Source organism: Haliotis rubra, unplaced genomic scaffold, assembly GCF_003918875.1.
Source record: "Haliotis rubra isolate DU_JTF1 unplaced genomic scaffold, ASM391887v1 Scf71, whole genome shotgun sequence".
Classification (NCBI taxonomy): Eukaryota; Metazoa; Mollusca; class Gastropoda; order Lepetellida; family Haliotidae; genus Haliotis; species Haliotis rubra.
This window is the reverse complement of record NW_025767424.1, coordinates 844,888-989,066: the sequence shown is the minus strand read 5'-3', so window position 1 is coordinate 989,066 and position 144,179 is coordinate 844,888. Positions and strand designations below refer to the sequence as shown.

General features: G+C 40.1%; 4 protein-coding genes across 5 annotated transcripts; 1 reads left to right on the top strand and 3 right to left on the bottom strand.

Moving 5' to 3' along the window:
* The first annotated feature begins 2,501 nt into the window (after window positions 1–2,501).
* On the top strand, window positions 2,502–5,452 carry LOC124259143. Its single transcript, XM_046693238.1, has 3 exons — window positions 2,502–2,654; window positions 3,782–4,118; window positions 4,867–5,452. The coding sequence occupies exons 2-3, from the start codon at window positions 3,788–3,790 to the stop codon at window positions 4,956–4,958; spliced, it is 423 nt and encodes a 140-aa protein (XP_046549194.1). The 5' UTR covers window positions 2,502–2,654; window positions 3,782–3,787; the 3' UTR covers window positions 4,959–5,452.
* A 3,120-nt stretch (window positions 5,453–8,572) lies between these two features.
* On the bottom strand, window positions 8,573–12,501 carry LOC124259121. Its single transcript, XM_046693214.1, has 3 exons — window positions 12,402–12,501; window positions 10,281–10,636; window positions 8,573–9,297 (listed from the first exon to the last, which is right to left on the bottom strand). Exons 2-3 carry the CDS (start codon window positions 10,624–10,626, stop codon window positions 9,224–9,226), a joined length of 420 nt encoding a protein of 139 aa, XP_046549170.1. The 5' UTR covers window positions 10,627–10,636; window positions 12,402–12,501; the 3' UTR covers window positions 8,573–9,223.
* A 33,097-nt stretch (window positions 12,502–45,598) lies between these two features.
* On the bottom strand, window positions 45,599–61,485 carry LOC124259094. Of its 2 annotated transcripts, none has more exons than XM_046693186.1 (3): window positions 61,268–61,485; window positions 50,873–51,262; window positions 45,599–46,290 (listed from the first exon to the last, which is right to left on the bottom strand). In XM_046693186.1, exons 2-3 carry the CDS (start codon window positions 51,252–51,254, stop codon window positions 46,214–46,216), a joined length of 459 nt encoding a protein of 152 aa, XP_046549142.1. In that variant the 5' UTR covers window positions 51,255–51,262; window positions 61,268–61,485; the 3' UTR covers window positions 45,599–46,213. The 2 variants fall into 2 exon arrangements, with proteins under 2 accessions (XP_046549142.1, XP_046549143.1); XM_046693187.1 differs by lacking the exon at window positions 61,268–61,485 and adding an exon at window positions 52,821–52,944.
* A 10,127-nt stretch (window positions 61,486–71,612) lies between these two features.
* Window positions 71,613–139,269, bottom strand: LOC124259093 (tyrosine 3-monooxygenase-like). Its single transcript, XM_046693184.1, has 11 exons — window positions 138,600–139,269; window positions 108,652–108,894; window positions 90,482–90,665; window positions 87,661–87,749; window positions 87,232–87,299; window positions 84,855–84,905; window positions 83,339–83,484; window positions 81,389–81,524; window positions 80,796–80,922; window positions 80,102–80,331; window positions 71,613–72,402 (listed from the first exon to the last, which is right to left on the bottom strand). The coding sequence occupies exons 1-11, from the start codon at window positions 138,660–138,662 to the stop codon at window positions 72,225–72,227; spliced, it is 1,515 nt and encodes a 504-aa protein (XP_046549140.1). The 5' UTR covers window positions 138,663–139,269; the 3' UTR covers window positions 71,613–72,224.
* Between the last annotated feature and the right edge of the window lie 4,910 nt (window positions 139,270–144,179).

Below are 144,179 nucleotides of genomic sequence, written 5' to 3'. Positions count from 1 at the left end.
TATACAGAAAAATAAAACATAAAAACAGCTGCATTTGTATCATTTTCTAGGTGAGTCTGGCTTATTTTTTAACGCCCCTCGTTAAGCCAATTTCTTGCCAAAAGCTTGCAGTTTGGTGTCCCGCCGAGGTCTTTAAAGTGCTGTGTTCATGAATATATGTTGTATGACTAACAGTGTTTCTTTCAAACAACTAAACACCTGGTATCGTAATTATTTGATAGTGATTAGAAACACATGCTCTGCCATCATATATCAAACTGGCAATCACTGGATTGTCTGGTCTTTAATACATTGCCCCCATACATCTATATCCCAAACGTTTATATGCTATAGCACCCGTTTCTGTTTCAAATTATCAACAATGGATCGGTAAATAAATTCATCTGTTAAACGCAATTTTAGACATATCAACCGACGAAGAATAAGCTTAGATTAGTGTAAACTGTCCGAAAACATTTCTAATTAAGTCCAAACGCTTTTCTGTTTAAACCCTAAACAGGAATGGCGCGTCCCATGTTAACACATTTAGGGTCTAACCACTTAGCAGGGGCAAAGATTTTACAGATTTTAAACATCACTATATATCACAAGCATATTTAGATTTTAACAGAATTTAGAGTACATACTATACTTACGTTGAAATTGTTTTCCTTTTAGGATCGAACCATTTTTCGTTCAGTCCATCCAGTCACTTCATTGAATGCAAGTGCAATACACAATGTCCATATAAGCCAGGTCTTTTGAATAACAGAAAAGCTGTTGGTAACAAAACATTTACCTTACTTTTATACATACAACCGATATCCTGGAAAGTGTCTAAGGCGCGGTTACATCTTACGGTCATGAACGTTGTTCTACTGGATCGTAGCTTTCGCTCGTTAGATACCAAACCATTCACTCGTTTCATAAATATGGTATTACTCGGGACATCGTTTAGTATTCTCTATATGTCATCTGGCTGTTAAAAAAATCAGCAATGTCACTCCCTAACGCACCATTTGATATGACAGCAAAGTAAAGAACAACGTTATACAGTGTTAATATTTTTTAATCTGTCACGTTCTCTTTTCGAGAATACAGTTAACTCGTTGGAGAAGAAGGTTAACGTATCTGAATCTGTCCGATGACTGCGAGACAGAAGGCTGCCACCAACATCAAACTTGAAACCGACGTTGCTGATGACCCTGAAATCAAACAAAATTATGTTAATTTAAACAAAGGAAGACACATCAACCACCCCAAACGTAGAAATTTAGTAAACCGTTTTGAAGACCACCAGCAAAACCTGTATGCTTATTTATATGTGTATTTGTATGGGGACAGGGGTGCCCTAGTTGCATTGACGCCACAAACCGCTTTGTAGAGTAGCACAGAAACCCATTTATCATATATTGTACCCATGTAGATCTGGGTTAGAATTGATCTTCAGCAACCCATGCTTGGATTCGAACCAGATATGATAGGGAGCGAGTGAGTTTAGTGTTTACGCCACACTCCATTAACTAGTTTCATAAAGAAAGCAATATTCACGCTTGAACTTTTTGTTTTTTAAAGTTTTATCAACGTCTCTTGGCTGCTTTCTCCCATGTCGTCCTTGTCCATTCCCTGAAGCTCCTCGAGTGCATCTGTGGCTTCAGATGACGTCAGACTGGAGATGGTAGACAAAACGTTTGCGAACAGATCACTCGGCAGATCGAACACATCCGACAACTTCGACAACCTCCTGTTCCTTGACGGAAATAGATCACTGATTTTTATTGAGAAATGACGTTTTCTTTTTAGACTTAGCCTCGACAGAAATCTTGAGAAGGATAATCGCAGTCGCACATACAGCGATGATCAGCTTGTGCCCTCTCATGTTTGTCTGGAACTAAATAAAACAACAGTTTTAGGAATTAAGAGTATCTTTAGGATGGCTGTGCGTGAGACATTAATATTACCGAACACCAACTATTGCACTATTTCCTACTGGCAAAACAATTTGATCACCCCAAAGAATCTAGTTCAATTCAACACACACACACACACACACACACACACACACACACACACACACACACACACACACACACACACACACACACACACACACACACACACACACACACACACACACACACACACACACACACACACACACACACACACACACACACACACCTGTCCTCCAGTCCTGTCTACTGTCTAAGTACCTCGCGACCTATTTCTTCAATGCATTCCTATTTCTAATCCCGTCTATTCTTGTCTGCAGCTGGTGGCAACACAAACAGCGACTAACGGACACCAACCCTACTCCAGTTATTTCAATACAACAAACAAGGAAATAATTAATTATAACTGGAAATGTACTGATATTTAGTGTCGTGTATGCTGAAACGATTGTATACATCATTGTGCAAATCCCGTTTTCGTGTGAAAATATGACCATATTTGTCCATGAACTTTGTTTAGTAATCTTACTTTACCTGAGGAAAAATTGATATAAGTATCATGAAAATTAGGAGGAAAATGAATAATCCATAATTTTCCTCCTTTGCATGCATATAATTGGAAGGTGACCTGCGTATTGGCGTGTTTATCAGGCTGTGGTTCATTTGACTCTTGGGCACTTTCCTTCACAACTGTCATTCCGTGGAGAGCTGTCACTTATTCAGGTAATGCTAATGTAATGACAGTTTGTCTCTATATATGACTGGGGGCACCCACGAAGATCCAGGTTAGAATTGGTCTTCAGCAGCCCATGCTTGTAGTGACTAATGGGATCAGGTTCTCAGTCTCACTGACTTGGTTGACACATGTCATCTTATCCCAATTGTGTAGATCGATGCTCATGATGTCAGTCAGTGGATTGTCTGGTCCAGACTCGATTATCTACAGACTGTGGTCCTATAGTTGGAATATTGCTGAGTTTGGCGTTAAACAACAACTAGGAGCAGAAATTTAGGCCAATGGCTGTTTAGTTCGCCTGTGATGCCCGTGACAGGGTTTAAATTCCAAATTAGCACTGTTTTGAGTCCGTAGTTATCGTTTTAAATCAAAGGACCATTTCACACTGAGTAACAGTTTTCGTATTATAACTTGCATTAAATAGTTGCTATAGCGTTAGTGCCATTCGTAACTACTCGCCTCTTTCCGTGACCTACAAGACCATTCGTCACCACTCGCCTCTTTCCGTAACCGCTATTCGGCTTGTCCGGGAATAAGACGATTTGGTCACGAATGCTACAAGACGGCTTGCCGGAATGACACGAGTAGTTACGAATGCATTGGTGCAGGTAAAAGTGGATACTTCTCACACATCTCATACAACTATCACAGTCTCACTGTATTAATTGAAAGTATCCCACAAAACATCACCGATGTTCTGAAATCTATGTACGCCTCACTGTGAATGCGGTAATATTGTAGCAGCAGAGTGAGTGAGTGAGTGAGTGAGTGAGTGGGTGGGTGGGTTGCTGGGTGTATGGGTGGATGGGTGGGTGAGTGAGTGAGGTTTTACACTGTTTGTAGCAATAATCCAAGCAATTTCATTCGGGGATACTAGAAATGGACTTCACAAATTGTAGCCGCATTGCGGGTCGTCGGCGTGACTAGCAAACGCACTAACCACTAGGCTACTCCACCGTCCCTACGAGGTTTGATACAAACGGTATGGTCTGTGTATGCGTACACGTTCCCTCGTCTTAACGATAAAGTCAGTGACGTCAGTTCACTGTCATCTTAGACATGTCCGCGTTTGCTTACTGAACACTGACAAATGTGTGTTTTGTTTTATTTGCAGGTGATCATGGGAGTAAGGTCTGATGTCCTCATTGTCTGTGTGGTGATGTCCATCATTTTACAGATGGCGTCTACCGATAGGGACGGGATCGGAAAGCCCATGGATTCAAAACTTAGTCGAAAGAAGAGGGCTGTTGGATCTATTATCGCTGGAATCGCCGGTGCGATACCTACTGTACTACCATTTGTGAGAGATCTTTTAAGTTCTCGTAGAGCAGATACTGAAAAGGCTGTGGAAGAGATGAAGAAGGCGATGGAAACAGAGAAGATGACAGAGAAGCTGAACGGTAGAGCCGAGATGCTGCTGGCTGTCCTCCAAGCTAAGATGGCGATGGATGGTAAGTTGTCTATTTAGGCACAAGGTTCCCGTACCACAAAAACGATTTTAGCGCAAACGTGATCGTACCATATATCACCATTTTTACCTTTCGTGAGGTTAGTGGGTAATGAGGTCGGGTGGTTATGTTCTTTAACATGGTTGATGCATGGAATCGATAGCCAGTTGCATAGATCGATAGGATATATCGATAACAAAATCACGGGTGTGTCTGAATGATAGCGTTGCTATGTCCATATTACCATCTTTACCATGGGTGTGATCAGTGGGTAACGAGATAGAATATATCGATAACATAAATCACGGGTATCTGAATGATAGCGTTGCTAGGTCCATATTGCCATCTTTACCATGGGTGTAGTCAGTGGGTAATGAGATAGAATATATCGATAACATAAATCACGGGTATCTGAATGATAGCGTTGCTAGGTCCATATTACCATCTTTACCATGGGTGTGGTCAGTGGGTAATGAGATCGGGTGGTCAGGTTCTTTAACATGGTTGATGCATGGAATCGATACCCAGTTACATAGATCGATAGAATAAATCGATAATATAAATCACGTGTGTGTCTGGTACAGAGTCGTTGGGTTTATAAAAGTCATGCTACTTGAACATTGCATAGTGTGCCTTTCTACAACAAACTAATAACGTCAGATTCGACGTTTTTAATTTCTACAACACACTTATTTGGGCAGAAATGAGGTCTCTTGATATTTGACATTGAACCTTTTTCTGTTTTCTACAGCTTCATCTGCCACTGCCTGCAGCTGCAGCTGGTTGATGGTGTCTTGTGCCACCTTTCTGGTGGCCTTCAACCTGCCCCGACACGTGCTCTGAAATACCCGTGTGCCCATAGTCCCGCTGGGCTTCAGAAATTGCTTCTTTGCCTCAGGCTTTGACAACACCCATTTCTACACCAATCACTGAACTGCCTCTCGTATCATTCTTGCTTGGACAACATCATCCTCAACGCCACTCCCTGAACTCGCTCATCAGGACATTTGTTAACCTGGAAATTTGTTATTCCGGACAAGTGTAAAGAAGGATATTTGCTAATTAGGAATTTGTTAAACTGGAAACTTGTTAATCCGGACAAGTGTGAAGAAGGATATTTACTAATAGGAATTTGTTAAACTGGAAACTTGTTAATCCGGAGATGAGTGAAAAAGGATATTTACTAATAGGGAATTTGTTAAACTGGAAACTTGTTAATCCGGACAAGTGTGAAGAAGGATATTTACTAATAGGGAATTTGTTAAACTGGAAACTTGTTAATCCGGACAAGTGTGAAGAAGGATATTTACTAATAGGGAATTTGTTAAACTGGAAACTATGTTCCCTTCCGGACAAGTGTGAAGAAGGATATTGACTAATTGGTTAAACTGGAGCGTTGGCTCCGGAGATGAGTAAAAGGATATTGACTTAAGAATTTGTTAAACTGGAAACTTGCTAATCCAGAGATGAGTAAAAAAGGATATTAAATAAGAATTTGTTAAACTTGAAATGTGTTTGTTGTTATGAACAATATTCATATGAGTTATCACAAAGAGTAAACCAATCAATATGGCCTGCCTCACAGTCGTTAAACAATACTATTTTCCCTTCTTCCAGCAGAAAAACTTCTTAGCTTCTATGAAATCTATATGTCTTCAGAGAATAAGCTTCAGTCTAACTGCATTAAAGCTTTGATCATACAGTGTTGTTTGTCGTTTATTTCGTCACCCGTATGTATACGTTAATATAAGTACATTCGAAACATTTGCCAGCATCTAGACCTATACATTTTAGGCCAGAGACTAAACGGGTGGACAGACAAGGGACTTAACGATTGGACAGAGCAGGGACTAAACGGGTGGACAGTCAAACGACTAAACGGGTGGACAGACCAGGACTAAACGGATGGACAGACCAGGGACTAAAAGCGGATGGACAGACGACTAAACGGGTGGACAGACAAGGGACTAAACGGGTGGACAGACCAGGGACTAAACGGATGGACATACCGGGGACTAAACGGGTGGACAGACCAGGGACTAAACGGGTGGACAGACCGGGTATCTAAACCAGTGCATGTACATGCTGGCTATTACCAAAGTTAGACAGACCGGGGACCAAACGGGTGGACAGACATGGGACTAAACGGGTGGACAGACCTGCTATTTAAATCAGTGCATGTACATGCAGAAAGACCGGGTATTACCATAATTAGGCAGACCGGGTACTATAAAGGATGGACGGATTTGATATTTTAAACAAGGATACAGAAATGGGAGGACACTATATAGTCCATTCTGATGTCATTCAACTATAGTATCAATATGGTTTTATCAGTAATTTCTTATGATGAGAAAGAATGCTAATTTGAGACACATTGCACAAATACCGTGGAATCTGTCTATTACGGACTGACCTGGGACCGAGTCATTTCGTCCGGATTGTAAAGCAGTCCGGATTAGAAAACTTTGACCCGTTAACGCGTTCACCCTCTCTATGAGTTACCACCCTTTGTTAAGGACAACCAACAACTTGAATCGTTCTTTTTTGGTTTTTATTTATGCTCAATATATTATTTCTACTTTCATTGGAAAAAGTCTGTTAACATGAATTGCTTCTGCCTCTGTAAATTTCTAATGTTTTCAGTCATTAACCATTGTGAGCAGGAGTAACAGAGATGCGGCATGGACTGAATAAGTCAGAGAATTTGAACTTGTGGAATTCTGGCCCAAATAGTCGTGTTTGATGGGAGCTAAGATTTAAACAGACATGAAATGGTTAATCGACGGTGATGTATTCAGTGGTTAGCGTATGTAACTGACGTACAAAAGAAAGTATACACCCATGCTTTGGTAAATTTTAAAATATTGTCTTAAACACAGCGTTAAAATTAGAAAAAGTGTTTTAATTATGACTTACAAGTCACAAACATTGTGTACGTGTTGCAATAACACCAGATATCGTACCCAGTTACAACGTTGCTAGAAAAATATTTGTTTATTTGGGAATAGTCCCAAAACACCAGGTGTGTAGTTTCTTTGTACGTCAGTATATGTAGCTAGCCTAAAGTTTATAGTGCTTAATTCCGTGACACACAAACAATATAAACATCGCAAACAAATTACTGAAGTATATTGTAAGCAACGATCTACGTCATCGAGGTATACAAATCGTTTATTTCGGACACAATATAGTCCATTCTGATTTATTCAAATAATGTATAATGCTTTTATCAGTAATTTCTTATCATACAGAGAAACATTGAGACACATATATACTCTTCAAAAAGAAGAAACGCATAAGCCATATTTACACTGACTGACTGACTGAGTTTGGTTTTACGCCGCTTTTAGCAATATTCCAGCAACATCACGGCGGGGGACTCCAGAAATGGGCTTAACACATTGTGCCCATGTGGGGAATCGAACCCGGGTCTTCGGCGTGACGAGCCAACGCTTTTACTACTACGCTACCCCACCTCCCCCATATTTAGAAGAATGTATTGCCATTGTTTACGCCATCGAGGTTCAAATAATTTATTTCCAAAAATTTATTCATTCTTTCTGTTGCCTCTCGACCCATGAAAGTCCGGTTAGAATTGATCTTCAGTAACCCATGCTTGTCGTAAGAGGCGACTAACGTGATCGGGTGGTCAGACTCGCTGGCTTGGTTGACACATGTCATCGGTTCCCAATTGCGCAGATCGATGCTCATGATGTTGATCACTGGATTGTCTGGTCCAGTGCGGTGTAAAAATAAAAGGTTGCCTCTGTCAGGACAGTTTATGACGAAAGTGCTGCGCGATGCCACCGTGTCTGATACATATAACCGTTCCTGGTGAAACTGTTTCCTGGAGAAAAGGACCCCAGTCATTGTAAATGTTGGTTCATTATGAAAATTATCAATGATATAGTTTTATCACTCTCAAAATATTTAACCGTGTAAACATATCTCAGCAATTTTTAGTCAGTTTTTCCCCAATTAAGTAGGTATAGCTGTTGCTCTGTGTTGGGTGTGGCAGTACGAACACTTAGCATAAATTACCTAACTAATTGGACTGGCGGTGGGGTAGCCTAGTTGTTTGCTCGTCACCCAGGTTCGATTCCCCATAGGGGTACAATGCTGGAAGCTAATTTCTGGTGTCCCCCTGCCGTGATATTGCTGGAATATTCCTAAAAGCGCCGTAAAACTAAACTCACTCACTCACTCACTCACTTTGGTGAAACCCTTGAGCATGAGTATGGTACTGACACACCAAATTGCAGACATCTGGAAAAATACAGTGCACGTGTTACATCGTGTACATCGTCGTTGACGGACAACGTGCTCAACTCAACAGTTCATTTGTGAGATGCATGAATTCGTTCATCAAATTCATACAAACTTGAAACCAGCTTCTAAAGTAATTAGAAACACAACAGACAAAAGAAAAAAAAGGAAAAAAAAAATAACCAATATAAATGGAATCTATCTTTAGTACATTCAGTATAACTGTGCGCTCTTTTAACACTTTAAAAACATTACGGCACATATAAGGACATATATAAAAATATTCTTATTTCTCATTATGGCCCGACCCAAAAATTCGAATCGACCCTATGATTTCAAACAAATTTTACATAGAGAAAATGCACATTTGACTTGAAAATGTGCATTAATTTTTCACACTGTTAGGTTTTGATTTTCTATCGGAGAAAAGGTTTGGATTTCTAAATCAAGGGCTTCTGGACATAAAATAAAATGCAAAATATTAATCCGCCCGCCCCATATTTGTTTGAAAATTGATAGAAACAAGAATATTTTTTTGCATGTGGCATAAGCATATACTTCATAAAGAGCAAAGAGAGTTACTTCTCTAAATCGTGTTATCCAGTTATGCAAATAGAAATACCTATGTTTAACTCAGGGGCAAAAAGTACAAACAAATAACCGAAACAAAAAAAGAAATTACAAATGACAATTGTTTTTCGGTGTTTCGGCTTCCATTTTCTGCCTCGTAACCAATTATTACCTTTGTAATTTTATTGGTGAAATGTAGTTTTCAAGCGTATACTTTCGTTTCACGTCAGTATATATACCTTACACTGACGAAAACGAGGGATGAGTTTCTAGTTGTTTAGGTAGGCTGTTAACACCATAAGGGCGACGGTGCCAGCGAGAGAGCCCCTCCAGGAAGTGGACCCTGTTGAATAAAAACAATGAGGGTGAGCACATGGGTCTGATTATTTGCAGAATAATAATGGTTTATCTGATTATTTGACACTGGAATAAAAACCGACGATTAGTTCCAAGGACTCTTGAACGAGTGAGTGAGTGAGTGAGTTAAGTTTTAGCAATATTCAAAATATATCACTGCGAGGGACACCAGAAATTGGCCTCACCCATTGTACCCATGTTGGGAATCGAACCCGAGTCTTCAGCGTGACAAACGAACACTTTAACCACTAGGCTGCTCCACCGCTGCAGGCCTAGGGTGAGCCCAGCAGCTATTTCCAAGCATGGTGTGTTCCTTGTCTGACAAAGACAATGAAAGCCTATAGGGCTAACTGTCTGAAAGGGAGACTCGCCTCTGGCTTCTACCCGGTTGTCTGACATTTTCACTGGGGCAATTTATTTAGATATAATTGCATTGTAAAACATTGCCTATTTTAGGGTCAAATGTTTAACGTTAACTTTTCCAAATTTCTGAGCTGTGGCGAATACCGTAAACTGGTTCTTTGACTTGCAATCAATGTTTGGATTCTTATAAACGTGTTCAACTTATTAAATTATCTCAACGTGAAGGTCCGGGTTAGAATTGATCTTCAGTAACCCATGCTTGTCGTAAGAGGCGACTGACGAGGTCGGGTGGTCAGTCTTGCTGACTTGGTTGACACATGTCACCGTATCCGAATTGCATAGATCGATGCTCATGCTGTTGATCACTGAATTGTCTGGTCCAGACTCGATTATTTACACACCACCCCCATATAGCTTGAATATTGCTGAGTGCGACGTTAATCTAGAACCAACCAACTATTAAATTAATCCATGTCAATACTGTGAAAACTGGATTGTCTGGTCCAACGTCGATTATACATTTGCCATCATATGTCTGGAATATTGCTAGTGAGACGTTCAAACACAAACAACAGTGTAAATAATCGTGATGACGGGTATACCCACCATTAGCAGCGATATCTTTATCGACCTCGCTTATCAGCTTCTGCACTCGCCTTGCTTCATCGGAAGACTTATCACCTATCTTCTGATAGATGGACTTCAGATCGTTAAGCGTTTTCTTCAAGTCATCCAGTCCCATGCTTGGCAGGTTTTCGGCGATTTTGTTGTACGTTTCTTGCGTAAAGGTCTTAATGCTGGATCCAGCTGACGCGAAAAGATTACGAAGGTCATCGAAGATATCCCGTTTGACAACCTTGTTACCGGACAGTACCTCATGCTTTGCCCCGGCCACCTCGGCAGCCAGACACAACGACGTGGTCAAAAGGAGAAGATAACTCTGGATACGCATGCTTCTGTTTCTGAAAGAGTTATGTTTCGTTAGTAAGTGACCAACCACTTCATATTCCTGTACAGTGCTGAACTGTTGTATGAAAATTAGATATTAGAGCTGCAAAATGTGATAGTTGTTAAATAAAAAATATGAGACTAGATACTATTTTTAAAAACATAAACCCGCAACAATCTTCCTTCTCCTTAACCAAATTTCCTCACAAATATACTGGGACAATTCAGTTTTTCGATAAATTAACAGCATGTCGCTTGTGTCAAGAGCGGCGACGCCATGTTTTCGGATGAATCTGGGTTAACGTTAGCCTGGAGAGAGCCTTCCATTACAGGCACAACAGAGCGTAGCATGGAGAGAGCCTTCCATTACAGGCACAAGAGAGTGTATCATGGAGAGAGTCTTCCATTACAGGCACAACAGAGTGTATCATGGAGAGAGCCTTCCATTACAGGCACAACAGAGCGTAGCATGGAGAGAGCCTTCCATTACAGGCACAACAGAGTGTAGCATGGAGAGCGCCTTCCATTACAGGCACAAGAGAGTGTAGCATGGAGAGAGCCTTCCATTACAGGCACAACAGAGTGTAGCATGGAGAGAGCCTTCCATTACAGGCACAACAGAGAGTATTACATGATGAGAGCGTAGCATTCCATTACAGGCACAACAGAGCGTAGCATGGAGAGAGCCTTCCATTACAGGCACAACAGAGTGTATCATGGAGAGAGCCTTCCATTACAGGCACAACAGAGCGTAGCATGGAGAGCGCCTTCCATTACAGGCACAACAGAGTGTAGCATGGAGAGAGCCTTCCATTACAGGCACAACAGAGCGTAGCATGGAGAGAGCCTTCCATTACAGGCACAACAGAGTGTAGCATGGAGAGAGCCTTCCATTACAGGCACAAGAGAGTGTAGCATGGAGAGCGCCTTCCATTACAGGCACAACAGAGCGTAGCATGGAGAGAGCCTTCCATTACAGGCACAACAGAGTGTAGCATGGAGAGAGCCTTCCATTAGAGGCACAACAGAATGTAGCATGGAGAGAGCCTTCCATTAGAGGCACAACAGAGTGTAGCATGGAGAGAACGGACGTTTTCATTTTGTTACCTATAGACAGAGGAGTACACCAATAGCCCACAGAGGAACGGAACGCGTAGTACAATATATGGCATAATGAACTGTTCCATTGTTGGTCAGTAGTAACAGGAGCTTATCCTAATCACCAAATCAGTTGTGGATGTGTGGTCGGTGGACGTACATTTCAATCTGCCCCACTGTTTCACAATGGCGAAAGGAATGTGAGTCAGTGAGCGAGTGTTCGTGCCTGCCATTATGTCCTTACACAATCCGGGACACAACAGCCCGAGTCGAGCGGTAGTCTCACTATAATCTCTTTCACAATCTCGAACCATGCTATTTTCCACTTCGCCCAACCCTTATGATACTGCTAGGGCCTCAAGTGAGGCAATTCTAGATTGTTTTCAGGCGCTGGATCGCCCGTCTCACCTGGAATCCTTTTCAATTTAAAATGAGTAGATGGTTCAGTCAAAATGGTATGTACTCTGAGACTAAGCCTTATAAGTAAGTCTAAGTGACACAGTTATATCATTGTAATGGTTGCTGTTTGTATGATAGTGTTGGGAAATTACACAATTAAACACAACCATTTCACAGGAAGGCACCATACACACAGAAAATCAGAATGATGATAGATGAACATCGTGATTATGAGATGTGTATTGATTTATCAAAATAAATACATATATGATATAAACCTACCGAGAGTACTTGTTGAATCGCTATGCTGTGAAGGCCTCCGTGGAATGTCGGACAGGAATAGAATGTGAATAGGCGAATAGAAAAGACCGACAATGGAGAAGTCGGCAACCGGGCGATTAGCTGCTTGGCAGGTGTCTTGTCTCTTGTGTAACACGATGTGTCTGGTTGAGATCTCTGGTTGCTCTGGGAAAACGACTGGCGTGGATTCGGGGTTGAGTTTGTTTGTCACAAGTGGCGACTAACTGGACCGGGTGGTCAACAACTCTCCTAGACCCGGCCTTGAGCTTGTTTGTCCTGAGTGACCTGGCCCCGATATCTCGAAACAAACTTAAGTTTTTACTCAAATTACAAACTGAGTTTGAGATTTTGACTCAATTGAGTTTTCTTCCATTTTCAGGCAGATCACCAACTTGTTGAGTTGCATCTGTTACAGATTCAGTAGTGTGATCCACTCCATGGCAGTGGAGGGGGGTCTGCCTGAATGTGAAGCTCACCTACCTATCAGTCAGGAATGTATTCCCAGTGAGTATAAACATCTTAATATATCTGTGCACAAAAAGCCGTCTATTTAATATCATTAAAAAAAGAGATTTTCCAATAATGCCGATAGACATCCAAATTGTTTACATTTTGTGAGTAGAGTTCTTTGATATCTTTTAAGTTTGGAAGTCTAAATAGATCAACAGGCTCTGCAGATGGATAAAATGTCAAAACGTGTACTCTCTCTTAGATAAATAGGCAATGTCTGGTCTACTGTACTTGTAGATAGTATACCTGTCAATCATCAAAAAAAATTCAAAATTCGTCATATTTGTTCCAGATTGTATCTTGCCTGTTGATGTCCTCATTGACGATCAGGGTATCCTGCACGTCCCCTCCACAAAAAATAATTTGAGCAAGAAAAGAAAGTTACTAGATGATGAAGTGTCTGTTCTCCAAGCGGAAAGAGACAAATACATTGCAGAATGTGAAAAGTTAAAGCAAGAAGCCATTTTTTTTCAAAATTAAGGCTGAGGTGGGAGAGCTGAGAAAAGAAAAATTACAATTATAAAATAATGAAGCTGAAATGTCAAAATGAGCAGTGATCTACATAGAATCCAACTAGCATATTTGTACATGAAATATTTAACAGAATGAAAATTTGTTTGTTCATTATGTTATATAAGGAGTCATCGTTTGAAGATAATTTGTACAATATTCAGGTGAAGTATGACTGACAAAGATAATTTCTAACATTTGTTCCATTCGGATCATCAGCAACTTGGAGAGTGAATGTATCATCATTACAATCATTGTAATTACATCTTGGCGGTCAATACCGATACTATGTAATATTATACTTGTAACAATTACATTACATGCACTCTTGGGTGACATGCACAAACCACTGTGCAGACAAGAAAATCTTCGCTTTAAGGTCACATGCAACCAAAAAATCAAACATAATTAAAACACAATTATCACCTTTTCATGACATATAATATACATTGCTGATTGTGAAAAAACATATAAACAAACTTATAAGTGTACAATCGCAAATCAAAAGTGCAATATGTTGTACTTGGGTTTACTTCCCAAGAAACGAATCGAAGCAGCCGGGATACCGAACCCAGTCAGAGCGGGTGGGTGTGCACTCAAGTGTAACGGCTGGTTCATTTGCAGATGCCCTCAGGGCTCATTGTGTGTGTATATACAGTACAACCAGAAATTATTGGAATTTAAGATTGTATTTTTTTTTTCACTCATTACTCATGTATTAACTGGTAATATTTGCAGAACATAACTCCAGATTCAAAGACAGGTGAACAGTTAGTATTTTGTCAAGTCACCATGGGCAGCAATGCAGGCTTCAATGCGGCGGAGCATACTACTGATCAAAGAAGTTGGAAAGTGGTCCATGCTGTCCCAATATCGGACCACCTCTTCTTTCATTTCAGCAATATTTGTCAGATCTTTCTTAGACACTTTCCTTCATAAGTCCCCAAACATTTTCTATTGGATTTAGGTCAGGGCTATAGCTTGGCCAATCTAATAATGTCACATTTTGGGTCCGAAACTAGGCCTGTGAATGCTTTGAACGATGTCTTGGGTCGTTGTCCTGCTGGAAAACCCAAAAATTTCCATAGTACATGTGAGCAGATGGAAGTAAATGTCCCTCGAGAATATATGTGTATTACTCACTGTTCATATTCCCTTCAAATACACAGAGGGGCAGATATGCCACCCCAAACGTTAAATTTCGGACTGTACTTTGGGCGCTGATACAAAGCTTTTTCAGTTTGTTTGGTCCAGAATTTCAGTGTATTAGGAAACAGCAACACAGAACTTTCATCTGAGAAAATCACATCGTCCCAGTTAAAATGTCTATGCTGTAAGCACCAGTTCAACCTTCGTTCCTTTTGTTCAGGTTTCCTGATCGATGATGGAATTCCTCGACTTTTCTGCCAACCCATTGCATGCAGCTCAGTTCTAATTGTCTCCTTACAGACAGCCACAGTTCCTCTATTAATCATATCCAGCCTTAAGTTTTCTAAACTCCTTCGTTTGTTTTTAGAAACAATAATACCAAGCCGCCTCCTGTCACCGACAGTCAATATTCTGGGCCTACCTGCGCCTCCCTGGTTCTCAATGCCATATCCATTTGTTATATTTTTCAAAACACGATAAACAGTGGACAAATGGATGCCTATTCTACTTGAAATCACTTTAGCTGATCTGATGTCCTTGTTATAATACTCAAAAATCAACTTCTTCTTCTCTAAATCATCCATACTGAGGATCACTGAAAATGTCATCTGCTAGCAAGTAAACAAAGGGGGATAACTCTTCACAAACTAATGAAAAAGGATTAACGGAGTTGTCTCTCTTGAATAAAACCAAGCATTTGATAGCTGGTCAAAGTTGTTTATACTAGAAGTCCAATTAAACATATTCCTAATATTCTCAATAATTTCTGGTCATACTATACTAGTATATACTTAGAATGGTGGCTTTCAACCCGCCACGACACGTCCTCTGAAATACCCGTGTGTCCATTCTGCGGCTGAACTACAGAAATTGCCTCTTTGCCTCAGGCTTTGACAACACCTACTTCCACACCACTTGCTGAACGGCCTCCACCGTATATATCTTGGTTGGACAACATCATCCTCAACACCAGTCGCTGAACGGCCTCTATCGTATACAAGCTACGACAGCATCCGCTTCAACGCCTCTCACTGTAGTGTCTCAACCTTCTACGAGCTTCAAGAACATCCACTTCAACACCTCTCACTGTAGTGTCTCAACCTTCTACAAGCTTCAACAACATCCACTTCAACACCACTCACTGTAGTGTCTCAACCTTCTACGAGCTTCAACAACATCCGCTTCAACACCTCTCACTGTAGTGTCTCAACCTTCTACAAGCTTCAACAACATCCACTTCAACACCCCTCACTGTATTGTCTCAACCTTCTACAAGCTTCAACAACATCCACTTCAACACCTCTCACTGTAGTGTCTCAACCTTCTACAAGCTTCAACAACATCCGCTTCAACACCTCTCACTGTATTGTCTCAACCTTCTACAAGCTTCAACAACATCCACTTCAACACCCCTCACTGTATTGTCTCAAGCTTCTACAAGCTTCAACAACATCCACTTCAACACCACTCACTGTAGTGTCTCAACCTTCTACAAGCTTCAACAACATCCACTTCAACACCTCTCACTGTAGTGTCTCAACCTTCTACAAGCTTCTTCAACACCACTCACAGTGTCTCAACCTTCTACAAGCTTCAACAACATCCCTTCAACACCTCTCACTGTAGTGTCTCAACCTTCTACGAGCTTCAACAACATCCACTTCAACACCTCTCACTGTAGTGTCTCAACCTTCTACAAGCTTCAACAACATCCGCTTCAACACCACTCACTGTAGTGTCTCAACCTTCTACAAGCTTCAACAACATCCACTTCAACACCACTCACTGTAGTGTCTCAACCTTCTACAAGCTTCAACAACATCCGCTTCAACACCACTCACTGTAGTGTCTCAACCTTCTACGAGCTTCAACAACATCTGCTTCAACACCACTCACTGTAGTGTCTCAACCTTCTACAAGCTTCAACAACATCCGCTTCAACACCACTCACTGTAGTGTCTCAACCTTCTACGAGCTTCAACAACATCCGCTTCAACACCACTCACTGTAGTGTCTCAACCTTCTACAAGCTTCAACAACATCCACTTCAACACCACTCACTGTAGTGTCTCAACCTTCTACAAGCTTCAACAACATCCGCTTCAACACCTCTCACTGTAGTGTCTCAACCTTCTACAAGCTTCAACAACATCCACTTCAACTTCTCTCACTGTAGTGTCTCAACCTTCTGCAAGCTTCAACAACATCCGCTTCAAACCACTCTACTGTAGTGTCTCAACCTTCTACGAGCTTCAACAACATCCACTTCAACACCTCTCACTGTAGTGTCTCAACCTTCTACAAGCTTCAACAACATCCGCTTCAACACCACTCACTGTAGTGTCTCAACCTTCTACAAGCTTCAACAACATCCACTTCAACACCTCTCACTGTAGTGTCTCAACCTTCTACAAGCTTCAACAACATCCGCTTCAACACCACTCACTGTAGTGTCTCAACCTTCTACAAGCTTCAACAACATCCACTTCAACACCACTCACTGTAGTGTCTCAACCTTCTACAAGCTTCAACAACATCCGCTTCAACACCTCTCACTGTAGTGTCTCAACCTTCTACGAGCTTCAACAACATCCACTTCAACACCTCTCACTGTAGTGTCTCAACCTTCTACAAGCTTCAACAACATCCACTTCAACACCTCTCACTGTAGTGTCTCAACCTTCTACAAGCTTCAACAACATCCACTTCAACACCACTCACTGTAGTGTCTCAACCTTCTACAAGCTTCAACAACATCCGCTTCAACACCTCTCACTGTAGTGTCTCAACCTTCTACGAGCTTCAACAACATCCGCTTCAACACCACTCACTGTAGTGTCTCAACCTTCTACAAGCTTCAACAACATCCACTTCAACACCTCTCACTGTAGTGTCTCAACCTTCTACAAGCTTCAACAACATCCACTTCAACACCACTCACTGTAGTGTCTCAACCTTCTACAAGCTTCAACAACATCCACTTCAACACCTCTCACTGTAGTGTCTCAACCTTCTACAAGCTTCAACAACATCCACTTTCACACACTCTCACTGTAGTGTCTCAACCTTCTACGAGCTTCAACAACATCCACTTCAACACCACTCACTGTAGTGTCTCAACCTTCTACAAGCTTCAACAACATCCGCTTCAACACCTCTCACTGTAGTGTCTCAACCTTCTACGAGCTTCAACAACATCCGCTTCAACACCCACTCACTGTAGTGTCTCAACCTTCTACAAGCTTCAACAACATCCGCTTCAACACCACTCTCACTGTAGTGTCTCAACCTTCTACGAGCTTCAACAACATCCACTTCAACACCTCTCACTGTAGTGTCTCAACCCTTCTACAAGCTTCAACAACATCCACTTCAACACCTCTCACTGTAGTGTCTCAACCTTCTACGAGCTTCAACAACATCCGCTTCAACACCTCTCACTGTAGTGTCTCAACCTTCTACAAGCTTCAACAACATCCACTTTCAACACCTCTCACTGTAGTGTCTCAACCTTCTACGAGCTTCAACAACATCCACTTCAACACCTCTCACTGTAGTGTCTCAACCTTCTACAAGCTTCAACAACATCCACTTCAACACCACTCACTGTAGTGTCTCAACCTTCTACAAGCTTCAACAACATCCACTTCAACACCTCTCACTGTAGTGTCTCAACCTTCTACGAGCTTCAACAACATCCACTTCAACACCTCTCACTGTAGTGTCTCAACCTTCTACAAGCTTCAACAACATCCGCTTCAACACCTCTCACTGTAGTGTCTCAACCTTCTACGAGCTTCAACAACATCCGCTTCAACACCTCTCACTGTAGTGTCTCAACCTTCTACGAGCTTCAACAACATCCGCTTCAACACCTCTCACTGTAGTGTCTCAACCTTCTACGAGCTTCAACAACATCCGCTTCAACACCTCTCACTGTAGTGTCTCAACCTTCTACAAGCTTCAACAACATCCACTTCAACACCTCTCACTGTAGTGTCTCAACCTTCTACAAGCTTCAACAACATCCACTTCAACACCTCTCACTGTAGTGTCTCAACCTTCTACAAGCTTCAACAACATCCACTTCAACACCACTCACTGTAGTGTCTCAACCTTCTACAAGCTTCAACAACATCCACTTCAACACCTCTCACTGTAGTGTCTCAACCTTCTACAAGCTTCAACAACATCCGCTTCAACACCACTCACTGTAGTGTCTCAACCTTCTACAAGAGCTTCAACAACATCCACTTCAACACCTCTCACTGTAGTGTCTCAACCTTCTACAAGCTTCAACAACATCCACTTCAACACTCCTCTCACTGTAGTGTCTCAACCTTCTACAAGCTTCAACAACATCCACTTCAACACCACTCACTGTAGTGTCTCAACCTTCTACGAGCTTCAACAACATCCACTTCAACACCTCTCACTGTAGTGTCTCAACCTTCTACAAGCTTCAACAACATCCGCTTCAACACCTCTCACTGTAGTGTCTCAACCTTCTACAAGCTTCAACAACATCCACTTCAACACCTCTCACTGTAGTGTCTCAACCTTCTACAAGCTTCAACAACATCCACTTCAACACCTCTCACTGTAGTGTCTCAACCTTCTACAAGCTTCAACAACATCCACTTCAACACCTCTCACTGTAGTGTCTCAACCTTCTACGAGCTTCAACAACATCCGCTTCAACACCACTCACTGTAGTGTCTCAACCTTCTACAAGCTTCAACAACATCCACTTCAACACCTCTCACTGTAGTGTCTCAACCTTCTACAAGCTTCAACAACATCCACTTCAACACCTCTCACTGTAGTGTCTCAACCTTCTACAAGCTTCAACAACATCCACTTCAACACCTCTCACTGTAGTGTCTCAACCTTCTACAAGCTTCAACAACATCCACTTCAACACCACTCACTGTAGTGTCTCAACCTTCTACAAGCTTCAACAACATCCACTTCAACACCTCTCACTGTAGTGTCTCAACCTTCTACAAGCTTCAACAACATCCGCTTCAACACCTCTCACTGTAGTGTCTCAACCTTCTACAAGCTTCAACAACATCCACTTCAACACCTCTCACTGTAGTGTCTCAACCTTCTACAAGCTTCAACAACATCCGCTTCAACACCTCTCACTGTAGTGTCTCAACCTTCTACGAGCTTCAACAACATCCGCTTCAACACCTCTCACTGTAGTGTCTCAACCTTCTACAAGCTTCAACAACATCCGCTTCAACACCTCTCACTGTAGTGTCTCAACCTTCTACGAGCTTCAACAACATCCACTTCAACACCTCTCACTGTAGTGTCTCAACCTTCTACAAGCTTCAACAACATCCACTTCAACACCTCTCACTGTAGTGTCTCAACCTTCTACAAGCTTCAACAACATCCACTTCAACACCTCTCACTGTAGTGTCTCAACCTTCTACAAGCTTCAACAACATCCACTTCAACACCCTCTCACTGTAGTGTCTCAACCTTCTACAAGCTTCAACAACATCCACTTCAACACCACACTCACTGTAGTGTCTCAACCTTCTACAAGCTTCAACAACATCCGCTTCAACACCTCTCACTGTAGTGTCTCAACCTTCTACGAGCTTCAACAACATCCACTTCAACACCTCTCACTGTAGTGTCTCAACCTTCTACAAGCTTCAACAACATCCGCTTCAACACCTCTCACTGTAGTGTCTCAACCTTCTACAAGCTTCAACAACATCCACTTCAACACCTCTCACTGTAGTGTCTCAACCTTCTACAAGCTTCAACAACATCCGCTTCAACACCACTCACTGTAGTGTCTCAACCTTCTACAAGCTTCAACAACATCCACTTCAACACCTCTCACTGTAGTGTCTCAACCTTCTACAAGCTTCAACAACATCCACTTCAACACCTCTCACTGTAGTGTCTCAACCTTCTACAAGCTTCAACAACATCCACTTCAACACCTCTCACTGTAGTGTCTCAACCTTCTACAAGCTTCAACAACATCCACTTCAACACACACCTCTCACTGTAGTGTCTCAACCTTCTACGAGCTTCAACAACATCCACTTCAACACCTCTCACTGTAGTGTCTCAACCTTCTACAAGCTTCAACAACATCCACTTCAAACACCTCTCACTGTAGTGTCTCAACCTTCTACGAGCTTCAACAACATCCACTTCAACACCTCTCACTGTAGTGTCTCAACCTTCTACGAGCTTCAACAACATCCGCTTCAACACCTCTCACTGTAGTGTCTCAACCTTCTACAAGCTTCAACAACATCCGCTTCAACACCTCTCACTGTAGTGTCTCAACCTTCTACAAGCTTCAACAACATCCGCTTCAACACCTCTCACTGTAGTGTCTCAACCTTCTACAAGCTTCAACAACATCCACTTCAACACCTCTCACTGTAGTGTCTCAACCTTCTACAAGCTTCAACAACATCCGCTTCAACACCTCTCACTGTAGTGTCTCAACCTTCTACAAGCTTCAACAACATCCGCTTCAACACCTCTCACTGTAGTGTCTCAACCTTCTACAAGCTTCAACAACATCCACTTCAACACCACTCACTGTAGTGTCTCAACCTTCTACAAGCTTCAACAACATCCACTTCAACACCTCTCACTGTAGTGTCTCAACCTTCTACAAGCTTCAACAACATCCACTTCAACACCTCTCACTGTAGTGTCTCAACCTTCTACAAGCTTCAACAACATCCACTTCAACACCTCTCACTGTAGTGTCTCAACCTTCTACAAGCTTCAACAACATCCGCTTCAACACCTCTCACTGTAGTGTCTCAACCTTCTACAAGCTTCAACAACATCCGCTTCAACACTCTCTCACTGTAGTGTCTCAACCTTCTACAAGCTTCAACAACATCCACTTTCAACACCTCTCACTGTAGTGTCTCAACCTTCTACAAGCTTCAACAACATCCACTTCAACACCTCTCACTGTAGTGTCTCAACCTTCTACAAGCTTCAACAACATCCACTTCAACACCACTCACTGTAGTGTCTCAACCTTCTACAAGCTTCAACAACATCCGCTTCAACACCTCTCACTGTAGTGTCTCAACCTTCTACAAGCTTCAACAACATCCACTTCAACACCTCTCACTGTAGTGTCTCAACCTTCTACAAGCTTCAACAACATCCGCTTCAACACCTCTCACTGTAGTGTCTCAACCTTCTACAAGCTTCAACAACATCCACTTCAACACCTCTCACTGTAGTGTCTCAACCTTCTACAAGCTTCAACAACATCCACTTCAACACCTCTCACTGTAGTGTCTCAACCTTCTACAAGCTTCAACAACATCCGCTTCAACACCTCTCACTGTAGTGTCTCAACCTTCTACAAGCTTCAACAACATCCACTTCAACACCTCTCACTGTAGTGTCTCAACCTTCTACAAGCTTCAACAACATCCACTTCAACACCTCTCTCACTGTAGTGTCTCAACCTTCTACAAGCTTCAACAACATCCGCTTCAACACCTCTCACTGTAGTGTCTCAACCTTCTACAAGCTTCAACAACATCCACTTCAACACCACTCACTGTAGTGTCTCAACCTTCTACAAGCTTCAACAACATCCACTTCAACACCACTCACTGTAGTGTCTCAACCTTCTACAAGCTTCAACAACATCCACTTCAACACCACTCACTGTAGTGTCTCAACCTTCTACAAGCTTCAACAACATCCACTTCAACACCTCTCACTGTAGTGTCTCAACCTTCTACAAGCTTCAACAACATCCGCTTCAACACCTCTCACTGTAGTGTCTCAACCTTCTACGAGCTTCAACAACATCCACTTCAACACCTCTCACTGTAGTGTCTCAACCTTCTACGAGCTTCAACGAGCTTCAACACCTCTCACATCCAACCTTCTACAACTTCAACCATCCACTTCAACAGCACCCTCACTGTAGTGTCTCAACCTTCTACGAGCTTCAACAACATCCACTTCAACACCTCTCACTGTAGTGTCTCAACCTTCTACAAGCTTCAACAACATCCACTTCAACACCTCTCACTGTAGTGTCTCAACCTTCTACGAGCTTCAACAACATCCACTTCAACACCTCTCACTGTAGTGTCTCAACCTTCTACAAGCTTCAACAACATCCACTTCAACACCTCTCACTGTAGTGTCTCAACCTTCTACGAGCTTCAACAACATCCACTTCAACACCTCTCACTGTAGTGTCTCAACCTTCTACGAGCTTCAACAACATCCACTTCAACACCTCTCACTGTAGTGTCTCAACCTTCTACGAGCTTCAACAACATCCGCTTCAACACCTCTCACTGTAGTGTCTCAACCTTCTACAAGCTTCAACAACATCCACTTCAACACCTCTCACTGTAGTGTCTCAACCTTCTACAAGCTTCAACAACATCCACTTCAACACCACTCACTGTAGTGTCTCAACCTTCTACAAGCTTCAACAACATCCACTTCAACACCTCTCACTGTAGTGTCTCAACCTTCTACAAGCTTCAACAACATCCACTTCAACACCCTCTCACTGTAGTGTCTCAACCTTCTACAAGCTTCAACAACATCCGCTTCAACACCTCTCACTGTAGTGTCTCAACCTTCTACAAGCTTCAACAACATCCACTTCAACACCTCTCACTGTAGTGTCTCAACCTTCTACAAGCTTCAACAACATCCACTTCAACACCTCTCACTGTAGTGTCTCAACCTTCTACAAGCTTCAACAACATCCGCTTCAACACCTCTCACTGTAGTGTCTCAACCTTCTACAAGCTTCAACAACATCCGCTTCAACACCTCTCACTGTAGTGTCTCAACCTTCTACAAGCTTCAACAACATCCACTTCAACACCACTCACTGTAGTGTCTCAACCTTCTACAAGCTTCAACAACATCCACTTCAACACCTCTCACTGTAGTGTCTCAACCTTCTACAAGCTTCAACAACATCCACTTCAACACCTCTCACTGTAGTGTCTCAACCTTCTACAAGCTTCAACAACATCCACTTCAACACCACTCACTGTAGTGTCTCAACCTTCTACAAGCTTCAACAACATCCACTTCAACACCACTCACTGTAGTGTCTCAACCTTCTACAAGCTTCAACAACATCCGCTTCAACTTCTCACTGTAGTGTCTCAACCTTCTCAAGCTTCAACAACATCCACTTCAACACCACTCACTGTAGTGTCTCAACCTTCTACAAGCTTCAACAACATCCACTTCAACACCACTCACTGTAGTGTCTCAACCTTCTACAAGCTTCAACAACATCCACTTCAACACCACTCACTGTAGTGTCTCAACCTTCTACAAGCTTCAACAACATCCACTTCAACACCCTCTCACTGTAGTGTCTCAACCTTCTACAAGCTTCAACAACATCCGCTTCAACACCTCTCACTGTAGTGTCTCTCAACCTTCTACGAGCTTCAACAACATCCACTTCAACACCTCTCACTGTAGTGTCTCAACCTTCTACGAGCTTCAACAACATCCGCTTCAACACCTCTCACTGTAGTGTCTCAACCTTCTACAAGCTTCAACAACATCCACTTCAACACCTCTCACTGTAGTGTCTCAACCTTCTACAAGCTTCAACAACATCCACTTCAACACCTCTCACTGTAGTGTCTCAACCTTCTACGAGCTTCAACAACATCCACTTCAACACCTCTCACTGTAGTGTCTCAACCTTCTCAAGCTTCAACAACATCCACTTCAACACCTCTCACTGTAGTGTCTCAAAGCTTCAACAACATCCGCTTCAACACCTCTCACTGTAGTGTCTCAACCAACATCCACTTCAACAAGCTCTCAAGTGTCTCAACCTTCATCCAACATCCGCTTCAACACCTCTCACTGTAGTGTCTCAACCTTCTACAAGCTTCAACAACATCCACTTCAACACCTCTCACTGTAGTGTCTCAACCTTCTACAAGCTTCAACAACATCCACTTCAACACCTCTCACTGTAGTGTCTCAACCTTCTACAAGCTTCAACAACATCCACTTCAACACCACTCACTGTAGTGTCTCAACCTTCTACAAGCTTCAACAACATCCGCTTCAACACCACTCACTGTAGTGTCTCAACCTTCTACAAGCTTCAACAACATCCACTTCAACACCACTCACTGTAGTGTCTCAACCTTCTACAAGCTTCAACAACATCCACTTCAACACCTCTCACTGTAGTGTCTCAACCTTCTACAAGCTTCAACAACATCCACTTCAACACCACTCACTGTAGTGTCTCTCAACCTTCTACAAGCTTCAACAACACATCCGCTTCAACACCTCCTCACTGTAGTGTCTCAACCTTCTACAAGCTTCAACAACATCCACTTCAACACCTCTCACTGTAGTGTCTCAACCTTCTACAAGCTTCAACAACATCCGCTTCAACACCTCTCACTGTAGTGTCTCAACCTTCTACGAGCTTCAACAACATCCACTTCAACACCTCTCACTGTAGTGTCTCAACCTTCTACAAGCTTCAACAACATCCACTTCAACACCTCTCACTGTAGTGTCTCAACCTTCTACGAGCTTCAACAACATCCACTTCAACACCTCTCACTGTAGTGTCTCAACCTTCTACAAGCTTCAACAACATCCACTTCAACACCTCTCACTGTAGTGTCTCAACCTTCTTCGAGCTTCAACAACATCCGCTTCAACACCTCTCACTGTAGTGTCTCAACCTTCTACGAGCTTCAACAACATCCACTTCAACACCTCTCACTGTAGTGTCTCAACCTTCTACAAGCTTCAACAACATCCACTTCAACACCTCTCACTGTAGTGTCTCAACCTTCTACAAGCTTCAACAACATCCGCTTCAACACCTCTCACTGTAGTGTCTCAACCTTCTACAAGCTTCAACAACATCCACTTCAACACCTCTCACTGTAGTGTCTCAACCTTCTACAAGCTTCAACAACATCCGCTTCAACACCACTCACTGTAGTGTCTCAACCTTCTACAAGCTTCAACAACATCCACTTCAACACCACTCACTGTAGTGTCTCAACCTTCTACGAGCTTCAACAACATCCACTTCAACACCCACCTCACTGTAGTGTCTCAACCTTCTACAAGCTTCAACAACATCCACTTCAACACCTCTCACTGTAGTGTCTCAACCTTTCTACAAGCTTCAACAACATCCACTTCAACACCACTCACTGTAGTGTCTCAACCTTCTACGAGCTTCAACAACATCCACTTCAACACCTCTCACTGTAGTGTCTCAACCTTCTACAAGCTTCAACAACATCCGCTTCAACACCACTCACTGTAGTGTCTCAACCTTCTACAAGCTTCAACAACATCCACTTCAACACCACTCACTGTAGTGTCTCAACCTTCTACAAGCTTCAACAACATCCACTTCAACACCTCTCACTGTAGTGTCTCAACCTTCTACAAGCTTCAACAACATCCACTTCAACACCTCTCACTGTAGTGTCTCAACCTTCTACAAGCTTCAACAACATCCACTTCAACACCTCTCACTGTAGTGTCTCAACCTTCTACAAGCTTCAACAACATCCACTTCAACACCTCTCACTGTAGTGTCTCAACCTTCTACAAGCTTCAACAACATCCGCTTCAACACCTCTCACTGTAGTGTCTCAACCTTCTACAAGCTTCAACAACATCCACTTCAACACCTCTCACTGTAGTGTCTCAACCTTCTACAAGCTTCAACAACATCCACTTCAACACCTCTCACTGTAGTGTCTCAACCTTCTACAAGCTTCAACAACATCCACTTCAACACCTCTCACTGTAGTGTCTCAACCTTCTACAAGCTTCAACAACATCCACTTCAACACCTCTCACTGTAGTGTCTCAACCTTCTACAAGCTTCAACAACATCCACTTCAACACCTCTCACTGTAGTGTCTCAACCTTCTACAAGCTTCAACAACATCCACTTCAACACCACTCACTGTAGTGTCTCAACCTTCTACAAGCTTCAACAACATCCACTTCAACACCTCTCACTGTAGTGTCTCAACCTTCTACAAGCTTCAACAACATCCGCTTCAACACCTCTCACTGTAGTGTCTCAACCTTCTACAAGCTTCAACAACATCCACTTCAACACCTCTCACTGTAGTGTCTCAACCTTCTACAAGCTTCAACAACATCCACTTCAACACCTCTCACTGTAGTGTCTCAACCTTCTACAAGCTTCAACAACATCCACTTCAACACACCTCTCACTGTAGTGTCTCAACCTTCTACAAGCTTCAACAACATCCACTTCAACACCACTCTCACTGTAGTGTCTCAACCTTCTACAAGCTTCAACAACATCCACTTCAACACCACTCTCACTGTAGTGTCTCAACCTTCTACAAGCTTCAACAACATCCACTTCAACACCCTCTCACTGTAGTGTCTCAACCTTCTACAAGCTTCAACAACATCCACTTCAACACCTCTCACTGTAGTGTCTCAACCTTCTACAAGCTTCAACAACATCCACTTCAACACCTCTCACTGTAGTGTCTCAACCTTCTACAAGCTTCAACAACATCCACTTCAACACCTCTCACTGTAGTGTCTCAACCTTCTACAAGCTTCAACAACATCCGCTTCAACACCTCTCACTGTAGTGTCTCAACCTTCTACAAGCTTCAACAACATCCACTTCAACACCTCTCACTGTAGTGTCTCAACCTTCTACAAGCTTCAACAACATCCACGCTTCAACACCTCTCACTGTAGTGTCTCAACCTTCTACAAGCTTCAACAACATCCGCTTCAACACCACTCACTGTAGTGTCTCAACCTTCTACAAGCTTCAACAACATCCACTTCAACACCTCTCACTGTAGTGTCTCAACCTTCTACAAGCTTCAACAACATCCGCTTCAACACCTCTCACTGTAGTGTCTCAACCTTCTACAAGCTTCAACAACATCCACTTCAACACCTCTCACTGTAGTGTCTCAACCTTCTACAAGCTTCAACAACATCCACTTCAACACCTCTCACTGTAGTGTCTCAACCTTCTACAAGCTTCAACAACATCCACTTCAACACCTCTCACTGTAGTGTCTCAACCTTCTACAAGCTTCAACAACATCCACTTCAACACCTCTCACTGTAGTGTCTCAACCTTCTACAAGCTTCAACAACATCCACTTTCAACACCACTCTCACTGTAGTGTCTCAACCTTCTACAAGCTTCAACAACATCCACTTCAACACCACTCACTGTAGTGTCTCAACCTTCTACAAGCTTCAACAACATCCACTTCAACACCTCTCACTGTAGTGTCTCAACCTTCTACAAGCTTCAACAACATCCACTTCAACACCACTCACTGTAGTGTCTCAACCTTCTACAAGCTTCAACAACATCCACTTCAACACCTCTCACTGTAGTGTCTCAACCTTCTACAAGCTTCAACAACATCCACTTCAACACCTCTCACTGTAGTGTCTCAACCTTCTACAAGCTTCAACAACATCCACTTCAACACCTCTCACTGTAGTGTCTCAACCTTCTACAAGCTTCAACAACATCCACTTCAACACCTCTCACTGTAGTGTCTCAACCTTCTACAAGCTTCAACAACATCCACTTCAACACCTCTCACTGTAGTGTCTCAACCTTCTACAAGCTTCAACAACATCCACTTCAACACCACTCACTGTAGTGTCTCAACCTTCTACGAGCTTCAACAACATCCGCTTCAACACCTCTCACTGTAGTGTCTCAACCTTCTACAAGCTTCAACAACATCCACTTCAACAACACCACTGTAGTGTCTCACTGTAGTGTCTCAACATCCGCTTCTCTCACTGTAGTGTTCAACCTTCTACGAGCTTCAACAACATCCACTTCAACACCTCTCACTGTAGTGTCTCAACCTTCTACAAGCTTCAACAACATCCACTTCAACACCTCTCACTGTAGTGTCTCAACCTTCTACGAGCTTCAACAACATCCGCTTCAACACCTCTCACTGTAGTGTCTCAACCTTCTACAAGCTTCAACAACATCCACTTCAACACCTCTCACTGTAGTGTCTCTCAACCTTCTACAAGCTTTCAACAACATCCGCTTCAACACCTCTCACTGTAGTGTCTCAACCTTCTACAAGCTTCAACAACATCCACTTCAACACCTCTCACTGTAGTGTCTCAACCTTCTACAAGCTTCAACAACATCCACTTCAACACCACTCACTGTAGTGTCTCAACCTTCTACAAGCTTCAACAACATCCACTTCAACACCTCTCACTGTAGTGTCTCAACCTTCTACAAGCTTCAACAACATCCGCTTCAACACTCACTCACTGTAGTGTCTCAACCTTCTACAAGCTTCAACAACATCCACTTCAACACCTCTCACTGTAGTGTCTCAACCTTCTACAAGCTTCAACAACATCCACTTCAACACCACTCACTGTAGTGTCTCAACCTTCTACAAGCTTCAACAACATCCACTTCAACACCTCTCACTGTAGTGTCTCAACCTTCTACAAGCTTCAACAACATCCACTTCAACACTCACTCACTGTAGTGTCTCAACCTTCTACAAGCTTCAACAACATCCACTTCAACACCTCTCACTGTAGTGTCTCAACCTTCTACAAGCTTCAACAACATCCACTTCAACACCACTCACTGTAGTGTCTCAACCTTCTACAAGCTTCAACAACATCCACTTCAACACCACTCACTGTAGTGTCTCAACCTTCTACAAGCTTCAACAACATCCGCTTCAACACCTCTCACTGTAGTGTCTCAACCTTCTACGAGCTTCAACAACATCCACTTCAACACCTCTCACTGTAGTGTCTCAACCTTCTACAAGCTTCAACAACATCCACTTCAACACCTCTCACTGTAGTGTCTCAACCTTCTACAAGCTTCAACAACATCCGCTTCAACACCTCTCACTGTAGTGTCTCAACCTTCTACAAGCTTCAACAACATCCACTTCAACACCTCTCACTGTAGTGTCTCAACCTTCTACAAGCTTCAACAACATCCACTTCAACACCTCTCACTGTAGTGTCTCAACCTTCTACAAGCTTCAACAACATCCGCTTCAACACCACTCACTGTAGTGTCTCAACCTTCTACAAGCTTCAACAACATCCACTTCAACACCTCTCACTGTAGTGTCTCAACCTTCTACAAGCTTCAACAACATCCACTTCAACACCTCTCACTGTAGTGTCTCAACCTTCTACAAGCTTCAACAACATCCGCTTCAACACCACTCACTGTAGTGTCTCAACCTTCTACAAGCTTCAACAACATCCACTTCAACACCTCTCACTGTAGTGTCTCAACCTTCTACAAGCTTCAACAACATCCACTTCAACACCTCTCACTGTAGTGTCTCAACCTTCTACGAGCTTCAACAACATCCACTTCAACACCTCTCACTGTAGTGTCTCAACCTTCTACGAGCTTCAACAACATCCACTTCAACACCTCTCACTGTAGTGTCTCAACCTTCTACAAGCTTCAACAACATCCGCTTCAACACCACTCACTGTAGTGTCTCAACCTTCTACAAGCTTCAACAACATCCACTTCAACACCTCTCACTGTAGTGTCTCAACCTTCTACAAGCTTCAACAACATCCGCTTCAACACCACTCACTGTAGTGTCTCAACCTTCTACAAGCTTCAACAACATCCGCTTCAACACCACTCACTGTAGTGTCTCAACCTTCTACAAGCTTCAACAACATCCACTTCAACACCCCTCACTGTAGTGTCTCAACCTTCTACAAGCTTCAACAACATCCACTTGAACACCTCTCACTGTAGTGTCTCAACCTTCTACGAGCTTCAACAACATCCGCTTCAACACCTCTCACTGTAGTGTCTCAACCTTTCTACAAGCTTCAACAACATCCACTTCAACACCTCTCACTGTAGTGTCTCAACCTTCTACAAGCTTCAACAACATCCACTTCAACACCTCTCACTGTAGTGTCTCAACCTTCTACAAGCTTCAACAACATCCACTTCAACACCACTCACTGTAGTGTCTCAACCTTCTACAAGCTTCAACAACATCCGCTTCAACACCACTCACTGTAGTGTCTCAACCTTCTACGAGCTTCAACAACATCCGCTTCAACACCACTCACTGTAGTGTCTCAACCTTCTACAAGCTTCAACAACATCCACTTCAACACCACTCACTGTAGTGTCTCAACCTTCTACAAGCTTCAACAACATCCGCTTCAACACCTCTCACTGTAGTGTCTCAACCTTCTACAAGCTTCAACAACATCCGCTTCAACACCTCTCACTGTAGTGTCTCAACCTTCTACAAGCTTCAACAACATCCACTTCAACACCTCTCACTGTAGTGTCTCAACCTTCTACAAGCTTCAACAACATCCACTTCAACACCACTCACTGTAGTGTCTCAACCCTTCTACAAGCTTCAACAACATCCGCTTCAACACCTCTCACTGTAGTGTCTCAACCTTCTACAAGCTTCAACAACATCCACTTCAACACCACTCACTGTAGTGTCTCAACCTTCTACAAGCTTCAACAACATCCACTTCAACACCACTCACTGTAGTGTCTCAACCTTCTACGAGCTTCAACAACATCCACTTCAACACCACTCACTGTAGTGTCTCAACCTTCTACAAGCTTCAACAACATCCACTTCAACACCACTCACTGTAGTGTCTCTCAACCTTCTACAAGCTTCAACAACATCCGCTTCAACACCTCTCACTGTAGTGTCTCAACCTTCTACAAGCTTCAACAACATCCGCTTCAACACCTCTCACTGTAGTGTCTCAACCTTCTACAAGCTTCAACAACATCCACTTCAACACCTCTCACTGTAGTGTCTCAACCTTCTACAAGCTTCAACAACATCCACTTCAACACCTCTCACTGTAGTGTCTCAACCTTCTACAAGCTTCAACAACATCCACTTCAACACCTCTCACTGTAGTGTCTCAACCTTCTACGAGCTTCAACAACATCCACTTCAACACCTCTCACTGTAGTGTCTCAACCTTCTACAAGCTTCAACAACATCCACTTCAACACCTCTCACTGTAGTGTCTCAACCTTCTACAAGCTTCAACAACATCCACTTCAACACCACTCACTGTAGTGTCTCAACCTTCTACAAGCTTCAACAACATCCACTTCAACACCTCTCACTGTAGTGTCTCAACCTTCTACAAGCTTCAACAACATCCACTTCAACACCACTCACTGTAGTGTCTCAACCTTCTACAAGCTTCAACAACATCCACTTCAACACCTCTCACTGTAGTGTCTCAACCTTCTACAAGCTTCAACAACATCCACTTCAACACCACTCACTGTAGTGTCTCAACCTTCTACAAGCTTCAACAACATCCGCTTCAACACCACTCACTGTAGTGTCTCAACCTTCTACGAGCTTCAACAACATCCACTTCAACACCTCTCACTGTAGTGTCTCAACCTTCTACAAGCTTCAACAACATCCACTTCAACACCTCTCACTGTAGTGTCTCAACCTTCTACGAGCTTCAACAACATCCACTTCAACACCTCTCACTGTAGTGTCTCAACCTTCTACGAGCTTCAACAACATCCACTTCAACACCTCTCACTGTAGTGTCTCAACCTTCTACAAGCTTCAACAACATCCACTTCAACACCTCTCACTGTAGTGTCTCAACCTTCTACAAGCTTCAACAACATCCGCTTCAACACCTCTCACTGTAGTGTCTCAACCTTCTACGAGCTTCAACAACATCCACTTCAACACCTCTCACTGTGTAGTGTCTCAACCTTCTACAAGCTTCAACAACATCCACTTCAACACCTCTCACTGTAGTGTCTCAACCTTCTACAAGCTTCAACAACATCCACTTCAACACCACTCACTGTAGTGTCTCAACCTTCTACGAGCTTCAACAACATCCACTTCAACACCTCTCACTGTAGTGTCTCAACCTTCTACGAGCTTCAACAACATCCACTTCAACACCTCTCACTGTAGTGTCTCAACCTTCTACAAGCTTCAACAACATCCACTTCAACACCACTCACTGTAGTGTCTCAACCTTCTACGAGCTTCAACAACATCCGCTTCAACACCACTCACTGTAGTGTCTCAACCTTCTACAAGCTTCAACAACATCCGCTTCAACACCTCTCACTGTAGTGTCTCAACCTTCTACGAGCTTCAACAACATCCGCTTCAACACCTCTCACTGTAGTGTCTCAACCTTCTACGAGCTTCAACAACATCCACTTCAACACCTCTCACTGTAGTGTGTCTCAACCTTCTACAAGCTTCAACAACATCCGCTTCAACACCTCTCACTGTAGTGTCTCAACCTTCTACAAGCTTCAACAACATCCGCTTCAACACCACTCACTGTAGTGTCTCAACCTTCTACAAGCTTCAACAACATCCACTTCAACACCTCTCACTGTAGTGTCTCAACCTTCTACAAGCTTCAACAACATCCGCTTCAACACCACTCACTGTAGTGTCTCAACCTTCTACAAGCTTCAACAACATCCACTTCAACACCTCTCACTGTAGTGTCTCAACCTTCTACAAGCTTCAACAACATCCACTTCAACACCTCTCACTGTAGTGTCTCAACCTTCTACAAGCTTCAACAACATCCGCTTCAACACCACTCACTGTAGTGTCTCAACCTTCTACAAGCTTCAACAACATCCGCTTCAACACCTCTCACTGTAGTGTCTCAACCTTCTACAAGCTTCAACAACATCCACTTCAACACCTCTCACTGTAGTGTCTCAACCTTCTACGAGCTTCAACAACATCCGCTTCAACACCTCTCACTGTAGTGTCTCAACCTTCTACAAGCTTCAACAACATCCGCTTCAACACCACTCACTGTAGTGTCTCAACCTTCTACGAGCTTCAACAACATCCACTTCAACACCTCTCACTGTAGTGTCTCAACCTTCTACAAGCTTCAACAACATCCACTTCAACACCTCTCACTGTAGTGTCTCAACCTTCTACAAGCTTCAACAACATCCACTTCAACACCACTCACTGTAGTGTCTCAACCTTCTACAAGCTTCAACAACATCCGCTTCAACACCTCTCACTGTAGTGTCTCAACCTTCTACGAGCTTCAACAACATCCGCTTCAACACCTCTCACTGTAGTGTCTCAACCTTCTACAAGCTTCAACAACATCCACTTCAACACACCAGTGTCTCCAACCTCACTGTAGTGTCTCAACCTTCTACAAGCTTCAACAACATCCACTTCAACACCACTCACTCACTGTAGTGTCTCAACCTTCTACAAGCTTCAACAACATCAGGAGTTTGTTAAACTTCATCCACATTTGTCAGTCCTCACTGTACTTGGGAACGAGTAGTTTTGTCTAGATTGTAAAGCAGTCCGGATTAGAGAGCTTTTGTCCGTTACCGTGTTCGCTGCCACGATGAGTTACCTCCATTTGTTAAGAACAAGTTACAACTTGAATCGTTGTTTTTTCATTTATACTCAATATATTATTTATACTTTCATTGGAAAAAGTCTGTTAACATGAATTGCTTCTCCCTCTGTAAATGTCTAATGTTTTCAGTCATTAACCATTGTGAGCAACGGATTGTTATTTTAGTCAGCTGCGACCGGATTACAAAGCATTGTTCTGATAGTAAGTTGATTGTCGAGACTGTTATTTTAGTCAGCTGCGACCGGATTACAAAGCATTGTTCTGATAGCAAGTTGATTGTCGGGACTGTTATTTTAGTCAGCTACGTCCGGATTACAAAGCATTGTTCTCATAGCAAGTTGATTGTAGGAACTGGTATTATAGTCTGCAATCCGTAATTGGGAGAGTCTGAATTATAAAGCACGCTTTGATAATAACTTAAGAACAATTTTGCCGGGACTCATAGATCTGTTTGATTGGCGTTTTAGAAGTTGATGATTAATAGCAAAGTATAATATTTTATGGATAACAACTTATAAGAATTAGATGCTTGATTGGCATTTTAGAAGATGATATTTGATGAACATAGAGATTTTTTCTGGGTTACATCTTCTTTAGAATATTATATACATTTTATATATAATATATATTTTGATATAATATATAATATATATAATATAATATAGATGTATTATAGTTACCCGGTCCCGTTAATCGCCTATTACATCAATCATGGGTCACTGAAGACCAGGTTTACCCCGGATTGTCTTGCAAATTGGGTACATGATGGAGGACAAAGCAACCTTTATAAATATATATTATATATAATATGTATATAATATTCTAAACAAGATGTAACCCAGAAAAAATCTCTATGTTCAACTTATAAGAAGCTATACCGAAACGTCGCATCATAACAAATAAAGAAGTTGTTATCCACAAAATATTATACTTGTCTGGGATTCATAGAGTAGTCCGGATTGTGGAAAAATCCGGATTACACATAGTCCGGATTTGACAGATTCTACTTATTAGGATGTATAATATTAACAATTTGTCGGGTGGATTTTAACCTACACATATTTCACACGTCAGGCATGTATACACATAATCTAAACAGTTTAAGAAAATGCTCAAAATTATCATTTGTCATTAAATGAAATATTGATCACATGAATCATATGCGAAATTAGTTTTCATAACACTCATACGACCAGCGTTCTCTCCTCGCGGCGAAGGTTCGGGTTCGATTCCCAACATGGGTTCAATGTGTGAAGCCCATTTCTTGTTTTCACCCGTCGTGATATTGCTAAAGAAGCGTAAGGCCAGACTCACTCACTCACTAAACCACCAGGACTTACAGCGAACATTTTACAACCCGCGGAGTAATGTGAAAATATGCAAATAGACCGAGGTATATTAATGGCGACTGGGAAGACTGATATTTGTCGCCTCGTCATAGGAAAGAGAGTATTTGTTTGTCGTGTGTTTGCCAGACAATCAAGTGATCAACAGCATGAGCATCAATCTACGCAATTGGGATACGATGACATGTGCCAACCAAGTCAGCGAGATAACCCGGTCCCGTTAGTCGCCTATTACGACAATCATGGGTCACTGAAGACCAGGTTTACCCCGGATATTCTTGGGTATATGATGGAGGACAAAGCAAACGCTTGCAGTTTGGAGTCTCGCCTAGATTTTTAAAGTGTTGTTTTCATGAACAGAGTCTCTCCAAATACAACGATGTATTTTCACGAATTTAATTTGCTAACTTTAAAGTGAGATTACACATGTAATTCTGGATAATCTGAGCCAAATTTCACAGTATAAAAGATCAAATGCCTGTTAACATGTATAGCTTGTAGCAAGTTTAATAAGTGAAGGCAAGGTTCCCAGTTAGGCTTTGTCTTCAGTATCTGTAGTGGACACTATGAGCCCCGAAACTGCTCTGCACCGTCTCGGCATGGAGTGAATAAGTCTTAGAATTTGACCTTGTGGAATTCTGACCCAATTACTCTTGTCTTGTTTGATGGGGGATAAAATTTAAACAACTGACTAACTGAGTTTGGTTTTACGCCGCTTTTAGCAATATTCCAGCAATATCACGGCGGGGGACACCAGAAACGGGCTTCACACATTGTGCCCATGTGGGGATTCGAACCCGGGTCTTCGGCGTGACGAGTCAACGCTTTAACCACTAGGCTACCCCACCGCTCCCAAATTTACACAAACACGAAATGGTTAGTCGATGGTGATGTATTCAATGGTTATCGTGTGTCGGTATGTAGTGTCTCCGTGACTGACAATTGTCTCGATTGTGTGTGACAAGTGTAATGGAAGATGGCGAGAACCAGGAGATCCAGGGGTTACTCTAAGTTCAGCGAAAAGCAAGCCTTGGTTTTATGAATGATAATCCTTGTCACATCCTTGATGATACGAGCGAATGAGTTCAGTTTTTCGCTGTTTTTAGCAATATTCCAGCAATATCACGAAACGTGACACAGCTTCACATATTGTACCCATGTTGGGAATCGAACCCGGGTCTTCGGCGTGACGAGCAAACACTTTAACCACTAGGCTACCCCCCTGCCCCGCCGACATTGAGTTGGAATAGTGAATGATTAAACAACACACAAGCAATATAAACATCACAAAATTACTGACATACACTCTTAGCAACGATCTATGCCATCGAGGAATATATCATGTATATCGGATTCGGTATTTTCAACAAGGATACAGAAATGGGAGGACACGATATAGTGCATTCTGATATATAATTTTTAAATACTGTATAATGCCTTAATCAGTAATTTCTTATCATAAGGAAAAAAGCTAATTTGAGACACATCACACAAAAACACTCTTCAAAAGAAGAAACGCATATTTAGAAGAATTTATTGCCCTTAGTTTACGCCATCGAGGTACAAATAATTTATTTCGAAAAACTCATTCATTCTTTCTGTTGAGTCTCGACCCGTGAATGTCCGGGTTAGAATTGATCTTCAGTAACCCATGCTTGTCGTAAGAGGCGACTAACGGGATCGGGTGGCCAGGCTCGCGGGCTTGGTTGACACATGTCATCACTGGATTGTCTGGTCCAGACTCGATCATGTACAGACCGCCGCCATATAGCTGGAATATTGTTGAGTACGGCGTAAAACTAAACTCACTCACTCACGGTTGCCTCTCTGTCAGGACAATCAATGTCGAAAACCGCCAAGTCCTGCGCGATGCCACCCTGTCAGATACATATAACTGTTCCTGGTGAAACTGTTTCCTGGAGAAAAGGAGCCCAGTCAGCCTCTATTTGTCTTGCTTATCTATCCTAACAAAGCGTTTTACCAGAAAGTAAAACCTGGCCTATTGATAGTTCAATGTTCTCAATGCGTCCTTTGTGCAGGCATAACCAATCGATAAAAGGAGTAATTGGAAATGTTTGTTCATTATGAAAATTATCAATGATATAGTTTTATCACTCTTAAAATATTACACGTGTAAGCATATCTCAGCAATCGCGAGACAATTTATGTACAATCAATAGAATCACGAATTAAATAGGTATCGCTCTTGCTCTGCGTTGGGTGTGGCGGTATGAATATTTAGCATAAATTACCTAAAAAATTTGACTGGCGGTGGGGTAGCCTAGTTGTGCTCTGTGTTGGGTGTGGCGGTATGAATATTTAGCATAAATTACCTAAATAATTTGACTGGTGGGGTAGCCTAGTTGTGCTCTGTGTTGGGTGTGGCGGTATGAATATTTAGCATAAATTACCTAAATAATTTGACTGGCGGTGGGGTAGCCTAGTTGTGCTCTGTGTTGGGTGTGGCGGTATGAATATTTAGCATAAATTACCTAAATAATTTGACTGGCGGTGGCGGGGGTAGCCTAGTTGTGCTCTGTGTTGGGTGTGGCGGTATGAATATTTAGCATAAATTACCTAGTTGTGCTCTGTGTTGGGTGTGGCGGTATGAATATTTAGCATAAATTACCTAAATAATTTGACTGGTGGTGGGGTAGCCTAGTTGTGCTCTGTGTTGGGTGTGGCGGTATGAATATTTAGCATAAATTACCTAAAACATTTGACTGGCGGTGGGGTAGCTTAGTTGTGCTCTGTGTTGGGTGTGGCGGTATGAATATTTAGCATAAATTACCTAAATAATTTGACTGGTGGTGGGGTAGCCTAGTTGTGAGGTTCGATTCCCCACATGGCTACAATGTGTGAAGCCCATTTCTGGTGTTCCCCGCCGTGATATTGCTGGAATATTGCTGAAAGCGGCGTAAAACTAAACTCACTCACTCACTGATGCATGAATTTGTAAGATGCATGAATTCGTCTCATCGTGAAGCATGATAACTATTGTATGTAATTAATACATACTTAAAACCAGCTTCTAAAGTAATTAGAAACACAACAGACAAACAAAAACAAAACAAACAAATCTGAATCTATTTTTATTACGTTCAGTAGTTCTTAACACTTTATCGAACATTACGGCACATATAAGGCCATATATTAAAATAGTCTTGTTTCTCATTACCGTCGGACCCTAAGATGTTGAAAATATTTTACACAGAGAAAATGCAACTTTGACTTAAAAATGTGCATGAGTATTTCACACTTCTAGCATTTTGATTTTCTGTCGGAGAAAAGTGTAAACTACCACAGAAATCAAGGAGTTCTGGACATAAAATAAAATGTAAAAATTTAATCCGCCTGCCCGACCCATATTTTTTTAAATAGTGATGAGAAACAAGAATATTTTTTTGTATGTGACATAAGCATATACTTCATGTGGAACAAGTGAAAGTTACTTCTCTAAATCGTGTTATCCAGTTATGCAAATAAAAATACCCATGTTAACGCCAGGGCTAAAAAGTACAAACAAATAACCGCAACAAAAATAAAATTACAAATGTCAGTTTTCGGTGTTTCGGTTTTCATTTTCTGTCTCGTAACCAATTATTACCTTTGTAATTTTATTGGTGAAATGTAGTTTTCAAGCGTATACTTTCTTTTCAGGTCAGTATATATACCTTACACTGACGAAAACGAGGGATGGGTATCTAGTTGTTTAGGTAGGCTGTTAACACCATAAGGGCGACGGTACCAGCGAGAGAGCCTCTCCAGGAAGTGGACCCTGTTGAATACAAATTAAACAATGACGGTGAGCACAAAGACTGTGATTCGCGTAAAATATGGCTACAATGACCCTGTAATAACACCTGAGGATGAGCACAATAATGTTGGAATAATAACCTATCACGGTCTTGTACGGATGGGGAAGGGTTTCAGTGATTAGGTGAACGAGCGAGTGAGTTTAGTTTTACGCCGCTTTTAGCAATATTCCAGCAATATCACGGCAGGGGACACCAGAAATGGGCTTAGCACATTGTACCCATGTGGGGAATCGAACCCGGGTCGTCGGCGTGACGAGCGAACGCTTTTACTACTACGCTACACCACCGCCGCTGGACCAAGCATGGTGTGCTTGTCTGACAAAGACAATGAAAGCAGCACTTTCTAAGCATGAGAAATTTATTGGGAAATTAATTTAGAAATAATTGCATATTTCATTTTTTAACGTTAACTTTTTCAAATTGCTTAACTATGGCGCATACCGTAAACTGGTTCTGTGCGTTGCAATCAATGTTTGGATTCTTATGAAACATGTCCAACTTATTAAATTATCTACCCGTGAAGATCCGGGTTAGAATTAGTCTTCAGCAACCGATGCTTGTCGTAAGAGGCGACTAACGGAAGCGGAACGTCAGGTTTGCTGACTTGGTTGACACATGTCACCGTATCCCAATTGTGTAGTTCGATGCTCATGATGTTGATCATTGGATTGTCTGGTCCAGACTCGATTATTTACACACCGCCGCCATATAGCTGGAATAATTCCGAGTGGGGCGTTTAACAACTAACCAACCAACCAAATATTAAATTATGCATATAAATACTGTGACAACTGGATTGTCTGGTCCAAACTCGATTATACATTTACCACGGGTACAATGCGTGAAACCCATTTCTGATGTCCCCCGCCGTGATATTGCTGGAATAGTGCTAAAAGCGGCGCAAAACAATATTCACTCACTCACTCACGATTATACATTTGCCATCATATGGCTGGAATATTGCTGGTGTGTCGTGGACAAACAACAGTGTAAATAATCGTGATGACGGGTATACCCACCATTAGCAGCGATATCTTTATAGACCTCGCGCATCAGCTTCTGCACTCGCCTTGCTTTATAGGAAGACTTATCACCTATCTTCTGATAGACGGACTTCAGCTCTCTAAGCGTTTTATTCAAGTCATCCAGTCCCATGCTTGGCAGGTTTTCGGCGATGCTGTTGTACGTTTCCTTCGTGAAGGTCATGATGCTGGATCCAGCTGACGCAAAGAGACCACCAAGGTCATCAAAGAGATCCCGCTTGACAACCTTTGTACTGGACAGTACCCCATGCTTTGCCCCGGCGACCTTGGCAGCCAGACACAACGACGTGGTCAAAATGACAAGACAGCCCTGGACACGCATTCTTCCGTGTCTGAAAGAGATGCCTGTCGTTAGTACCACTTCGTGTTCTTGCACAGGGCTAAAATGCTGTATAAAAATTAGATATTAGAGCTGCAAAATGTGATAGTTGTTAATTAAAACTATTAGACTGTATACTGTTTTAAAGAAAAATAAACTTGCAACAATGTACATTTCCCTTCTGCCCGAAGCTTAATCATATTTCCATAAGAATATAACGGGACTGTCCGACAATTCATGGTTTCGATAAAGGAACACCATGTCGCTTGTGCCAAGAGCGGCAGCGTTATGTTTTCGGATGAATCAAGGTTTACTTTGGCATTCCATGACTGGCACAACAGAGTGTACCATGGACGGAATGAAGGTTTTCATTTTGTTACCTTTAGACAGAGGAGATACGCAATGCTTAGTACATTATATGGTGCAATGCACCAGCAGTAACAGAAGCTTATGCCAATCACTAAATCAACCAAGATCGCAAGGATTATATACATTTTATACAGTTTGGTGACAGGGCTGGTAGACTGAATATACTGTATATATGACATGTAACATATACATGATAAATAGTAGCATATAGTACTTTTTTTTACACAGAGGACTTACATCTAAATTTTCAAGGCAATTTTACAGAAAAAAGTGACTTTATAATTCACTTTCCCAGTGATTTGTACTTGGACAAGACAGTGCTACAAAAAATACAAAGTTTTCGTAGTTGACCAAATTTTTCATTTTGAAACAATTGACAAAATTTAACAGAATTTGGTCTTTGCAAAATTAAGGTTTAATAAATTGGTTTCTAGAATCAACAAAATTGGGATATTCTAAAATAGCATGATATTCATCACCGATAGAGGTATTACAGAGAGTACATACACGCTCGTGTAAGGGTACACCATTCCAACGGCCGACCTCAACTGGTAGACGGTGATTAGACGTACGGAAAAAGAAGCAATTTAATCCAGCTGTTTTGTGGTAAAATGCGTAAATAATTTTCAAATCAAATTGTGTCTTAAAGATCCAGTAATTTGTGGCCTTTGATGAATCAAACACATTTGAGAACCAAGTCTGTGCTTATTGATCCTCTAGCCTTACTCTGATAACGTATCTAAGAAATGACGATGAAACATGGTCCTGGTTATACCATATGTACAAGAAACCTGTCTCTGTGAAAATACACTCCAGACAGTTGATCCATTTATGTGGGTGATTTTGCAAGTAATGATCAGCATACATGATTTGAAAAAACGCAGCAGATAATTTGTTTTCTTTGCCAGTCATAAGTCGGGCCAAAACTTAACCATTCGTGTATATACAGATATGTACAGCGGTTTTCGTCCTAACTGACCATATATTATAATATGATGGGGTGGTTTTCTTTAAAGGTAGAAGTTTTCAAAGAAAGAGTAAATGTACATTTTCTATATTACGGTTTTCATGACCCCATATTTCACAACCATACAATAGAACTGGTACTACCATAACATCGAAAAGATGTAATTGGCATTTTAAGGATAAGTTATTTTCTCAACCCTTTCTTATTACGAAGTACATGGCTTTGGTAGCTTGTTCAACAAGAGATGTGCGTGCTGTTGTAAACCAATTTGTTTTATGAACTATTACTCCCAAATATTTATGCTCATCTACAAATTCTAGATTTGACCAACTCAATATAAATAATTGTTGAGTGTCGTGCTTAGTTTACCAATAACCATCACATTAGTTTTATCAATATTAACTATAAGTTTCCATGTGGTACAATAATTACTAAAGCTATCTAACATAAGCTGCATATCTTTATGCGTTTTGCAAACTGAGATTGTTTCATCAACGTTTAACATAAACAATATAACAATGACAACGTCTGTATATAAGTCAAGTGATGATGAATCTAATGGAATACCAGTACAACTATTTTCTGCTAAGTGGTCTTCAAGGTCATTCATGTATAAACTAAAAAGCATTGGTGACAAATTTTCCCCTTGTCTGACACCTGAGTTAGAAAGAAGTCTGACAGTTGACCACTAACTTTCACACATGGCTTAATATCTTTGTATATATTAAGAATTAAACGAAAAAGATTTCCACCTACACCATATTTTTTATCTTTTGCCATAACCCAATTCTCCATGTACAATCAAAGGCTTTTTCAAAAGTCAATAAATGTACAAAATCATTTCTGCTTTCTACATTTGAGCTTACTCATCCTACAATGTAAAGAATAAATATGATCAGTTGTAGAGTATCCTCATCTAAAAACACGCGTGAAGGTCCGGTTAGAATTGGTCTTCAGCAACCAATGCTTTTGGTGAGAGGCAACTAACGGGACCGGGTGGTCAGGTTCGCTGACTTGGATGACACATGTCATCAGTTTCTAATTGCGCAGATCGACGATCATGCTGTTGATAATTCTATCATTCTAATGGCTGATGTTTTTTCATGATGATGTTGTGAACTTTAAATATACTACCTCCAAAAAGAAACGCATAGGCGAGCACAGCAGCCAGGGTGCCTGGACTTTGCAAGATATCCGGTCAAACTGTACGGAGCAGGTTGAGAGAGATTGGACTGAGAGCCACTAGATCCGACGCCGGGCCCGTGCTACGTCGTCACCATGGCGCTCAGCGTCTCCGTCATCTAAAATTATCCGCTTGGTTTTATAGACATTTCCTTCTTCTAAACTGATCCTAAACTCTATTTGTGGACGAGTTATACATGGTTGTAAATACAACATTTTCGCAACAGATTTCTGAGTTATGCGTTTCTTTTTTAGAATAGTATACAACCAGTTCACAGGGAGGCAACATACAAACAGAAAATCAGAATAACGACAGATGAACATCGTGAGTATGAGATATGCATTGAACTATCAAACTAATGAAGGGTTTACACCTACCGAGAGCACCTGTAGAATCGCTATGTTGTGAGGGGTTCCGTACAATGTCGGACAGGAGAAGAATGTGAATAGGCGAATAGAAAATGACCAACAATAGAAAAGTCGGCAACTGGGCGTTTAGCTCCACGGAATGAGTTGTGTTGTGTAACACAATGTGGCTGGTTGAGCTCTCTGGTTACTCTTGGAAAACGACTGGCGTGGGTCTGGTTTTGTGCTTGGTTGTCGGAAGATGCGACTGAAATAGAATAATATAACGGGAGATCAACAACCCGAGCGGATCCGGCTTTGACCTTGTTTTTCCTGAGTGTCCATTAGCGGGATCGAGTTGTCATGCTCGGTGAGGTGGTCAATGCATATTGTCAACTGGGTGCATCGATGCTCATGATGTCAATCCTCGACTGTCTTAGTCTTATTTACAGACCCAGGCTCAATATATTCCATACCGCCGACATATAGCTGGACATCAATACTTTATGGCCATAGTTCAGTCAGCAGTTTCAAAAACATTGAAATCTGTCAATCACTTCACGACTTTATCGTTAAAAGCAAAAGATTTGAGCAATTTTAAATTCATGTAGAAAGGATAACTGCTCTATCGTACTTTTCCTCAAGACACAACTGTGTCAAAAATACTGACTTTATATATTCCGTTTGTGCAGTTGTACATTATGTTTGGCAATATCTTCTAAAACGTATTACCAGCTGTGTCAACTTATTACCTGGAGATGTATTTACATATATAAGCAAGTTTTGCTTTTTAACCGATGCAGATTTCTTTGAAAATAAAAATATGCTTTAACCATATAGCTGGTGTGGCGTTAAACAGCACTCAGATACACTAGCAGATGCCGGGAGACGTCAGCTGGAAAGCTTCAGTCTCAGTCGAAATGCTGGTGCTTTGAGTTTGTTTCTTAGTACGAAAGTTAGTGACAATCAGATGAGAGCTGATGCGCCCCTAGACCCCAGGCTTGGGGTTCCTAGGTGCACACTCCTTCTCGGCCTCAGGTCTCGCACCTCTCTCTCGTCTCTGAGCTCTGCTCCAGCTTAAAGCTGGGTTCCTACGTCACAGCCAACTCCCTTTTCCATTTTTCTATTGGTCAATAACCCATAACCTGACTATCTATTACTCTCCCTAACCTCTATTTCGTACCCCAAATACCATATTTGTAAGACTGTGTGGTGGATTCCAGGAATCTGTGAGTTTCTCTCCCCTAACCATATATATGACTTGTAGAATACCAAGAACCGGTAACAAGGTCCCCGGCCACGATGCTTCATCTTGAAAGTGTAGTAGTTTTCCCCTTACCTAAGCTATGCGTCACCTCACCTTGCCCCCCATCAGCTCAGTATACTTATTGACGAAATGCTTGGAATGCAACAGATGTTATTATACCAGACAGGGGAGTGCATTATTGGACATTTTGATAAATAAATAATATACAGTTTGGGTGAAAAGCCCTACGATATTCATCATGAGCATGACACTAGAAACATGGGCACATTATTAAATATTAATAACTACGTGTCAAGCAGGTATAACACGACAAAGTTGTGATTCGTAATGAACCTATCTTCAACGTCTCGCTGAAGCGCAACACAGTTAGATTCGATAAACATGCGAACCATATTATTAATATATGTGTTATGTATAAGATCTCGTGAGATAAACGAGCTTACGCGCTAATTAACGCAGATATCGCTGATGTAACTTGCGTGTGTGCGTGTGTGATAGTTTAGATTCCGCCCATGTGACCGAGACTTCCGTGTTTTCCTTCGTTAAAAGTAACGATGGCCGCCTTTCTCGTGATGTGTTAATTGCTGTAACTTTGCTTAAACTGTTAAAAAAAACGTTTTAATCATCCGTTATTGGGTTTTCTATCGTAAATATATGTTGCGTCCGCCATGTGTGTTTGCCATGCCTGGTGGAAACGACCTATGTGCAGTCTTTGCCTGGGTCAGTGTTGCGCCTGCGCAGCACACTCAGGGAACCAGGCTGACATTCACGTGGAAGGTAAGATAAACCTACATGCACAACTTTCTTCGAAGTGTCTTAAGATATAACATACCAAGTGATTTAAGTTTTAAATGACAGTTTATTACCAGAAGTTACAAAATACAAAACTATTTAAATCGGAAATGTTCATTTACCAGGGACTCGTTCCACAAAACCAAAGCAGCTCTCCTCTGTTCCAGGTCTTCGGAAAGGATGTGGACATACGAAGATGCAGCGAAGCCATCACTTTGAGTAACGGTGGCTTGGAGAGACTCTCTATTGCTAGTATATCTATTTACCTATATTTACAAAATGTACATACCATAACTCCATGTTGGAGTCGAACTTTCTTGATAGTCGTAGCTTTTGAATCATGTATTTCTTACAAAACAGTCTTGATTATCATATGGGTTGTATGACATTTTAGGGAATGTGTGAATCACGGGTATTGACAACAATGAGAGACAGTTGTTGATAATAGGGAGGCGCTCAGATGAATGATTTTACGGACGTTTCTACAATACTTCATGCATATTTGTAACGGTGTATAAAAAGCCCAAAGTGACGTAGGTCTGAGACGTTTATCGCTTTGGACGTTTGTACACCTGGGTTCACAACTGTTGGTAACGCCCGGATCCTTTCAGCAGGGGGCGCAACTCTGCTCAACTTCCGGCACCTCAGATAACTCGCCCCCCTTAGAGTGACATGAACACAGCAAGGATTACACTCAAGATGGATGCTACCAGAGAACACTGGTAAACTCGAGTTGACCCTGAAATGAGAAAATATTTTACTGAACAATGATGAGTGAGTGAGTGAGTTGGATTTTTAGTCGCTTTTAGCAATATTCCATCAATACCACGCCGGGTGACACCAGAAATGGGTTTCCCCCATATTGTACCCATACATGTGGGGAATCGAACTCCGGTCTTCGGCGTTACGAGCCAACGCTTTAACCACTAGACTGAGATAAGAGATGTATTGATGTAATGAGGTATATTTTAACTTTATCTTGCTAGGACCAGATAAACCGTTGAATCTGACTTGAACAACGATCAGTGCTATCTCTGTAAACATGCTTAACAAACCACAGAGCCTAAGGACCTGTTTTCTTAAAGTTTGTTGGGAGGAACTCAATGCTATCGGCTAACGATGGGTTCACGTCTTTAAGATAATTAGTTTGTAAACAAACTGTAGTAAGAGTGGAAGACAGGTGACAATGTGAGGAAACAGCATCTCTAACAAGAACAGGTTACTAGAAGCGTCTTAAAATATATTCTGAAAGCAGTTCGAGACATCAAGGTGCAGGGTGTTATATTGGAACAGAGAGAGAGAGAGAGAGATAAGAGAGAGAGAGAGAGAGAGAGAGAGAGAGAGAGAGAGAGAGAGAGAGAGAGAGAGAGAGAGAGAGAGAGAGAGAGAGAGAGAGAGAGAGAGAGAGAGAGAATGGTTTTCCAGCAACATCGAGCGAACGCTTTAACCATTATACTACCTCACCTCTTCAAGTCACTTTCACATTACACAAAAAAGGCAGTGCAAGTGTTTCACAGATGATGTACAGCTGATATTTATTGAATGAGCTTTGTATTTTTATGTGGCGGGTTCCGTCGTTCTTAGCGTCAATGACGTGCTGCAGTATTATTGCTTCTCTCCTGGCACATATTTCACAAAGCTCTCGTAAGCCTAAGATCTCGTAACTTCCCTCGTAACATTCCAACCTCCTATACTGTAACATTGACTTACGATAGTCGTAGCGCTACGAGAGCTTTGTGAAACGAGGCCGGGGGTCTAGATTTTCGAAGCTCTCTTAGCGCTAGATAGTCTCTTAGATAGTCGTAAGTTTATGTTAATGTATGGCACTTACGACTATTTTAGTGCTAGCAGAGCTTCGAAAATCTAGGCCCAGGTCGTCAATGACGCCTCCGTTCACTATGCAGAGTTGCGTCCCTTGGGAAAGTCATCTCCCGGTTATTGTAGGGTCGAAATCCGATTACTTTGGTTTGCTGGGTTTGAAGGTATCATAATGTACTCATGAAACCTGCATCACGTTGGAGTTTTACGCCGCACTCAGCAGTATTCCAGATATATGTCTATAAATAAAACAGTCTGGACCAGACAATCCAGTGATCAACAGTATGAGCATCGATCTACGCAATTGACATACGATGACATGTGTCAACCAAGTCAGCGAGCCTGACCACCCGATCCCGTTAGTCGCCTCTTACGACAAGCATGGGTTACTGAAGATCAATATTCTAACCCGGACAACCACATGGGCTGAACAGAAGACAAGTAACATACACATGATAAATAGTAGCATGTAGTACTTTCTTTTACACGAGGACTTACATCTAAATTTTCAAAGAAATTTTACAGAAAAAAAGTGACTTTATAATTCACTTTCCCAGTGACTTGTACTTGGACATGACAGTGTTACAAGAAATACAAAGTTGGCGAGCCTGGCCACCCGATACCGTAAGTTGCCTCTTACGTCAAGCTTGGTGTTACTGAAGATCAGTCCCAACCCGGATCTTCACGGATTGGTCTTTCCCACCTTTATGTTAGTTGTTTGGTGTTTACAACACACCTAAACATTTTTATTTATTATAGAGTATAGACCAGACAATCCAGTGACTGACATCTTGAGCATCGTTCTACGATTCTGGGATACGGTGACATGCGTCAACCAGGTATGATCACCCAATTCCATGGTCACCCCAGACCTTTCATCTTCGAAAATCTCCAGGGTATACTTTCCGATAAATCTCTACTATACCCTGGATGCATCTATGGCTCGTTGGTTTTATAGTTTTAGGCCTATTTGCGCCCGAATCTATGGCTCGAGCCGATGATTTTATTACCTCCCTTTGCTGGCTCCGCATTCTCACAGTAGGCAATCAGATAAGCCGCCGTTACAACCGAGCTTGCCAGTGTCAACAAAGATAGCGGTCGCAGTGCGATTCAGATTTGGGAGGGAAACATACAGACAAATTGACAGGTTTGAAATCTTTAAAAAATATATGCAAGTACTCCTTCTACTTCTTTCAGAGTACCTCGGCAACAATATATTATTGTGTTACCAAGTTTAATCGGTTAGATAATTTAAAAAGCGAAAGTGAGTTTTGATTGGTACGCTCAACTTCCCAGCGTAGACACATGATTGGATAAAAAGCCAACCAAGGGAGGTAATAAAATCATCGGCTCGAGCCGTAGATGCATCCAGGGTATAGTGGAGATTTATCGGAACGTATACCCTGGAGATTATCGAGGATGCGGACCTTTATGTGGTCCCACAATCATAGGATATCGGGGCACCTAAGTGAAGCAGCTAATTGTGGCGCCTTCGATTAATGGGATCTTTGCCTAAGGTCAAAGGACATATGCACCATATTCATATGTAGCTCTCAATACACTTCCAAGGAAACATCAAACCAAGTATTGATCATGTGTAATTACAATGTCATGGAACATAGGGCGTGGCGTGCTGTCTCTGAAATCAATATACTCTGTGTTGTGTACTCCGTAGTCAATGTTCCATTCTGAATCACGACAGCCTGTGAATAATCGAACATTGGTGAGGGAAAACGGCTGTATGTGGTATTTCCAACGATCAGTGCTATCCTGGTATTGGGACACAGTAGGCCTGGATACACTGCACAACCACTCGACCTTCAACCGACGAGTGGTTCAAGCGTTCGCGCAACAAGTCGAAAACCAGGGTTCCATCTCCACAAAGGTACATTATGAGAAGCCCATTACTGGTGTCCCCCGTCGTGATATTGCTGGAATATTGCTAACAATACTCACTATCACATTTTATCGGATCTCGTTCAGCAAAGCGGCCGTTCGCGCAAAGACGGCCATACTTATAATAAAATAAATAATAAAGTCTTTATTCAGTATTGGGGGCATCGTGTACACTCCCATAGTCAAAATGGAAGAGGGCCGGAGAGTATGCTTTGTTTGTTTTTTATTTATTTGTTAGTTGTTCAGAGCTGCGCTCAGCAATATTCCAGCTTTTTGGCGGCGGTCCGTAAAACAATCGAGTGTAGATCAGACAGCCCAGTGATCAACAGCATGAGCATCGATCTACGCAATTAACATACGATGACATGTGTTAACCGATTCATCGAGCCTGACCACCCGATCCCGTTAGTCGCCTCTTACCACAAGCATGGCTTGCTGAAGACCAATTCCACGGGTGCGTCAGAAGCCTGCGAGTGCCTGGGAATATGCAAAGATGATGCACCAGTATCCCTACGACATCAGCATCTCAGACCAGTGTGCGAAATAGCCACTGGCCCGCTAGCCCGTGGCTAGTAAAAATGCAGTCGGGCCAGTAAATCACCACAGTCGCTGGCCCGACTGGCTAGTGAATTTTCATGGGGTCACTTTGTAAATATATCACTCTCTCCGACTTGTTAAGTTATAACACACTTTTAAATCATGCAAGATTATGGCCTGATAAAAATGATCATCATATTAGCAGCTTAATGATGAAACCCGTGTCTACATTCAAATTTCGGACAAGTGAATTATTCTGTGGGCTGGGACTTTCAGGCATAGCTAGCCCGACTGGCTTGAAATATTTGGAAACTAAACCAATAATGGTTGTCATCCCCTTCAAATTTTTTTATTGGAGAGGGGATGTGGGGTGTGGGATGTGGGTGTGTGGGGGGTGTGGGGGTTGGGGTGTGGAGGGGGTGACAACCATTATTGGCATGAGTATATTTCGCACACTGTCTCGACGTTCTCAACGATTTCCAGATCGGCTGTTATTGTTGATAAACCTAATACTGTAACTATGGAATGGACGCCGGACTCCGTGGAAGATGTCTAGGACTAAGGATCACCTGCCACATCGACATACCCACGACAGTGAAAGGGTGGGTAGCGAAATCACAGTTTCTTTATCAACACACATACTGACCGACACCTCTGAAAGCAAATTATAGGTAACCCGTTTGACGGCAACAACCAATAAGGGCCAAGACTACCGCCCGCCGGGGATGATTCCTCCGTATATTCACCTTGGTGACATATTGGACTTTGTATTTTGATCAAAGTCGATCGCTGGCTTGTCTGACCAGCACTAATTATGTACAAATGAGTGAGTTGGGTTTGACACCACATTTAGCAATATTTCCGCAATATCACAGCGGGGACACCAGAAATGGGCTTCACACATTCTACCCATGTGGGGAATCGAACCCGGGTCTTCGCCGTGACGAGCTGACGCTTTAACCACTGGGCTAGTCCACCACCCCTAATTACGTACAAACCGGGTGCATCTTAAAACTCAACAAACAATATAAAATTATACACAACAGCTACGACTGCGCTGTCAAACTTACCGTTTGCAGCAATGTCTTTCGTCAGTTCATCCATGGTCATCTTCATCCTCTGGGCAGTGGCCGAGGTCTTGTCCTGCAACGAGTCATAGTAACCTCTGATCTTGTCCAGGGCCTTCTTCATGTCCTCCTTGTCCAGAGACGGCAGCGACTTGACGAACTGTTCATAGGCATCCTGGCTAAAGCCCTTGATCTTGTCGATGACGTTGGTGAAGGTGTCTCCAGCTGACTTGAAGGCGTTGCGGATATCTTCCAGGATGTCTCTCTTCACCAGGCGTCGTTCTGATTGGTCGACCAGCTCCTCAAATGTCGGTGTGTCTTTGCTAGACCCAATCACAACCAGGCATGAAAGAGCTAGGAGTACGAAGGCACCTTTAAGTTCCATTGTTTATTCTGAAAGGACACAGAAGGCAGAGGGACGTTATTTTGCCGGCTGAAGACAGTTTCGAACACAATGGAAAACGTACGCATGCACATTTGCTTAACTTGTGAATAAAGCACTAACTCGATCTCGTTGTAATACGCCGCTATATGTATTAAGTGTAATTAATACAATGCGGATCAAGATATACTTCCCCTCGGTTTGCAACAAACAAACCTCCCCTGGAATTTTGCAGATTTTCACTTTCAGACAAAACAGTCATCGCTCGAAATTAAGGGTACATGTTTTTTAACAGTACTTTACAGAGGTGGTTTGAATGCATGTATCTTAGATGCAGGAACAAAAGGCATTTTCAAAAGGCAAATCTCAACTCCCCCTACAGCTTGGGAGTCATGTCGCAGCGGTAAGACAACACGCGTTGATTACGAGGTTGAGGGTTATGTGTACACAAAAACCTGTGACGTCACTGATAACTGCGGTCATAATTACGATAAGTGTTTAACTAGATCATGCTTCACGGTTGACCAAAATTGTATTTAAAGTTTGAGTGCAGGGTTGTGAGATGTTCCTTGAGACTTCTTGAGAAAATAATATTTCCCAGTAAAAATCTACTATTTCGCCTTCTCTGTTGTCGTCCATTATTACGCCAAGTAGATCTGGTTTAGGATTGGTCTTCACCATCGCATCCTGGCATGATTGCCATAAGAGTGAGTGAGTCAGTTTAGTTTTACGCCGCACTCAGCAATATTCCAGCTATATGGCGGTGGTCTGTAAATAATCGAGTCTAGACCAGCCAATCCAGTGATCAACAGCATGAGCATCGATCTGCGCAATGGGGCACCGATGACATGTGTCAAACCAAGTCAGCGAGCCTGACCACCCGACCCCTTTGGTCGCCTCTTACGACAAGCATGGGTTACTGAAGGCACATTCTAACCCGGACCTTCACGGGTGATTGTCATAAGAGTCGACTAACGGGATCAGGTTGTAATGATCGCTCACTTGATTGATGCATGTCATCATAACCAAATTCCGTAGATCGATGGACATGACGTCAGTCACTGGATTGTCTGGTCCAGGCACGATTATATACAGACCGCAGTCGAATACTTGGATTATTGCGGAGCGTAAGCACACGTTACAGTATTAACCTAAATAGTTTATTGCTGGCGACCGAGTTACAACTAAAATTGCCGTCGTTCGATTATATAAATAATTTCTCACTCCGTGATTTTGCACATAGAATTGCCATGGTGACGGTGTAAAAAAAATGCCTGTTTCCCATCAATTTTTACACAGACAATGAAACAGGCCTTATCGCGGAAAGAGTTGCTTTGTAAATATACTGTTCTGATTTCTCGATGTATTTTCCATATGAATGATATCTGCACCGTTGCAGCCCTGCCTGGCATGAAAGCACAATAACCTTATTCAGTCTACAGATGACATCACTATCGATTGAAAACAGAGTCTTTGTTCCCGTCCTGTCGGCTGAACATTACACCAGAAAAATCGAGTAACCTTGACAACGGTCTTTAAACAAACAACAGAGACAATTTCTTCACTCACCTTTACGCACACTGTGTTAGATCTTGATAACAGCTGTACTACATACAAGCAAGGCCACTACTAATATCTAGTCATCACCGCCACCACACCTTACCCCTCACAACATCGTCCTCGCTAATACTGGTGTGTTTAGGCGACACCGCCTAAGAACACAGTCGAAAACGGGTTCTGTGTAAATAGGTGAGTGAATGGGCGAGAAAGTATTATTTTACGCCGCTTTTAGCAACATAAGAATATATTACGTATGGGTATTCTCACACGCTCCTTACACATTGTACCATTGTTAATAATCTTACCAGGGTTTTATTGTGACACAGTGACGCTTTAACCACTTTGCCGATGTGACGTTAAATAATAACTCACTCACTCACTTTAACCACCAGGCCACCCTGTCGCCCCTTAAAGAAGCTGAAGGATGTGCCGTATATTTGTGACACAGTCAGATCGGTTAAGACTGATTGCATCGTACCGCGTTCACAAGAATATAGTGATACCTGGAACCAATGTATCAGCGTGTAAGAGTGATGATACCGATTCCTGTCGGGCGGTGGGGTAGCCTATAGTCTGTTTGCAGTGAAAACGTACCGATGAATTTCACTTTAAACAAGAAAGTAAATCGAATAAAGTGAAATTAAGATTGCGAATCCTCATAATTTTACCTTGCCAACTGAACATTTAAACATCAGAATTTTATTAAATTTAGGATAAAAGTCGTTTAACAAACCATCATAAATTTAAATCGTTATTATTGGTTTATAATCAATACTTTTAAGTGGTTTAGCGGTCGAGTAGTTAGGCTATGTGATTTATAAGGTGTCCTGTATCCGAAACCAAACCGCCGGACAAAAGGATGGATATCCTTTAAACCTGGATTTGACCACACTATTACGAGGAACGGGGGTGTATAATAACGTTTCACATGTGCCGCCATACATGGACCGTACGTAATCTACTCTTACGTTGAGCTTTACAAACCACGTGATAATATTTCGAGGAGGTAAGTTGTACGCCGCTTTTAGCAATATTCCAGCAATATCACGGCGGGGAAATGGACTTCACACATTGTACCCATGTGGGGAATCGAACACGGATCTTCGGCGTAACGGGCGAACGCTTTAACCACTAGGCTACTTCACCGCCCCGCGGGTAGGATGTCACACAATCTTAATTACTCGATATTCACAGGTAGCGCTGGGTGGTACACCTGTAATAACAGGATCTCCTTCGGGACACAAACATGATACCTTTTCAAATACCCAGTCATTCACATTTATTTGCAGCGAGCGCGAGGATGAACCTGTATACATCACGAGTCGGTCGCCAAAACGCAACCAGATAATCACGTCGCGATTACCCCACCTGCCACAAATCAATCACAAGGTAATCTGATCAATCACTGCAGCTTGCCGTGAGCTGACATCAGGGCATCCAAGGTATGGACAGGGCGTAACACATCCCTAAGTAGATAAACAGGGCAAGGTGCTGCATGTCAACATTCAGTTGAAAACTTACGAGAGGCCATAACATGTGAGGTGAGGTGAAATTGGGTTTTACGTCGTACTTGAGAATATTTCGCTCATATGACGACGTGCATGCGCGTGTATGTGTATGTGCGGCTGCTTGTACTAGCCCAGACTTAAGCTGGTTTTATAGTGCTAGCCCACTGAGATACCATGCCGCAGTGAAGCATGAATACCCCACTCAGACACATTATACTGACTCCGAGCCGACCAGTCCTTGTTGTACCCATTAATGCCGAGCGCCAGGCAGGGACCAACAAGTACCATATTTTAACGTCTTTTGGTATGACGCGGTCGGGGATCGAACCCACGACCTTCCACTCTCCGGACGGACGCTCTAACCACTACACCACGGAGGCGGTCCCATAACATGTAATTCAGTAGGAATGACAAGTCTTTGCGGATGATCAACTTCTTTATTGCACAATAGCGATGTTTCTGTAGAGATACTTTTACCGTTTTCCAGCATGAAGTGGTGAATGGGTACAGCAGGGTATATATATAGGGTACGTGAAGGCTAACAAAGACAATGGATGATAAACCAAGATGATAAACAATGAAAACAAGCATAAATATACACGTAACACATAAAAATACACCGCTATTTAATCCCATAAGCTTTCATCCCATCAGCTTAATCCAAAACTAATTAACTCAATCTCCCTCTCTCTGGCTTCTCTAACTTATCCCCTCGCCTAATACATGTAGTTAGATAGCATAGTCGTTATCTATAGACCGCCGCCATTTTGCTGCTATACACGAGTTTCCGGCTTTAAACAGCAAACAATATATCGCTAAATAATGGGCTTACGTATAAAAACAACGAACGTGATACCATCTGTTTTGGCATGAAAGGAAGGCTGTTTGCATTGTTCATGGAAACAATGCGATAATCTGATAAAGGTGCGTTCTCACAGTACGACTTGCAACGTGAGAACACCCAAATCGTAACGATTTCAAATCGCATACAACCAGTTGTAAGTCATAGGATTTGTCCAACTTCCTACAAAAAGTCGCAGGCTCTCGACCAATGAAATCGCTTAGATCTTTGTCCACCTCAGAGTAACGTCCCTTAGTTTACGTTGACATCATGTCGGCGACACGACTGAGAGTTAGTGAGTGAATTTAGTTTTACGCCGCACTCAGCAATATTCCAGCTATATTCCGGCGGTCTGTAAATAATCGAGTCTGGACCAGACAATCCAGTGGTCAACCACATGAGCATCCATCTGCGCAATTGGGAACTGATGACATGTGTCAACCAAGTCAGCGAGCCTGACCACCCGATCCCGTTAGTCGCCTCTTACGACAAGCATGGGTTACTGAAGATCAATATTCTAACCCGGACAATCACAGGTGCACGACTGAGAGAGAAGAAACAATTAATATGTAGACTGACATTAAAGCTAGCGCTTCTTCTTCACTCGACGAATCGTACGTGAGAATCGAGCGAGATTCGAGTTGTATGCGACTTAAAAAGTACACAAATTTAAATAACAAAGTTGTTACGATCTTTGTAGTTACTACAAGACGTATGCTTCAAGTTGTTACTACGCACCTTTAAGCAAGCATATTTTTTAACACCCCAACTTCCAGTGCTTAAACAGGGTGTAATCATGATAGCTAGCATGCAGGTGAACGGATGATGAGTCAGGGAGCTTTGAACACTACTACCTCTGTTATTATGGCGGAGTGTCACCTTTCAGTAACCCAGCCATTTGTCTGGGTCAGTATGGTATGGTCGTATTGCTGTCATGTATGCATGCTTGTATAGAATTACGTAAGACGTACATAAACAGTCCCACGAACAGTAAAATTGCTAACTTAAGCTGTGAAAGCGTTTTATGGCAGACATGTGGCGGATATTTCGATATCTGACGCATCATAGACAAGGAGGATGTTCCGTGGTGTTTTAGGTGACAAATTGACTTGCCTTTGCGTGTGTATGTGACGGGCGCAAATAGTGGGGCAGCACACGCTCACCTTTTCGCAAACATTTGGTGTCATGCCTGACTGATGGTGAATCATAGACTCATGCCTGTGATACAGTCAAAATAGTTCTATGGGCGGTGCTCTTATTACATTTTTCGTTTGAATGTAGAAAAGGCTTTGTCACTTCCGTTGAACAGACCTAGCCCACAATAACCCCTTTAGACTGGTAATGAAATTAAAGGTTTTACGCATGCATTAATATTACAAATACGCCACAACGACCTCAACATATTCCAGTTAGGAACAGGCAAAATAACTGTTGAAAGAAAACCACACAAAAAATGTGACCTTGTCGTCCACACTGTTCGAGCAGCAGATTGTCATTTTAGTCATCACGGAAGTCATACCGAGATCAGGTCATGTCTTGTAGTGTACCGTGAGATATGATTGTTAGTTTGCTGATTTGTTTGTTTGTTAGTGGGTTTGTTTGTTTGTTGGTGGGGTTGTTTGTTTGTTGGTGGGTTTGTTTGTTTGTTGGTGGGTTTGTTTGTTTGTTGGTGGGTTTGTTTGTTTGTTGGTGGGTTTGTAGTGTAACGCTGCAGTTCGGTATAATAAAGCTATAAGGCGGCAGTCTACAGAGTTTTGACCAGACAATCCAGTTCTGAAAACGTTTGTCCAGTGACTCACATCATGAGTATCGAACTACTTAATTGGGATACGATCAACCAAATCAGGAACTCCTACAATCAGATCCCCTAAGTGTTCTTTTACGACAACCCGTGAAGATCCGGGTTAGAATAGGTCTTCAGTAACCCATGCTTGTCGTAAGAGGCGACTAACGGGATCGGATGGTCAGGCTTGCTAACTTGGTTGACACATGTCATCGTATGTCAGTAGCGTATATCGATGCTCATGATGTTGATCATTGGATTGTCTGGTCCAGACTCGATTATTTACAGACCGCCGCCATATAGCTGGAATATTGCTGAGTGCGGCGTAAAATTAAACTCACTCACTGGTTTTAGACAAACACGGGTAGATGATGATCAACTCCAAATAAGATCGACACAGGAATGAATGAGTATTGGGCATTTGTTCACTCGCTTTTTGCCACTGCGTAACGGAGCAATGTTAAAGGCAACCGTACTGTCCAAGTGAATCCAGCATTACCATTAGATTCATTATGACGACTTACATGATTAGTATAGATTGAAATATTCTAACCCCTAATAACCAATTGTGTGTTGAACTGGTGCATCAATATCGTGACAGTGGACACCATGAATAGATGCTCACTTGCACATTTGTAATTTGTACATACATTTTTATCTTGCCTCACACATAAATGTCGTTTTCTGATTGGCTGAGCGCTCTTCTATTATTTTCAATGTACCCCGCTTACAAGCGAGTAACATTTCCTATGTACCCCGCTGGGAATGCCGAACTCATTTGGTACTGCGTTGTAGTAATTCTTTATCTCGAATAACATTGGGATTATGTATAATGTACGGAAATTACCGATATTTTGCGAATGCAAATCAATGAAAGGGAGATAACTCTAAATTTGTTTTTCTTGTCGTCTTGTCGTCTGGTACTCCATACTATGATCCGATACCCGTGCTTCAAACAGTTCAAAATTACCATTGAGGTGTTCGGTAAGATAAATACGTTGTTCACTGGTCCCTCGGGGCCCATCGGTTGATGTACCCTCGATGTTTCCTATGTTCCCCTCGCCCTTCGGGCTCAGGGAACATACACAAACATCGAGGGTACATCAGCCCATGTGACGCCCCCCTCGAGACCAGTGAACAACTTATAATGTTAGTTGCGAAATCACATAGGACCAGAGACCAATTAGTAAGATCATATAGTCTCTGAAAAAACTAATCATGCGACTATTTTGGGCGAGGGCTACCACTATTCTGAAAACGTGTGTCCAGTCTTTTTTTAGTGTTACAAGCGAGTCCGGTAATTCTGCGCCCACATTTACGCTTGAAATCGGCACATTTCTACAAGGGACTGGCTTTGAATCACTAAAGGTAAGTAAATAACAGTAATTGACAGATAAATTGACAGTTTTATATAAATTCGTTTTCTTCAGACTTTTAAACCTTTTTTCTTCATTATTCATAATTGGATTTAATATGAAACACTCTTCCTTACATTGATGAAGTGATTTTTGAAAATAATCTGGCCCTAATACGCTTCCATACTTCGGATCTCCAGCTGGATGTATGCGTATCAGTTGCTGCGCAGAATTACCGGACAGACAGCGATGTCGTGAGAACGCCGGTTAGGTCAACCGTAGGGTACAATGCAACGTTAGAATCTTATAGTCGTCTTATATTTCTAGGTAAATATGATGCATACCAGCATGTTTGGTCACGTAAACTACAAAAAATAAGAGACGTTAGTTGCCGTGTTGCGATCGATGTGCTTAGGTGCGCGGAATTACCAGTCGGCATTGTATGTATAAAATATTGACAGACTCTGTGCAAGTGCCAGTGTAAGAGACCAAATCCGGGCCTGAGGCTTAACGGTCCAACGATTTAATCATTAATCGCTATGTAAAAGTGAGAATATTTCACCTTCAGTTTTCATTTAAGTATCAGGCACTGTGTAGATATTCAAGACACGCTAGTGTTGACACTGTGGATTGAATAACTTATTCCGGCACAAATACCCATGTCAACAAATAAACATGTTTGACTGTTTGAGCTGGCACCAATACTTGCATGCACACGTTCTTAGAACTAAAATACGGGTCATGTGTGTATTAGGCTTAATGAAAGTCTTTTGGTATAAATTTCAAACACTTCAACATAAGAAGAGTATGTTTGAGTGATTAGATTATCACTGTGCGGCTGAACTTATTATCATTATTAGCCCTGCATATTATTATCATATATAACAATAATCAACAACTAATAGTTATAGTGATAATTTTTCACGATACACTCACCTGAGAACAACATTGTTGCATTTCATTGGATGCTAACACGTTCTCTTTAAAATGTCAATATTTCAAGATTACATATTTTAAAGTTTACCAAATCACGCCCTTAGGGAGAGGGAGAGGTCTAAGTGTCTTAGTATAGTTTAATAAGTAAAAAGAAAGAAAATATGTTAACTTCTTTTTTTTTCCCTTTAAAGACATCAAACACGCTCATGATTAACACAACAGTGAAACATAGACACACACGTAAACACACACAAACACATGCATCCACTCACAAACACACATCCACATGCACACACATGGATGCACATACACACAATCATAGACACACACACTAACGGCCGCCTCCGTGGTGTAGTGGTTAGAGCGTCCGCCCGGAGAGCGGAAGGTCGCGGGTTCGATCCCCGACCGCGTCATACCAAAAGACGTTAAAATATAGTACTTGTTGGTCCCTGTCTGGCGCTCGGTATTAATGGGTACAACAAGGACTGGTCGGCTCGGAGTCAGTATACTGTGTCTGAGTGGGGTATTCATGTTTCACTGCGGCATGATATCTCAGTGAGCTAGCACTATAAAACCAGCTTAAGTCTGGGCTAGTACAAGCAGCCGCGCATACATATACACACGCGTGCACGTCGTCACATGAGCGAAATATTCTCAAGCACGACGCTAAACCCAATTTCACATCACCTCACACACACTAACATCACCACCCTGTGGATCAGTTATGTCACCGCCAAACAGCTTATGTAAGACAACAATCAGGTGTGTTTAAGAGATGTCAGAATGTGACTTACTTTCAGATAACGACATTGCTTCAAGCCAAGTTTAGACGTGATCAATAGTCAAGGTTGTGGCTTTGCAATTAGGGCACATTACCTACTAAATTGTCACGAACCGTACAATCAAGTCTGGACCAGAAAATGTGATTTAGTGGATAAACAAAGCGAGTTTGTCAATGAAACTTTGGCGATATTTCTCTATTTCCACAATTGCGAAGATCGATGCGCATGCTGTTGATCACTGGATTGTCTGGTCCAGACTCGATTATTTACAGACGGCCGCCATATAGCTGGAATATTGCTGAGTGCGGCGTTAAACAACAAACGACTCAACCTATCTCCTTTCTGAAAAAGGCTTAAGGAAGTTAGCCTGTTCTGTTTCACCTAGCAATGCTCCAAGGTTTTACTGAATGATAAGTTCGTTACGCTCAGCAAATATGGATAAGCTATATGTGGTTTTCTAGGGACAACTTGTTCTTATTATTTATATAATCCAGGTATTGATGACTTCTTTGATTGGAATTTATTATGATGTTTACTAAATAAGATATTGATTTTCCTAAGGGACTAAATCTTAATTTCCTTTCAGCACAATTACATCACTATCACTAAAGGATGTAAATATCATTCATTAACTGAACGACAACGACACACACAACACACACACACACCCCCAACACACACACCCCTACACACACACACACACCACCTCGATCCCCTCTCCACACACACAAGTAACTAATAAAACATGACTAAAACAGTTTAGTTAGTTTAGTATTGAGTGAATTCATTGAAATCGTGATGTACTGTAAAATACATAGACGTGAACGTGTTTATGTGACAACTCATGACAGTGATTCAAGCAACTGACACATTTTCTCTCCGGAAACTCTCCTTTTGTTAATTGAAAGGTCAAGGTTGACTTAAATGAGCGTACGCGTTCGCTTGAGTTAACTGATGCATGAGTCATAAAAAACGCAATTATTTTAAAAAGTAAAACGATGATGATATTAAATCAGATCCGTTCTAATAAGCACGAGTGAGCAGTACTTAGAAACCCGATGTTATATTCCATCGTAAATGTCGCGATGCGTACAAAGTGAAATGACTTCCACTTTGATTGACAGTTTGACGTCCGTATCACAACATGAATGATATTGACAAGATCTAACGACGAGACACATGTACATATACAAACACACATATTTCACGTAACACTGACCAAAAATAGGCGACACATTCATACGAACTGACCTTTCCTGTCCGAGAGCTGCTGTGACAATATTGTGATCCTCTCGCTCAGTCCTCCAGTGTGTGTATAAATAGATTTTCAGGTGACAGCAGAGTTACGCGAACAGGCCGTGAGAATATGCCTACGAGAGCGCGAACAGTGTGCTTTTGTATAAGGCTGTGGTATTATGCGCCTGTTTCTTGGGGCTTGCTTTTCGTTGAACCGACAGACCATGCACACATCCTGTGATGACACAGCGTCGCGTGGCTTGTAATGACGGCTACTTATAATCATATCCTGGCTCCTGTAAACTGAATTCTGATCATTCGTTCGTGTGTTAGTCAGCACAAACACTGCCTTACTGACATAACTAAATAACATGTTTATAGTTTAATGACAAACGAGTTGTCAACGCCTCGTTGAGCTACATACAATAGCTATTGAATGCATGTTATTTTACGTGATAGTAAATATATTGGACGACAAGCTACCGACCAACGACGTTGACTGCGATGACACACAGTGATACAGCTGCCAAGCTTTCTACCCAATTATAGCTTGTGTGAGTGAGTTTAGTTTTATGCCGCACGCAGCAATATTCAAGCTATATGGCGGCGGTCTGTAAATAATTGAGTCTGGACCAGGCAATCCAGTGATTAACAACAGGAGCATCGATCTTCGCAATTGTGGAATGGAGAGAAATATCGCAAATGTTTCATGGAAACTCGCTTGTTTATCCACTAAATCACATTTTCTGGTCCAGACTTGATTGTACGGTTCGTGACAATTTAGTAGGTAATGTGCCCTAATTGCAAAGACACAACCTTGACTATTGATCACGTCTAAACTTGGCTTGAAGCAATGTCGTTATCTGAAAGTAAGTCACAATCTGACATCTCTTTAACACACCTGATTGTTGTCTTACATTAGCTGTTAGGCGATGACATAACTGATCCCCAGGGTGGTTATGCGTGTGTGTGTGTGTGTGTGTGTGTGAGAGAGAGAGAGAGAGAGAGAGAGAGAGAGATAGACAGTGAGAGAGAGAGAAAGAGAGAGAGAGGAAGAGAGAGATTGTGTGCATGTCAGCGAGCCTGACCACCCGATCCCGTTAGTCGCCTGTCACGACAAGCATGGGTTACTGAAGACCAATTCTAAACCGGATCGTAAGAGGCGACTCACGGCATCGGGTGTCCTGTCTCGCTGACTTGATTGACACATGTCATGATATCTCTTCAGTGTAGATCGATGCTCATGCTGCTGATCACTGGATTGTCTGGACTATTACCGAGTGTGGCGTTAAACAACAGACAAACAATCAAATAACATCACTTATAATAGGTTTCCTGGTGGCAAACATCCATTACATACATCGTAACATCCAAGACTCGGATTAAAAATTATCATTTTCATCACGATATATCTTAAGCAGAAAAATGGGTCATGTGTGCGTTTGTGATATAACGTAGGTATGATCTGACGGGGGAATACATTAAGACATGTTATACATATTGAACCTGATGGAGGGCCAAGCAAGCTGTTTACTTGTTTGTCGAATTGTTTTGTGAATTTAACTCTTTTGTTAATGTACTGTCATGATAAATGTCTAACTATTGAAAGAGTGAAACCTTATGTATAAATATTGTGACTCCGACAATATCGTGGCGTTTCCAGCTTGAATGTTGTTTAATGCCGCACACAGCATATGTTCAGCTAAATGATGGCCGTCTGTAAATAGTCGAGGCTGGGTCACATGAACGTGTGACTGACATGAAGAGCAATGATTATCTACGCAATGGGGACTGTATGTCATGTTTCAGCCAAGTCAGCCCACACGATCAACCAATCCCGTTGGTCGCCTCTCACCACAAAACGTGTCGATGAAGATCAAATCTAACCCGGATCTTCACGGGGGACACACAATTCATTCTTACCAGTGTGCACGTGCCCAGTGTCTGAAGCAACGACATTTCCTTTTATTCTTTTTTTTTTCACAGACGATTTTAAAGGAGAATACGAGTGAATTGCAATAATTTGCTGGGTGAAATATAAAATCATCAGAAACATATTCCCAAATTTTCAATTAAAAATTATGTTATGTTTTAATACGGTCTAACATCCATTTCACAAATGACATCAGGAACACCTTTTACTGCTTCAGAATCCATGGACACTGTTAAGTTGTGAGGTAAAATCAAAGAGGCAGCCATCAGCAACAGGCACATACGACGTCATGTCACGTGATACCCCTCTGCTCATTAACTGTCGGGTGTTTCCGTAAAAGGCGGAAAGTACGTTTTTTTTGTTTTTATTGCTATTTTACAAACTTTTTGTTCAATTTTAATCACGGAAGATGACTTTAAGAAAATCCTTTACAATATATCAAAAGTTTTGTTTTCGTTCGGATTCTCCTTTAAAGAAAAACAGGCAACACTCTTCCGGTATGTATATGACCATGTTGAGTTGAAAGTTATGTTTGGTTGCATTTCATGTAGTAAGACAACACCAGAAATGGGTTTCACACATTGTACCCATGTGGGGAATCGAACCCGGGTCTTCAGCGTGACGAGCGGACGCTTTAACCACAAGGCTACCTCAGCGCCCCTACACATAAGAACGTATATGCTAAAGAACTGGGAGAATTGTTCCGATAAACAATCTTTGAAATTAAGTTAAAAGCATATGACACAACATCGCTTGGTTTTGAATAACGGATACCTATAGAGTTCAATCCGATGATTTGTTCTTTAAAGTCGTACTCAGCTGTACGACGACGGTGTGTAAATAATTGAGTGATTCACAACATGAACATCCGTCTTCGCAAATTGGGATACGACGATGCAAACCGAAACATGAGTCTCATTAGCCTATTCAGACAATGACCTACTTTTCAGCCGATCCGAATTTTCTCGTGTGAAAGTGAAAATAGACATCACAAACAACTATGGTTACACTGAATTCCAATTCCTTGTTTTATAAGAAAATGGTATTTACAAATGAATTTTAATTTAAAACTTTAATAACATCGTATTTCTATATTTTATGGCGAGGTGTAGGCAGCATGACCTTAACTAAGACGTCACAGACTGCCCCTGTTTGATGAGGTCGTAAAATGATTCACAATGCATCTGGCTCACTGGTTACACCTGTTATGTATTGTTTACGCTTATTCAGTGTAGTTCTGTAACGCACAATGTGATTGATATAATATCAATTCCCTACAAGACCGCCAAAATTTTCTAGCGGAAGAGACTCGTTTTGAGATTTCCACGATTTCCGTTTGTCAGAGCACGGTGTACGACAGAGCACGCTGCACGACGTGTTTGTAAGGATTAGAAGGAGCGTAGTGTTGCAATATACAAGTGCTTAGATGTATCAAATAATACTGATTAACATTTATGAATCCATATTAATGAATTGGTCTCAAAATTCTGGAGTGGTTACTGTACTAAGTTGCGCAATATGACGGAACCCAGTCAACAGGAAACGAGACCGTTGTATAATCAGTGGTTTGACTTGGTTAACGAAGTCAGTGAATGCGACGATCACCTGATTCTGTTACGACAAGGATGGGTTGCTAAAGACTAGTTCTAACCCGGATCTTGTAATGTATCCCAAACTGATACATTATTGAGTTGGTATAGCGTTATGGCTCATTCATTGTATAACTGTGATCAGTGTGTGAAATAAGCCCCAAACCCAGCCAGACATCTGGGCTGGTACCTTCAAAAACTTACCAGCCCAGAAGAGATTTAACCAGTCCTTCTTAAATACTAAATAGACAGTGCCAGTGGTCACGTTATCTGATTTTTTTTTTCACCCGTCCATCGGGCTGTGTTACGACGTAAATTGTATGAAAAAAAGGCAAATTAGGCTGGCTAGTTGTAAAATTAGACCGTCCGGCAGAAATCTAGGCCGTCTCGGGCGGTCGGACGGGCCTTATTTCATGCACTGCTGTGATTTAAGTGTATTTTATTGTTTCTGCTGACAGAAAAATCTGACCGAGTCGAACTGGTCCTATATTACAAACATCAAGGACCATTAAGGAAATGTTGATCACTTGTCTGGTTGAGGAAGAAATTTTGGGAGTTCGATTTCCTGATAAGTTATAGTCTCAACTTTAGAATCAACATCTAACAGTACAAACTGCGCAATGCAAGTAAAGAGATAGGTGAATCTCGCGCACTGCGTATATTATATATCCCACGTGACACATGAGTAGAGAGTAATTTCCGGGTGTAAATAGAATGGACTGTCACGAACGTTTCATAACGATAAAGTAGGTCACTTGATCAGACTAACTGAACAGCCAGAATTAAAACAGATTTAACGGTTGAAATTTGAAGTTCAGACAATCGGAGATTCCATTAGTATCCATTCGTTAAATTAAAACGCAAGCACAAAGCTCAATCATGTTTGGAATTATAAAACCACGGCATCTTGAACTTTGGCCTTTCCGTTTACAAAGGACAATTTGTTTACTGTTCACAATTCTATTTATCATCAAGGAAAATCCGCCTGACATGCACTGCACTGCACTTGACTCGGTACTTGAAGGACAATGGGCCAGTTCTTTCTGCCAGTGCGTCTCCTTATTCCGGGTTAAATTTAAAGGAGGCCATTGAGCGGTCTCTGAAGACAGGAAGGAACACGTGACAAATACGTCACATTGAGTTGAATTTGCTTCTACAATTCTGTCAGTTGCATTAATATTTCAGAATATCGGCGACTATAGCATAGCCACAATGCAGTTCTCGTGATGTGAGTGAGTGAATCTAGTTTTTCGCCGCGTTTAGCAATATTCCAGCAATATCACGGCGGGGGACACCAGATATGGGCTTCACACATTGTACCCGTGTGGGAATCGAACCTGGGTCTTCGGCGTGACGAGGGAACGCTTTAAGCACTATGCTACCTCACCGCCCCTAAAAATATATATAAAAGAAATAGATACGAGCGTATTCTATAATAAAAATCGCCACAATTTTCACTTCCTCTGAGCTTAATTTGTATGTAGAGAATTTGAAAACATATATTACTTTAACAAAAAACAACACCCAAAAAACGAACAAACTTGAGTTATAATTGTATTGTATAATGTATAATTGTATAATATGAAAAAATAACTTCAATTTTTATCGATAGTGGCAGATATTCTAAGATTGTGACAGATTTGAACTTTGGAGATTTTTTGTGTTGTGTTTCTGTTGTACCACATTCCATCGATATTGGTAGGATATCATTAAAATATATCATTCATGTGAACCAATGTGAGGTATATTATCTCACTGGTATTTGGGGAATTCCCGACTATGAGTGGTTATGGCGTGTCGCAATCTCAATGAACAGTTTCCTCTTTCAACCAGGAAGCCAGTCACTTAACATATCCTTGATACTTCAGCTGACAATATTACTGATAAAAGCAAACCGTTTTCAGGAAATTACTGAATGAATTGTCTACGCTTTCTATAATCTTTATTTAATGCACCCACTTTCATCTATGAAATATGCTTGGAAAGGCACCACGAACACATGATGTGAAATGTTCAAATGTCGTGCAATCCTCTCAAGAATGGTATTCAGTATCCTACGACTGTCAGAGTTTGTAGGAGTATGATTTTACGCCGCATTGGGCAATATGTTTGCAATACCACGGCGGATGACACAAGTATAACGGGAACACATATTGTACCAAAAGGGAGAATCGAACCAGGGTATTCGATGTATGTTACTAACGAGCGATTCAACCACAAGGCTAACCCACTGTACCGATGGTTGTCGGAAACGAACATTAATGGTGGAGTCTGTGTGTATAGTGGAGGTGTGTGTGAGTGTGTGTGTGTCAGAGAGAGAGGGGGGTGGGGGTTGGGGTGGTGTCATGGTGTCCCAAAGATTGAAGTCGTTATCTATCAAGAATTACTTAGTGATGTAGCCAAGACGTAGCATCTTAATTCGATCTGGTTTCGTACTTAAATCTGGATCCTGCCACGCCTAAGGGACACAACTCCTCACAAGAAAATGCGACTTCTCCAAAGACTGAAACACCGTCCGTAAAATCATAAGTTGTGTGGTTAGTTAAATGAATGCGTCACTACTGATGCTGTTTCAACAATCGTGCTTTAAAAAATAAAACATAGTCGAGCTTAATATTTTTTAATATTTTAGCTATTATTATAACTACATGAGTATCACATATCATCAGCAAAGGGTCAGATCGCTCCTCGACGTAACCCCTACAAGTGTCAACGTGCAATCAATATGATACAGTGGACTTGTGGGATCAGCTATATCAAATATTCTACACACATAGTAGCAGTTTGGTACATAGATATTGCTTATAACACGCATAAATGTATCACATATGCTGGTGGTATGATGATATATACAATTTAGCAACACGCTGTATCTCTCAGAGTACATAACATTGACATTTATCACATGTTTATGGCACAGATAGCTGTCAAATCCTAGCTATGTACTGCTCTACCGATACACCCTGACATTCATTTATCGGTCCGTGAGCCCTGTAGAACACTGCGCAGTAAATGATAGAAACAGAGTGAGTGAGTTTAGTTTTAAGCCACACGTGAACGAGAACAGGCTAACTTCCTTAAGCCTTTTTTCAGAGAGGAAATAGTGGGTTGGTTGATTGGTTTGTTGTTTAACGCCGCACTCACCAATATTCCAGCTGTATGGCGACGGTCTGTAAAATAATCGAGTCTGGACCAGACAATCCAGTGATCAACCGCATGAGCACCAATCTACGCAGTTGGGATACAATGACATGTGTCAACCAAGTCAGCGAGCCTGACCACCCGATCCCGTTTGTCGCCTCTTACGACAAGCCTGGGTTACAGAAGACACATCGCTACTCGAGTCTTCACGATCCCGTAAGCCGCCTCTTACGACAAGCATGGGTTACTGAAGACCAATTCTGACCCGGATCTTCACGGGTGAACCAGAATAACTTCACCCTTATCCCGTGCTGTGTTATATAGGAAAAGTCACCTCATTTCCTGGGTCCCGATCCACAAAACGTTCGTCGCGCTACGACATTCGTAAGCCTGTGATAAACTATAGAGTTCCGACAGGTCGTAACGTTACGAACGCTTTGAGGATCGGGACCCGGGTTCATTCATGTACACTATGGGAAGGAAGGGGGAGGGTTGCAGACAATGATCGTACAGAATATGATCTCCTCAAAGTTGTTTTAAGCTGTATAACGGCATTCCGTAAGTACTCGAGTCTGGACAAGAAAATCCAGTGGCTGACATCATGACCATCGCTCTACTTACCGTATTTCCTCTAATAAGCGCCTGATGTAAATCAGCGGTTCAAGAAATATGCTCCGGGCCTCAAATAAGCGCGGGGTAGATTTTTAGGAATACTAGTAAATGTTTCCGCCCTTGATCCAAAAATAGGTTTATTAAAGAATGATCCATAACTTTGACGTAACGCTCACTAACAATAAATTACGGTACACCCAGTAAGCGCAATAAGCGCCGGGTCTGGAAGTCCGTTGAAAACATAACAGCCCGAGCGCATATTAGGGGAAATATGATAATTTACATTCGATGGCATGTGTCAGCCAAGCCAGTGATTCGCTGCCTGTACCCAGTGTTATTTAGAACGGACTGCCAAATTGATAAGCATCACTTGATTTTCAGTCACAAAGTTTTTGAATAACCTTTGAAATGTTCTACTATCGCCTAACACAAACTTTGTCACCAATCACAAAATGGTTTGGGAATTTATAACAATAATAATAAAGTATACCAGTTTCAACTTGGCTTGTGGAATCCAAAGATAATTCAGCGTCACACGCTGTAAGATCGGTGCTGTACGAATGACCCTGATCGTAGATGTAAAAGGGTCATTAATATACGAAGGGGAGTAATAAGCAGAGTAATGCATTGCTATGATTTCACAACAAATAACATCATGTACTAGATATGATCGCATACGTAAGGAAACAATATTCCTATATATTTACGGGAAGGTGTCAATACCAATAAGACTGCATTATAACAGCCACAAAATAACAAGTTCATTTCATACAGGGATAAAAAGACAACACTCTTCACCATGGTAATGAACAATAGTAGAACACTATAGTCTGTTTGCATTGAAAACGTACCGATGAATTGCACTTTAAACAAAAAAGTAAATCGAATAAGATGAAATTAAGATTGCGAATCCTCATAATTTTACCTTGCCAACTGATCATTTAAATATCAGAATTTTATTCAACTTAGGATAAAAGTTGTTTAACAAACGATCATAGGTTCAAATCGCTATTATTGGTTTGTATTACAAGGGTGTATGCACATTAAATGAAACACCGAGAACAAGTAGGGTTGGTCTAAGTTAACGCTCATCACGAACCGCACGTGCATTTGTTTCACTGTTCCATCTACTGCGCTCACCCCCTTGTTAACCATTAAATTACATTTGTGACGTCAACCATTACTTTTGAATTGTGTTTCAGTTTCAAAATAAAACCTTCATTTTGTTTGACATTTAATTTTGATGCAGAAATATTCCCAATACTTCGAATGTAATGCAAACCAATAATAGCTCCGATTTAAATCGGACTATGATCGTTTGTTGAAACAACGTTTGTTAATCCTTTTGTCCTACAATGAATACAATTCTGAGATTTAAATGTTCAGTTGGCAAGGCAAATTTATGAGGATTCGCAGTCTTAATTTCACTTTAGTTGATTTACTTTTTTGTTTAAAGTGAAATTCATTGGTACGTTTTCACTGCAAACAGACTATAGTCGTATCAATTTCTGGCGAGGAGCATTCGTGAACATTCGTGTCATATACCGGAGCAAACCAAGCGGCGACTCGTGGTTCTCGTAGACTGGTTCCTGTCCCTGTTGTTCACGTTCGCTCCTGTATAACAGATGTGGCATCGGCTGCGCATCGGCTGCGCATCGGCTGGGTGGGACTTGTTTGGAATCACAAAAGAGGTTCTCGTTGTCTTTTGACTGGTTTCATTACTGCGCAGAAGTTTTGGGATAAGTATTTGGACTATTTCCAAACAGGACAGAAAGTGACTGGGATTCGAACCAACACTTTCAGAGCTTGGCACCTCATCGCCAACACAAAAAGTCAGCGATCTAAGTCAATCTAACCCACTCAGCCATCGCAACCTCCTCAAAAATGGAAGTCTGACCACTGGTAGTCTTCACCACGGACTTTGTATACCCCTCTGACAAGTGTAAATTGACATGGCTCCTACAACCGAAACTTTAACATAACAATATTAAAATCACTTCCTACATTACGTTTATACATCGGACCAGAGATGGGGTCATAATTAATCAGCTGACTCATTAAACAAGCAGTTTTTACCATTCGTCGCCACTTGCTCCTTTCCGTAACCTTCAAGAACACCCGTCCCTCAATCTATGAATGTATGCTTTGGGGATTTTACGTGCGTTTTCTAACATATTTAGGTAATGCAATTATATACAGTTACGAGTTCCAAGACAATGAATTACACATAACATATCAACTTTCATCTTAAGCACTGCTCTCACATTTCCCTTCACTGGGGATGTTTATTTAAAACAACAACATTTTCTTTCATTCTAGCAGGATGGACTTAACGAAAATCAACATCCTATAAACTATCCACTTCTCCCTGGCTGTAACTATGAACACGAAGCCACGCCGCAATATATTCAGAGTTACCCACCCTTGTCTCGCACGAAAATTCCTGACAAATGGACCTGTCACCAAAAATACAGTTAACTCGGGAGAAACCGTAAAACAAATATTTATCCCAATATAATCAATTATCCAAGAATCCATATGCTTAATTTAACTTTCTACTCAGCAATGTAATAGTATACACTTACATACATTACATACGAATACAGACACAACAACTGACGAAACGAATGTCACATAGACAATGCAAAGGCTCATGAAAGACTAATAATTTCGGCCCAGCATCACTCATTATAATAACCCGAACAGCACTCCTCCTCACTGTCGAAGAAAACAATCTGACTGATGCGGCAAGATACACATGACTGTAGACCCCGACCCTTCAAAACAACACAACACAATATATACCCATAACACTTAAACCACAGGCAAACTGTAGCGTTGAACCGGAAGCTGGCAGGGGTAATGGAGGCGAAGAACGATTTGATATGCCACGAGTGGCGCTTAACAATTCAATATGTTCTACGTGAGTGATTATCAAATATGAGGTTGGAAATCTGCGAGCACAACCCTGTGAGGAAATGGGTGTCTACCTTTTATGGTGGCGATATTTTATTTTGACATTAAAAATATTTTTCGAATCGAAGCGAGGGGAGCACGTTGCCAACCTTTGCTCGCTTTGCTCGCATACAGTAAGACTGGTAATTTTTCTCTCTGTTGCGCAACCCTATTTGCGCTACAGTTTGCCTGTGCTTAAATCCTTCTAATCCGGACAGTATCACTCCAGACGAATGACCACATTTAATGATTAACGCTCTAGGTATGATACAATACCAGTGTATGAAACAAGACCTGTCCGACAGCCCGTAACCTGGTAACTTTTGGTCTGGGCCGGCAACTTTTGAAAGTTTTTTGTTTAATTATGCCATTTAAATTGACAAATTATCACATTCGGGCTGGCGATTTTTCAAACTACTTTCATACACTGATAATATACCACTGTTTATTTAAATATTCTAATGAAGATCGTTCGGATACCACGATGTCCACACTATGAGGGTTATACTATATATATTAACACGCAGACAAAATGGCGGAGCGATACTTGAGTGAAGTCAGATATATCTGCGGAAAGGTATCTTGTCGCTACTTCTGTCTACTATATGGACTACAATCAACTCAACATATTCCTGTTATATATAACCTTTTCATGGTATAAATGTTATAACTCCCACACAAGCTACATGAACATGACTGGTATGACGTTGTTTTAACAACACACCCCTACAGGGCCTCAGATCTAAGAGTCGAGACTGAATGCCTGTATTTTGTCAATGGCGTGTTGCAAGTTCTCCAGCTGCCCCTTCAGGTTCCTGGCCACGGAGTGCAACACTCCCTTAGTGTTGAGCAGCTGGACTGACTGGGTGTAGGGGTCATACTGCACTTCGTATGGACGTTTGATCTGAGATGCAAAGTTCCTGCAAAACACAAAGAAGAAAATGTTGGCTCTGTCTTTGTCAATCTTTAATAGTTGTGAAATATAATTGTTGGACTGACTGAGAGTTGGGTCATATTGCAGGTCGTATGGACGTTTGATCTGAGATGCAAAATTCCTGCAAAACAAAAAGAAGAAAATGTTGGCTCTGTCTATGTCAATCTTTAATAGCTGTGAAATATAATTGTTGGACTGACTGAGAGTTGGGTCATATTGCACGTCGTATGGACGTTTCATCCGAGATGCAAAATCCCTGCAAAAAAATAAAATAAAAGAATGTTGACTGTGCCAATATGTAGGGGTGGGTATTGCAGAGAATTTTCATATTGCGATATATTGCGATGCGGAAGCATATATTGCGATATGTATTGCAATATATTGCAAGAATTATTTTTTAACAAAAACTATTTATAATCGAGTTAATGCTTGATTACAAAGCAAAAACACAACAAAATCACTATGATTGATTAACCTTTAATAAATTTTTATTCATGACAAAATAAAAATGTAAGTAACATATGGCACTAATGAAACAGGGAAAAGAACAATTCAAAAAACGGAAATATCCAAAGATTTCCGAGTGTTACGAAGTTTTCCGAATGCATGTCCAAATACCGGTTTTCGATCAGCGTATCGCAATACGTATCGTTTTCATGTCTGAACCGGTAAATACCGGTAAACCGGTTATATTGCGCAGCCCTACCAATATGTCAATCTTTTAATAGCTGTGAAACAGAATTGTTGGGCTGACTGAGTGGAAAGCCATACTGCACATCGTATGGAAGTTTGATGCAGATGCAAGGAATAAAATATAAAGGTTGACTGTGCCAATATGTCCAGAGCTCCAGATAAGATTTAGCTCATGTGGGTACTGTACCCACTGTAATTTTTTGGAGTGGGTATTATGAATGTTAAGTGGGTATTTCATTTTCCGTTACCCACTGCTTTCAAATATGTGCGTATTTCAGTCATTTTACTCACCTAAGTATATATGTCATTGAGTAAGTTTACTAAGCAGGTATGTTCTGCCTCATGTCATACCTAATCAAAACCAACTTAAATATAATGGAAATGATTTCATAAAAACATCACTCATCCAATACTGACAGTACAACACTAGTCCTATACTAACAGTACAACTTGATAGCAATCGATGTCTTTTTCATTACGCAAGCGATTTTTATAAATATATTCCGTACGCATTTGTTTTAAACTTTTTGTGTATCTAACATTTTAAATGCGTAATTGGTACGCAACAATTATTTTTCAATGCGTAATTGGAAATTTTCTATGCGTATTTTACCCGGATACGCAGCTTATCTGGGCCTCTGCTGTCAATATTCATTCATGAAGAACGTGGATGCACCGGCTACAATTTTTTAGTTCTCAAGAACCTGAAAATGTGGTCGCATTTGGAATAAAGGGACGTGTGAGACCGCACGACGAAAGAGAGGTCTGAATTGTATCTAAGTAAGAGAAGCGCCGTAAAATCTCTACCTGTGGATTATGTAATAGTCGAGTTTATTTGCGACATATGAAACAGTATTTGTGCGACTGATGAGTCCGAGAATACACAGTAAAGGTATGTGATGTTGTAGACAAATGGGTGAAGTCGTTTATAATATCAATCTTTTATAGAACCTCCTAAGTGAAGTAATAAACGCGAGATATTCATAACAGTAAAATCAGCACCGGTCTCCTCTTAAATACCGCTATTTCTTTTTATGAGAAGCACGTGTATTCCATGCTGCGGAGGCAAAGTGTTGGTAAGGACGCCACGTGCCGCTGGGCGTAATTTCCCCTTTATCAATCAGTATCAAATACATCCCATCGAATGACCATTTCTTCATACAGTAATGCCAGAACAAGAGTCAAAATAAGAACCTAAACACGCGATCAGTAGACCCGGTCCCGTTCCACAAAGCGATCGAAGCGCTAAGATGATCGCCATTCCAATACCTTTAACATGGACTTACGACTGTCGTAGCGCTACGATCGCTTTGAGGAACGGGGCCCAGTCTACTGATCGCGTGTTTAGGTCCTTATTTTGAACCCTTGTTCTGGCATTACTGTATGAAGAAATGGTCATTCGATGGGGATGTATTTGATACGGGTAGCAAGAAGCTTTGTGTACGTGCATCCACATACCTCAGAGGTATTTTTACCCAAAATGGGTGGATGTGCTCCGCCGGTGTAAATTTGGACACATAAAACCATTTATCCCATTAATGCCCAGGGCCTAGATTTCCGAAGCTCTCTTAGCGCTAAGATCGTCGTAAGTTAATGTTAATGTATGGCTGTCACGACTATCTTAGCGCTAAGAGAGCTTCGAAAATCTAGGCCCAGGGCCGCGTTTCACAAACCAATCGAAGCGCTACGACTCTAGTATCTCCTAGATACTTTAACACAGAGTTACGACAGTCGTAGCGCTAAGATCGCTTGTGAATGAGGACCCTGGGTGGTAAATTTGTACAAACTTCCCCATTGGTAACTATGACCCACGGGGTATTGTGTTAAAAACGCGTTTCGAAATCAGGTCTACCAGACTCTTTAGACCAATTATATACAGCAATTAAAGCTGAATACGAGTACTTCGCTGCAAGGAATCAGTTACATAGGTTACATATAGCAAATGTGGTTTCTGATAACATTTGAGTCTAATTGTCCTCGTTCTTGTTGCTTTCCTTTCACAAATTGGGGCGGTGGGGTAGCCTAGTGGTTAAAGCGTCTTGGTTGACACATGTCATCGGTTCCCAATTGCGCAGATCAATGCTCATGCTGTTGATCACTGGATTGTCTCGTCCAGACTCGATTATTTACAGACCGCCGCCATATAGCTAGAATATTGTTGAGTGCGGCGTAAAACTAAACTCACTCACTCACTATTAGGCAGTACAGATCTATGGTTTCACAAAGGTTGTGTAGCGCGACGGCTGCTGCCACAAGGGTTGGTACCAACTACGTCTGCCGTCATGACGACACGGCTCTAGCCGAACTATCTGGATGTGTTGTGTGTAATGCTTAGACATGGCGTGACGCACGATTGTTCTGCTGTGAACTGTTCCTCACCGGAATGGTTTCAGGAACCAGGGAGAAAATGCGGGGTGTTCCTCTTTTGCCAGCCTGGCAAGTTAGGGATTATCTAGGGATTAAGAGGATCACCAGACCATGTTAATTAGCAAGACAATGGTGGGTGTGGGTGTGGGTGTGGGTGTGGGTGGGGAGGGTGGGGGTGACGGAGGAGATGACCAAGCCAAGAAAGACACAAGTGGACTATGATTTGTATTTGTAGGCCAGGGAGAACAAACGGCATGTTCACTATTAAAGCAATGTCCAGCCCAACAGGTGCAACAACTCGGAGGACGTTGGGAGTGAGTCTTCCATTTTCGGCAATAGTTTTCCCAAGAGTGAGTGAATGAGTGGGTGAGTTTAGTTTTATGCCGCTTTAAGCAATATTCCCGCAATATCACAGCAGGGGACACCAGAAATGGGCTTCACAAATTGTACCCATGTGGGGAATCGAACCCGGGTCTTCGGCGCGACGAGCGAACGCTTTAACCACCAGGCTACCCCACGGCCCCAGTTTTCCAAGAAGAATTACAACAACGTTTACATCATGCAGCCGCCCAAGCCAACCAATATAGACACCTGTTAACCAGGACTCACAGCCTAATGATTGAGTAACAACAACAAAGTGACCATGTGATTGTTGGGAGCAATAATGGTTCCATCAATAACATCATTCAAACCTTCACGACGTTATGACCAATGAACACTCTCTGATACATAGCTTGGCACATGTCATGGTAGACTGTCTCCCAGTCCCTGAACCGCATTACTTCCCCTACTGCCCAGCCCTTCCTGCAATGCTGAAGCTCTAAATGAAGCAAGTCTAGTTTTCCTCAGTTTATCTCCCTTCTCACTGGGGCTCCTTTTCAATTTAAAAGGAATTGTTTGTTTCTATAAAAATAAGTGTTAGTCTAATGCCGTGGCTACTGATTCACACTCTTGGACTAGCTGTTCCAAATAAGTGACCGTTAGGACTCTGCTGTAATGGCCAAGACATAGAGAGCTACTGAATCGTGATATTCACTGGTCAAGTCTTCTGAAACATGAAAAGTCTTCTGGAAAGCGGAAATCTGGCTGTAACTGTAGGCATATGACTTGAAACATGACTTGCAACATCCTAAGATTTTCATACCATTGATCTTCCTGTTCTCCGAAACATATCTTTCAACCAATTTCTGGTTCGTTTTGTCCAAATTATATTTTCTCTAAGAAAAGACGAACTTATCGCCAAATTTGTAACAAACGTTGCTTTCTCCTTTTCCAAGCATGCTGATCACTGGATTGCCTGGTTCAGACTCGATAATTTACAGACAGCCGCCATATAAGGGCAAAATAGCCGAGTGCGGTGTTAAACAAAACCACCCAACATTCTCCAAGCACTACGTCCAAACCTCACAATTGTTTTGACTCAAAAGCGTAATTGATTGACTGTGTGTAATGAACTACCCCAAATATACCCGTACATAAATATACAGCTACTTTTAACCCTTTGCACCAGTGGTTAAACCCATTGATTGACTGTGTAATGAACTACCCCAAGTATACCCGTACATAAAAATACAGCTACTTTTAAACCTTTACACCAGTGGTTAAACCCATCCGAGGGAAGTATTTTTCCCTGGGAGCAAAAATGGTGCATTATATATGGAACTATACCAGTAAAATTTTTATAACATTTATATATTTTTCTCCAAATCCAATCGTCAATAAAATACGTTCCATTTCCTGTCAGTTTAGGATTCTTTGTATAATATTGAAAACAAAATTGGTTGATAAAATTTTAAAACGACAAATGAAACGTCCTTGTATTAATTTTCATAGGCTTTACTTGTTCTTCAACTGTACATTCAGTTGAACTGTTGAACTCCACTAGAGAAGATGCTTCACTGGTACATACGATTTATATGTAAATATTCAAATCGATATTCATCCGCGGAGATTTTGTGACAAAAAAGTAGCCAACAGCCATTAACTTTTCATCGCTGACAATCAATTAATTCAGGAAGTGTTCTTTTTAAAAAAATGAATCTTCCTTTTTATGAGATTTTCGATTCATAGTGATGTTTGGAATACTTTAGAATATATTGATTTCCATCACCACAAAACGAGGTGAGGCTTCTCCAAACAAAACGACCGAATGAAAGTCAGACGTAAATTTGAACAAAACTTGAGGAATATTTGCGGCAAAAGTGTTCTATTTAACTGCAGTTAAAATGATTTGATCACACTGACCCCTGTAGTTTAGACTTTGTGTTCAATTGATCATAAGAATAAACATACGTTTTGTTTGGAATTTGCGAATAACGATTCCATTTCAGTCAGAACCGCGGTTGAGCTGAGAACTCCAGGGAGGTGCTTGCACTCGCTCAATAAAGCATTGTGACATATGGAAAGAGGTGTCGCTCGGTGGCATCCGATCGATTAGGAGTTGTCATAAGGGAGCCTTTATTATTTTTCAAACCAGCCCCCTTGTATCGAATCAACACAACTCGAATACAGTCAAACCTTACGTTCCATGTTAGATGCGTGCATCAGAAGTCGACGGAGGAGTATTTGTACTAGGAAATATTGAATATTGAACAGCGCTTTTATCGCTGTCTAATTTGGGATTTATGGCTTTCCGGAAACATGTATTTTCAATCAAGGTTGTTTTTATGAACTGAGGATGACTGATTGTTACATTACTTGGGACGCAATATATAAAGCGTCTCTTCGTTGCTAGTGTATACATCAGAGACAATGTGTATGTTTTTTCTGAACGTTTCCTAGTTCGTAAGGACAGATAAGAAGTCATTATTAAGTGCAAATGTCACAATGCAATTCAGCGCTCAGGGCATTGCAATTAACGTAAAATAAATGCAAATAATTATAAACGCATCTCAGTATGAAATACAGGGTAAAACACTAGGCATTCACGTTCTTGATTGCCTAAAATGAGCCATTCAATCGATCGTAATTGGTCCATGATTCGAAGTTGGTTGAGTGACTGAGTCGCGGTAACGGCCTTTTATAAATGCGTCCTTCTTCTCGATTCACCTCTGATATCGATTTTTCATCTAAATGGCATTGTTTTTGCATTGCGCAGGTAGGATATTGTTAAGTGAACTATTTTAGAATTGAAACTGCATAAAATAGAAGTCATTCAAACAGCAGTTGATTTGGAAGAACGAGAAAGATATAGATTATTTGAAGCAGTGTATACATCATTGGTTCTGCTAGTTGCTCCAAAGATAATGTAAGGTCCAGTTCGCTGCTCAAGCCTGAAGTATATGGAGCAGGCGTAGCAACTGGAATCATTTGAGAACAGTGAGTGCCTAACCAAGCAAGACTCACGATGTCAATATCATCTCAGAGAAACGAGCAACGAGAAGGGTATATTGAAAACGAATGCTAAAAATTCATTTGCCCATGAGCTAACCTGTGGTTGATAACAAGAGCAACGAGCAGGCCCTTGGAACCATCCGATCCTCATCAAATAGATCCTTAGGTTTGTTTGTTTGTTGTTTAACGTTCTAGCTATATTTCGGCGGTCTGTATATAACAGTCTGGACCAGAGAAGACAGTGATCAACAGCATGAGCATCGATCTACACAACTGGGATACGATGACATGACTTAACCAAGTCAGCGAGCCTGACCACCCGATCCCGTTAGTCGCCTCTTACGACAGGTATGGGTAACTGAAGACCAATATTCTAACCCGGATCTTCACGGGTCGGGATCCTTAGGACATGTTACGTTGAACGTATGACTCGTACAATACATGTACTCGCTGTACAAGAGACGTTAATAGCACCATCGCCACTTGATTAAAACTGAAATTAAACTGACTGAGAAAAGTAAGTAAACAATAGGAAATCGGATTTGACCAAAAACAATTCAAACGTTATCAAAATGTTCCTGTGTAAAAACAGTCAGCAAGACTATAAATTTCATATCCAAAATACAAATATATCAAATACATTACTATCGAATAATCATGTCTTGTTTCAACTTTGTTTCAGTATAACAACCCGTATGGTCGTATGTTTAGAACCTTGGCCAGCCGGAGCTGTCGGAGCGTTAGCGCAGGCTGAACAGACCCAGGGAACCAGGCTGAACTTTGGCCAGCAACGGAGGGCAGACATACCGGAAGTGGGTTCGTGCACGTGTGTATCACGTGACATCAAACAACCTGTCAGCAGGCGTGAACGTTCTGTAACAATTTCAATTGTGTTATCGTTTGCTTTTGTTTTCAAATCAGAATATAGAACAACCTTCTGGAGTCTCATACAATACTTCTGCTCCACGGCTGCTCGAGGTAGTCTGTAGTCTAGCGGAACAACCCGTGAGGAGCCGATTGGCCAATTTGTTAAAAAAAACCTTTTTGAAAACCTGGCAAACGCAAAGCCGGTTGTGAAAAACGCAAATAAAAAACTGCCTGTAAACCTTTTCGGGAATTCACGCCCACGTATATATTTATCATACGTTGCCACCCATATAACTGAAGCCACAAATCTTCATCGTACACTCTTCACCTTTGAAATTAAGTGAGCTGAAATACTTTCCATTAATTTTTATCACAAGGAAACCCTAATTCAGCTCGGATTTTGGAAAAACTAAAATCCCCCTTACCTCATTTTGTCCATCATGTCTTCGAACGACTCCACCACGACGTACAGAGGCTGCAGGTCCTCGTCGTCATACTTCAGCATGGACGTCTTGAAGGGGTCGAAGGGACGATGTTCCGGCACGTCACTGAGGGCGTGCTTCAGTTCCCCATACGCCGACAACACCGCAGCACCACATGCCCGGATCTGACCCTGCTGCTTGCACAGCCCGAACTCCACAGTGAACCAGTATACCTGGAATAGTTAGAACAGTGAACAAGTGTACCTGCAATAGATGCAATAGTTAGAACAGTGTGAACCAATATAGAACCTGGAACCTGGAATAGTTAGAACAGTGAACAATAGTTAGAACAATGAACCAGTACCTGGAATAGTTAGAACAGTGAACCAGTGTACCTGGAATAGTTTGAACAGTGAACCAGTATACCTGGAATCGTTAAGTCCTGACCTAATTTCCTGGAATAGTGAACCAACATCCCTTGAAAAGAAAGAACAGTGAACATATATAGCTGGAAACAGTGAAATATTATACCTGAATAGTGGAAACTGTGATACCCTACAAAAGGTAGAATTGGCAAAGTTCACTCTTTATGCCTAACCCGTCCGCCGATGGGTCGTGGTAGACTATCAGAGAAAGAGATTGAATCCGTTTCGCTCACCCTCAACACTGACAAACAAGCATCGCTCCAGACACTTACTGTTGCAAACTTTTCAATGTCCTCATCAGCCGCACCAAGAGACAATAGTCCAAGTTCCTGAGAGAACTGGGCGAACACAGGATCCGCTAACAGTGGGGCGTGACCCAGGAGCTCGTGAATACAGTCGCTGTAAGGAGAGTGAGTGAGTGAGTATGGTTTCACGCCGCTTTTAGCAATATTCCCACAATATCACGGCGGGGGACACCAGAAATGGGCGCTGTAAGGAGAGGTATCAGTTGTACGATATTTCAGTTGTAGCACGGCGCGTGGAAGATATAGCTTAGCCTATCACTTAAGTGAAGCGCTTTTGAACAAGCCAGGCGTACAATCAGACATGTATATCACCTGTTGCTGTGTATATTTCTTGTGGTATCTGTATATACCTAAATGTGACATATATATCATATCATATCATATACATAAACAGGATCGTTGGTTTATTTGTTTGGTTAATATTTATTTGATATCTCAGTCATGAAAAGGAGGTGAAATACACTAGAATTAGTGGTTGGTGGATATACTGTATAACTTGCTGTTCTATGACGCAGGAATTGTTCTTGGTCGGAGGACGTGTTTCATACTATATAACTCACGGTTCTGGGGACTGTTCTGGTTTGGAGGGATGTCGGATGTACTGCGTGCACTGGAACACTCTGAAGGCCAAGGACGCAAGGAAGTCACGTGCAGATAACAGACCGGCGACAGGGCGCAGCTGGAAACCAGTTTTACCTGGCGGCGACAAATACAACTGGGTTACAAGAAATTTAGAGAATAGGGCATGCAAGTCTCGCGAGGCGTTACTTCCGGTGCTAAGATGGTTCCCGGCTCCCTTTGCACGCGCCTACTTGCGAGACGTGGCCCAGCTTACTTCCGGTACCAGATTTCCGGTGACAAGCGTATATTCAAGAGCCAGTTCTGGTTCCAAATTGCGCGACCGCCAAATATGACTTTATCAGACCGGCCCAAGTGTACAAAAATGCATGGTTGTCACATCTGTTGACAGTCGTTATAGTTGGGAATAGTAATTGGGATAGTTAGATCGGATATTTGTTATTCCTGCAGGTGATTGGTTCCTTACTGTCAACTTACAATCATGAGAAAAGGTATGAGACGTTGTTTGTCACCGGAAGTACTAAACAACGTAAGGTCTCGCGAGGTGCCGTGACCTACTTCCGAGCCCATTTAAAACAACAATAATTGATTCACTGTACGGTAGATATAAATTATATACTTATGCCAATAATGGTTGTCACCCCCCTCCCCACCCCAACACACCCTCTCCAATAAAAATAATTTATTATGCTTTAAAGGAGTCACTGACCAGGGCTCCAGATAAGGGCCGTATCGGCGTATGTACGGATAAAAAATATGCACGATACGGTAGGAAATAATTTAGAAAACGTAGCAAATACGCAAATAGCAATGGTGTACGGTCTTAGAATCTTGTTTTATTTTTCATTGACCTGTTTACACAAGAATCAATGTTGTGGTGCATACATGAAACGAAACACAAGATTACTGATACTCCATTAAATTCCATTCAGTACTCTACATGTACACTTAAGGTTTTCCAGTACTCCTATATTGAACAAATAAGGAGTACGTACTCCTGATGTTGAAAAATTATCTGGAGCCCTGCAGTCACTGTACTTAAACCGTGACATCTGTTTGCACTTCAACGTAGCTTTGATCACTATTTCAGTCAGGGTATGATTGTATATTGTTTAACGCCGCAATCAACAATATTCCAGCTATATGGCGGCGGTCTGTAAATAATCGAGTCTGGACCAGACAATCCAGTGATCAACAGCATGAGCATTGATCTGCGCAATTGGGAACCGATGACATGTGTCAACCAAGGCAGCGAGCCTGACCACCCGATCCCGTTTGTCGCCTCTTACGACAAGCATGGGTTTCTGCCTAATAGACTGGAAGTCCACGGCGCACCCAGTGACAGTCATCAACCAGTGACAACGTAGGGATCCTCCCTTCAAGCGGTACCAACAGGGATACACTTTGTGCAAGGATGACGGAGTATGGTTTTACGCCGCTTTCAGCAATGTTCCAGCAATATCACCACGGGGGGACACCAAAAATGGGCTTCACACATTGTACCCATGTGGGGGAATCGGACCAGACAAGCCAGTGATCAACAGCATGAGCACCAATCTACACAATTGGGAACCAATGACATGTGTCAACCAAGTCAGCGAGCCTGACCACCCAATCCCGTTAAGCGCCTCTTATGACAAGCATGGGTTACTGAAGATCAATTCTAACCCGGATCTTCACGGGTGACATGAATAAATATGTGAGGAAAGCCCACGATACACACACTACTCGTTTATGTTTATTTCTTTATTTTAAACAACAGGAGTGAAGTATGTTGTCGACGGTGCACGGATCATATAAACTGATATTCGAACCGCAATCAGCAGATATCTTCGCTCTGCTAAGGGAGGCAGTTCTGCATTCTGCTCGTTCATACACCTTTTCCTTTGAAGTCATCATCATACAAATTAATACCCGACATAAATGCTTACGTTTCAGGAAGTTGGAAACATCCTCAAGTTGGGGTATTATCTCAGGTCCGTAACCACATTCCTCTTCCAGCACTTTAAAGATGGCGTTGTGCTGCTTGCACGCATGCGTGGGATACAGCTCCTTCAGCGTCCGGTACACGTGAGCCCTGATTTAATAGAGGAGTCCGTGAGTGAGAACCTTTGATCAATTTATCGTTATTTCATGTCGTATTTCAGGTAAATACGAGAGGAGGGTTTGTGACACCAACTATGTGTGGTAATGATAGCAGGTTCATAAAACAACGAATGTTTGATACAGCGCTCGAATGCTGCGGGGAAATTTGGCACGGGACACCTATATAATTTGTGGTTTAATGTGGTTTTCTGAAATTAGATTTGATTAACTAATTAATAACCTTATAAACTCAATCAAACACGTTGTTTCCTATTCTGTAGAACGCAATTGTCAATATTTGATTTAATATTTAAAATTAAATTAAAATGACATATACATTTCATTTTAACTGAAAAAAACCTCATTAATGTTCCATCTTTAAACTTCAAACCGTAAATGAATATGTGTTATCGATGAAGAGAAACCGAGATGATATTCTCAAGACATTATACCTTTAAATACACGTGAAAAGATATGATTGGTATTGATTTCAAATATATTTCTTCTTTTAAACGATTTCATTTGTACGAAAAATACTGTACACATGAAAACCAGAGTTGAGCGAAAATTACTAACGTTATTAAAACGAAACACTACAAAGTTGATGTCTAAAACACAGCCATGATATCCCTATCGAAGACATTACCATCCAATAAATATTTCTTGTTTGTTTCAGCGACCATTAAACATAGGTGTACACTGTCTTTTGTCCGGCAGTGTAGTACCTTTTATCAACGAATATTTTATCGAAACGACACGTTTAAAAGATAAAGAATTTTGTTGAAATTCATATAATCCTGTTTGAGAGAAGTAAATCGAAACGTTTCACTGGAAGCATAAATTGAAAATTTGACTTAACAGCCTTCCTTCATTGTTGACACATGAAAATGTCACTATAAATGGCAATAATGTTTTTAATGTTTCGTACACAACATTCTAGGATATATTGTATGTTTATTATTGTGTATCAATTTTCCCAGTAATAGATTTACAGACACATCGCCCAACAGAAGTTAACACAAACATATCACCACCGCTATGGGCCATGCCATCTTCATTACAAAATCATCGCCGTCTATCCAATGACTCAACACATTAATACTGAGACCAATGGCGCGATGATGACTGCGCCAAAGGGTCAACATCTCCGGAAACCGACTGTTGACCAGCTGTTAAAGCCTGTCTGTGGATAATGTGTGTCCAGCTTAGAGACCTACTCTGGCTCCGGGACCAGAGTTGCGCCAGGACATGCCCCGTCACGTCTCCACCGGACTGAGTAATCGCCCAAGAGGAAGTACTTCTCCCATCATCGTGTTGTGATGGAGAGCAAGGGCGATGTAAACAGATGAAGGGATGTCTTACCATGTAGCAACTTCGTCTTCCGAGTATGTGACCCTGGGTATCGCTTGTGAGCTGGGGGAAGAGAGGAGACGTCTGTCAACATGGTCATATATTAGGGATGATTGTGAATTCACGTTTTGATGCATTGGGAATATTAGCTGTGGAATGCATTTCTCTGATCTTAATAACTGAATTGATGGTTAATAGACATATCTACTAAAAGCCAGACATTGCGGTCATACCATGGTTTCGGAAAAACTCGTCGTAATACCTACTTCTACCAAGAGAAAAATGTCCTGTTCGAAAATGTCCCACTGGTTGTCCGGTTAGACCAAAAACAAAAATCAATTTGTAGTTGCCACATGAAAAGGGCTCATGTACACGGAGAACCGTACACCTCAACCAATAATACTCTTATCCATGACTTTGCACGGCTAATTAACGAAAATGCCTTCGTTTTGGTGTAAATGAAGAGAAGGAATGGTCATGACTGGACTGTCGGTTGTGACAAGCCTAGCTCAGTATCGGATTTTGTGTGTTTGTTTGTTTAATGCCACAATCAGCAATATTCCAGCTATATGGTGGTGGTCTGTAAATGATCGAGTCTGGGCCAGACAATCCAGTGATCAACAGCATGAGCATCGATCTGCGCAGTTGGGAACCGATGACATTGTGTCAACCAAGTCAGCGAGTCTGACCACCCGATCCCGTTAGTCGCCTCCTACGACAAGCATGGGTTACTGAAGGCCAATATGCTAACCCGGACCATCACGGGTTAGTGTTTCAAGAAGTGTTTCAAGAAGTAGGTAGAAGGACTGGGAAAGGTATATCTTACACCAATGTACGAAAATATCTACCGCACGTCCACCCGCTCCCCAGAGGCGTCCTCCTATAAGTTAGACGTCCCAAACCCAAACACACAACTTATACATTTGTAGTTGTCTAACCCAAAACATGGGTTTAAGTCCTATACACACTGACACACGTTACACCAACCCGTTCAAAGTTTGGTGGATTAAAACTCAAAAGAGAAAAACCAAAACGGACATACACATTTAAAGTACTTTGTTCTGTCAGCTGAGCGGTACCGAGTCACCATTATTTATTGGCTTGTGGTTAGATAAATGGTTCAAGAACCATTTAGAATTTAATTCATTTGTAATACATTAGTTTATGGTGAGTGAGTGAGTGTATGGTCTTACGCCGCTTTTAGCAATATTCCAGCAATATCACGACGGGGAACACTAGGAATGGGCTTCAAACATTGTACCCATATGGGGAATCAAACCCAGGTCCTCGGCATGACGAGCGAACTATTAACCAAAAGGCTACGTCACCGCCCCTGAGTTTATGGTCAAACAGTTTAATAACCGTTTTGTCTCTATACGTGCAGATTTGGACGAGTATATAAAAACAACAATTCTCATTACATGTATGGTAGATCGTCTCCCGCTTGTTTACACATTGTACATGACACGTGATTAATTTCTTCAAAACTTTGAAACCTTTTCATTATTTTGGGAAGCAATTACAATTTTCTTACAATTTGGAATTTTTGTGCACATAACTGCGTTCATGTTCAAATTAAATGCAATGACGTCATATTTGCAAATTGCTACAAATATTTTTGTCTCTTCGGTCTATTGGCTCTGCAAGATTACCGCCATGTGCTCTTATAACGGTAACAGTCTTTGCTTCACTGTAATATATATCTCACTGATTCATTCAAATACTTCATATATTTTGTGTGTTCGCTCATTCGGCGTTTAGGGCGGTGGGGTAGTCTAATGGTTAAAGCGTTTGCTCATCACGCCGAAGACCCGGGTTCGATTCCCCACATGGGTACATTGTGTGAAGCCCATTTCTGGTGTGCCCCGCCGTGATATTGCTGGAAATATTGCTAAAAGCGGCGTAAAACCAAACACACTCACTCATTCGACGGTGAGTCTGTCAAATCTATATATTCCAAAAGTTTGTTTTATATTATTTCGGGTGTCTAAGTGTGTAAATAGTAAATGCAATGTAAAGTTTAATATTTGTTGTACAATGTTTGAGGATATTTTTGTTGGGGGCGGGTTAACTACAGTTCGGACTGGTTTCCTTTGTTGTGTTCGAGTCCGCAAGAAATATGTGAACGCGTGTACGGTAACCCAGTTTGTTGGGTATAGGTGAGAGGGCGAGATTAACGCTGCTTTTATCAATATTCCAGCAATATTCTCGGCGGGGTACACCCTGAATGGGCTTCACACATTGTACCCACTGGGAATCGAACCCGGGTGTTCGGCGTTACGAACGAAAACCTCCACCACTAAACTACCTCACCGCCCCTGGTGGTGGGTATTGTGGCCGTGGAAACTCGTTGACAATTACATCACAATAAACCTAAAAGTATTCTTACTGTCGATAAGTGAAGGCTATGTCAGCGATCTCCTTCCGCCTCTTTCTGTACTCGATGTCTGTGTAGCCCTGGAAGTAAGAATGGTTGAGTGAGTGAGTGAGATGAAACACCGCATTACATCAATAATGCAATCATATATATTGCCACCTTAATAAGACCCTAAAACATAAGTATGACGTAACAAACCAAGGTTGATAATCTTGACGAATATGGGACTCGAACCAATTATCAGCGGATCCTGCTGGGATAAACTAAGCGTAATACACCACTTGACCAATAATGTTCATCCTTATAATAATACATTACTCTACTAACATGAATTATTATTTGAAATTTTGGTTTATGGAACACACAAATGTTAATAATTACTGATTACAAGAAAACGCTTTGTCTATACGTCATGGGATATGACCTTGCACGTGACCTTACCGGATGATGGTGATCAAGTTCCGGTTCAAACTTGGTGACAATGTGCGTGCATTGGTCAAGCTCTGATATGTGCCTCGGGAACCACAGCTCTGGAAGTAACACAAGCCTGTTCATTGTCTCCAATCACGAGATAAATCATATTTGTAATTAACGGGATTGAGATACACTCTGACGAGGAACATGACACATGCGTTATGAGAATAAACATTTGAGGTAGGATACATTTAGTGATTAGATTGCCCACTGATCACATCCATCAGTTTCCTTTGAGCTATTATGACATAACAAATTATTCATTGTGTATCAGTAGACTGGGCAAACATATCATATCTCGAAGCTATTTGCTGGAAAACGTTAACGTGTATTGTGCTAATTGTGAACCTGTCAAACTATATATTTACGGTCAAATTTCAAATTCAAATCGGTTTTTATTGCTTGTGCTATCGGGATGACAACTGGAACATCACTATATTAGATTTTATTATAGTAACAGCGGTGAGCGGATCTACGTGGGTGGGGTGGTGTGGTGGTGGGGGTGTGTTTAATGTCGGAGTTTTAGTTCTATGGCGTGTCGGGTATCACATACTGGAGGAAATTTCTTCACTATAAAGGGGATCACGTTTTGTGTTGTCATCGATCACTGGTCTATTGTTGTCATCGATCACCGGTATATTGTAGTCATCGATCACTGGTATATTGTTGTCATCGATCACTGGTATATTGTTGTCATCGATCACTGGTATATTGTTGTCATCGATCACTGGTATATTGTTGTCGTCGATCACTGGTATATTGTTGTCATCGATCACTGGTATATTGTTGTCATCGATTACTGGTATATTATTGTCATCGATCACTGGTATATTGTTGTCATCGATCACTGGTATATTGTTGTCATCGATCACTGGTCTATTGTTGTCGTCGATCACTGGTATATTGTTGTCATTGATCACTGGTATATTGTTGTCATCGATCACTGGTATATTGTTGTCATCGATCACTGGTCTATTGTTGTCACCGATCACTGGTATATTGTTGTCATTGATCACTGGTATATTGATCACTGGTATATTGTTGTCACCGATCACTGGTATATTGTTGTCACCGATCACTGGTATATTGTTGTCATCGATCACCGGTATATTGTTGTCATCGATCACTGGTATATTGTTGTCATCGATCACTGGTATATTGTTGTCATCGATCACCGGTATATTGTTGTCATGATCATCGATCGATCACCGGTATATTGTTGTCATCGATCACTGGTGTATTGTTGTCATCGATCACTGGTATATTGTTGTCATCGATCACTGGTATATTGTTGTCATCGATCACTGGTATATTGTTGTCATCGATTGTTGTCACCGATCATTGTTGGTATGGTATATTGTTGTCATCGATCACTGGTATATTGTTGTCATTGGTATATTGTTGTCACCGATCACTGGTATATTGTTGTCCTCGCTCACTGGTATATTGTTGTCGTCAATCACTGGTATATTGTTGTCATCGATCACTGGTATATTATTGTCATTGGTATATTGTTGTCACCGATCACCTGTATATTGTTGTCATTGGTATATTGTTGTCACCGATCACTGGTATATTGTTGTCATCGATCACCGGTATATTGTTGTCATCGATCACTGGTATATTGTTGTCACTGGTATATCGTTGTCATTGGTATATTGTTGTCATCGATCACTGGTATATTGTTGTCGTCAATCACTGGTATATTGTTGTCATCGATCACTGGTATATTGTTGTCATCGATCACCGGTATATTGTTGTCATCGATCACTGGTATATTGTGTTGTCATTGGTATATTGTTGTCACCGATCACTGGTATATTGTTGTCATCGATCAGTCGTACAGTGTTGGTCACGATTCCTAGCATAGTGTTGTACACAGTCTGTAGTGTTGTTATCGCTAGATCCTATAGTGTTGTCCACGACCCTCGTTGTTCCCTCGTATAGTGTTGTCCGTGATCGCTCTACAGTGTTGCCATTGCGAGCTCTTATAGGGTTGTCAACGATCACGTGTTGTAGTACAGTGTTGTCAACGTCCCTCGTTCAGTGTTGTCCATGACGTCTCTTTTGTGTTGTCAACGTCCCTCGTATAGTGTTGTCAACGATCACCCTTGTAGTGACTTCAACGATCAGACACAAATCAAGACAATGTAAATGAATGTGGATCTGGGTTCGAACCTTGGTTTTCGGATCCTTACACAAGGTTACGCACATCCATTCATGTCCCTAGGCTACTTGTCTACCGGTATTTGTGATTCTTTGGCATGAAGCTGAATTGTCCCAAAGTAACGTTCAAACATTTCATCCACGTAAATTCCATTAACAGAAGTATTTTTCATGACCAGCCTCCTAAAACCGTGTCCTTGGACACGTGGAACTCCAGGGGCGTGGCCAAAGATTAATCAGACGCAGGTTTACGTGTATTAAATCTCCCATCATAAGTTTTCAAGGCGATATTATACAAGTTTGAATTGTTGTGTTGCCTCAGTATTGTCATTGTTTTCTTGTTTATGAGGGGGCGATGGGGTAGCCAAGTGGTTAAAGCGTTCGCTCGTCACGCTGAAGGCCCGGGTTCGATTCCCCACATGGGTACAATGCGTGAAACCCATTTCTGGTGTCCTCCGCCGTGATATTGCTGGAATATTGCTAAAAGCGGCGTAAAACCATACTCACCCCCATCACTTGTTTATGAATTATACTTAACAACCTGAACCATTTCATTCGTTGATCTTATATACATTGTGTAATTAATGATGAAGTGTATTTTCATACATCATAATGGACTCACCTTTACTCTCAGTCTCAGCCTCACCCAAGATTTCTATGTCCAGTACAAATGGACTCTGCTTCATCAAGTCGCACGCGCTTGTCACGCCCTCTAGGGAGCATGCGCACTGGAGGAATATCTCAAACTGGGCACCTTTCTTCCGGGCCTTCCTGGATTCGATATGTTGGATGGCAATCTTGGCGGTCTGGAACAACGAAACAGTAGCTTTCCAGTTACCCTGTAATATACTTGCCAAAGAAAACGGCTTCAATTGAGTAATAGTGTAAATTACCTGGTTTCAACGCCACGTAGTACAGTATACCAGTTACATCATGGCATATTAAGCGCTTGGATAGATATCTTGGGTAAAAGTATGATCTTCACGTAACAGCTGGTATTGGTGTTCCGTGTGTAATGTGAGGTGAGAGATGCATGCGCTTTCCAGTGTGCCAAATAGTTTCCAAATTTTGTTAGCAAGTCGGGCTAGTTATGCCTGAAAGTTACTAGCCCACAAAATAATTCACTAGCCCGAAATTTGAATGTAGAAACTAAGCAAACGCTTACAAAAATACATGAGAATAAGATATTGTCGGCATGGCACGGGTTTCATCATTAAGCTGCTCATATGATGAACATTGTTATCAGGTCATAATATTGCATCATTTAAGAGTGTATATTTACAAAATGATATCATGGAAATTCACAAGTCAGTCGGGCCAGCGACTGTGAAGATTTACTCGCCTCGACTGGATTTGTGCTAGCCACGGGCTAGCGGGCCAGAGATGACCAAGTACTGGTGCTGGCAACTGCATTATGATCACAGACTGTCTCTCCAATATCCTAGTTTATGACATAATCACTGGACGATTCAGGTCGCTTAACACGGGCTACTTACAATAGTTTGTTTTAACTAGGATTGGATATTTCTGGTAAAGCCAAGATATTAGCAACACAAATCCTATATACAGATAGACAACATGGTATTCTATATTCATTTCCAATATCCTTTTATAACATGCTGGAACGTACCTACTGAAAGGCATCCAGTGTCCCACACGAACCATCAAAGTAAATTGTTCAAACAACGAAAAGCCAGGGGTATAGGAATTGCATAATATGCGAAATGTCCTTACTACGTAGTTTTTTAAATAGTGCTTTTGTTATCCTATTTATCATAATCCGAAATATATGACATGTTGAAAAATATATATCAACTTATTAATATTTCTATCTGTTTATATTGATATCAGTTCTTAAAAGTACCTTAATGCTTTTAGTAGCTATAGTTGCGGAGATGTGTCTGTGGTTTCCGGCACTAGATCGATTCTATTTCCGTAGATTTCCGAGTGACCCCGGGAACCAACGGAAGGAGACGTTCCGATTTTTCACTGTCCCGCACCGAATCAGCCATGAGCTCACTGGAGCGTGAACACTTACCAACCAGGGCCTAGATTTTCGAAGCTCTCTTAGCGCTAAGATAGTCGTAGGTGCCATACATTAGCATTAACTTACGACTATCTTAGCGCTAAGAGAGCTTCGAAAATCTAGGCCCAGGCTCATATTGATTTAGGATTCCACTACACTATGCAGATAAAGGGTTAATCTAAGTCTACATATTTGTTAGTGAAATAAATTCCTGGTTGGTCAAACTTGCTAATGACAAGAAATGATGTGACATGCAGCCGGTGACCGGACTCCAAACTGGCATCTGCTGTTTACAGTATGCATGTCGTTACAACCAAGGCGAGTTGCTGTCATTTATATGAGCCGCCATAACGCTGGAATATTGCTGAGTGCGGCGTAAAACTAAACTCACTCAGTCATTATATGAGATATCCGAGGATCGACTGGAAAAGTACATTTGTAAATACATTATGGATATTATATTTTGACATGAATTATTGAGCAAATGTTTGCACAACAAACCTGCACTGAATAAAGTGGTTTTTATCACAAAACAGTGTCACGTATTCATCACGTATCATGTTTCGTTTCGAATCAACATGCCGGAAGTGTACAGTTGTCCAGGGAGACAACTCTGTTTATCAATCCTAAAGGGCCTGTATTTGTGTTTTTAAGTTCGCAGTGTTTCGGCGATGTTTTCAATCCAATAACGTTTAGATAATGTTTGTGATGTTTTGGTCTAATCAAGGTTTTAAGTGTTTACTTTCTTCTGAAAGTAGCGACAAGTAATTATTCCACAGAAATATTTGGGTCACCCTACGAGGGAAAAACTTATAAGAATTTTATTATCAGAAGACGAATCTGTCCATGTAAAATTAGCCCTGTTTTTAATACATTCGCTGTCGGTAAGGAAGGGTCTGATTTCTCCTGTCAATTAATTTCACAATGGTATGATGCCTGTCATTATAACACTATGTATACGGGCCGGAGGCCTTATGTACAATAAACAATCTTGATCTTGACAAGTGATGACAAACAAAAATCATTATAAATCAGAATCTGTGCTTGGAGCCCTCGATTTATATGATCTTGTCTCACTGAAGGGACGCAACTTCAGAAAGATGAAGACTAGTCCTGCTTTATACAATAATTCAAGCTTTCACAATCAGGTCACCAGCGTTCCCCGGTGATAGGAATTTATATTGATATTATGCATTCCTACACGCCTTCCATATACATGTATTCTAAAACGCAGTGCCCTCTCTACAGAGAAATACTGCCGAATTATAGAGACGATGGAACTGTCATGGCGGACGAGTGAGTAGTTTGGAGGTTTAAACAAGACATTAAAAACCATTAAATACGAATCAGTGACAAGAAAAGATCTGCGCATTAACTGAATAACAGCCACTTCAACAGAATTATCCAAAAACCACTCCCTTTTGGTGTTGTATTCACAGAGTGGCCATGTCGGATTAAGCTATCTGCCATTAGGGATCGTAATGGCTAAAAACTACGTATGGTCTTCTGACAAATACTCCACGCAGTCATAAAGAACTTAAAACGCATCAGTGGAATTTGTCAACGACTCTGTGTTGTTACATAAAACATCGTTGCTTTGTTACCCTCTAAAAGCTCGAGGCTGAGCACACAGATACTCGCATGCAATTGACATTTTACAATCATGATGGTATTTAACGACAATGGCTGACCAAACACCGCCATGCTTAGCATATGGTGAAGATCCACCTCGTGGCGTGACAGCGCCAGATCAATGATCAACTAGCTGACATTGGGGCTCCTTCGTACCCTTTGTAAGTTCCCATGCTCATAAAAGCCCATTAGGTGACATCGATTCTTTTATGGGGCCATTTGGCGGAGGTCTGTTGACAAGTGTATCGGTCCTTGCAGGCGAGTAACAAGGCGTGGTAACCCGAAGTAAAGACCAGTATCAAATTGGCACGAGGGGAGCATTAATTATTACACTTCGATAAAGATTCTGGAAAATTGGTGTAATCACCGCAAGTCGTAAATCATGAATAAACTCGACCCAAGAGTTGCTTTCATATTCAAATAAAATCTCTATGAGACTGGCTGAGTGTTGTTTTACGCCTCAGTAGGCCATTTTCGTCACAAAATACAATTTCTTATATCTGAATTGAATTGTAATCTAAGCTGTGATACCCAAACAGGCTCTCAAAAAGGAACTAATTGATAATGTCCATTTGAAAATTGAAGTTCTGCAATGCAGCAGGTTACCATCCCTTCCATTAGATAGGGGCGGTGGAGCAGCCTAGTGGTTAAAGCGTTCGCTCGTCACGTCGAAGACCCGGGTTCAATTCCCCACATTGGTGTAAAGTGCATTTCTGGTGTCCCCCGCCATGATATTGTTGGAATATTGCTAAAAGCGGCGTAAAACTAAACTCACTCACTCCATTAGATATTTTAGGATTACAGCTAAGATGCTAGGTAAAGAAAGTATGCATCCATTTTTGATGGTGCAGAGGATGAAACACATAAGGAATGGTTATTGGAAGATGAGGTATTTGCTACAGGCATCACAGCTGTGTGTGGACCTTAACGTTGCTGTGTTTCGGAGATTTGAGTTCAGCGTAGTAACACGTTGATAACGTTTGGAACTGTTTGATCAAATCAAATGTTTATGTGTAGACGTTTCGTTCGGCAATTTTAGTTATGTACTAAGGGTTGAAAGACCAAACATCACCCAAGGTCTAAATATATATCTTATTAGTATTCCAGTCAACGTTAGTTTAAGATCTTAAGTGTAAGGTTCTTGCAAATACAACGTCTAATTCGATAAAATATTTATAGGGCCCTGCGTCGTTTTAACACAGATCCTATACTAAAGCTGTGACCCGTGAACATACGGTTTAAAATTGATCTTCAGTAACCCATGCTTGTCGTAAGAGGCGACTAACGGGATCGGATGGTCAGGCTCGCTGACTTGGTTGACATATGTCACCGGTTCCCAATTGCGCAGATTGATGCCATGCTGTTGATCACTGGATTGTCTGGTCCAGACTCGATTATTTACAGACCGCCGCCATGTAGCTGGAATGTTGCGGCGTAGAACTAAACTCGCTCACTGAAGCTGTGATGGTAATTTTTGAAAACCGTGTTATATCATATATAAATTTATGTACCTCGCTGTAAGCCTTTAAGGTTAGAGAAGATAAACATATTGTCCACGGTTCACGGTCAACGGTCCACGTGTTATGCTTGTCTGACCACTCCTACGTCCCTGAAGAAGACAAAGGTAAAATCTCTCTGCATCATCAACTGACCTCAGTTGTCTTTTCTTTGCCGCTGTTGATATCGTGAGATATATGGAGAAATAAATTTATTTACGCCCTAAAAATCATATACTATGTAGAAATTATACCATACCTAATACGTGACGTAAATAATCGAGTCTGAACCAATCCAGTGATTGACACTATGAACATCGATCTACACCATTGGGAAACGATGACATGGGTCAACCAAATCAAATATCCTGACCATTCGATTCCGATGTCTTACAAGTCAGTGTTGAAGACCAATTCTAACCCGAATCCTACCGTGTCCAATCGTTCATGTATCCAGAAGTTGTGGTGTGGATGATAAGTAAGTTCCATAAGAGGATTTGAACATATATTTGTATGTTAGTTTCTGTCATCATAGTATATAGAAGAAGCAATGGCACACCACAACTACCTCATCTCGGTATTTCATTAAGACGATGGAAGTTTTTGGTCTTACAGAATCTAGCTCTTGCGGCACCGTGGTCTCGAAGTACTGATATCTCGAGGTATTATCGATGTTTCATGGTACTTCGAGGCATTACTCTTCATTGAAAATTCCAAGAATTAAGAAATAAATGCAAATATATATTTACATAGTATCTGAGGGCGCAGGTTCTATAAAAACTGCGGGGAACAGAAAGTACACATATTGTACGTGAAAACTGGATTTGACCAATCATCTACAATGTTAACCACATTATGGAAACGTTGCTGAGCTAAAAACAGTTGACTAAACGCTGCAAACGTAAGATCCGTAACACAACAGCAATACCGTATTCAATACGGCCTCAATCGAATAACCATGTACAATTATTAGACGCTACCAAACATGACTCTATACTTCAAACTGTTCGGTAGTTGAGATAAGATTATGTTAATCTAAGCTCTCTTGTCCCAGATACAAAATATACCCTGGGACCTGATATTAAACCTCTGGGGTAATATTGTATTACTGTAACGTAAGTACATGTAAGTATTTATATCGAAAACATGACAATCTCACATACTACATTTAATACATTGAATAAATTTGATTTGCAGTTTCCAATCCGGCCAAATCAAATACATCGCCCACATTAGTGCTATTAATCTATTAATGACGTTTTTAGATTCTGGGTGCATGTTTTTGGATATTTTTTATCGTGCGAGCCTAAAAGGAAAATGTGAATACAAGTTGATTAATGTAATGTGACTGAGGACGTACACGACACAAACACGCGATCCATATATTCACATGTATGTTGGGTTCCTCGAGGCAAATACAAACGTCACTTGCTCCCAGGTCCGTATGTTTATACTCTATCCTGAACTAACAATATATCCTACAATATCTTCCTTTAAGCTACATTACTCATTGAACCGGGAAAACAAATAATTGCTGTTTATTACCTTAGGTACAATGGTAAATACTCGCAGCATATATGCACGATAATGATATATTTGGTGGATGTTCGGGGAGATTGATATCCCCATTAAGAATCCATTATCTTCTCTGATTTAATGTTAGGCGATGTTTCTTAATGTAAATTTAAACAATGCTTAATAGAACAGATAACATTTTTTATAAATTAAAAACCCCTTTACTTAGACTTTGAAACCTTGGTAAGGTCAGAGTGTTATTTTACAAACGGTGATTGAAATGTTTAGAGTTGCTGTTTGTGAAGTAACCATTGCGATGCGCTTCCAATAACTGCCATTAGCATACATAATGCATTTAGGCCGGTGGGGTAGCCGTGTGCTTAAAGCGTTCGCTCGTCATCCTGAAGACCCAGGTTCGATTCTCCAAATGGGTAAAATGTGTGAAACCCATTCCTGGTGTTCCCCGCCGTAATAGTGCTAAAAGCGGCGTAAAACCAAACTCACTAACTCACTCACACAATACATTCCGATGTCAGTCATAAGCCAGGTATTCAACTATTTCGTTGCAATAAATCAATATTGGTTTACTTCGGTGCAACAAGTGAATCATAATACAGCCGAAAATGAATACTATATATTTATTTGAAGTGTTTCTGTTTATTTAAGGGAAAATGGATTGTACATCCAAAGTTACCATACAATTTTAAGCTACGAAGAATAACGTTCAATTAAAAAACATATTTTACATTGTTGTTTGGCCTTTCGTTGTTTTATGACCTTCCATAGCCTTTCACGGCTCTGCGGACTTTCATTATTTTGTGATCGTTCATTGTTTTGTGGCCTTTCATAGATGTGGGGCACAACTATTTGGCAATTTGTGGTTATGCGGACGTTCATAGGTCTGTGACCTTTCATCGTTAAGTGGCCTTTCAAGAGTGAGTGAGTGAGTGAGTTTAGGTTTACGCCACTTTTAGTAATATTCCAGCGATATATCACGGCGGGGGACACCAGTAATGGGCTTCACACATTGTACCCATGTGGGAATTCGAACCCGGGTTTTCGTCGTGACGAGCGGACGCTTTAACCACTAGGCAACCCTAACGCCCCGGCCTTTCAAGAACGCTGTAACGGTACAAAGAAAGGACTTCAAATGTGCCAGGCATGTAAGACATGTGACTTTTTTCAGTTTTATCATAAAGTTCCAATTCTCTTTAACGTTTCTTGAATATTACCTTAAAACGAATCATGTAAATCTAGTTCATAAATGGAGGCACTTCCGTGGGTCACACAAGGCGCCGCCAAGTCGGTTTCAACGTCACACTAAACGAGCATTCATTTATTTTCTGGCAGTTACAGATTGGAATACAATACCGAGAAACGTATAGTAATATGTATCTTTATCATCATTATATAGCCTCCTTGGCATAAACTCACAACGAAAGTCGATAAAAGTTACCTTTGGCTGAACATACGGAGATAAATCGGATTTCTAAGAGGAAAGTAACGGAGACCACGATTTAGATGAAAGGTGTCCCTTTCTCTTTGTAATAATCGAAACTTTATGTGCAGGAAAGTTAATGAGAGTGACAGGATGTCCCGCTAATGCATATTTTGGATCACGTTACGTAATTCGACGTTGTATTAATCCGCGAACAGAAGAACTATACGCCAGAAAACATAAACCCGTCCAGATCGATACCGGTCTTGGATGCCGGTAGCGTTATATAGTTGAAGACGTGTGTTAAGAAGACTCCGGAATCAATGGTAACTGTTTCAGAAAGATGCCGTCATTCAAGGATCCCACCGCCGAATATTCCATCAATTTGCCTTTCCTTTCTGTCCTTCAAAAATTAAGACCTTTTGCGTCAAGTTGAATGCTCCGTCACTGAACGACGAGAATGGCGCCGAAAGCTTTAATGTGACATTTAGCGTCTATTACAGAGGCCATAATGAGTGACCTATCATAGTGGCAGAGACCAACACTCAATTATTTAATACTGCCAAAATCTTAGAAAGATTTGTTAAAATGCTTCGCTTAATTCGTCCCCATTCAGCTCCAGTTGAGCGGAAATGGGATTTGATTATGTCTGAGTGGAAAGCCATGTTGCCGAGAGCAGCTCGCACATCAAAAGAGACCTTCGTAACGCGCTAAGATACTGATCACGTGATCTTTCATCCGGGTTCCGGAGCAGGTGCCTGAACGTTACATGTTTTCCCAGGGTACCCGTCTAACGTATTTCGAATGGTAAACGCTAAAAACATTACCAACCTCGGAATTAAAAGAAAATGTTCTTCATGGGAAATTTTTTGTCATTAGATGTGTCGATCTGCATGTCAAGTAGGCCTTAGTTTTTGTTACTCAAGTATGGAAGTTTATACAAACATTTGAATGATGTCTAATGACAACGTGTTCTTTTAATTATTCCTGTAAGTAAGGATTGGAATGATCATTCGTCATGGCGAAGCATTTAGAACCTTGTACGAGACCATATTACAGCTGGCCCTGTGTACAAGCGATTATGTGACTCTATCTAAAAGGGCGGTGGGGTAGCGTAGTGGTTAAAGCGTTCGTTCGTCACGCTCAAGACCCGGGTTCGATTCCCCACATGGGTATAAAGTGTGAAGCCCATTCTGGTGTTCCCCGTCGTGATATTGCTGGAATATTGCTAAAAGCGACAAAACAAAACTGACTCACTCACTCACTTTCTAATAATGTTGGTTCGAATCCCGGGTGGGACTGAACCCTGTGAAGTACTAGAATACTTAATCATTAAGAAAACGTTATCCTAAATGTGAATTTCTTTCATTTGACCGGTTTCTGAAAGGTATTTTGTATTTATAGCTTTATAGCCGGAAGTGTTGATTTACACTTATTAGAGAGGTTCATTGTGGTCCCCCCGAACCCTTCATGTCACTGTTGGGTTATCCGGGTGAGTGAGTGAGTGGGTTCATTTTACGCCGCTTTTAGCAATGTTCCAGCAATATCACTGCGGGGAACACCAGAAATGGGCTTCACACATTGTACCCACGTGGCGAATCGATCCCGGGCCTTCGGCGTGACCAGCGAACGCTTTAACCACTAGGCTACCCCACCGCCCCTGGGTTATCCGGGGTAATGTCCATCATGTTGTATGCACTTAGAGCATGTCCCTGCGGAGTTCAACGCTATAAGACAGGTCTTATTATTATAACGTCCCACGTGAACCTCTCACGTAACTCTTCTATGATAACGGGGGCGGTGGGGTAGCCTAGTGGTTAAAGCGTTGGCTCGTCACGCCGAAGACCCGGGTTCGAATCCCCACATGTGTACAATGTGTGAAGCCCATTTCTGGTGTCCTCCGCCGTGATGTTGCTGGAATATTGCTAAAAGCGGCGTAAAACCAAACTCAGTCAGTCAGTCTATTATAACGATTCCTGGTGGTAGTTTCTTAAAATCTTCAAGACTGTTTTCGGACTTCGGCTGTAAAGCCGGAACAGAAAAAGTGTCGAAAATAGGAAATGTTCTGGGTTTCATCTTGTTTTTATTGTTTGGTACAACGTATCAGGGCTTGTTCTGGCCCCATCATCAGGTAGAACTAAAGAACAGTAGTTGTTAGGAGCAGAACATAGACAATTTTCTATGTTCATTAAATAACATCTTCTAAAATGCCAATCAAACAGAAAAAGTGTCGTTCGAGAATCATTTTATGCTGAATTATGAAACTGAATTATGTGAAGAACGAGAGTTTGTCTAAAATGCATCATTCATGTACACACAGAAACGTATTTCTTCAAATAATTGATCTCAAGATACATCACACAATTTCGTGTTGGTTTCTAAATCCTGGACGAAGCCGACACGAATTATACAAACCTGCAAGAAGGTTTTGACGAAACCGAGCCCTACACGCGTACAATACCTGTAATGAACACAACTGTGTGCTGTGAGTAAATATTTCGTCCTTGACCTTAGCAAAAAAAAGGAAAAAGGACCTGGTTTCCAGACTCACGGTGATCACGTGCTGGGGATCCATTTCATACCAATATGGACGGGAGTGGATATTTATGTTTGTGTGACTGGTCATTTTACGGCAAGTTAAAAGCAGTCTAAACACCCAATGCTAATTTGATTGTTTCTCTAATGGGAGTTGTTTCCTGACAAAGATCACGGCATCCTGTAAACAAACAATGTGTACAACGAACGGAGAGTTCCTGTGTACCAGATAGCACTCAAACTTGTATTTAACTAGTAGGTGCACTTTGCACTAATGACATCTCGACATACCTGGTTTACCTGTAGGCCTTTTTGAAAGTATAGTACGCAAAGTATCGTATATAACAACAAGTCTATTCCTGCGATGATATAGTCTCCGCTATTTCCTTCGTTTTTATATTAACACAAATAAAAACCCATTTCGACAGTCGTGGGCGTTACTAATTCATATCAACAACATAGCAACACTGACTTGAGTTAATCGATATATCGCATTACAACTCTTACATTAAGAAATCGATATTTCCGATATTACATACAATAACGAAATCGATATATGAAGCTACAATGCGTATATGTATGCGATCAATAAAACACAACAGTGTTCGTATAGGTCATATCTACTTATCGCACTCCAAGTTTCATATGCAAGTCAATATACCAGTCAACAGCAAATCTGTATTGCATTCAATAACTCTATCATACAACAAGTGTCATATGCATTCATTCAACATATCACACTGCAGGCTTCGAAAGCATGCAATCAACGCATCACACGATGAGCTTTGGAAGCATGCAATCGACATGTCACTACGACTTTCATACACATGCAATCAAATTATCATGGTACAACTTTCATATGCAGTCATTAAACATATTACACCACAACTTTGATATGCATTTATTCAACATATCACGCCACAATTTTGATCCAAACGTCGTATGCATACAAATATTGTATTCATTTATTCAATATATCACAAAACTTTCATATGCAATCATTCAACATATCACACCACAACTTTCATATACATTCATTCAACACATCACACTACAACCTTCATATCCATTTATACAACATATCACACCGCAACCTTCAAATGCATTTATTCAACATATCACATCACAACCTTCATATACATTTATTCAACATATCACATCACAACCTTCAAATGCATTTATTCAACATATCACATCACAACCTTCAAATGCATTTATTCAAAATGTCACATCACAACCTTCAAATGAATTTATTCAACATATCACATCACAGCCTTCATATACATTTATTCAGCATATCACACTACAACCTTCAAATGCATTTATTCAACATATCACATCACAACCTTCATATACATTTATTCAACATATCACATTACAACCTTCATATACATTTATTCAACACATCACATCACAGCCTTAAAATGCATTTATTCAACATATCACACCGCAACCTTCATATACATTTATTCAACACATCACATCACAACCTTCATATATATTTATTCAGCATATCACTCTACAGCTTTCATATACATTTATTCAACATATCACACTACAACCTTCATATACATTTATTCAACATATCACATCACAACCTTCAAATGCATTTATTCAAAATATCACATCACAACCTTCTTATACATTTATTCAACATATCACATCACAACCTTCATATACATTTATTCAACATATCACACCACAACCTTCATATACATTTATTCAACACATCACACCGCAACCTTCATATCCAATTATTCAACATATCACATCACAACCTTCATATACATTTATTCAACATATCACATCAAAACCTTCATATACATTTATTCAACACATCACATCACAATCTTCATATACATTTTTTGAACACATCACACCGCTACCTTCATATACATTTATTCAACATATCACACCACAACCTTCAAATGCATTTATTCAACACATCACACCACAACCTTCAAATGCATTTATTCAACATGTCATATCACAACCTTCATATACATTTATTCAACACATCACACCACAACCTTCAAATGCATTTATTCAACATGATCACATCATCACATCACAACCTTCATATACATTTATTCAACAGATCACATCACAACCTTCATATACATTTATTCAACATATCACATCACAACCTTCATATACATTTATTCAACATATCATATCACAACCTTCATGTACTTGTATTCAACATATGATATCACAACTTTAAGGTACATGTATTCAACATATCACATCACAACCTTCAAATGGATTTATTCAACATGTCATATCACAACTTTCATATACATTTATTCAAATTATCACATCACAACCTTCATATACATTTATTCAACAGATCACATCACAACCTTCATATACATTTATTCAACATATCATATCACAACCTTCATGTACTTGTATTCAACATATGATATCACAACTTTAAGGTACATGTATTCAACATATCACATCACAACCTTCAAATGGATTTATTCAAAATATCACATCACAACCTTCACAGACATTTATTCAACACATCACATCACAGCCTTCATATACATTTATTCAACATATCACATCACATCCTTCATATACATTTATTCAACATATCACATCACAACCTTCAAATGCATTTATTCAACATATCACACTACAACCTTCATATACATTTGTTCAAATTATCACACCACAACCTTCATATATATGTAGTCAACATATCACTTTACAACCTTCATATACATTTATTCAGCATATCACACTACAACCTTCAAATGCATTTATTCAACATACCACATCACAACCTTCATATACATTTATTCAACATATCACATCACAACCTTCATATACATTTATTCAACATATCACATCACAACCTTCATATACATTTATTCAACATATCACATCACAACCTTCAAATGCATTTATTCAACATATCACACTACAACCTTCATATACATTTGTTCAAATTATCACACCACAACCTTCATATATATGTAGTCAATATATCACTTTACAACCTTCATATACATTTATTCAGCATATCACACTACAACCTTCAAATGCATTTATTCAACATACCACATCACAACCTTCATATACATTTATTCAACATATCACATTACAACCTTCATATACATTTATTCAACACATCACATCACAGCCTTAAAATGCATTTATTCAACATATCACACCGCAACCTTCATATACATTTATTCAACACATCACATCACAACCTTCATATATATTTATTCAGCATATCACTCTACAGCTTTCATATACATTTATTCAACATATCACACTACAACCTTCATATACATTTATTCAACATATCACATCACAACCTTCAAATGCATTTATTCAAAATATCACATCACAACCTTCTTATACATTTATTCAACATATCACATCACAACCTTCATATACATTTATTCAACATATCACATCAAAACTTCCAATGCATTTATTCAACATATCACACTACAACCTTCATATACATTTATTCATCATATCACATCACATCCTTCATATACATTTATTCAACACATCACACCGCAACCTTCATATACATTTATTCAACATACCACATCACAACTTTCATATACATTTATTCAACATATCACACTACAACCTTCATATACATTTATTCAACATATGACACTACAACCTTCATATACATTTATTCAACATATCACACTACAACCTTCATATATATGTAGTCAACATATCACATCACAACCTTCTTACACATTTATTCAGCATATCACACTACAACCTTCATATACATTTATTCAAAAATATCACACCACAACCTTCAAATTTATTTATTCAATCCTACATTTATTCACATTACAACCTTCATATACATTTATTATATCACATCACAACATATTCACACTACAACCTTCATTCATATACATTTATTCAACATATTCAACATATGACACTACAACCTTCATATACATTTATTCAACATATCACACTACAACCTTCATATCCATTTATTCAGCATATAACACTGCAACCTTCATATACATTTATTCAACATATCACATCACAACCTTCATATACATTTATTCAACATATCACATCACAACCTTCATATACATTTATTCAACATATCACACTACAACCTTCATATACATTTATTCAAAATATCAGACCACAACCTTCAAATACATTTATTCAACATACCTCATCACAACCTTCATATAAATTTATTCAACATATCACACTACAACCTTCATAGACATTTATTCAACATATCACATCACAACCTTCATATACATTTATTCAACATATCACACTACAACCTTCATATACATTTATTCAAAATATCAGACCACAACCTTCAAATACATTTATTCAACATACCTCATCACAACCTTCATATACATTTATTCAACATATCACACTACAACCTTCATAGACATTTATTCAAAATATCAGACTACAACCTTCATATACATTTATTCAAAATATCACATCACAACCTTCATATACATTTATTCAACATACCTCATCACAACCTTCATATAAATTTATTCAACATATCACACTACAACCTTCATAGACATTTATTCAACATATCACATGACAACCTTAAAATGCATTTATTCAACACATCACACCGCAACCTTCATATACATTTATTCAACACATCGCATCACAACCTTCATATACATTTATTCAGCATATCACTCTACAGCTTTCATATACATTTATTCAACATATCACACTACAACCTTCATATACATTTATTCAACATGTCACATCACAACCTTCAAATGCATTTATTCAAAATATCACATCACAACCTTCTTATACATTTATTCAACATATCACATCACAACTTTCATATGCATTTATTCAACATATCACACTACAACCTTCCTATACATTTATTCAACATATCACATTACAACCTTCTTATACATTTATTGAACACATCACACCGCAACCTTCATATACATTTATTCAACATACCACATCACAACCTTCATATACATTTATTCAACATATGACACTACAACCTTCATATACATTTATTCAACATATGACACTACAACCTTCATATACATTTATTCAACATATGACACTACAACCTTCATATACATTTATTCAACAGATCACATCACAACCTTCAAATGCATTTATTCAAAATATCACATCACAACCTTCATATAAATTTATTCATCATATCACTCCACAACCTTCAAATGCATTTATTCAACACATCACATTACAACCTTCATATACATTTATTCAACATATCACTCTACAGCTTTCATATGCATTCATTCAACATATCAGACTACAACTTTCATATACATGTATTCAACATAACACACGTCTACTTTCATACGCATTTAATCAACATATCATGCTATAAGCTTTCCATGCCTGCAGTCAACGTACTTTCATAATTATCTACGCAATTAATGCATCTTCCAACATTTATAATCATGCAACCGAAAATAGTTGATATAATGCGTTAAGCAATATTCACTCACTCACTCACTCACTCACACAAGCACATATCCACTCACCCACCCACCCACCCACTCACTCACTCACCCACTCATCCACTCACTCACTCATTAACTCACTCACTCACTCACTCACTCACCCACTCACCCATTCACCCACTCACTCACTCACTCAGTAGTCTGGAATCACATATCAGACATATCCCTGAAATCAATATATCACATGACAATACTCATCGCATGCAATCTAAATACAACAATATAACACAAATACGTGGAACAGACATTTTGGATCGACAACTGGGATGACGAGAGATTGTTATGGAAAGGGGAAATCAGACCAGACAAAAACTATCCCATAAACCAAATATAGACAAAGTCCCTGAAGTATAGAATGTACACAGGAATATCGCATCACACGTATCTCCAACGTTTACAAACATGAAACCAAAAATTGATGGCTGCAAATGACTAATGTATGACAAGCTATAGGGTTCTGTGTGTTAAACAACCAGGATATCTGACATAGCGCGCTGAGACAATATATGGAGTAGCCACGATAACCTTGTTTAGAACTTTCTTGAAATACATGTCGTTTGTTTGAGTGTATTTAGCAGAAGAACGTTAATCAAGGGTTATTTGAATATTTTCTGACTGGTGTAAAACAGCTTTTGAGATTCAAATACAATGCTTTCGTCAATCATGTCGGATTCACACCCTAATTAGCCCTGTACAGACCACAGAGACAGCCCCTGTGTCAGTTATTCAACCTCCTTTGCTTAAAAGAGGGTGAGTGAGTTCAGTTTTACGCCGCTTTTAGCAATATTCCAGAAATATCAGGGCGGGGGACACCAGCAATATGCTTCATACATTGTACCCATATGTGGAATCGAACCTGGGTCTTCGGCGTGATGAAAGACCGCTTTAACCACTAGGCTACCCCACCGCCCACATAAAAGAAAAATAATTGAATGACTGGTGAACTGTACACTTTTTCTCGTTCATTCAAAGTCTCCTTTAGTAGATTGTAACATGACGGAAAACAGAGAAAATTGGTTTTCATATGACGTAAAACCTATCTAATAATTAATATTTAGTCAAAATAGCAGCTAGCAAAAAGATGCATATAAGAAGATTTTTTTTGTCAATTGCAAGTTTATATTTCTCATGCTGTTCAGAACACTGTTTCTTTATGAGTTATTCTTTAGATCCCACGCAGATCAATATTTTACTCATTTCACTTGCAGTGCCATATCAATTAAGACGACGGTCATCCAAGCGATATTTACGATCACTTGTGGTAATAACCAATTAAAAACTGTCAATAGACATCAAGAATAGCGTTTGAAATGAGGAACTCTGCCCTTTGAAAAGAAGGCATCCAACTGCAGTCATTATTGGTCGCGAAGCAAAGTTAACTTTTTTTCAAAAATTAAAAAAAGAGATCCCAACGCGATCATCAACATGATGTGTACCGGATTATTTCTTTGGTATCTGTAAGGGTGAGTGAGTGAATGGGTATTAGTGGCAATATTGCAGCAATTTTTCTGGGGGACACCAGAAATGGACTTCACATATTGTACCCATGTGGGGAATCGAACCTGCGTCTTCGGCGTGACGAGCGATCGCCTTTAACCAATAGGCTACCCCACTGCCCCCTGGGCGAGTAAGAAAACGGTGGTGTAATGTTGTTGATCACCTGTTTGTCTGAACTAATAACCTGGCTAGCTATTCTCGAACGTTCGTAGCCCTACGAACTTCGTAAGCCCATTCTTAACACATTGGCTACGATCAAAGTTAAGTTAATGGGCTTAAAAAGTTCGTAAGGCTACGAACGTTTTGAGAATAGCTAGCCGGCGAATGATACGATATCCCTTTGTGGATGATTTTTAAATAAGGTAAACATTTAGAGCTGGACATCGAATTGAAAATATAGCGTAAGCAGAAAGTATTATGCGCAATTACAACTTATCTGACCGGATCCACGTCCGATAAAACCAGGTGTTGATGGTATGAGCGTGTCAGGGTATGATGGTTCACTTACTTTCCATCGGCAAACCTTTTTATAGTTTCCTTTGTCTTACAAAACTTTATTTTACAAAATATTGCTTGTTTTTGTGTTTTTGTGTTTGTTTGTTTTTGTTTGGTGTTTAACGCCACCCTCAGCAATATGCGGTTGTCAAGTCTGGACCAGACAATCCAGTGATCAACAGCATGAGCATCGATCTACGCAAATGGAATGCGATGACATGCGTAAACCAAGTCAGCGAGTCTGATCACCCGATCCAGTTACTCGCCTCTTACGACAAGAACCCGGATCTTTAAGGGTTTGCAAATAGTGTGAGGGGTAGGTGATACCGGGAAGCATTACATTTATACCCACTTCGCTAACACCGGGTGTCATCACTGAATTTCATTCATCTTTTACATCATTTTCATTACTATTTTGCCTGTTTCAGCAGATCTGAATCTGTTTCGGTAGATATTCGAATAAGTACAGTTTCTATGTTGGTAACCACAGCCAATCTAAATTGCAGTGGCAGAAGCATTTCGTCATATTTCGATATGCTAATTCATTCATTTATTTCAGTAATAAGGCCTCAGGCCCACGTACATATTACATGCAAATATTTACAATTATGTTTCCCAGCAAACTGGTGGTGTTCTTACCTCAATGACTCTCAGCACTCTGGTTAGGTTGCCCACTCCCTCCTTGACCGTCACAATGACCCCATGAAGCTTATGACCAACGGCGGGAGGGGAAGCTGCACCACCATTCTGGACAAAGACTTCCTCCTCACTGATTGAATCCCCTCGGCTGAGGAATCGCTCCCTCCTCTCAAACTCCTGGTTCGTTACCGTCTCAAATTTGGCATCGTCAATGAGACTCCTGTGTCGCCAGCCTCCACCGTGCTGAAAGGATTATAAAATCGAACCGTTAATTTACAGATCTTTAATAAAGTAATATATTTTGCATCATTTAGTGTGTATGCGTCTTGTGAGGTCTTTATCAAAGTAACATAAGCTTATAATGGTTGAAAGGTCTTCAATAAAGTAATTCAATCTGTACAATAAACGTCCATATGTCTTGTAGGGTCTTCAATAAAGTAATATATTCTGTCCTTTATTGGTGTATCTATCTTGTAGGGTCTTCAATAAAGTAATATATTCTGTACTTTATTGGTGTATACGTCTTGTAAGGTCTTCAATAAAGTAATATATTCTGTCCTTTATTGGTGTATCTATCTTGTAGGGTCTTCAATAAAGTAATATATTCTGTACTTTATTGGTGTATACGTCTTGTAAGGCCTTCAATAAAGTAATATATTCTGTCCTTTATTGGTGTATCTATCTTGTAGGGTCTTCAATAAAGTAATATATTCTGTACTTTTTTGGTGTATACGTCTTGTAAGGCCTTCAATAAAGTAATATATTCTATCTTTTATTGGTGTATACGTCTTGTAAGGTCTTCAATAAAGTAATACATTCTATCTTTTAGTGGTGTATACGTCTTGTAAGGTCTTCAATAAAGTAATATATTCCATCTTTTAGTGGTGTATACGTCTTGCAGGGTCTTCGATAAAGTGATATATTCTATCTTTTAGTGGTGTATACGTCTTGTAGGGTCTTTATTAAAGTAATATATTCTGTCCTTTATTGGTGTATACGTCTTGTAAGGCCTTCAATAAAGTAATATATTCTGTCCTTTATTGGTGTATACGTCTTGTAGGGTATTCAATAATGTAATATATTCTGTCCTTTATTGGTGTATACGTCTTGTAGGGTCTTCAATAAAGTAATATATTCTGTCCTTTATTGGTGTATACGCCTTGTAAGGTCTTCAATGAAGTAATATATTCTATCTTTTAAGTGAATTGTATACGTCTTGTAAGGTCTTTAATAAAGTAGTATATTCTATCCTTTAGTGGTGTATACGTCTTATAGGGTCTTCAATAAAGATATATTCTGTCCTATTGGTGACATGTCTTTAAGGTGGTAGATCTCTATCCTTTAGTGGTGTATACGTCTTTGATATATACCTGTCCTTATTGGGGTAGCGCATTCAAAAAAGTAATATATTCCATCTTTTTAGTGGTGTATACGTCTCCAGGGTCTTCGATAAAGTGATATATTCTATCTTTTAGTGGTGTATACGTCTTGTAGGGTCTTTATTAAAGTAATATATTCTGTCCTTTATTGGTGTATACGTCTTGTAAGGCCTTCAATAAAGTAATATATTCTGTCCTTTATTGGTGTATACGTCTTGTAGGGTATTCAATAATGTAATATATTCTGTCCTTTATTGGTGTATACGTCTTGTAGGGTCTTCAATAAAGTAATATATTCTGTCCTTTATTGGTGTATACGCCTTGTAAGGTCTTCAATGAAGTAATATATTCTATCTTTTAGTGGAGTATACGTCTTGTAAGGTCTTTAATAAAGTAGTATATTCTATCCTTTAGTGGTGTATACGTCTTGTAGGGTCTTCAATAAAGATATATATTCTGTCCTTTATTGGTGTATATGTCTTGTAAGGTCTTTAATAAAGTAGTAGATTCTATCCTTTAGTGGTGTATACGTCTTGTAGGGTCTTCAATAAAGATATATATTCTGTCCTTTATTGGTGTATATGTCTTGTAGCGCCTTCAATAAAGTAATATATTCTATCTTTTAGTGGTGTATACGTCTTGTAAGGTCTTCAATAAAGTAATATATTCTATCCTTTTGTGGTGTATACGTCTTGTAGGGTCTTCAATAAAGTAATATATTCTATCCTTTTAGTGGAGTATACGTCTTGTAGGGTCTTCAATAAAGTAATATATTCTATCTTTTAGTGGTGTATACGTCTTGTAAGGTCTTCAATAAAGTAATATATTCTATCTTTAAGTGGTGTATACGTCTTGTAGGGTCTTCAATAAAGTAATATATTCTATCTTTTAGTGGTGTACACGTCTTGTAAGGTCTTCAATAAAGTAATATATTCTATCTTTTAGTGGTGTACACGTCTTGTAAGGTCTTTATTAAAGTAATATATTCTATCTTTTAGTGGTGTATACGTCTTGTAAGGCCTTCAATAAAGTAATATATTCTGTCCTTTATTGGTGTATACGTCTTGTAGGGTCTTCAATAAAGTAATATATTCTGTCCTTTATTGGTGTATACGTCTTGTAGGGTCTTCAATAAAGTAATATATTCTGTCCTTTATTGGTGTATACGCCTTGTAGGGTATTCAATAAAGTAATATATTCTGTCCTTTATTGGTGTATACGTCTTGTAAGGTCTTCAATAAAGTAATATATTCTGTCCTTTATTGGTGTAAACGTCTGGTAAGGCCTTCAATAAAGTAATATATTCTGTCTTTTATTGGTGTATACGTCTTGTAGGGTCTTCAATAAAGTAATATATTCTGTCCTTTATTGGTGTATACGTCTTGTAAGGTCTTCAATAAAGTAATATATTCTGTCCTTTATTGATACTACTGTGGCGTGATTGTAGACATGATAGAAGCGATTTATATGTTGATATGGTACAGGCGATGATATGTTGATATGGTACAAGCGATGATATGTTGATATGGTACAGGTACGATTGTTGATGTCATGATCAGATAACGTGATATTTACGTGGTGAACATATGTTTGCAGAAATAGATACAATGTATATGTTGTTTATATTAGATACAGGTAATTGCAGACTGGTGTGTAAACCATGACACGTTTACAGTGGTTAGGGATGTTTTTAGACTCGTTATAGACGAGTCATATGATACTGAATTAGGTTGGTACGTTTGTAGAACTGTATGCCATGATCAGTTAGCCGGACGTTTACATGGGGTAGAGTAGGGTTATATATAGGTTCTGTGATATTTACATTGGACAGAGGTAGTTTCAGATTGATGTGCAGACAATGATATGCTTACAGCGTTTAGCAATAATTGTAGACTCTCAGTATATACAGGTTGGCATTAATAGTATAGTAACGTCACTGGGTCTTCCCGGACACCAGACTCTAATGATAGAGGTCATTGACATGTGTTGATTTGCAAAACAATCGAGGATGAGAGCTGACATCTCACAGATAAGTGAGTTAACGTCACCCACGCTTAAACAGACTGAACATTTGATAAGGGATCGCCAGTTTGACAAAACTATGAGCCAAAATATTTTGTAAAAACTTAACAACATCTTATTTCTTTTTTCAACAACCCGATGATTTTGCTTTTAGGCATCTTTCATGCATAGAAAAAAAGAAATCTTAAAATTCCAATATATGTACAAGTAAGTTATACTTACGCATGCACACGCGCTCATGCGTGCACACATTTCCCTAATTTGGCACTTTTTTTCAATTGTACTGTAACAACAATGACACACGTTTACGCAACCAGTGTTCTCTCTGGGCACTGATGGCATGTTTGATTGATTGATTGTTGCTTAACGCCGCACTCAACAATATTCCAGCTATATGGCGGTGGTCTGTAAATAATCGAGTCTGGACCAGACAATCCAGTGATCAACAGCATGTGCATGGATCTACGCAATTGGGATAAAATGACACGTGTTAACCAAGTCAGCGAGCCTGACCTGCCAATCCTGTTAGTCGCCTTTTACAGGAAGCATGGGTGATGGTTGATGACCAATTTTAACCCGGATCATCACGGGTCACTGATGACATGTAATGAGGACGACAAGCAGAATGATGGGAAACAACTTCTGTATGAGATTATATTATATCATATATACACATTGCTTCTTGTACCTGACGGTGTGAAGGTCGCCATGAAAAGTTGCGAATGCATAATGATAAAGAAGTTCTTATACATGCTACTCCTTAATGGGATGTTATGCATGCTACACCTATGGGGATGTTATGCATGCTACTCCTTAATGGGATGTTATGCATGCTACTCCTTATTGGATGTTATGCATGCTACTCCTTATTGGATGTTATGCATGCTACTCCATATTGGGATGTTATGCATGCTACTCCTTAAAGGGATGTTATGCATGCTACTCCTTATTGGATGTTATGTATGGTACTCCTTATTGGGATTTTATGCATGCTACTCTATAATGGGATGTTATGCATGCTACTCCTTAATGGGTGTTATGCATGCTACTCCTTAATGGGATGTTATACATGTTACTCCTTAATTGGATGTTATGCATGCTACTCGTTAAAGGGATGTTATGCATGCTACTCCATAATGGGATGTTATGCATGCTACTCCTAATGGTATGTTATACATGCTACTCCATAATGGGATGTTATACATGCTACTCCATAATGGGATGTTATACATGTTACTCCTTAATTAGATGTTATGCATGCTACTCTTAATTGGATGTTATGCATGCTACTCCATAATGGGATGTTATGCATGCTACTCCTAATGAGATGTTATGCATGCTACTCCTTATTGCGACTCCATGAACTATACAGATAATAGCAAGAACATAATGTTAGGGAGTTTAATGATTAAATGATATTTTGCAGCATACCCCAGTTACTGCACAATGCTGTTTAGGCAAAAAGAAGGCATCCGATTTGGCACGAACTGAGCTCCCGATCATACGGATCGTTTTCTTTATGCATATGAATTGGAATATCTGCTCAAAATCAAACAATATATTTAATTTCAGCTGTCTACATTGCACATTTTTAGGCAAAACCGAGCATGGTCTCAAGATTTCAAAGAGCACCATACGACTCAAACGTTGTTTGATCAGGGGTAAAACATTCAACCCCTCAGTAGAGTTGTTTTTGTTTTTTAACAGACATGTGGATGATTTTGCCAATTTGCACGAATGAGTGACAAAAGTTATGCCTAACGCTCTTCCCTGTTATGACTTGAACCATATGTTCCCGTGCTATTTCAGGTGAATAATTGCCTTGTCTTTGCGTGGTTTTTGCCACCAGAATACCATCAGAACACATGGTCAGAATACCATCACTTTTTCGCAAACACCTGATATTAGTATTTGATAGTGATTTATATACACAAGACCATTTTACAATCTGAAGCATAAAATCGACTCTGCATTTATCAAAGCTATCTTGTGAAAATGGAAATTGTTTTCTCGCTTCTATTTACAGCTAGCGATAGTCGTTCATTTTTCGGGACGGGACGGGCGTTGTTCAAATCTTTACTCGGAGGATGTGTTGATGGAGTGAAGCTCCCAGTTGGTTTTGAGTTATGTTAAATCATAAACATTTTATTCTCCCGATACATACCATGCCAAATGTAGTTGCCCTTTGTTTAACAAGTGTGTTACTTAAGTGAGTGAGTGAGTTTTGTTTTACGCCACTATTAACATTATTCCAGTAATACTACGGCGGGGGACGTCAGAAATGGGGTTCACACATTGTACCCTGTGGGGAATCGAACCTGACGGACACATTAACCATTAGGCTACCCCACCATTACGTGTTACTTAAGGCACACCGACAGCAGCCATAACAACGTTATACAACCAGCTCTTCACCTTTGCTAAGTTCGATTATGCCCGCGAAACAAAGAAATATTCAAACGCAAATCGAATCGCGTAAAAATCTACTATTATCTCACAATATCGAAAAAAGAAATATGATCAGAATCAATTGTCATACAAAACATCCATCAACGATAGTCTTTACTACTAAACAGACACTGAATACAAAATATTAGGAATAATGAATAACATTGGAAAATACCTATGCATAGTTTGTTACTAACAAAACGGTTGTCCGTATTAACGAGAATGGCATTACTATAAAGCTATCGATTAGCTGCAGTGTCTACAGTTCGGCACTGGATGCCACTTAGTGTTTGTATATAGTTTGGCACAACGAAAACCAGGCTGCCTATTAACCACACATTTGTTGAAAGTATGTTAGTTTTTGAAAGGGTGTTGACCAATTTTTTAAATATAATTACGTATTTATACTACCGGGGGAAATAATGTACAGCCCTTGTTTGGTGAATACGAAACAAACACGAAATGGCTATTCCATGGTGATATATATACTGGACAAAAATAGTTAGGGATATATGTAAATTTTGAAATTATGAATAATGATCTATTTATTCATAGACACACTGATAAAATATAAATCATAAAAATACCAATATCCCTAACTTATTTTGTCCAGTATATCATACGGGTAACCTGGATGAATTTGGACCTACATTTTACAGTATTTCTGCAACCGTTGACAGTCTAGTAACCTTATGATAAGTTTTGTAATATTTTGGATAAATACAATTCTCAAACATTGACGTTCCTTATTAAGAAGACCCGGGTTCGAATCCCCACATGGGTACAATGTGTGAAGCCCATTTCTGGTGTCCCCCGCCGGGATATTGCTGGAATATTGCTAAAAGCGGCGTAAAACCAAAACTCAGTCACACAGTTATTAAGACATTTTTTAGGAATATAGACATACTAAAGTTTGGAAGACTTAAAATAACGTCTTAATTAAGTGCTCTCGCAAAACAACAATCATTTGAGTAAACCGTGGTTCGCAAAAAACAACACTCAAACAGGGAGGGTTACCTTAAACACCATGTGATGTATCATATACTTCAATTATTATCGGGGCGGTGAGGTAGCCTAGTGGTTAAAGTGTTCGCTCGTCACGCCGAAGACCCGGGTTCGATTCCCCACATGGGTACAATGTGTGAAGTTCATTTCCCCGCCGTGATATTCTGGAATATTGCTAAAAGCGGCGTACAACTTACCTCCTCGAAATATTATCACGTGGTTTGTAAAGCTCAACGTAAGAGTAGATTACATACGGTCCATGTATCGCGGCACATGTGAAACGTTATTATACACCCCCCTTCCTCGTAATAGTGTGGTCAAATCCAGTTTTAAAGGATATCCATCCTTTTGTCCGGCGGTATGGTTTCGGATGCAGGACAGCTTACAAATCACATAGCCTAACTACTCGACCGCTAAACCACTTAAAGGTATTGATATAATTTGATCTCAGTCCTAATGTAGCATAATTCTTCATTTCTCTACACTTCCGATCGTACCATGTGATTGATGTTACCAGCTGAACGCCGTCATAAGGCGACCTGAATCATCCCTTTGCCTCTATATACCACATTCATATCTCTACATAGCTGACCCCCTCCGTGGTTAGGTGGTTAGAGCGTCCGCCCGGAGAGCGGAAGGTCGCGGGCTCGATCCCCGGCCGCGTCATACCAAAAGACGTTAAAATATGGTACTTGTTGGTCCCTGCCTGGCGCTCGGCATTAATGGGTACAACAAGGACTAGTCGGATCGGAGTCAGTATAATGTGTCTGAGTGGGGTATTCATGCTTCACTGCGGCATGGTATCTCAGTGGGCTAGCACTATAAAACCAGCTTAAGTACAAGCAGCCGCACATACACATGTATGCACACGCATGCACGTCATCATATGAGCGTAATATTCACAAGCACGACGTTAAACCCAATTTCACCTCACCTCTACATAGCTACTCAAATAGATTACTATTGTAATACATGATAGTTTTCATGCATGACAAGTGAGGTGATGTTTAGACTGACAATTTACTTTTAACACCGGTATTAAGGCCGGTAACACCTAATATCATCACTATTTAATACCGATGTTACAGATAGAACAAGACACCCGGTGCCAAATGATTTCCAATGATCTCTTCATATACTTTTCATTACTGTTTTACCTCAGCTCAATGGAAGCTCTTTCAGGATATGATCGAGACTGATTATTATCTGTCATAGACGTTTTATATTTACATTATGTGGTAAAACTATTACACTTGATCGATGACGTCCACTAGCAACCAGAAATCCGTCATCCCTGTCCACCGTTCGAGCTGAACATAATGGTTCAGTCATTCACATAGTATTGCCATTGCTTTCAGAACACAGTATTGATGTTCGCGCTCTAGCCTCATTTGGAGCTATAATATTTACATGAGAAAATAGCGAGACGAATGTTATACCATGAAACAGTGTCATTATTCCGTGAGGCAAATTATGTAATCAACTAATGGAATAAACGTGTCATTTATTGTTTGTATTTACAAAATCAAGAATAAATATTTTACCGGGGGTAATAACAACAGGGCTGTGGACAAACATTGTGAACACTGTATGCAATATAAATGCGTATTATATGCAATACTAATGGGTATTATTTCAGAGAGATTAAAGGTAAATGGGGATCGTGTGAGGGATTTATCTATCTATTGGCTGGCTACTGCTACAGCTTATACCGCAGGATTAATGGTCTTACATGATTGATCATGGAGCGGGCATTTGTCAATATTTGTTGATGGCTGTGAAATCGTTTGTCCAACTTGTTTGTTCAAGGAGAAAATGTTTTGTAGGCTTTATTCTGATACTGTAGGCTTCAGAAAAACGTGACAACGAAATAATGATCGCTTGTTAAACAACTTTTTTATTCGGGTGTCCCAAATTATGAGACAAATCATCAGAGTTGGTCTGTCGATTTCATGTAACCGTGAAAAGTTCGTTGCATTTATTAGATTTTTTGTTAGTGAGCAATTCATCGGTCTCAAATGAAGTCAAACGGACTATAATGTTGTAAGTGTCAACATGTATGGACAACAGCTATTAACCATAACCGGTCTGCTTTAAGTGTCAACATGTAATTAATGGACAATAACTATAAACATATTACGGTAATCTTATAAGTGTCACCATGTATGGATAACAGCTATAAACCATTACCGGTCTGCTTTAAGTGTCACCATGTAATTAATGGACATTAACTATAAACATATTACGGTAATGTTATAAGTGTCAACATGTATAGACAACAGCTATTAGCCATTACCGGTCTGCTTTAAGTGTCAACATGTAATTAATGGACATTAACTATAAACATAATACGGTAATGTTATAAGTGTCACCATGTATGGACAACAGCTATAAACCATTACCGGTCTGCTTTAAGTGTCAACATGTAATCAACGAACAGTCAAAAACTATATACATATTACGGTATTATTATAAGTGTCAACATGTATAAACAACAGCTATACGCCATTACCGGTCTGCTTTAAGTATCAACATGTAATTAATGGACAATAACTATAAACATATTACGGTAATGTTATAATCACCAATGGACCATTAACTATAAACAAACATGGACAACAGCTATAAACCATTACCGGTCTGCTTTAAGTGTCAACATGTAATTAATACGGTAATGTTATAAGTGTCACCATGTATGGACAACAGCTATAAACCATTACCGGTCTGCTTTAAGTGTCAACATGTAATTAATGGACATTAACTATAAACATAATACGGTAATGTTATAAGTGTCACCATGTATGGACAACAGCTATAAACCATTACCGGTCTGCTTTAAGTGTCAACATGTAATCAACGAACAGTCAAAAACTATATACATATTACGGTATTATTATAAGTGTCAACATGTATAAACAACAGCTATACGCCATTACCGGTTTGCTTTAAGTATCAACATGTAATTAATGGACAATAACTATAAACATATTACGGTAATGTTATAAGTGTCACCATGAATGGACAACAGCTATAAACCATTACCGGTCTGCTTTATGTGTCAACATGTAATTAATGGACATTAACTATAAACATATTACGGTATTGTTATAAGTGTCACCATGTATGGACAACAGCTATAAACCATTACTTGTCTGCTTTAAGTGTCAACATGTAATTAATGGACAATAACTATAAACATATTACGGTAATGTTATAAGTGTCACCATGTATGGACAACAGCTATAAACCATTACCGGTCTGCTTTATGTGTCAACATGTAATTAATGGACAATAACTATAAACATATTACGGTAATGTTATAAGTGTCACCATGTATGGACAACAGCTATAAACCATTACCGGTCTGCTTTAAGTGTCAACATGTAATTAATGGACAATAACTATAAACATATTATGGTAATGTTATAAGTGTCACCATGTATGGACAACAGCTATTAGCCATTACCGGTCTGCTTTAAGTGTCAACATGTAATTAATGGACAATAACTATAAACATATAACGGTATTGTTATAAGTGTCACCATGTATGGACAACAGCTATAAACCATTACTTGTCTGGCTTTAAAAGTGTCAGTGTCAACGTAATTAATGGACAATAACTATAAACATATTACGGTGATGTTATAAGTGTCACCATGTATGGACAACAGCTATAAACCATTACCGGTCTGCTTTAAGTGTCAACACGTAATTAATGGACAATAACTATAAACATATTACGGTGATGTTATAAGTGTCACCATGTATGGACAACAGCTATAAACCATTACCGGTCTGCTTTATGTGTCAACATGTAATTAATGGACAATAACTATAAACATATTACGGTAATGTTATAATTGTCACCATGTATGGACAACAGCTATTAGCCATTACCGGTCTGCTTTAAGTGTCAACATGTAATTAATGGACAGTCAATAACTATAAACATATTACGGTGATGTTATAAGTGTCACCATGTATGGACAACAGCTATAAACCATTACCGGTCTGCTTTAAGTGTCAACATGTAATTAATGGACAATGACTATAAACATATTACGGTAATGTTATAAGTGTCACCATGTATGGACAACAGCTGTAAACCATTACTTGTCTGCTTTAAGTGTCAACACGTAATTAATGGACAATAACTATAAACATATTACGGTTATGTTATAAGTGTCAACATGTATAGACAACAGCTATTAGCCATTACCGGTCTGCTTTATGTGTCAACATGTAATTAATGGACATTAACTATCAATAAATACGGTATTGTTATAAGTGTCACCATGTATGGACAACAGCTATAAACCATTACTTGTCTGCTTTAAGTGTCAACACGTAATTAATGGACAATAACTATAAACATATTACGGTTATGTTATAAGTGTCACCATGTATGGACAACAGCTATAAACCATTACCGGTCTGCTTTAAGTGTCAACATGTAATTAATGGACAATGACTATAAACATATTACGGTTACGTTATAAGTGTCACCATGTATGGACAACAGCTATAAACCATTACCGGTCTGCTTTAAGTGTCAACATGTAATTAATGGACAATGACTATAAACATATTACGGTAATGTTATAAGTGTCACCACGTACGGACAACAGCTATAAACCATTACCGGTCTGCTTTAAGTGTCAACATGTAATTAATGGACAATACCTATAAACATATTACGGTATTGTTATAATTGTCACCATGTATGGACAACAGCTATAAACCATTACCGGTCTGCTTTAAGTGTCAACACGTAATTAATGGACAATAACTGTAAACATATAACGGTATTGTTATAAGTGTCACCATGTATGGACAACAGCTGTAAACCATTACCGGTCTGCTTTAAGTGTCAACATGTAATTAATGGACAATAACTATAAACATATTACGGTTGTGTTATAAGTGTCACCATGTATGGACAACAGCTATAAACCATTACCGGTCTGCTTTAAGTGTCAACATGTAATTAATGGACAATAACTATAAACATATTACGGTAATGTTATAAGTGTCACCATGTATGGACAACAGCTATAAACCATTACCGGTCTGCTTTATGTGTCAACACGTAATTAATGGACAATAACTATAAACATATAACGGTAATGTTATAAGTGTCACCATGTATGGACAACAGCTATTAGCCATTACCGGTCTGCTTTAAGTGTCAACATGTAATTAATGGACATGTAATTAATGGACAGTCAATAACTATAAACATATTACGGTATTGTTATAAGTGTCACCATGTATGGACAACAGCCATAAACCATTACCGGTCTGCTTTAAGTGTCAACATGTAATTAATGGACAGTCAATAACTATAAACCATTACCGGTCTGCTTTAAGTGTCAACATGTAATTAATGGACAGTCAATAACTATAATCATATAACGGTATTGTTATAAGTGTCACCATGTATGGACAACAGCTATAAACCATTACCGGTCTGCTTTAAGTGTCAACATGTAATTAATGGACAGTCAATAACAATAAACCATTACCGGTCTGCTTTAAAGTGCCAACATGTAATTAATAGACAATAACTATTCACAGGTATGCTGCAATTCTCAACATGTAGTGGATTAATAACTATAAACGTTTTACAAGTTTGTCACAACTGTCAAAATGTATTTAGTATAGTAGGATTATCAACATGCATACGCGAAGGTTGTCATTACTGGGGCGGTGGGGTAGCCTAGTGGTTAAAGCGTTGGCTCGTCACGACGAAGACCCGGGTTCGATTCCCCACATGGGCACAATGTGTTAAGCCCATTTCTGGTGTCCCCCGCCGTGATATTGCTGGAATATTGCTAAAAGCGGCGTAAAAACTAAACTCAGTCAGTCAGTCAGTTGCCATTACTCAGTAACATGTCAGCGCTTTGAGCATGCAATGTGCATGGATAAACGCGCAATATACATGGACTATTATTATTATTATCACTTTTTCAAAGAAGCGCTAATGTTGTCAGTTCAAACTCAACTATATAATCATTCTGAAAATGGCGTCGATTAAAAATCAATTATTATTAAAAATAACTGTTTGCTTGAAAACAAAGTAAGAAGATATTTGTAAAATTGCTGAAGGGCTTAAATACTGACGGGTGTTTATTCGAACGAATAAAAAGTACGAATGGGAACACATCAATAAAGAATTGTAAAGAAATGAACAATGTTTTAACCTGATCAAATTAAAATCAATGAATGTTCTCTGCAACATTGGCGACGTTTTTACATAGCATCCATCCACTGGCTCTGGTTTGTTTACACAATCATATTTCTTATCACATTAGTAGGTACTCTAATAAAATAAATCAATGACATTGTCTTATTTTTAAGAAAACATAAAAGGGCTAAGCCTTGTAATAAACATAAGAATATTTCATAAACCATTTCGTAAAAATGTCCAATGCACTAAAAATAAATGAAGAATTATCTATTCGGCTTATACAAGCCAAACAATGAGTGTTCTCCTTTTCCTCGAAGTTCATTATCATGAATGTATTGATGTCCGATGTCTGATTCTAGGTATTGATCTGTCATTGATTCATGCATTGTCTGTAGAGTTGAATATGATTTATCGTTTACGGTTGACGAGAGAGCGCACCCTAACTCAAATATTGACAATCGAAATTTGGTTTTGGATCAGATATTCTTCAATTATAACTTCGTCGTATTTGTTCTACCGTAATGGGAATCAAATAGCGTTGATTTGTGGGTCTGATTGAGCTTCGAGTTTGATTGTGTTGGGGGATAAAAAATACGCCCCGAGGTAGACAAAGCATTGACGATATTGAACAATTGTAAAATACATGTATGTGAAACTTATTCCAGTAGAGGTATTTCCTTTTTACTGACTAGAACAGTACACACGTTCCACAGAAATACTTGTCCTTTTCAGAGAGCGCTGAGAGAGCCTAGTGGTTGCTGCCCGCTTTAACGCCGAAGAGTCGAGTTTGATTTCTGACACAGGTCGAATGTGCAAGCACATCTTTATCGTCCACCGCCGTGACATTGCCACACAAATACTAAAAGTTGCATAAGATACCCCCTACACCCACCCACCGATGTTCATTCTCCAGTCTGCCTCAAACCAAAACACGTTAAATTGTGGTACATGTTGTTACCTTGCCTGTATTTGGCATTAACGGGTTAAAACCAGAACTCGTCGATCTTTAAGTTTAGTTCGTTGTAACCGTTGTCCTTACACGTATTTGGACTAAAATATGCATCAAGTGGTCGGAACCAAAACAATTCGTTATATCCATCAGTTCGACATAAGCAGGTTCATTATACACGTATTGTCCTGTAGTACCTAATATGTCTAATATGTACGCCGCTTTTAACAATATTCCAGCAATATCACGGCAGGGGACACCAGAAATGGGCTTCACACATTGTACCCATGTGGGGAATCGAACCTGGGTCTTAGGCGTGACGAGCGAACGCTTTAACCACTAGGCTACCCCACCGCCCCGAAACAAATTACGAAACTGATATCAATTGAACATTTATCCAGCATACAGTATACTACGTGCTTATAACGAACTGGCGGATAAGACGAACTAAAACAAGTGGTCCCTTTGAGTTCGTTATAACCGTTTTTGTAACCCAATTGACGATCTCCTTAACAACGTACGACTCGTCAACAACAGTCTTTAATGCAAATATGCATTGAATATACCCACTGCCACCAACATATCACCAATCCCTTCAAGCAATTATAGACACTCCTCACAATCTTGTCAGCAAGTGTTTTACACATGTTAAAGCGACGCCAGGACCACATGAGTATACTAACAAATCTCCAGGCTCACATAATGTACGGAGACTGCCGGCTTCGTTCTTTGAAGAAGCATGCGCCAGTATCGACGCAGCACTTAGCTCGTCAACATTTCCTATCGCGTGCTTTAAGTAATTCAATCGTTGTGTACTTTGAGAATGGGCATGAGAAGGGTAAAATGGACAATATCGTCTACCCTGAAGTCTGGTATGAAAGTAGTCTTGTAAGTAGGAGTTATCGTTTTTAAATAATTGCCATGGTAACCGACTCTTGCGTGAATGTGGACTGCGATTATTGGCTTGTAGTAATGGATAGTAATGAACAGAACCACGACTATATATCCATTAAGGGTCTGCGTTTTATATTACAGTCAGTACTCTTCAACAAATTCAAAATAAAAATTCGATATATTATTTGTTTTGAGGCACTCTGGATTATGTTTGTAAATTCACAATATAAAAGATGAACGGTTTGAACTGATTTATAGCCTGACATATATTCCTTTTATAAACAAGTGGAACTTGATATTGATTCTACAGGGAAATGAGCAACTGTTTTATTGACACACTATTAGTAAGATCAAATGCATATTTATGTATAACTTTGATGACGATAGCGATGAATTCAACTGTGTCTATGACAAGCACATACCTTTTCTGTCAATAACGAACTGGTTATAGAAAAAAGAGGTAGAATATACTAGTTGAGTCAATAACGATAAATAGATCTGCATATGAAATAACAAGTTAGTAACTACCAAGATGATAATAATGTATTTGTCAATATGTACATAATAACCAGACAGAATATACCTTTGGTGATAATGATGATTAGTTCAACCGTGTATTAAATAACAACGTGTACATACATGTACCTCTGGTGTCAAAAGCAACTGTGTATAAAGTAAAAGGTAGATAACTTTGACAATATTTAGTTTAGCTGGTTTGGGATACCACCTTTGATGACAATAATATAAAATCATGTAACCAGTTTGTACGTAAATGCTTTTGGCGACAATATTAGCAATGAATGACTGACATGATAACACGAATCCAAGGTGAGGTGAGGTGAAATTGGGTTTAGCGTCGTGCTTGAGAATATTTCGCTCATACGACGACGTGCATGTGTGTGTATGTGTAGGTGCGGCTGCTTGTACTAGCCCAGACTTCAGCTGGTTTTATAGTGCTAGCCTACTGAGATACCATGCCACAGTGAAGCATGGATACCCCACTCAGACACATTATGCTGACTCCGAGCCGACCAGTCCTTGTTGTACCCATTAATGCCGAGCGCCAGGCAGTGACCAACAAGTACCATATTTTAACGTCTTTTGGTATGACGCGGTCGGGGATCGAACCCGCGAACTTCCGCTCTCCGGACGGACGCTCTAACCACTACACCACGGAGGCGATCAACATGAATCCAAACGGTGGTGACTGTTCCTTCTGCAACCAGGGATCCGAGTGACCCTGTTGGTATTGGAGAAAAGCGAGACACCTTCATTACCAGACTAATAGTGGTGTCAGTCAAAACAGGTAATTGGTATTATTCTTAGAGGACGAGAAATTAAAGACTCGACGGGAAGAGGTGATGCTGTATTCGTAACATTAATTCATAGTCACTTGTTTTCTAGGCAACCGGAAGTGACACTCATCCTTTCCGCCCAATGGTAAGACGAGACGATGTCTGGTCGTGGTCATCGCTACATGGTCACTACTATTTTGCACAAAAATTGCTATCAGTGACATGACAGAGCAGTCAGGTTGAAATATGGGATGTGGTCAACCTCTAATAAGACTTTATCACTCACCAACTACAGATTTACAAATATCCCATGGTACAAGAATACCGGCACTTTGTCCTAATAGGGGGGACTGGTGGTGTGTTGGAAGTCGTCGTTGCGTTCCTTAGTCGTATCAGGATTTGATTATCCAGTTTCGTCATGATTATTATTGTTTGTTTGTGTTCAGCATTGCTCTTAGTGCTACCCGACATATCATCACACTTAGCAATATGTTAGTGGGATACTTAAAAAACAAGTAAATATGAAACACATTTACCTTTCCATTATTTCCATATTGACTAGGACCTAAATATGGAAAAGTTAACAAGTCATCCAACGTGTCTTGGTTACAGCATCTCAATTGCTTGTTACACTTTCGTTTTATAGGCTGTTACAGAACAGTCATGTTGACGTATATTTTCACCTCTGACTCTATCGATGAAGGTCATAAACATATGTTCTACAAGTCATAAACATACGTGGGTCGATCAAAAAGTACGTAGACTAACTGTTTTCTCGATGTCCAATGTTTGAAAAGCTTCCATTTTATTTGGAAGAAATCTTTAGCAAAGCCATATTCAAAATTTCACATGTGTGGGTAATGTAGTGAACGAGATATTAGTCATTGGGTATAATATTTCTAACAAAACTGCAGAAAATGAAAAACGACCTGTCATTTTGTACCTCTTGGATAATGGTATGCCCTCAGAATATATCATATAAAATATGTTCAGTATAGTATTGATGACTTCTCGTCATAATCAACAGTCAAAGATTTGGATTGCTTAATTCATATTTAGTCGAGGGCTGTTTTTAAGGACACCCCATTTCAATCTTCCTAAAACGTTGTGTCCAGATATTCAAGCTGGTAATGTTTACAATATATTGTGAGCTGACACTTGTGTGACCATTCAGTGTTTAGTTTGAACCCTTGGCATCATGTATGAATAAGTGAAAACATTAGAATAAGTTATGTCCTTATGATTACGTCATCAGAAGGGGGATGGGTAGTGTCTCCAAAACAAGCTCTTTCAGTCAACATGAAGGGGGAGTCACTTTAACAAGCGATTGTAATGTCAAATTGCTTTTTTATGAACTTTAATATCTAAGTGTGATTCTAGGGGACGTCTATCAATCTCAAACACACAAAATAGTTCTTGCATATTTTGTTTCCTGACGTTTTTTATGCATTTATTGTAGATTTTGAGGGAACCAAGACAAAAGGTCAAACAAAATGGGGATCGTGAGACTGGAACATAGCAAATCCAAATTGCTTGAGCTTAACAGATAATATGTAGAAAAGTAAAACATAAAAATAACTGCATTTGTATCGTTTTTGATGATTCTACATACTCGTATATGAAAAACATATTTTGATTACTCACATTCATATTTTGAAAAGTCAGATGGTTTTCCTCTCTATTTCCGATGATCCTTTGGCTTGGAAAGGGTTTGTTGCTTCTGTTTGCAATATATGACTGAAGTTCAGTCCATCCGGTAAGCGTATGTTTCCATGTTGTGGTTTGTGAGTAGTATTTATCATGTAGAATCCAATTAGATGTAATGAGTAGAAATGCAGGTTGAGGTAGAATGAATCACAAATATTATTGACAGCTTTCCATCATAATTGCATTTTATATTGGCAGGGAAGGTGATGTAGCCAAAGTTGTTATTTGGCATACGCTCGTCACGAATAATTCGAAGATCTGTATCCTATTTCCGCTGTGCCCCTGTGTTCTGTAAATATTACTGGAGTAGCGCCGTAAAACAATAATCTAAACTACCTGGTGAATAACTAGTTATACATATGACTGAACTTGAAACGTTCAAATATTCGTTGGAAAACGTCTGATTGATATATGTACTGATTATAGACTATTACTGATTATACCGGTCTGCTTTATGTGTCAACACGTAATTAATGGACAATAACTATAAACATATAACGGTAATGTTATAAGTGTCACCATGTATGGACAACAGCTATTAGCCATTACCGGTCTGCTTTAAGTGTCAACATGTAATTAATGGACAGTCAATAACTATAAACATATTACGGTATTGTTATAAGTGTCACCATGTATGGACAACAGCCATAAACCATTACCGGTCTGCTTTAAGTGTCAACATGTAATTAATGGACAGTCAATAACTATAAACATATTACGGTATTGTTATAAGTGTCACCATGTATGGACAACAGCCATAAACCATTACCGGTCTGCTTTAAGTGTCAACATGTAATTAATGGACAGTCAATAACTATAAACCATTACCGGTCTGCTTTAAGTGTCAACATGTAATTAATGGACAGTCAATAACTATAATCATATAACGGTATTGTTATAAGTGTCACCATGTATGGACAACAGCTATAAACCATTACCGGTCTGCTTTAAGTGTCAACATGTAATTAATGGACAGTCAATAACAATAAACCATTACCGGTCTGCTTTAAAGTGCCAACATGTAATTAATAGACAATAACTATTCACAGGTATGCTGCAATTCTCAACATGTAGTGGATTAATAACTATAAACGTTTTACAAGTTTGTCACAACTGTCAAAATGTATTTAGTATAGTAGGATTATCAACATGCATACGCGAAGGTTGTCATTACTGGGGCGGTGGGGTAGCCTAGTGGTTAAAGCGTTGGCTCGTCACGACGAAGACCCGGGTTCGATTCCCCACATGGGCACAATGTGTTAAGCCCATTTCTGGTGTCCCCCGCCGTGATATTGCTGGAATATTGCTAAAAGCGGCGTAAAACTAAACTCAGTCAGTCAGTCAGTTGCCATTACTCAGTAACATGTCAGCGCTTTGAGCATGCAATGTGCATGGATAAACGCGCAATATACATGGACTATTATTATTATTATCACTTTTCAAAGAAGCGCTAATGTTGTCAGTTCAAACTCAACTATATAATCATTCTGAAAATGGCGTCGATTAAAAATCAATTATTATTAAAATAACTGTTTGCTTGAAAACAAAGTAAGAAGATATTTGTAAAATTGCTGAAGGGCTTAAATACTGACGGGTGTTTATTCGAACGAATAAAAAGTACGAATGGGAACACATCAATAAAGAATTGTAAAGAAATGAACAATGTTTTAACCTGATCAAATTAAAATCAATGAATGTTCTCTGCAACATTGGCGACGTTTTTACATAGCATCCATCCACTGGCTCTGGTTTGTTTACACAATCATATTTCTTATCACATTAGTAGGTACTCTAATAAAATAAATCAATGACATTGTCTTATTTTTTAAGAAAACATAAAAGGGGCTAAGCCTTGTAATAAACATAAGAATATTTCATAAACCATTTCGTAAAAATGTCCAATGCACTAAAAATAAATGAAGAATTATCTATTCGGCTTATACAAGCCAAACAATGAGTGTTCTCCTTTTCCTCGAAGTTCATTATCATGAATGTATTGATGTCCGATGTCTGATTCTAGGTATCGATCTGTCATTGATTCATGCATTGTCTGTAGAGTTGAATATGATTTATCGTTTACGGTTGACGAGAGAGCGCACCCTAACTCAAATATTGACAATCGAAATTTGGTTTTGGATCAGATATTCTTCAATTATAACTTCGTCGTATTTGTTCTACCGTAATGGGAATCAAATAGCGTTGATTTATTGGTCTGATTGAGCTTCGAGTTTGATTGTGTTGGGGGATAAAAAATACGCCCCGAGGTAGACAAAGCATTGACGATATTGAACAATTGTAAAATACATGTATGTGAAACTTATTCCAGTAGAGGTATTTCCTTTTTACTGACTAGAACAGTACACACGTTCCACAGAAATACTTGTCCTTTTCAGAGAGCGCTGAGAGAGCCTAGTGGTTAAGCGTTCGCTTTAACGCCGAAGAGTCGAGTTTGATTTCTGACACAGGTCGAATGTGCAAGCACATCTTTATCGTCCACCGCCGTGACATTGCCACACAAATACTAAAAGTTGCATAAGATACCCCCTACACCCACCCACCGATGTTCATTCTCCAGTCTGCCTCAAACCAAAACACGTTAAATTGTGGTACATGTTGTTACCTTGCCTGTATTTGGCATTAACGGGTTAAAACCAGAACTCGTCGATCTTTAAGTTTAGTTCGTTGTAACCGTTGTCCTTACACGTATTTGGACTAAAATATGCATCAAGTGGTCGGAACCAAAACAATTCGTTATATCCATCAGTTCGACATAAGCAGGTTCATTATACACGTATTGTCCTGTAGTACCTAATATGTCTAATATGTACGCCGCTTTTAACAATATTCCAGCAATATCACGGCAGGGGACACCAGAAATGGGCTTCAAACATTGTACCCGTGTGGGGAATCGAACCTGGGTCTTAGGCGTGACGAGCGAACGCTTTAACCACTAGGCTACCCCACCGCCCCGAAACAAATTACGAAACTGATATCAATTGAACATGCATCCAGCATACAGTATACTACGCGCTTATAACGAACTGGCGGATAAGACGAACTAAAGCAAGTGGTCCCTTTGAGTTCGTTATAACCGTTTTTTGTAACCCCATTGACGATCTCCTTAACAACGTACGACTCGTCAACAACAGTCTTTTAATGCAAATATGCATTGAATATACCCACTGCCACCAACATAGCACCAATCCCTTCAAGCAATTATAGACACTCCTCACAATCTTGTCAGCAAGTGTTTTACACATGTTAGAGCGATGCCAGGACCACATGAGTATACTAACAAATCTCCAGGCTCACATAATGTACGGAGACTGCCGGCTTCGTTCTTTGAAGAAGCATGCGCGAGTATCGACGCAGCACTTAGCTCGTCAACATTTCCTATCGCGTGCTTTAAGTAATTCAATCGTTGTGTACTTTGAGAATGGGCATGAGAAGGGTAAAATGGACAATATCGTCTACCCTGAAGTCTGGTATGAAAGTAGTCTTGTAAGTAGGAGTTATCGTTTTTTAAATAATTGCCATGGTAACCGACTCTTGCGTGAATGTGGACTGCGATTATTGGCTTGTAGTAATGGATAGTAATGAACAGAACCACGACTATATATCCATTAAGGGCTGCGTTTTATATTACAGTCAGTACTCTTCAACAAATTCAAAAATAAAAATTCGATATATTATTTGTTTTGAGGCACTCTGGATTATGTTTGTAAATTCACAATATAAAAGATGAACGGTTTGAACTGATTTATAGCCTGACATATATTCCTTTTATAAACAAGTGGAACTTGATATTGATTCTACAGGGAAATGAGCAACTGTTTTATTGACACACTATTAGTAAGATCAAATGCATATTTATGTATAACTTTGATGACGATAGCGATGAATTCAACTGTGTCTATGACAAGCACATACCTTTTCTGTCAATAACGAACTGGTTATAGAAAAAAGAGGTAGAATATACTAGTTGAGTCAATAACGATAAATAGATCTGCATATGAAATAACAAGTTAGTAACTACCAAGATGATAATAATGTATTTGTCAATATGTACATAATAACCAGACAGAATATACCTTTGGTGATAATGATGATTAGTTCAACCGTGTATTAAATAACAACGTGTACATACATGTACCTCTGGTGTCAAAAGCAACTGTGTATAAAGTAAAAGGTAGATAACTTTGACAATATTTAGTTTAGCTGGTTTGGGATACCACCTTTGATGACAATAATATAAAATCATGTAACCAGTTTGTACGTAAATGCTTTTGGCGACAATATTAGCAATGAATGACTGACATGATAACACGAATCCAAGGTGAGGTGAGGTGAAATTGGGTTTAGCGTCGTGCTTGAGAATATTTCGCTCATACGACGACGTGCATGTGTGTGTATGTGTGTAGGTGCGGCTGCTTGTACTAGCCCAGACTTCAGCTGGTTTTATAGTGCTAGCCTACTGAGATACCATGCCACAGTGAAGCATGGATACCCCACTCAGACACATTATGCTGACTCCGAGCCGACCAGTCCTTGTTGTACCCATTAATGCCGAGCGCCAGGCAGTGACCAACAAGTACCATATTTTAACGTCTTTTGGTATGACGCGGTCGGGGATCGAACCCGCGAACTTCCGCTCTCCGGACGGACGCTCTAACCACTACACCACGGAGGCGATCAACATGAATCCAAACGGTGGTGACTGTTCCTTCTGCAACCAGGGATCCGAGTGACCCTGTTGGTATTGGAGAAAAGCGAGACACCTTCATTACCAGACTAATAGTGGTGTCAGTCAAAACAGGTAATTGGTATTATTCTTAGAGGACGAGAAATTAAAGACTCGACGGGAAGAGGTGATGCTGTATTCGTAACATTAATTCATAGTCACTTGTTTTCTAGGCAACCGGAAGTGACACTCATCCTTTCCGCCCAATGGTAAGACGAGACGATGTCTGGTCGTGGTCATCGCTACATGGTCACTACTATTTTGCACAAAAATTGCTATCAGTGACATGACAGAGCAGTCAGGTTGAAATATGGGATGTGGTCAACCTCTAATAAGACTTTATCACTCACCAACTACAGATTTACAAATATCCCATGGTACAAGAATACCGGCACTTTGTCCTAATAGGGGGGACTGGTGGTGTGTTGGAAGTCGTCGTTGCGTTCCTTAGTCGTATCAGGATTTGATTATCCAGTTTCGTCATGATTATTATTGTTTGTTTGTGTTCAGCATTGCTCTTAGTGCTACCCGACATATCATCACACTTAGCAATATGTTAGTGGGATACTTAAAAAACAAGTAAATATGAAACACATTTACCTTTCCATTATTTCCATATTGACTAGGACCTAAATATGGAAAAGTTAACAAGTCATCCAACGTGTCTTGGTTACAGCATCTCAATTGCTTGTTACACTTTCGTTTTATAGGCTGTTACAGAACAGTCATGTTGACGTATATTTTCACCTCTGACTCTATCGATGAAGGTCATAAACATATGTTCTACAAGTCATAAACATACGTGGGTCGATCAAAAAGTACGTAGACTAACTGTTTTCTCGATGTCCAATGTTTGAAAAGCTTCCATTTTATTTGGAAGAAATCTTTAGCAAAGCCATATTCAAAATTTCACATGTGTGGGTAATGTAGTGAACGAGATATTAGTCATTGGGTATAATATTTCTAACAAAACTGCAGAAAATGAAAAACGACCTGTCATTTTGTACCTCTTGGATAATGGTATGCCCTCAGAATATATCATATAAAATATGTTCAGTATAGTATTGGATGACTTCTCGTCATAATCAACAGTCAAAGATTTGGATTGCTTAATTCATATTTAGTCGAGGGCTGTTTTTTAAGGACACCCCATTTCAATCTTCCTAAAACGTTGTGTCCAGATATTCAAGCTGGTACTGTTTACAATATATTGTGAGCTGACACTTGTGTGACCATTCAGTGTTTAGTTTGAACCCTTGGCATCATGTATGAATAAGTGAAAACATTAGAATAAGTTATGTCCTTATGATTACGTCATCAGAAGGGGGATGGGTAGTGTCTCCAAAACAAGCTCTTTCAGTCAACATGAAGGGGGAGTCACTTTAACAAGCGATTGTAATGTCAAATTGCTTTTTTATGAACTTTAATATCTAAGTGTGATTCTAGGGGACGTCTATCAATCTCAAACACACAAAATAGTTCTTGCATATTTTGTTTCCTGACGTTTTTTATGCATTTATTGTAGATTTTGAGGGAACCAAGACAAAAGGTCAAACAAAATGGGGATCGTGAGACTGGAACATAGCAAATCCAAATTGCTTGAGCTTAACAGATAATATGTAGAAAAGTAAAACATAAAAATAACTGCATTTGTATCGTTTTTTTGATGATTCTACATACTCGTATATGAAAAACATATTTTGATTACTCACATTCATATTTTGAAAAGTCAGATGGTTTTCCTCTCTATTTCCGATGATCCTTTGGCTTGGAAAGGGTTTGTTGCTTCTGTTTGCAATATATGACTGAAGTTCAGTCCATCCGGTAAGCGTATGTTTCCATGTTGTGGTTTGTGAGTAGTATTTATCATGTAGAATCCAATTAGATGTAATGAGTAGAAATGCAGGTTGAGGTAGAATGAATCACAAATATTATTGACAGCTTTCCATCATAATTGCATTTTATATTGGCAGGGAAGGTGATGTAGCCAAAGTTGTTATTTGGCATACGCTCGTCACGAATAATTCGAAGATCTGTATCCTATTTCCGCTGTGCCCCTGTGTTCTGTAAATATTACTGGAGTAGCGCCGTAAAACAATAATCTAAACTACCTGGTGAATAACTAGTTATACATATGACTGAACTTGAAACGTTCAAATATTCGTTGGAAAACGTCTGATTGATATATGTACTGATTATAGACTAAAGCATCTTGTTTCAAAGTCTCTTGTAGCATTTAATAGCTTGGACAAAAAGAATAATTGTATTTTAACATTTTCAAAGCAACTTTTTTTGTGTAAATCGGGTCTGTACAAAAACAAAAACTTTCAGATCCATTATGTCAATAAAATGGTTGTAAATTTGCTATAATTGATAACAGAATCCTGTTTTAATCTTTAACAGTAATAATTTTGAGGTGCCGTATACGTGACGAGTGGCGTAACATGGACCACAATTCTAACACTAACATCAAACACTAACGTTCAGACGTTATTTTGTACTCTTTTCATATCCATATATTCTACACCATATGGACGGTCAGGTAGCAGTTGGTTACAAGCTTCGATCCCCACATTGATACAATTAACAAAGCGTTCGTAACGTTACGACTTGTCGTAACTCTATAGTTTATTATGGGTTTACGAATGAAGTAGCGCTACGAACGTTTTGTGGATCTGCGCCTGATTTTCTCTGTAATTTTATTGCTAAAATAAACACACTCACTCACTCACTCACTCACTTTTTCGTGCATCAAAATCAACTAGATAACCTATTGATGCCGAGAAGCACTCAATCAGTTGTCAGTGTTACCACTGCCGCCTTGATAGAAAAGTTTGAACATTTTCCTTGGTAATCATGGTTTTAGAACTGCCCATGGTCAATACATAGTGGTAAATATAGACCAGGCTAGCTATTCTCGAAACGTTCGTAGCCTTACGAACTTCTTAAGCCCATTCTTTACACATTGGCTACGATCAAAGTTAAGAATTCTTAGGGCTACGAACGTTTGGAGAATAAGGGCACAGACCGGTGTATCCATATGAGTATTATATACGATTGCTATGTATTCTCCTACAAATTAGGTATCGTAAATTGTAACAATTATAATACACAGTCTACATATAACGGTATACCACAGTACTGATTGGCAGTTAAACTTCATTCTATCAAGTTAAATGTGATTAATCAGTATTTTCACTCTCCTACCCAGAGTTCCATGCGGCAAGCCAGCATAGTACCTCTGCCACAGGCAGAAAGATGTGACGATTCGTCACATCTTGCACCGTCCTGCGCCCTGATTTTCTTGCCCCGTCCATTCAACATAATGTACATATTTCTTAACTCTTGTATTTTTGACGAGTCTACACTTCTAATGAAACATCTTTGATAGAATGGTTTAGTTTCACTGAGAAAATATCCTAAAATGTGTAACACTATTTCAATTTGCGTAGCCATCCTTTGTTTACATAGGTTGTACGGCTCCACGTGCTGTCATCGAAGCCGACGGAGAGCAAACGATGCAGCCAGTTTGATGTCTAAATATATACTGTCATAGACCTAACTGTCGCAGTTGTGGAAGAATATGTATGTAACAATGTAAAACATTGTGAAGAGAGCGCCGAAAAGCTTGCGTAAGGCCAGTCTCTTATTATTATGAATATGCGGGTTTGTTTACAAACAAGAGAAAAGTCCGGTCACGTGATATGCAAATTAGCCTGTGGCAGTGATGTTATGCTAAGTCATCACCGCGCCGGAGTGTGCACTATTTTATATTAAAGGGCCGAAATGTGGGAATGACCTTCACCTTCATACCAGATACCGCAAGGTCATGCAGTCTACCAACTGGAGTTGTACACTGAAGTCCATAGGTACTCTCAGTCCAATCTCCCGCTTACCTTACAATACTATGATGAAATTTGACGTCAACACACATATAGATTTATAGAGTCAACTCACATATCTTGAAACGAAAATGACCTTGTCGAGTTTATATTTATCCTTTGCTACTATTCTTTCATCACAATTTGATTTCTCTTGGCACTAAAAATAACAATACTGCATTTATATATATTTGTCTGCTAATATGACAATACTGATAATCAGATAATGTGATTTCTCTATTTTTGATTCACTGTATGTGACGACCGAAGCCATATCAATCACTTCATTTACTGCTGTGATGTTTATGTTAGAGATCTATATATTGAATTAGTATGGGTTAATGTCATCGCATTAACGGTAGCCGCGCGTAGCGATGGGAGCTCCGCTTTTCATTTGTCGATTATGTAAATGAAATTACCATTTATTTAGTAATGATATATTTTCTTGATTTAAGAAGCGGGTGGATGCTCCGATAGAGGCTCGTTACGGTAACAGATCTATCCAGATGCCGTGCTACCTGTCGTTATATTCTCTGTCATTGGATGTCTGAATTGTTGTTCGGTTGTTTGTGATGTACGATTTTCATTTACACTAATTTGAAACAAGTGGAATTAATACCGTGTGGAGATTCTCAAATATTGTAGAATAAAAATTAAAATCTGACAAAATATGTCATATTCCGATTTGCACTTAGGTACCCCACACTACAAAAGTAAAGTGGGAGTGGATTTAGTTTTATGCCGCTTTTAGCGTCATTCCATCAATATAATGGCGGGGGACACCAGAAATAGGCTTTCCACATTGTACCCATGTGGGAAATCGAACCCGGGTCTTCGGCGTGACGAGCGAACGCTTTAACCTCAAGGCTACCCCACCTCCCCCAAGAGCAAGGAATGCTTCAGTTTTTCATCCATGGTGCGTTTGCAGCTTAACGTGATATACATTGTTGTCACATCACTTTATTTGGGACAATACTTCCAAACTGATGTAGTTACATTATATCTTATAGGTGAATACGTTAACGTGAAAGGTGAATGTGATCTGAAGTTGACTGTGAAAGCAATTGTGTAAATTACTGGACATGGTCTTTTGTGACACAGAAATTTGGGGATTTGACATTTAGGCAAGATGACGTCATCCCCATGGGCACTAATTCTTCTCCCTTTCTGGCGATCTCTTTCTTAATACATATGATCGAATCTTAACAAGGAAATTTGGCCGAGAAGTTTAAATTCAGGTATATTGACGATCTGACATTGTTCAATAGCTGTCAAAGAGCCGATTCCCAAGGACTGATTTAGATATCTGAACTAAAAATAGCTGTATACAACCGAAACAGACTTGCGAAACCGCCTCATCTGTTTCATATTTGGACTTACCACAGATTCAGAGTGGGAAAGGGATGACATGACCGTTTCAATTACCAACTCTTCCTTAATGCCGAGCAACACCCAGCAGCCTGTATCGTCCCAAGTCACAACAATCCACTGTACTCTTTGTAGGAAGATGTCAAAGAGTGATGAACAGATGTTTGCTCACAGAAGCCACAGTCAACGTGTAAATAAAGCGTTGCAAGAGTTGATATGTGTTGAAATGTGGATATTAATTCCATATTTGACACACGCGTGACCAAATGATGTCCAGTGAAATTCCCTGGTTTGACTTTTACCGTCCCGTGATTTTCAGGTGAACAATTGCCTTGCCTTTGTATGTGTTTGTGGCGCGTGTCATCAGTGGGAGCGGATATGCTCACCTCTTCGTGAACACCTGGTGTCGTCACAAGCTGATGACATAGTCCGACTCATACAATGAACACAGCTTTTTGCGGATATTTCTTCAGGAAATTATCATTAATTATGGAAATGGTTTGCATTGCATTGCATTTATTTACGTAGGAAATCAAGAAAAACATATATCCATGTCATTATCCTCATACATACATATATATACACTGGACAAAATAAGTTAGGGATATTGGTATTATTATGATTGATATTTTATCAGTGTGTCATGGAATAAATAGATCATTATTCATAATTTCAAAATTTACATATATCCCTAACTATTTTTGTCCAGTATATTTCAAACACATGAATATACATATTGACTAGTACAACCATGCAGAGTATATTCTATTAAATGGCAAGTCTATTTCGATCGAAAATGTTATTGAAATGATACACTAGATAATTTTTCATAAAACTTTTATTTAAAATCACTTTTGAAGTTGAACTACTTGTAATATGTTGCTGTAAATTAATTCTCTTCTTGGTCATATTTTCCTAATCGTTAGAAAATATCTTCAAAGCGCGTCATCACATATCGACCAAAACTTATGGTACGCGGATTACGGCACCAAATATACCCAGCTATACTTGAGTGATGTTTCATCCCAATGTATACAACGACAAAGCTACAGATTGCTTTCATAACCAACGTGGACGTCAGTGCAGTCCCAAAACAGATCTCTCTACAACGACGATGCTGACAGTGTACTATGTTGACACAGAGAGACTCCACGCGTACCATAATATAAATGCATTTCCATGACCGAGAGATACAGACGTTCCGTAAATAGAGTTAGAGTCACGTGAGCACTGCACGCGAGGCACCATCTGACCATGCATACAGAGAGGTGGAGAGCATGTGAATCAAACGTAATGGAACCACCTCCCCAATTCCACAAGGGAAATTAAATATGTCAGAACGCGGACATTGTTCCATTCACAAGGAATCGTAGACGTTTAGGAGAGTACTCGGGCTGAAGGCCTCGATATGTCACGGGCGATTTGAAAACACGATACACAGCTATAAATACTGGACTAGATCAAAGTGTCTGCTTGGTGGTCTTTTTAGTGTAATGGTCGAGACAAAATGTCGGTGTTTGTAACGCTAGAATAACTGTCCGTTATAAAATTATAAAAATAAAACGTTAGTTAGTATTTACTCGTCTTCTATATATTTTATATTGCTTCTTCTTGTTTGTTAGAGATCCAATAGTTTTTAGTTTTACGCTATCCTCTTTGTTAAACTTTGTGTTTTAAACTTTCAATTACACTTGTACAGTATATACTTTCAGAACTGCGTTCTAAGAGGGCCAAGATCTGAAATACTGCTTGACTTTAAATTTTAATTCACCCACTCTTTTCAAAAGGCTTTATCAAGAAGTTCGACGTGACAAATTACACGATATTTGTATCTTTAACGCAAAATTGTTTCATCTGCCAGACACACATTGGTCTCTGGCTGCGTCATACAGGAAGACGTCAAGAGCAGGTGGTACTGATAATCAGAAACATATGCATATATGTAATAGATATGATCTAGTCATTACATTTACATGTTTCAGTTACAAAAACAGCAATGTTATTAAATGGTACATGTCAAAGTACGATAAGCTTGTTATATAAGAGCTAAATGGAAAAGCAAACGTTACCTCTTGGCTGTAACTTTTCTGGAACGCAAGACGTCGTTTCACAGTGTCCGTATCAGACGACATGACCACGAATTGTCTTAAGAAGGTATTCCAAGATTTATTCCACTTGTGTACCAGGACAGCTACCTTCTGATAATGCTGATCCCTTGTCGAAACTTAGTTATAACGCTCGTCGTGGGCGGAGAGCGACGTTCCTTTACTCAAAGATTTATTTCTGACTTCATTAATAATTAAAATGCTATCCAATGATATTGGTCTGTGTATTAAATCCAATCCCAGTCCGTTTTTTTCTAGTTCCTTCGTGAAGGCCTAGCCCTCTCTGTATTGTCCCAACGCTATTAGGTGGTTTCCGGTGTACGCCACCACTGCGCGGCTCGCGCGCTCCCGTGACGTCATAGATCGAAGCACACTCTTCACAAGTCAAACTCAGGTCTACGTCCCGGCATACCTTGAATAGAAGTCGATTCATACCTACTCGGGTAGAGAGAAGCAGACGTTTCGTAACAATACCAAGGTACTTGTCTCGTTAGTGTTCAATAAAACCCTTAAAGGAACGCTATGGAGCAAATTTGCCGTGAATGCGGACACGGCAGTGACTTCCCATCCGCTGAATGCCTTCACAGAGGACAGATAAAGCATTGATCAGAGACACATTGACTTGTAGCGATCTGGTGTAGGCTCTGCCACACTGCATGCACGTCCTACAGGTGATGTTGGGTGATTGAGAGGCAATATCGTAATGAAATTATATTGGCACAAAAAACATTTGTGCTTACTCTGACTCACAAATGACATAATATGTATAACAAGTACTCACTAACTGTTACAAGGAGATGACTGGGCTGTTCTAACATTGCTGGTTATCTCAGTGCGTTGGAAAAAAGGACACGGTACATCGTTTGATGTGATGGCTGTGATCCAGTTGAACATAATTCAAAGGTAATTCAATCGTGTTTCGAACTGAAAATTGAAATATTAACTATGTATGCATAAACATTTACATTATTTCAACGTGTTCTTCATACTAGTAGGGGTTTTTTGGGGGGGGGTTTGCCACTGTTTGTTCATCCGGAACGTTCTTTGATCTCGTTGCACTCTGTGGATTGAGCATCTGCAGAGTGTTTGTTGTTTGTTTGTTTGTTTGTTTGTTTGTTGTTTATTTGTTTGTTGCTTGCACTCAACAATATTCCAGCTGTATGGCGGCGGTCTGTAAATGATCAAGTCGGGACCAGACAATCCAGTGATCAACAGCATGAGCATCGAGGCAAAAATACTTCCATTTGAGGCATTCTATATTTTGATCGTATCCATATTGTGCGGAATTTAATAATAATAATAATAGTGCACATTTATAATGCGCTCATTTCCACGCTAGCAGCATGTTCAAGGCACAACAATCAAAAGTACATGGGAAGGAATGATGACAGTGTTAGTATAATCCATAGAACTGGCGGAAAAGATAGGTTTTGAGACTCACTTTGAATGAATCAAACGTTGAGAAAGTTTAAGATCTTGGGGAAGAAAGTTCCACATGTAGGGGGCATAATGTTCAAAACATCTTTGACCAAAGGACTTGAGTTTGTATTGTGGCACTGTCAGTAGGTTCTGGTGTTGAGATCTTAGTTCCCGTTTCCTTTTTCCAGCATTTAGTTAGTTTGTGCAATTACCTGTTAACTGTACAACCATGCACAGAACCTTCTTAACTTTCTCAGGTCCAAATGTAAACTATAAAACGATGACGGCTACTTCCGTGACACACGAGGTCCAAACGTTAAGTGTAAAACAATGACGCCTACTTCTTTGACACATGAGGAACAAGTGTTAAATATACAACAATAACGGTTACTTCCGTGACACGGGGCGAATATATATTAATTATTCACAGGACTATCTTGACATATATAGGGAAAAGATGTTAACTGTACGACTATCATTGATACTTTCTCTATACATGGGAAATATATGTTAAGTGTACAACCATGACAGCTACTTCCGTGACACATGAGGAAGAAATGTTAACTGTACAACCATGACAGCTACTTCCTTGACACATGAGGAACAACTGTTAACTGTACAACCATGACAGCTACTTCCGTGACACATGAGGAACATATATTAACTGTACAACCATGACAGCTACTTCCGTGACACATGAGGAACAAATATTAACTGTACAACCATGACAGCTACTTCCGTGACACATGAGGAACATATATTAACTGTATAACCATGACAGCTACTTCCTTGACACATTAGGAACAACTGTTCACTGTACAACCATGACAGCTACTTCCTTGACACATGAGAAACAAATATTAACTGTACAACCATGACAGCTACTTCCTTGACACATGAGCAACAAATGTTAACTGTACAACCATGACAGCTACTTCCGTGACACATGAGTAACAAATGTTTACTGTACAACAGTGACAGCATCTTCCGTGACACATGAGGAACAAATATTATCTGTACAACCATGACAGCTACTTCCGTGACACATGAGAAACAATCGTTAACTGTACAACCATGACAGCTACTTCCGTGACACATGAGGAACAAATCTTATCTGTACAACCATGACAGCTACTTCCGTAACACATGACACATGAGGAACCATGTTAACTGTACAACCATGACAGCTACTTCCGTGACACATGAGGAACATATATTAACTGTACAACCATGACAGCTACTTCCGTGACACACGAGGAACAAATATTAACTGTACAACCATGACAGCTACTTCCGTGACACATGAGGAACATATATTAACTGTATAACCATGACAGCTACTTCCTTGACACATTAGGAACAACTGTTCACTGTACAACCATGACAGCTACTTCCTTGACACATGAGAAACAAATATTAACTGTACAACCATGACAGCTACTTCCTTGACACATGAGCAACAAATATTAACTGTACAACCATGACAGCTACTTCCGTGACACATGAGGAACAAATGTTTACTGTACAACAGTGACAGCAACTTCCGTGACACATGAGGAACAAATATTAACTGTACAACCATGACAGCTACTTCCGTGACACATGAAGACAATCGTTAACTGTACAACCATGACAGCTACTTCCGTGACACATGAGGAACAAGTATTAACTGTACAACCATGACAGCTACTTCCTTGACACATGAGCAACAAATATTAACTGTACAACCATGACAGCTACTTCCGTGACACATGAGGAACAAATCTTATCTGTACAACCATGAGAGCTACTTCCTTGACACATGAGGAACAACTGTTAACTGTACAACCATGACAGCTACTTCCGTGACACATGAGGAACATATATTAACTGTACAACCATGACAGCTACTTCCGTGACACACGAGGAACAAATATTAACTGTACAACCATGACAGCTACTTCCGTGACACATGAGGAACATATATTAACTGTATAACCATGACAGCTACTTCCTTGACACATTAGGAACAACTGTTCACTGTACAACCATGACAGCTACTTCCTTGACACATGAGAAACAAATATTAACTGTACAACCATGACAGCTACTTCCTTGACACATGAGCAACAAATATTAACTGTACAACCATGACAGCTACTTCCGTGACACACGAGGAACAAATGTTTACTGTACAACAGTGACAGCAACTTCCGTGACACATGAACAAATATTATCTGTACAACCATGACAGCTACTTCCGTGACACATGAGGAACAATCGTTAACTGTACAACCATGACAACTACTTCCTTGACACATGAGGAACAAGTATTAACTGTACAACCATGACAGCTACTTCCGTAACACATGAGGAACAAATGTTAACTGTACAACCATGACAACTACTTCCTTGACACATGAGTAACAAATGTTAACTGTACAACCATGACAGCTACTTCCGTGACACATGAGTAACAAATATTAACTGTACAACCATGACAGCTACTTCCGTGACACCTGAGGAACAAATATTAACTGTACAACTATGACAGCTACTTTCTTGACACATGAGGAACAAATGTTAACTGTACAACCATGACAGCTACTTCCGTGACACATGGGGAACAAATGTTAACTGTACAACCATGACAGCTACTTCCGTGACACGAGGATAAATGTTAACTGTACAACCATGAGAGCTACTTCCTTGACACACGAGGAACAAATGTTAACTGTACAACCATGACAGCTACTTCCGTGACACATGAGGAACAAATGTTTACTGTACAACCATGACAGCTACTTCCGTGACACATGAGGAACAAATATTAACTGTACAACTCCTTGACACACGAGGTCCGACACGGTTGAAGTACAACCGTGTTCAGCTCGGCTAGACGCTGGAGGTTTGCATGTGTTTATAATAACTACTTTTTTGGCAAGCGTTTTCCTTCGTTCGTGTAATCAGCGATGTTGTTTTCAACTAACACTATTGTAAGATTTAGTCTTAGCACTCTGGATATTTAACCTGGTTATATAACATAATAACTGAATATAGGTAACGGGTCGATCCGACATATGCAGCTGTCACTGTATACCTGCTCATCTATATCCATGTTATATCCATGTTATCTCTGGAATGAAAACAAAACCAGTTGTGTGTTTATTTTCTAGAATTATGATGTTGATCCTGCTGACGATGTTTTTATGTTCAAGCTTTTAAAGCTGCCTTTGCTTTATCGTGGTGTGTTCGTGTGCATGTGCATGTGTGCGCGCGCGTGTGTGTGTGTAAATATTAGACTCGGAGCCAAACAGAGCAATGGTTGATATCACAAGCAATGCCGACAGATTTCGATGACATAGAGTTAACGTTTCAGCGTGACTGACTACCCGGTGTTCTTTTCATCTGCAGGGCTCACTTTCACGAAACGGCCTCCGTGCTACGATCATCGTAACGGCCATACTGTAACGCAAAGTTAACGGCCACATGGACCCGGGACTGTTTGATTGGCATTCGATCTGTTGGTGGGTAAACGGGTAAAGGAGCAAGGTGCAGTTTTGGGGATAACAATGGATAGAGCCTTTTAACGACCTTTCGATGTAGTTTCTTATGCTGTTGTCAAGTTTCTGCTAATTTCCGTAGACGACTGTGGACTAGTGAATCTCACGAACGACGACGATTGTGACAACAGAAAGTAATTCTTGGAAATTGTTTTTTCTTAGTTTTTCGTGGCCTTAAGATCTATGTGTTCATTTCTTTCTATCTCTGTTTCGAATGGGGAAGTGTTGTTGAATCGTCACGCCGAAGATCCGGGTTCGATTCCCCACATGGGCACAATGTGTTGCCCATTTCTGTGTGGACTAAACCCAGTCAGTCTGTTTTGAATGTGTGACTGTTGACTGTGTGTTGACTGTGTGGACTGCACCCATTTGGTGGAATCGAACCATATTTTCAGCATAAGGAGAGATAGCTTCATCTACCAGGCCACCTCACCGCCCAAAACATACAGTTGATTATTTTTTAATGTTAATCTCCGCTTATATATAACCCTCTACCTATGGTTGGAGTCGCACTGGTTGATAACGGTGTAAGAATCTACATTAGAATGTCGCTACACGCAGATAACTAAAACAGCTATCTATA

What these genes read in the sequence shown, in the direction of transcription:
- LOC124259143 (XM_046693238.1), top strand. Translation starts at nt 3,788, where the DNA reads ATGGGAGTAAGGTCTGATGTCCTCATTGTCTGTGTGGTGATGTCCATC. An exon ending in AGCTAAGATGGCGATGGATG is followed by an intron (nt 4,119 to 4,866) that starts GTAAGTTGTCTA and finishes TGTTTTCTACAG; the next exon opens with CTTCATCTGCCACTGCCTGC.
- LOC124259121 (XM_046693214.1), bottom strand. Translation starts at nt 10,626, where the DNA reads ATGCGTATCCAGAGTTATCTTCTCCTTTTGACCACGTCGTTGTGTCTG. An exon ending in TAAAGATATCGCTGCTAATG is followed by an intron (nt 9,298 to 10,280) that starts GTGGGTATACCC and finishes TTTATTCAACAG; the next exon opens with GGTCCACTTCCTGGAGGGGC.
- LOC124259094 (XM_046693186.1), bottom strand. Translation starts at nt 51,254, where the DNA reads ATGGAACTTAAAGGTGCCTTCGTACTCCTAGCTCTTTCATGCCTGGTT. An exon ending in GAAAGACATTGCTGCAAACG is followed by an intron (nt 46,291 to 50,872) that starts GTAAGTTTGACA and finishes TTCTCATTTCAG; the next exon opens with GGTCAACTCGAGTTTACCAG.
- LOC124259093 (XM_046693184.1), bottom strand. Translation starts at nt 138,662, where the DNA reads ATGTCGTCTGATACGGACACTGTGAAACGACGTCTTGCGTTCCAGAAA. An exon ending in AGAAAAGTTACAGCCAAGAG is followed by an intron (nt 108,895 to 138,599) that starts GTAACGTTTGCT and finishes TAATCCTTTCAG; the next exon opens with CACGGTGGAGGCTGGCGACA. An exon ending in GACATGATGGACAAAATGAG is followed by an intron (nt 72,403 to 80,101) that starts GTAAGGGGGATT and finishes TGTGTTTTGCAG; the next exon opens with GAACTTTGCATCTCAGATCA.